General features: G+C 37.7%; 10 protein-coding genes across 11 annotated transcripts; 2 read left to right on the forward strand and 8 right to left on the reverse strand.

Moving 5' to 3' along the window:
- Positions 1 to 2,236: 2,236 nt before the first annotated feature.
- gja1b (gap junction protein alpha 1b) lies at positions 2,237 to 6,955 on the reverse strand. The gene is made up of 2 exons (XM_067417958.1): positions 6,801 to 6,955; positions 2,237 to 5,025 (listed from the first exon to the last, which is right to left on the reverse strand). Exon 2 carries the CDS (start codon positions 5,007 to 5,009, stop codon positions 3,867 to 3,869), a length of 1,143 nt encoding a protein of 380 aa, XP_067274059.1. The 5' UTR covers positions 5,010 to 5,025; positions 6,801 to 6,955; the 3' UTR covers positions 2,237 to 3,866.
- A 446-nt stretch (positions 6,956 to 7,401) lies between these two features.
- On the reverse strand, positions 7,402 to 13,248 carry gja13.2 (gap junction protein alpha 13.2). The gene is made up of 2 exons (XM_067418683.1): positions 12,995 to 13,248; positions 7,402 to 8,565 (listed from the first exon to the last, which is right to left on the reverse strand). Exon 2 carries the CDS (start codon positions 8,542 to 8,544, stop codon positions 7,705 to 7,707), a length of 840 nt encoding a protein of 279 aa, XP_067274784.1. The 5' UTR covers positions 8,545 to 8,565; positions 12,995 to 13,248; the 3' UTR covers positions 7,402 to 7,704.
- A 4,769-nt stretch (positions 13,249 to 18,017) lies between these two features.
- gja12.2 (gap junction protein alpha 12.2) lies at positions 18,018 to 21,122 on the forward strand. Its single transcript, XM_067417960.1, has 2 exons — positions 18,018 to 18,164; positions 19,483 to 21,122. Exon 2 carries the CDS (start codon positions 19,489 to 19,491, stop codon positions 20,224 to 20,226), a length of 738 nt encoding a protein of 245 aa, XP_067274061.1. The 5' UTR covers positions 18,018 to 18,164; positions 19,483 to 19,488; the 3' UTR covers positions 20,227 to 21,122.
- Positions 21,123 to 21,569: 447 nt separating this feature from the next.
- gja12.1 (gap junction protein, alpha 12.1) lies at positions 21,570 to 26,907 on the reverse strand. The gene is made up of 2 exons (XM_067417959.1): positions 26,835 to 26,907; positions 21,570 to 22,962 (listed from the first exon to the last, which is right to left on the reverse strand). Exon 2 carries the CDS (start codon positions 22,926 to 22,928, stop codon positions 22,161 to 22,163), a length of 768 nt encoding a protein of 255 aa, XP_067274060.1. The 5' UTR covers positions 22,929 to 22,962; positions 26,835 to 26,907; the 3' UTR covers positions 21,570 to 22,160.
- A 1,963-nt stretch (positions 26,908 to 28,870) lies between these two features.
- gja13.1 (gap junction protein alpha 13.1) lies at positions 28,871 to 31,072 on the reverse strand. Its single transcript, XM_067417962.1, has 2 exons — positions 30,939 to 31,072; positions 28,871 to 30,208 (listed from the first exon to the last, which is right to left on the reverse strand). Exon 2 carries the CDS (start codon positions 30,184 to 30,186, stop codon positions 29,320 to 29,322), a length of 867 nt encoding a protein of 288 aa, XP_067274063.1. The 5' UTR covers positions 30,187 to 30,208; positions 30,939 to 31,072; the 3' UTR covers positions 28,871 to 29,319.
- A 435-nt stretch (positions 31,073 to 31,507) lies between these two features.
- On the reverse strand, positions 31,508 to 33,427 carry gja11 (gap junction protein, alpha 11). Its single transcript, XM_067418684.1, has 2 exons — positions 33,222 to 33,427; positions 31,508 to 32,629 (listed from the first exon to the last, which is right to left on the reverse strand). The coding sequence occupies exon 2, from the start codon at positions 32,607 to 32,609 to the stop codon at positions 31,713 to 31,715; it is 897 nt and encodes a 298-aa protein (XP_067274785.1). The 5' UTR covers positions 32,610 to 32,629; positions 33,222 to 33,427; the 3' UTR covers positions 31,508 to 31,712.
- Positions 33,428 to 35,268: 1,841 nt separating this feature from the next.
- Positions 35,269 to 38,575, reverse strand: hsdl1 (hydroxysteroid dehydrogenase like 1). Its single transcript, XM_067417966.1, has 4 exons — positions 38,189 to 38,575; positions 36,116 to 36,561; positions 35,821 to 36,024; positions 35,269 to 35,720 (listed from the first exon to the last, which is right to left on the reverse strand). The coding sequence occupies exons 1-4, from the start codon at positions 38,406 to 38,408 to the stop codon at positions 35,649 to 35,651; spliced, it is 942 nt and encodes a 313-aa protein (XP_067274067.1). The 5' UTR covers positions 38,409 to 38,575; the 3' UTR covers positions 35,269 to 35,648.
- A 76-nt stretch (positions 38,576 to 38,651) lies between these two features.
- Positions 38,652 to 97,498, forward strand: tbc1d32 (TBC1 domain family, member 32). 2 transcript variants are annotated; one of them, XM_067417964.1, is made up of 34 exons: positions 38,652 to 38,976; positions 39,454 to 39,651; positions 40,236 to 40,397; positions 42,272 to 42,449; positions 42,575 to 42,646; positions 42,757 to 42,882; positions 44,266 to 44,344; positions 44,456 to 44,559; positions 44,647 to 44,708; positions 44,809 to 44,959; positions 46,398 to 46,457; positions 47,211 to 47,313; positions 48,719 to 48,886; positions 48,964 to 49,053; positions 51,218 to 51,360; positions 52,340 to 52,467; positions 53,132 to 53,333; positions 55,910 to 55,989; positions 56,156 to 56,294; positions 58,263 to 58,350; positions 58,601 to 58,719; positions 59,137 to 59,256; positions 60,316 to 60,404; positions 63,689 to 63,811; positions 63,981 to 64,089; positions 69,268 to 69,361; positions 70,097 to 70,222; positions 72,485 to 72,568; positions 79,415 to 79,484; positions 81,056 to 81,171; positions 82,038 to 82,192; positions 84,639 to 84,779; positions 91,151 to 91,339; positions 95,924 to 97,498. In XM_067417964.1, the coding sequence occupies exons 2-34, from the start codon at positions 39,497 to 39,499 to the stop codon at positions 96,041 to 96,043; spliced, it is 3,945 nt and encodes a 1,314-aa protein (XP_067274065.1). In that variant the 5' UTR covers positions 38,652 to 38,976; positions 39,454 to 39,496; the 3' UTR covers positions 96,044 to 97,498. The 2 variants fall into 2 exon arrangements, with proteins under 2 accessions (XP_067274065.1, XP_067274066.1); XM_067417965.1 differs by having other exon boundaries at positions 38,653 to 38,976; positions 48,719 to 48,856.
- Positions 97,499 to 118,189: 20,691 nt separating this feature from the next.
- Positions 118,190 to 120,139, reverse strand: LOC137041549 (zona pellucida sperm-binding protein 4-like). The gene is made up of 8 exons (XM_067417963.1): positions 119,695 to 120,139; positions 119,430 to 119,617; positions 119,266 to 119,363; positions 119,037 to 119,194; positions 118,761 to 118,953; positions 118,546 to 118,693; positions 118,387 to 118,459; positions 118,190 to 118,300 (listed from the first exon to the last, which is right to left on the reverse strand). The coding sequence occupies exons 1-8, from the start codon at positions 120,125 to 120,127 to the stop codon at positions 118,224 to 118,226; spliced, it is 1,368 nt and encodes a 455-aa protein (XP_067274064.1). The 5' UTR covers positions 120,128 to 120,139; the 3' UTR covers positions 118,190 to 118,223.
- Positions 120,140 to 122,433: 2,294 nt separating this feature from the next.
- LOC137041058 (zona pellucida sperm-binding protein 4-like) lies at positions 122,434 to 124,471 on the reverse strand. Its single transcript, XM_067416982.1, has 8 exons — positions 123,934 to 124,471; positions 123,667 to 123,854; positions 123,503 to 123,600; positions 123,274 to 123,431; positions 122,999 to 123,191; positions 122,786 to 122,933; positions 122,627 to 122,699; positions 122,434 to 122,541 (listed from the first exon to the last, which is right to left on the reverse strand). The coding sequence occupies exons 1-8, from the start codon at positions 124,469 to 124,471 to the stop codon at positions 122,465 to 122,467; spliced, it is 1,473 nt and encodes a 490-aa protein (XP_067273083.1). The 3' UTR covers positions 122,434 to 122,464.
- Positions 124,472 to 144,179: the final 19,708 nt, after the last annotated feature.

The following is a 144,179-nucleotide window of genomic DNA, read 5'->3' on the forward strand; positions in this document are numbered from 1 at the left end:
GAAAACTGAGACACCATTTGGGATTGGCAGCTCTCGCCCGTTGTAAAATTGGAAGCATCCTATTGTTTTGCTTTGCTTATGCTTATATAAACAGCAGGGAATGGGCAGATCTCTCAGGAAACATGACTGTGCATGATATCCAGAGTGCCTGGAGGCGCAAAGCGGCCAATCTGTGAGTGTTGACCATCTACAAAGCATTGCACGTTTTTCACACCCTGCGTGCTTGATAGCCGGCATTCCACCGCTCTAGCTGAGCTCCAGGAAGAGTCGGACCATTTTCTGTTCACATGCACCTATACTCGGAACCGCTGCCATATTGCAGCAGGAGAGAGATGCATGCAGAGATATAATCGCAATTCTGATCTGAGTTCTCTCAGGAAGATGCTTTTTTGGAATTGTGGATAAAATTCCCTGGAACGTTGCTCTACGTGGAAACGGGGTGGGGGGGGGATGGGTTACATCAGATTGTGAAAGACGTGTCATTAAAAAATAAAGTCAGGCGGGTGTCCAATATAAGATTACGAGAGAAGCAAAGCAGCTGTTTTATCAAACACGGGCGACGTCATAATAAAACATTTTTAGTCAAACTTAGCAGCTTTAACATGGATTCCCAGCACCACCCAGGAGTTGTGGTCTGGGTGGCAGTATGGGCACAGGAAATGTAACTCACACACTGAGGTTTCCAGTAGTCTGTGGGCAGAAGCCTGCTCTATATGCATTTCGACTCTCTTTACTTACGTCCCCATCTCTCTCTGTGAAATAAACCGTGCATGTTTACCCATCGTTTGAGTGGTTTCTCTGACGTCCTTTCTGATTCATTGCTGAGTTTGTGGTATTAATGATGACTCAGAAGAAATGATATACATGACTATTCCACAAGGATGCATTTACTTGATAGACAATGATTGTAAATACATTTATAATTTAAAAAAATATTTCAATTTTAAATAAAAACTGTTCTTTTGAACTTTCTAGTCATAAAGAAGTCTGAAACAAAATGTATCACAATTTCCGCAAAAATATTAAGCATCACAACCGTTTTCATCATTAATAATAAGAAGAACTGCTTCTTGAGCAGCAAATCACCATATTAGAATCATGTGGCACTAAAAGTATTGCTGAAAATTCAGCTTTGCCATCAGTTATTAAACTGTAATAATATTTCCCAATGTTTTTTATATTTCATATAAGATACTTCTTTCAAAAACATTAAAAATACCCCACACTTTTGAAAGTTAATGTATATAACGATATATATATATATATATATATATATATATATATATATATATATATATATATATATATATATATATATATATATATAATATGTATTTATGTATGTGTACATGCATATACAGTATTGTATGTATGTACCCATATGACTAGTGCTATTTTGTGTAAAATGATTGCAACTGGAATTTTGCTTGTTGACCAAGAAAACTAAACAAAAAAAAACAACAACAAAAAAAACAAATATATATATATATATATATATATATATATATATATATATATATATATATATATATATATATATATATATATATACACACACACACACACACACATACAAGACACTGGACTTCAAGACCTATTTTATTTATTTTTGCACCAGCTAATTTCTTTCTTTTATCTTGTTCTGATGAATAACTGCAGAATTTATCAGTTCGGCCTCTGTTATATGCAATAGCATTGTGTGATAAATCTGGTCTAAAAAGATCTGCATTAATTAGCATTAGATCAAAGTCTCCTGCTTTTTTTTACGTTCTTCTGCTCTAGCCACATGTGGTCCACAGACTCGGCCCAGGCATATGGTTTTATTTAGCTTTGTGGAAAGGTTAAATAGGAAACTTGGATAAGAGAAAAGGCTCTGAATCTTTTTATATGATGAAATTTTGAAAGTTTCTGGGGCATTTTAAAACATACATGTAAAAACTTATCAGTCTTTTGGTTTGCGAGTCGGTCTTGGCGTAGGCTGATCTTGGCCGTTACACTGCGTTTGTCTCTATTGCCCGTTTAAACACGGTGGTTTGTGTAGGGCTAATTCTCTTGGATAAAAAGCCTCCACCAGACTCCTTTAGATACTGGCACCAGACAAATTGCAGTGCATTTTGTCTTTTTGTGTGTGATCGTGAGCCTTTTGTTGGGTGTAAACAAAAATACTGAAATGAGTAAGTGTATATTGGAAAGCATTAGTGTGGTCGTATAAAAGAGTTTGACTGAGAAACAAATACAAAATGACAAAGAAAAAATCTTTATTGGTTAAATTGCTTTTTCACAGATTTGATTAATGTCCGTTTTTGTTTGATTGCTCGTTTTTTCCACTGTCATGCACACCGTACGACAGCGGATTCCCATGGAATGGCATTACATCAGTGTTGTTCCGATTTAAAACTCAATATGCGCTATTTACCAGATGCAAAATCTTGCCTCAGCCACTCAAACCCAAGGATTCTGTGAGAGCACTGTTAAAGTGTAGTGATTTTACGCCTCGTAGTGTGTTGTAAAATAAATTAGTTACATGCATAACAGAGAACTTGTCGTCATTTTTGCATCAAATAACACCCTAGCCAAAATCTCAGTGCAAACACCATTGTAGCTGAAAAATCCATGAGCCTCTGCAAATGAGTACCAATACTATGATGCACAATTTGAAAAATCAAAACAAAAAATGTCCATAATGAAATTTCATCTACTAGTGTTTGGTAGTTGTGGAGCTACGCTGGCATATATCTCTTAATATAACTGACTAAATATTAGTCCAGCTCTAAAAAGCAGTCTTCTAAAAAAAACTCACATTTGTGACATAGTTAGCTTGATTTACAGTACTAAAACGCTATCTCTCAAGCAGCAATGATTACATTGAGTTAAAAAGGTCATTCACTCCAAAGGTAAGACATTAATTCTACTCAATCTAATTCAAATCTAATTCATTCCGTCTGCCCCCCCAAAAAGAAAAAAAGGAAAATTACATTTAAAAAAAAAAAAAAAAAAAAAACGAGAACAAAAGTAAAGCCTTTCTCTCACACACTATTTAGGACAATTTCAGTAAAAATTCAGAAAAGAAAATCAAGCCGTGTAACAGTTGGTACAGCAGCTCAGTCCACACATTTCTAATTCATACCACCACCCAAAAGAACATCAAATATCATCAAATAACAAAAACCGACACCACATAAATTCAAAGTTTATCAGGAAAATGACAGTCCACTGTGATTAATAAAAAATAAAATTAAAAAAATTCTCATGAATGTATTGCTGAAATTTGGATTATTGTCAATAAATATGCACTTGGATGATATTAATTATGTAGACATGACCTTGAGTAGTAGTCAATCTTCATCTAGTGGTGGATATCCTGTTAATCTTTATGAATAAATAAATATTAATTCATGACTGAGAACAACCTGTTGGACAACAGGGGTTTGATGTCATCCAAACGAGTGATGTAATAAGCCTAGGGGGGGTTAGAGCGCAAATCTACACGTAACGTAGGAGTGCAACATGTTAAAGTGGAATCGTCGTGTGGCATTTTAATAAACCCAATATGAACAAGCAAACAAAATCAATCACATCGCCAAGGCATATTCTGGTGGGCAGAATTGAGAGATGCCCCAGGTTTGGCCTCCGCGTGTGCCTCCTAGAGCCCCCTACAGCTGTTTGGTTGTTAGGGCATGTTAGCTCTGCTAGTTTCAACATCATCGTTAATGAATAGTACCTCCAGCAGTGTGAGTAATTTTATGTCTCTGTATCGACTAGAGTCTAGATTGAGGAACTTGTGCGGATGAAACCCCGCCCCCTCGGTACAGGAGTTGAGCCTGTGTCAGTCTTTTAGCGTCGTGACGCGGCACCGAGTCGCGCGGTTAGACGTCCAGGTCGTCGGGCCTCGCTCGACTGCTCATGCGGCTGCTGGCACGGCTGCACGGCCGGGCGTCTAACAACGCCAGCGGCTGCAGCTCGTGGCCCGGCGTCAGTTTCTTGTGCTCGTGCGTGTCATCGGGGAAGTCGAAGGCCTGAGCGTGCGAATTGGAGATGGTGCTGCCGTTATGCCCCAAGCGGTTCTGTTCTGCGCTGTAGTTTGCCCAGTTCTGCTCGTTGGCCTGCTTGTTGTAATTGCGACAAGAGTTGGTGCGCTCGCCGGTGGCTAGTTTGTAGCCCGGAGGCGACATGGGCGAGAGCGGCGCGGTCGGCGAGGAGCAGCCATTGTAGTAGGCATACTTGGTCGTGGACGGTTCCTTGGGTGTGGGGCTCAAGGTGCCGGTGTTGTATTGGTTTTGCTGGCCTTTCACGCGGTCCTTGATCCGTTTGAAGAGCACGTAGAAGAGCTCTATGATGTTGAGCAAAAGCGAGACGAGCGAAACCACCAGCATGAAAATGATAAAGATGGTCTTCTCCGTCGGCCGTGAGAGGAAACAGTCCACCCGATGGGGGCAGGGCGAACGCTCGCACGTGTACACGGCAGCCAGGCTGATGCCATAGATGTACCACTGGATGACCAGGAAGCCCACCTCAAAGACGGACTTGAAAACGATGCTCACGATGTAGGTGCGCAGCAGGGCGCCTTTCATCTTCACCTTGCCGTGCTCCTCCAGCCCGTGCTTGAACTTCTTGTGCTCGATCTTCTTCAGGTGGACCTCGACGTCGCCGCCGTCGTTCTGCACGGCCTTCAGCACCTCCTCTTTGCGGTTGAGCTTCTCCTCCTTGCGCATCAGGTAGAAGACGTGCGCCAGGTACAGGAGCGTAGGCGTGGACACGAAGATGATCTGAAGCACCCAGAAGCGCACGTGCGAGATGGGGAACGATTTGTCATAGCAGACGTTCTCGCAACCGGGCTGCTGGGTATTGCACTTAAAAGCTGACTGCTCGTCACCCCAAGCCGACTCCACTGCTGTTCCCAGAACTAGGATCCGGAAGATGAAGAGCACAGAGAGCCAGATCTTCCCTCCCGCCGTGGAGTAGGCCTGCACCTTGTCAAGAAGTCTTCCCAACGCACTCCAGTCACCCATCTTGAGGGAGTTCTAGCTGAAAATAGAAAGCTCAGATGTAATAAAACGCATTCAGACAGTTTTGGACACTTCAGTGACACGTGAATATGTCTGAATGTCATTGTAATAGATGCAAAATATCAAAGTGACATCTCTGAACAAATAACACATAAATTTTTACTATTATTTTTAAACAAATAGTCCATCACTTTTAGTGAATGTATGAAGTCAGCTCTCCTCAAGTTAATCCTAGCAGAACTGGTAAAATATATGTATTGTTTGAAACTAATTTCTAGTAGTTGTTATGTAATGCAAAGACATGCATACATTTTAGAGTGTGGCTTAAGAGTCCAAATGCTTTTTTTTCTTTGGGTTTTTGAGGCCACTGTAGTGTATTTTTCTGCACGTAAAGAACATGATGAAAGTGTTAGTTTCAGCACCTGCTGAGGATGTTATTATGAAAATAATCATGAAAACTGACCTCAAGATTATCATAATATAAACTACACCTGGTCTCAGATAGCTCAGATAACAAACATGTGGCTCACACACACATAGGGGTTAGGTTTAGAGTTGTAAAGATAACTGCCAGCACTTGCTGACTTTTACTTCATGAAATAAAAGCTCTCAAGCTAATGTCATCATGAGAGTTTTAACAGAAAGTGAGTCATCATCTACTGATTAACATATATTAAATGCCTCTAAAACATGACTAAGCAGCTAGGATATTGCTTAACCGAGGGAATTTTAAGAAACGTTTTAATACAAACAACAACATTCCCTTTATATCTGAATTGAATTGGGAAGCAAGTCTTTGATTGATTCCCCTGTGCAGCTTGGAAAAATCAAATAGGTATCATAAGGAACTGTTTAAGAATTTCCTGATTCATGTGGTGCAGGCATGATGAAGAGCATCTCTTCAATATCCTGGACAATTTGTGGGTCTCGTGGCACTAATAAAGTTTAAATGAGGTATGTGGAATGTATATTACGACAATTACAGTGTTAACGTACATACGAGACATCAAGGGGACAGTGTTTAGACATCAAATGGGCAGAAAGTTGGATTTTCTCCTGTCGTATTGTACAAAACATTGGATGTGTTTTAGTATAAGAACTGTTTATTTAAACATATAACGTAAAGTCAAATTGTCCTTTCATTAAATCCAAAAAATGATGTCGAAATGCTTGAGAATTAGTTTTGCTACAGTAAAGCCGCTTAACATTTTAAGACGGAACAGCGCCCTCTACAGCACGTTGACGACGCGGACAAAACAGATCGTTTTCACAAGAAAGTCGTATTAGACTTATAAAAACGAAGGCCTTGAAGAATAAAAGTGGTTTTACATTTATTCTATACGATAAAAAATGTTTTATTATTTGTTCCAATTAAATTCATGTATTTGATTCCTGCTTAAATATTTATTCAAAATTTATTCCAGACACGTTTTTTAAGTTCTATAATTACATTTTTGTTTTAATTAGTGATTAAAATGAATATTAAATATCTTGTTTCTACGTGTCCTTCACAACAGACGTGAATTATAAGCCTAAATATAGGATGTAATAAACCGCATGATTATAATATATTAGATTATATGAATCATACCATCGCGATTTCATAAACTTCTAAACTCACTGAAAGGTTGTTCAAAATAAAATGTAATTTAAGAAAACCCTTTAAAATATTTAATTCATTCTTTAAAAGTAAGTTTATACTCAGTTCTCAAGTCTATTAGTGCCGCTATGAAGAAGAAGAAAAAAAGAAACGAAAAGTTTGGAACAGTTGTAAAACTTTCTGTAAAAACTTACCTGGATAGAAGTAAAGAGAGGAGAGCCCTGTACGGACTTACTCCGTCACCTCTGGAGATCAGTCACCACCAAATCCAAGTAAGCGACTATGGAGAAACTGAGGCACACTTGTCAAACTTTCCCTGCTTATAAGAGACTCGGAGGGAAGAAAGTGGGGAAGCAGACGCAAAAAGTTTGGCAGTCACATGACTGCTACGTCAGTTTTTTTTGGGTCCTCCTCATGCACTCGCTTGATGGGCTTCTTCAACTCAGGCGAACAAATATTTATCGCGAAAACATTAGCCTACGAAATTGCCAAGAATTCGACTATTTACTAACAGTCATATAGAAACGTTTTCATTGTGCTTATTTGATCTGTAAAGCAGCATGCCAGTCAGTTTTTATGATTTTGAACAATATAGGCCTATGTGGTTTATATATATATATATATATATATATATATATATATATATATATATATATATATATATATATATATATATATATATATATATATATATATATATATATATATAGTCCTATATGATTTTTAATATAGGATTGAATAGCTAAAAAGCTTTTTTTCCTATAAGAAAATAATTGATACACAGGCGTTTTCGTATACACATTTATCTCACTTTTATTATTGGTGAATAAAAAAACGTCTTTCAAGTAGAAACTATAGAAACAGACACACACAAAAAAACTGGCCTTGTAACAAAAGTAAACGGTTAGTCACTCAACTCAAGAAGATTACATCGCCATCTAGTGTTCAGTTAGCAAAAGTTACAATTCATATTTTTGATAGGCTAAGTTTGACCATAAATGATTATATTAATATTTCTGAATGAAGTTGATTATATTAGTCATGTATTTTTCTACAAGTGTTATACCAGCCATAAGTGCTTAAATATGACACAATGCCTTATGGCTCACATTTGGCTCCGTCAAGACTGCCTTTTCTTTGACCCCACCTGTTCTGCAAGGCCATGTTAAACTCGTTGTGTTTCATTCCGGTAACAGCATCTAGTTCAGCCGAATAATGTGAAGGATAATGGGAATCGCCTGCATACACCACAGCCTTATGTTTCTTATTCCTCCTGCTTATCCTCTTACAAAGCAAATAGAATATTTCTAGAACATTTAAGAAAAGAGACAGACAAGCCACCACCAGCATAAAGATAATGAAGATGGTTTTCTCTGTGGGTCTAGACATGAAACACTCTGTCTCCACCGTACAGGGCAACTGCTTCGGACAGTTGAACTTACGCTCCATGATAAATCCAAACAGATAATACTGTCCAACGATGAAAGCCACCTCCAAAATGATCTTTACAAACAGCTGGGTCAAGTAGCTACCCAGCATGTTTCCTTTGATTACAACCTTCCCATCTTCGTTTGTGTACTTTGGCGGCTTCAGCATCGGGTTTCTTTTCAGCTGCTCTCTCAGTTTGTTCTCTTGGTGGATGACGTGTACCACGTGGCCCAGATACACTAAAGTCGGAGTGGAGATGAAGATGATCTGCATGACCCAGAAGCGAATGTGGGAGATGGGGAACCTCCAGTCGTAGCACACGTTCTCGCAACCAGGCGTGTTGGTGTTGCATACTAAGTTGGATCGCTCGTCACCCCACACGTTCTCCGCTCCTGCTCCCAACACCAGGATCCTGAAGATGAAAAGGACGACCATCCATATCTTGCCAATGACGGTGGAGTGGGACTGTACTTTGTCCAGTAAAGCTGAGAGAAATCCCCAGTCTCCCATGATTGGTGGCTCAGGGCTTCCCTGGAGGATAAATAGGAGATTTACACTAAATTATCAACATATTTTTTTAAGTGTGATGATGTATTTTTATGTATGGAATGCATGGTGATCACAAATATGAATTTAGAGCTAATTAGATTATTTTTTTATTAAGGTTTTTCATAGGCTACTTAATTTTTAAGTAGGCTATAGGCTACAATGGGGCTAAAAGTGTACTGGGGTAAGGCACATTTGATTTTATTCTCTAGATGGCACAGGGTGGAAACATGGACATTTAACTGATCCTTGATACGTTCACGGGCAGCACCGAAAAGATAATTTTAGGCTAAATCTAAAAGTTCATAAAAAAAAAAAAAAAAAAAAAAAAAAAATATATATATATATATATATATATATATATATATATATATATATATATATATATATATATATATATATATATATATATATATATATTTATATAGGATTTTGGATTTTTGGATTTAAATATCCCAAAACCACTAGAACAATGTTATATATTCTTGGAAACAATCGGGAAAATCCTGAAAATCCATTTCCCAAATGTTTCCAAGACTGTTTAAATGCAGAGAAATAAGCTATTTTAACCTAGACACAGACCTTATCAATGACATCATATACCCTCGATATATACCCTCGTATACATTACCCTCGATTTCTGTTTTTATTAGAAACCATGGAAACACCAAAGGCAGGCGTTTTCATATATTATGTGTTTTATTAGAAAGGTGAGCAACTGTTTGGATACATTAAAGGGTTAGTTCACCCAAAAATTTAATTTATGTCATTAATGACTCACCCAAATGTTTTTCCACACCCGTAAGACCTCTGTTCATCTTCAGAACAAAGTTTAAGATATTTATATTTAGTATATTTAAACGGTTATGAATCAGCGTATTGATTCATAATTCGGATCACGTGTCAAACTGCTGAAATCACGTGACATTGGCAATCCGAATCATGAATCAATACACTGATTCATAACCGTTTGAATCTTTATTTGAAGTTTGAAAAAACAAACTTGGAAGAGAAGACAATGCTGAATAAAGTCGTAGTTTTTGTTATTTTTGGACCAAAATGTATTTTCGATGCTTCAAGAGATTCTAATGAACTAACTGATGTCACATATGGACTACTCTGATGAGGTTTTTATTCCCTTTCTGGACATGGACAGTAGTGTGAATACACTTGGATACGCTCTCGGACTAAATATAAAACATCTTAAACTGTGTTCTGAAGATGAACGGAGGACTTACGTCTTACGGGTGTGGAACGACATTAGGGTGAGTCAATAATGACATAGTTTGGTTTTAGTTTATTTGTTTATTTTCGAACATGAGAGAAATAAAAATACAATAATGTTCAGACATTTTTAAAAGAAACAAGAAAAGATGAAAGAGAAAAAAAATAAAAATAATAATAAATAAAAGAAAAAATAAGTTCATTCTATCTCATGAACGAAAAAGGAGTAGGAAGAAGTAACATTTCTATACTCCTACCCCTTTAATTATTATTTTTCTTTAAATAACATGCATATGCCTACGCCTACTCATACACATATATACATCTACACATATACATACTCATGTACACATTTGTATATATACATACATACACTCATATATATCTATACCCCTATATCCACATACAGTTCATTTTTGGGTGAACTAATCCTTTAATCGACAGAAAACTGATCATTGTTACATAGCTCAACACAGTTAGTCTTATTGTTTAAATCTAATTTTCTTGATTTACCATAAGCAGGGGCGTCGGACTGGGGGGTAAAGGGCCCGAGGGTTGGGGGGGCCTTAGAAGTCAGTTTTCTATAGATAAATGCACTAACATTTGTATAGAATTGATGTACAAATGGCTTATTTTGTTTACATTTTAAGTGTTTTTATGACAAAAATGCAATACCCCACCCATTGGTATCACTATATGGTATTTGGTATGAGGGCCCAGCAAGATGGTTTGTACCTAGGGCCGAAAATTTGGTGCTACGCCGCTGACCGTAAGTACCATGTTTTACCATGCTAATATTAATCTAGGGTGAACAAATAATCCGTGCAAGTTAATACACCGGAAAAAATAAATAATTTGTTGCTGTAATCTTTAATCAAAATCTGAAAAGTTTCTTCCGGTTTGGAAACGATGTTCCTTCTCAGATGACGGCAGTTTGGCTTAGATTTGAAAATGCTTAACCACTCCCCTTCAACCGTTCGTCTGCTATGAGCATGAGATGGAGAGGAGGAGCGCTGAGGGAAAACTCTGCCCTCTATTCAATATTCCGTTTCACTTAAAATACGTCACAGCACTGAAGAAAACTCAGTTGCAACTTCTGGTTCACTGGGACTTTAAGTATAAAGAGAATTGCCACAGTTATGTATTTTGAGACAAAAGTCTTCTTAATGATTTTCATTAAGGTATTAAAGCAACAGTTTTTCAATAATGAAAGAACATGTAAAAGTATGGCATTTGGAGTAAAAGGCGCCCCTGCTGTTGGGGGTACTAAATGAACAGTTGCCTGACTTTTCCATTCATTGACATGACATGGTTAGATTCAGTAAATTGTAAATATTATATTTTAAGTTTGGTGTCCACCTTAGAGTGCTCTCAGAATTTTTACTTGTTAAAATAATTTTGTTTCTGTATTTTTTAAATATATTTTTATATTAACATATTTTAATGACAAAAAATTATTATAGTACAAACTTTGCTAAAGTGGATATATACATGTGGATATATATAAAACACGATATATATGTGTATGTGTGTGTGTGTGTGTGTGTGTGTGTGTGTGTGTGTGTGTGTGTGTGTGTGTGTGTGTGTGTGTGTGTGTGTGTGTGTGTGTGTGTGTGTGTGCGCGTGTGTGTATTTAATATAATAATTTGTGCCTTTTGCCCAGGCTGATTTTACCCTGTGTCTAGAGTAACCCCCAACCCCCCATGTATGTAATACAAAAATATGTAATTTTCTGCAATCATACACTATGCTAGTAGTGAAAAGCTAATTTTTCTTAAGATGTGCATATCCCCGTTGTACTGTAAGTATACGCTCTATAAGCAAAATGTATTTTAATCAAGAAGGTAAAGGAAGAAATTGTCACCTTATATAGCCATCCTGAATGTTACAAGACAACAGCGACTGAGATTTTTTCATAGACTATGTGCGTGCATTTTGCTGCATTCTTCTCACTTCCTCTGAATCTTTCTTAGTTTATTAAAAGCACTTACTTACTCAACAGCTATTATGTCATACCCACAAAATTATATTAGGAAGAAAAAATGCCTTATTAGCTCAGAGTATTAGTTGCCAACCTGTAGCTATATAAAATCACACATTTTAGGGCAAAATCAGAAATATTTTGTGGCATTTTGGTTTATTAACTTTTACGGCAAAGATATTTTCTAGAGATGTCTGTAAAATGTTTTCTGTATGATTTCGCACAGAAAAGATGGGGAACAAATAAATAACAGTAGAATATATTTAAGTGGTCACACTTATGGCATGTCTTTAATTATATACTTACATTAAAAAAAAAAAAAAAATAATAATAATAATAATAATAATAATAATAATAATAATAATAATAAGTACAATGTGTGCTATTTGAAGTGGGATACGGGTAAGGTTAGGGACAGGTTTGGCACTGTAAATTTTTTTATATATATATATATATATTTTTTTTTCAAATCAACTTATGATTTAATTATTTAACTATATAACTTAAATTATTAATGTAGTTCAGATAACATAATATTTTGAGTTTCTATTATTTAAACCAATCTCACTTGTTGTATTTACTCAAATGTTTAATTTCAACAAACTGAAAATGTTAAGGCTACCAGGTAACTTACTTTTTAAGCTAAACCAACACATTTTTTTGCAGTGTTGGTTTAAGGGTGGGTTAAAAGTGAAGGGAAGGGTCAACAGTGTAATTATAGATGTAATTACAGAAATTAATTACAGATTAAATTAAATGCAGGTAATAAAATAATATAAATATGTATTTAAGTAATTTCAACACATTAAACTGACTTAAAATGCATAACTTATTGATCATATAATCTTTTACAGTTTAAAACTTGCACTTAAGAAGTGCATTGTATCAAATGATTTATACAAACGTTAGTAGTTAAAGATAAATATAATAATGTGGTTAACAAGAGTTAATATCCAAATAAGTAAACAAACTGTCAATTTATTTTACAGTGTCCTTGTTACACACGTTACATACGTGAAGTAATAACTATTATGCATAATTACATGCAACTAAGCCAAACCCTTATCCTAATGTAGTTAATTATTATTACAAAGTACTTAAATGCATAATTCCGCTGTTACATGTACACCTTAAAATAAGGTGTAACCTTCTTAATTATTTGTATATTTGATATTATATTGTATAAAAAAATCACAAAAATATTCTTACCTGAATGGATGGGTCTAAATGTAATTTTCACGTAGAGCAACAACTACTACTAATGATCGTAAAAATATTTACACTTCGTAAAAAATCGTATAAATATTTATATTGATCACTTGCAAGCATGTATTTAAATAAAAGCTTTTCCTTATTCAGCTTGTTGAGATTTAAAGACTATTCTACAATAAAACGTGTATCGTCAGAACAAGTATCGGCCGCTTTCCATGAGGTCACAGACTCTTACTGACTGTTTCATTTGGTCATCTTCTAACTGACATGTGACATGCGTCCTATACCTATATTATAGAAGGACTACTCAACGCTCCTCCCAGCTCTATGAAAACCAGTTTAAACCAGTCACTTTCACTTCTTCATTTCTGTTCTTGCTAGCAATTAGTCACATTATGAGTCTAGTTGCAGCATACTTTCACAAAATGCCGAAATGTTTGGATCATCAGCTTTGAAAATGTTATGTCACTAGGTGGAAACAGTGTCTGTAAGCTAAAGATCAGGGCTGGTACGGTTGCTGTAAGTTAAGACAATCACTGCTGTGGCCTTGACTTAACCACTGATTGTTCTAGGGACAGTCCCTGTAATATGCCACAATTTGGTAACACTTTATTTTACAGTGTCCTTGTTACACATTACATGTAGCTACTATAGTGATTACGGTTCATAATTACAAGTCAAGTTTATATAGTTCTTTATACAAGACTGTTTCAAAGCAGCTTTACAGTGATAACAGGAAAATGATTCAATGATGCAAACAGTTGATCAGCTCTAAAAGAAAACGGTGCTATTGTTCAGCTGAAGTCAGTTTAGTGTTGATTTAAAGGCATTGGTCATCAGTTATTCAATTTGTTAATTTAATCTATAAAGCAGCTCTGCAGAAAACAGTGATGTCATCGTCCAGCTCAGTTCAGGTTTTTTCTAATAGTGTCAGTGCAGTCAAATCTATACTGTGGAAAATGATTTGTCCCCCACGAAGCAAGCCAGAGGTGACAGTGGCCAGGAACCCAAACTCCATCAAGACAGAACTGAGAAGACAAAAAAACACGAGAAACCAGGCTCAGTCGGGGGGCCAACGAAGAACACGGTATGAAAATGATTCAGGCTGCGTAAGTCTGAATCAGATTTTGTATCGATAGCATTAACTAACCCATGTTAAAGGTGCACTATGGAGCTTTCCGTCCACTGGAGGGCGCCTTTTCAAAACAAATCGTAGTTTGATGACGCAATGTGTGAGCGCAGCATCTTGGGAGATGTGGTCTTCTCATCACAGCCGGTGGAAAATAGGACTCGGGCAGAAATCACGTTCATGCATGCGGTTATTAACGTTACTGTAGTCTAAAGCAGAGCAGGACCGAGTGTTGGGGACCTGAGCACAGCTGCTGGAGCGATTGTTAAACAAATACCTGCCTCGCGAATACCGGGACTTTTATTATGACGGGACGGGAGACAGTCGCCGGTCGCCTGCACTGATCAGCTCTTCCGGTTATGATTTTGAGGTAATGGAGCTCTGTTTATCATATTAGATACATTTAAGTGTGTTTAAAACGATGTTATGACTTTACTTCGTGCGTTCACTTGTTCACACTGCTAAGAGTAAAGCGCTCCTGCGAAATAAAAGCCGAAACCGAGGGTAACGCAGATATGACGCAATTGACAGGCGACTCCCTCAAATGCAATGTTGAAACGTCCCTGTCCTTAGTTAAAATAGCAATTTTCTCACAATTTACAAATAGTTGGAAACTTCTGGGATATTGTAGGTACTCAACTGAACAAAATATATAACACCGGCCTAGTGGTTTTTGGATATTTTACTGCAAAAATACTACATAGTTCACCTTTAACCCTAACCCTAGCCTAAATGTAGGCTAGTCAGTACCGCTGGCCGTCTTGATGCCCTACGCATCATTTTTAATGGTGCCCGTGGGTGTCGCGTTCACGTATTTGTTGACCTGGGGTGCTGACAGAAATGTATCGTGGTGCCCCCCTCAGCACTTGGTGCCCTACGCGCAGCGCGTGATGGGAGCGGCGGCACTGAGGCTAGTTGATTGTTATTATGCAGTACCTAATGTATAATTACAGTGTAACATTGCCACATTAAAACAAAGTGTTTTTGCTTAATAAATTCATAATTATGTATTTTCGATGTGATTGTGATTAATCGTTTCACACCACGAATATATAGATATATTTATAATTCCCTGTATAAAACATATGACCCGACAACCTCTTTAACACTTGACAATTTATTATAAGTAAAGCCTTGTGTAATCTCCCAGTAAAAAGGAGTTTTATTTCTCAAGTATGCACATTTTTGTTTAATTATGTGTAATTGTGGGAGAGAGATTTGTGGGCAGTCATCCTAACAATGAACTTTTAGCCTGTCATGAGTAATCTCTTATAAAACAGCATCTCGTATCATATGTGACTGAAATCCAAAAAGAGGCGCAAACTGATGGTAAATATTTGAACTCACATTTAAAAAAACTAATATTTTTCAAGACCTGAAAAACGGCATCATAGATTGGAACTTAAACCCCCCAGTTCATAAAAGAAATATTGCCTCAGGTCCTGACAGAAAGGTCATGTTGCAGTGGCAGATTAACCCATAAGAAAGCCCAAATTGATGAATTGATCAGAATGTTTTCTCTTTTTCACTCTTATTGGAAAAAAAAGAAGAAAATGTAGAGTTTACAGGAAATTACATAAAACCAGGATCAGCAAATTTTGTGAAACTCAACATTTTAGAGAGCACAGGCTTTCACCAGTTTCAATCACCCCTATTCTTGTGATGTCAGATCATTATACCGTGGACTGAAAACCAAATAATACAAATATAAGAATTCATCTTTTCGAACAATGGAAGGAAATATTAACATTGGTTTGAGGGAAACAATGTGAGAAGAGTTAAAAGAAACCATAAGATAGTCTGGAAAAAATAGAAAACAGAAGTAAAGAAGTTTTGCTTCCTAGAAATGTCTTTTTCAGAATTTGATGGTTTGTATAAACATTTGATCACTGGACACTGCACTTGTCTCAACGATATTGTTGGTTTCAGACATAATCTCTAGCAATTTCTTTTTTGAAACATTTTACCAAATGCTAGGCTTGTGACATTCACTGTAAAAAAAAAAAAAAAAAAAAAAAAATGGTTTCCAATTGAAGAGTGACTGATCTACATTTTTCAGCTGGTCGAAATGCGTTTCTGCTAAATCAATTGCAACAATTCACAGAATTTCAATTCGGCCAACTGAAAAATTTAGATGAGATCAGTCACTAGAACATTCTCAATTGGAGAATTTGTTTTTTTTTTTTTTGTTTTTTTTACAATGTTGGTAGGCCCGGCTAGGATGAATTTCATGATTCTAACTTACATTCCCGATTCATTCTTGTGAATCGAACATTTGATTTATTCATGTGAATCAGATCATCTTAAACAGTAAAAAACATATTAGAAGTGTATTATTGAATTTGTCTTGCGTCCCATTAGAATACATGCAGGGGCTAGTGTTTATGAACTGGAACCAAACACCTGTGGGTCATCGAGACGGTTTAGCTTGATTTTGTTGTAAAAACTTGGCAACCCTGTCTGCACACACGCTGGAATAACCGATATTTGCTGGTGATACGATATTGAACTGCCCAAGCTCAAATGTTGTGGGTGGGGCTGAGTCCGGCTGGCATCCAGGCTATATTTTTCTATAATTTAAAATGATATGGCACCTTTATAGTTTCAATGTAGTAAGCTACTTTTTGTACGTAGCGTAAAGTATTGCTTATGAAGTGACAATTGACTGTGCATGGCTTAACTACTTTAAAGGTGCAGTGTTTAATATTTATGAGGATATTTTGACAGAAATGCAATATCATTTACATTTATATTTATAGATATTCTTTCAATGGTGTATACAGACCTACATAATGAACCGTTATGTTTTATTAACATAGAATGAGCCATTTCTCGCCACTTGATGCCATTAAAATTCACACACTGCACCTTTAAAGGTTAGGGTTAGATTGACAAGCTTCAGTTTTACTTTATAGCTTCCCCAACATTCTGGTGTAAAATTTAGGCATCAAGCATTGACAACAACAAAAACTTTATATCTCATTTCTCAGAGTAAAAGCTCTAGCCCATGCACGGTGACTATAGACAGAGACATGCAGTACAACACATCCATGCAACTGGACATATTTGTCTTCTTTTAGGGGTTTGCATTATTTAAAAAAAATCACTGCAGCATGACATAGTAGTCTTTCAATTATGATATAAAAGGTGATAAATGGATGACGAAGATAAGGATATTGTGTCCAAAATTTGTGTCCTTTCATGTGGTGTCTGTGTGTTTGATCACTGAGTGAGAACAAGCATGTTCTCTGCCATGTACAACCACTTCACAGAACCGCAAGTACATGTAATGTTTTCCAATTTTCTCCCATAATTATGGTTTCTGTGAAGAAAATAGGAAATAGCTGTGGTCAAACTGTAAATGAGAGCTGGACAAAGTTCAAACATGTATGCTAACATAATTATGTACAGATTTGCAGTTTTAATTTAATACCACCATGGTATCACAGTCAGACATTGATATAAAAATATATATTACAGAAATGTTATCTGAATATTATCAAAACAATTTTTATAGACCCATAATTAAAAAGACAAAAATATAGCACATCATTGTAATGATCATGGATCATGGTCTGCATCTTTAATGCTTTGGATTGCATAAGATATTTTTGCAAACATTTATGACATGGAAACTGTCAGACCTTTCCTTTTTACAGCATGTTTGTGATTTTGTGATTTCGAAAAGTGTGGAAACAATGTCACCACATTTCTCATGATCGGGTGGGTGGTGACTTTTAACAATTTTTTTTGGTTTCATGTATTGCAAAATCTTGTGACAAATCTAGACAATGTAAAAGATTGGTGTGATGTAAATCTGTGTGCGTGTGATTTCGAACGTGTTTGTACGTGCTCATTGACCCGAAGTGAAATGCTGAATTTTTTTTTTGTTTTTTTGTGGGTGGACACTAAATGAAAGCTACACTTATAAAAATGATAAAACTTGTTGAAGATCAGATCTTGAAACCTCTGATATCATCTTTTCGCCTGCACACAATTACAAAACAAGTGGCAGAGGATCTGTCGTCATAAAATAAGGTAGGTTAATAAGGTTATTTTTCCTCTTAATTTTACATTTCAACTTTAATTAAATTAATTGTTTTAATTATTTTAAACAACAGTTATAAACTTAAGGAGAGGAACTGCCTACTGTACACAACTAAAAGTGATGGATCATTTGATTAAAAATCAAAGTAAAGTATTATTTGTTCTGAGTAATTATATATATATATATATATATATATATATATATATATATATATATATATATATATATATATATATATATATATATATATATATATATATATATAAACTAAAGTATGCTATAAAATTGTGTTTTTGAGAGACCCCCTCCCCCCGATAATGTGCGTACAAGTCAGATTTTATTACATTTATGTAAAATAACAGTAAAAAGCTAAATTTCTTGTGCTGTTTTAGTTCCCCTCACTCGACTATATATATATATATATATATATATATATATATGGTGAAAATTATTGCCCCCCCCCAGTAAATATGATCAAAGAAAACTGTAAAAAAAAAAAAAAAACTCTCATCTGCAATGTTTGTCCTTTTGATCTATCATTCAAAAAACTAAACTTTCATTGAAAAAGTAAAATAATTGAGGTAATCGCATTATGAAATAAATGTTTTTTTCCAAAACAATTTGGCCATAATTATTGGCAAACTTATATTAAATAATTTTTGCAACTCCCTTTTTCCAAGATAACAGAGTCTGGATGAGCAAGGAATATTTTTCTTAAAACCCTCCAAAACATGTGGTCATTATAGGGTTTTTTATTTTATTTTTAAAGGCAATACTCAACCAATCTCTGCAATTCCCCATTGGTGATGCTTGGAGAGTCTTCGTCCACCTGAACTCTCCTCCTTACTGAGCATTAAGACAATATAGACTATTTTTCAGGCAGATTCCCAACATCTTTAGTTAATTGGAAGACTTCTTAATTATTGCCCTGATGGTGGAAATTGGAATTTTCCTATATATATATATATATATATATATATATATATATATATATATATATATATATATATATATATATATATATATATATATATATATATATATATATATATATATATATATATATATATAGGATAATGTATATGGCACGTATAAGGCAAACTGACCCTTGGGCCCTGGGACCCTTTACCCCCCTCTCGTTCCCGTTAACCTTTAAACATAGGAATCAACATTTTAAATACAGGGTACAGAACCTGTAAAAAAAGAAATCCTGAAAATGATGTTAAATTAATACAGTACATTGTGTCCTGCTTTATGGATTTTTAGAGTGCATATTGTATATTCCTTCAGAAGTCTTCTCATTTGCAGGTCAGCATGGGAGACTGGGGATTCCTCTCCAAACTTTTAGACAAGGTGCAGTCTCACTCAACCAACATTGGAAAGGTTTGGCTGACGGTTCTGCTGATCTTCAGAATAATGGTACTTGGGGCCGGACTGGATAAAGTCTGGGGAGATGAACAGTCCAGTATGGTCTGCAACATCAACACTCCTGGTTGCTTGAATGCATGCTATGACCATAGGTTCCCCATTTCCCACATGCGATTCTGGGTGCTCCAAATCATCTTCGTGGCCACGCCAAATCTGGTCTACCTCGGCTACGTTCTACACGTTATCCACAAAGAAAACAAACTGAGGCAGAAATTACAAAACAAGGCAGAGAAACCTGGTGTCAAACTACCCAAATACACAGATGACAACGGGAAGATTTATTACAAAGGGAGCCTGCTTGGTTTCTATATGTCGAGTCTCTTTGTGACTATTCTGTTTGAATCAGGGTTCATTGTAAGCCAGTACTATTTAATTGGTCTTTGGATGCCCACACAGCTAGAATGTAAAGTAGACCCTTGTCCTACAATCGGGGTGCATTGTTATACATCCCGCCCAACTGAAAAGAGCATCTTCATTGTCTTTATGCTTGTTGTGGCGTGTGTGTCTTTGGCTTTGAATCTAGGAGAGATGTTCTATCTGATGGGGCGTAGGAGCCAGCACAAGGCAAAGACACCTGCTGTTGCTGAGATGCAGAGTTTAACCCACACTGAGGCATTTTGCTAAATGAAACAAACTGAAATATCATCCTATTTCCCTTAGACCCAAGTCTCAAATTCGAGGCTTTCACAATTCCCTAGCCTACATGAGCAGACATACAAGTTTCCACAAATTCCATGTATAAAAAAAAAATCCACATACTCTGAGATAATTATCGCCTGAATGTTTAAAGATTTTTTTTTTTTTTTAAGGTGAAACAGAAGATATACATGTAAAAAAATGTGTTTACATTGTTTATGTATATGCCATTAAATGTGTTTTATATTAGTTTTGTAGAAATAGGCTTGGTAGCTAATTGAAGTGTTCACAGTTAATAGCGGTTATGATCATTTTTATTTTAGCAGTAGCCTAGACACACAGTTCAGCCTTTTTTATGAACACAATTATTGTGAACATGTCATGTGTGCAAATAATAATAATAAATAAAAAACAAAAAAACATTGAAAAGTGTGTTGTGTTTAAGTGATAGGTCTAGTTCACCCTAAAATGAAAATTCATAATTTACTCACCCTTGTGTTGTTTCAAACCTGTATGAGTTTCATTCTTCTGCTGAACACAAAATAAGACTGATTTCTTTGTCATTTATTTTGTAAATTAGTATAGTTGACGGCAACCATAGTAGAAAAAAAATACAAAATAAATACAATGGAAGTCAATGGCTGCCGTTAACTGTTTGGTTACTAACCATTTTTTTTCATAATATCTTCGTTTAAGTTCAACAAAAGAAAGGACAATTTTGGCTGGCATTGCTGTTATGTCTTTCCTTCACAGGGGGGCGTCTGAAGACCACAAATCAGCAGTGCATTGAAAAATAAGGAAAATAATATACCAATGCCTGTGATAACACTTCAGACAGAATAATACATTATAGGCTATACAACGATCAAATTAAAGTATTTCTAAAACTTTTTATATAAAAAAAAAAACGAAGCAAACTTGCTTGATATCACCTCACAAACATGTAACAGTAGCCTATACTCTTGACAGTCTAGATAGCTAATGTGTTTTTATAGTTAATGAGAATTTTATTTATTCGTTTTTATTTATGTGCTTCAAGTATAAAGATTCATATAGTTTACTTAAACACTGCTGCATGATGGTTCTCTTCTTTCATAGACCACTAAAGAAGATGCTAGCAATAACAGGATAAACAACGTTTGACGCGTCAGACACGGCCATGTTTGAATATCTGTGAGTTAAATACTTAAAATATGCGCATTTTTAAACTGCAATTCGATTCCAAAAGCACGCGAGACACACTTCTATGATATCTTAATCGTGCTTTTTTTGTTATTTTTTGGATTCATGGAGGTTTGGAACAATATGAGGGTGAGTAAATGATGCTACAGTTTTATGTTTGGATTGGATTCTCCTTTAATTCTTTTTTCCAATACACAGTTCCCGTGTTTCCCTACACATCAATAGCTGAGCAACACATTAATTTAACAAGAAAAAAAAGAAGAAAAAATACATTTGTTACATTCTTTATAAGGGTTTTAACACATTGTAGGGGCCTACTCTCATATAGTTCCACGTGGTTTGCTTTAACCAAATAGGAAGATAAGAAATTACTCTTGAAAATATGAAACTGCAGTCTGTTACATAATGAACTATTATCTAAATGTAATGTCAGTTTATGACAATTCCCTAGAGCATCACAAAAATGTGGCAAGATTAGATACGTTGTCAAATATGACAAGTCATGACCTCAACAAAGGTTAGAAGTTAAACATAGTCCATATAAATGTACCTGAAATGTCCTATGGCACCATGTACCAACTAGTGCAAAAAATGTTTACAATATTTGCTCAGTCATTTCACAGCTAAACTAAAACTTTGCAAAACAATTTGATCACAAAATTACATTCATTTTAATACCAAGATTCAGCCTGATTTACCTATGTACAAAGTACTTACAACACCAAACAATCTTTTCACTCTTAAGTTTTGCTAGACTTTGAAGTTCCTGCAATGTACATCTTGAACTTGGTTCCGTTCAAATCTTGCGGGAACGCCGACATCTGTGTGCCACGATGTCTCTTTGACCGGCGACATATCAGGTAGAACATCTCAATCACGTTCAGAAGAAGTGAGACACACGCCACCACCAGCATAAAGATGATAAAAATGGTTTTCTCTGTGGGACGAGACATGTAACACTCAACTGTATGAGGGCAAGGAGATTGGGAGCATTCTATCTTAGGGATCATTATGAAACCGTAAATATAATACTGGCCTACAATAAACGCAGCCTCCAGCAAGATCTTAGCAAACAGGCTGGCTAGGTAACTACCTAACAATTGGCCCTTGATTATAACTTTGCCATGATCGTCTGTGTATTTGGGTTTTTTGATGCCCTGCTTTTCAGCATGGCTTTCAAACAGCAGTTTCAGTTTCTTTTCTTTGTGGAGGACATGCAGAACGTGGCCAAAGTATAGAAGTGTTGGTGTGGACACAAAGATGATCTGAAGTACCCAGAAGCGAATGTGAGAGATTGGAAAGGTGTGATCGTAGCACACGTTCTTACAACCCGGCTGCTTAGTGTTGCAGATCATTTTTGATTGTTCATCGCTCCACACCTTTTCGGCCCCTGCCCCGAGAACCATGATCCTGAAGACAAAGAGGACAGTGAGCCACACCTTCCCAACCACCGTGGAGTGAGACTGCACTTTGTCCAGCAGCTTGGAGAGAAAGCCCCACTCTCCCATGCTTGTGCCTCTAGTGTCTTCTGCGCCTGGAAAACTAGGGGAGAAAGACAGCATTTTTGAGTTGTTAATTTTTGATCTGCTTAAAATGCTGAAAACAATCTCATTATTTACTCACTAACATGTAATTCAAAACCCATATGCTTTTGGGGATCATTACTTGCATATCATTATGTGGCTCATAGAGAAGTGGCTACTCCAAAAAGGATAAAACATACCAAAAAAAAGACTATATTCCAAGACTCAATTCTCAAGACTCAACACACACACACACACACACACACACACACACACACACACACACACACACACACACACACACACACACACACACACACACACACACACACACACACACACACACACACACACACACACACACACACGTATGAGTCACAATACACAGAAAGACGTGCAGAGTTGAGTTCTCTTTCACTCTTTCATGCCTGAACTATATTTATATACTTAAATATATTTACACTTATTTCGGATTGATTCATGATTCGGATCGCCAATGTCACGTGATTTCAGCAGTTTGGCAGTTTCACAAGCGATCCAAATCATGAATCAATCCGCTGATTCCTAACCGTTCAAATCTATATTTGAGGATTGAAAACAAACCTGGAATTCATGTTTAAACGGTGCGGCCAGCTGAGCTAAGTAAGTCTTTCAACTTCTCAAACTAATTCTTATGAAAGTTAAGCTTTCAAAGGCATGAACTGAAAACATGGCAGACTGAACAAGCGCTGTGAATCTATGTCGCGGACGCGTTTAACTCAGCTCTCATCACGAGCTGATCCATGACTGTCAATATATCTGACTCCTGCAGCGTTTTGGGCTGTGAGACTCCCTCAGCGGCTAAATCACATATTGAACAGACACGTTCAGTTTTTAATTGTAGTGTCTGTTCTCTAACTGAACTGATTCTATGAAAATGAATGCGGTCGCGGTGGGAAAGTGAAAGTGATTCCGTTGCTTTGCGAGTGGCCTCGTAGAGGAGCGAAGCATTCTGGGAATTGTTGTCTTTCATCCCCAGGAGACAAAAAATACATTTTCTGTCTTTTCTCAGTCTAGAAAGCACCAAATTCAAAAATAATTTCATATTTCTACTAATGACCCAGTTTAAAAACAGATTCATCTTCCCAGCGCTGAAGTACTCCTTTAAAACTGTCTTCCAAAGCTGAACGGAGATCTTACGGGTGTGGAACGACATTAGAGTCATTAATGACATAAATAATTTTTTTTGGGTGAACTAACCCTATAATAGTGCAGTTAATATGTACATTTTAGCAGTATCTAGTGGTGAGGTTGTGAATTGCAATCACCCAATGGTCACCCTTCCCTTTCGAAGCACATCGAGAAGTTATGGTGGCTGACACAAGACAAAAATGTAATTGTGAGAGAGCAGAGAGTGACTAGTGCTCTGTAGAGAAGTTTGTCCATTTGGGGCTACTATAGAAAAATGACGACGCTAAATGGAGACTTCTGTAAGGGGACCCGCGGTGTATGAAGATAGAAATGGCTCATTCTAGGGATGTCCCGATCAGGGGTTTTTTTGCCCTCGAGTCCGAGTCATTTGATTTTGAGTATCTGCCGATACCGAGTCCTGATCCGATACTTCTATAATACAGAAAAAAAGAATAAAGAAATAATCCTTATTCCTTATTTTTTATTTAATTCGCCTTATTTTAACATTCAAATCTGTTAACAAACAGCACTTCTGTGAGGTAGCTTGAACAATCAAGTAATAAATAACATAAATTCTTCATTTTTGGATTTAAGTGCAACAGTAAACATAAAAAAGCCCGCCCGTACTCTCACAGATGCAAACCAATTAATTATGTTGGTGTGAAAATTTAGAAATTAAAGCTAAAGCGCCAATCTGCTCCCAAAAATCCAGAAAAAAGTCAGTTAGTGCCTCAGTGACGACTTCACTTAGCCTAGAAATCTAGACGCACCCTAGCGGCAGCAAATTTAATCTGCTTTTTTTAATCTGCCAAATTTAATAGGAACTCTCAATACACGTCTGAGCTGTATTCCTCAGAAACTGGACGGGCCAATCACATCGTGTATAGAGTCGGCGGGCGGGGCCATAATGACGACGGCCGAGTTGCGTTTGCGTGCTTCTGTTGTCTAGTAAACACAGAAACTGGCGAACGGCGGCGGTCTTTCGAATCAGCTTTGACCGCGAGCCTGGAAGACTTGGAGTTAAGCTGTTCTCTGAGAAAAGAACAAAGAACGGCACTGAAGTCATTCTTAAAAAGGGAAGATGTGTTCGGAGTTTAGCCTACCGGATACGGTGAATGTTTAATCTATCAACAAGCTCTGTTTCACCTTCGTTGCTCTGGTTGGTTGTAGCGCTATCCTATCGCGTGCAGAGGGAGTTTGAAAGACAACCGTTTATCCCGCCCCTCGGATTGAGCCATCAATGGTGAGTTTCCAGACCAAACATCTTGATGTGGGTCTGGCTTGTCAGGCTAGACTTCACTCAGAGAAGACGTCGATCTCAGCTGTCAATCATGACATCACACGCCCGTTTTAACTAACTTAAACTAAACTTATTTTAAAAACGAACACTTGAAATGAAATCATCGTGATAATAACTGCCTTCAATGACATAAACTACCTTTGGGGAAAAAAATATTTTAAGTGTAATTTGATCGTTTAGTTTGCCTCGCGTCCATTAGAAAACACAGAGGTGCGGCTATACTGGGACCAGCGGCCACCTGGGGGCGATCGAGGCGCGGAGGCTTCAGTTTCTGAGAGGGATACTGCAGGCTTGATTTACAACAAAAAGTGACGTCATGCGGAGCAAAAGGGTCTAACTCTGTGCCATCGCATAACTATTGATGTGTTAATAAAATAGTGACAATATCCGATGTCCTGATCGGGAGGTAATGTCCGATTCCGATCGAGGCTGAAATCACGATTTCCGTTCACGTGATCAGATCGGGATATCACTAGCTCATTCTAAGGTAATAAAAACATAATAGTCGTTTATGTAAGGTCTTTATACACCGCTGAAAACATAGTTATGTATATGACATTGCATTTCTGTCAAATGATAACTCTGTCTGATCCTCATAAAAACTACACACGGCACCTTTAAATTAAAAGTTGATATTTTTTAAAGCCTAATAAATGTTGCAATTGATATAGCTTTTAATTATACTGTAATGTTGAATGTCTATCAGTAATGAAAGAAAGACAATATTACTATTATTCTGGCCTTTAATTATAAAAAGATGTCATTACAACAACTATATATATATATTTTTTGTCATTATTCAGTGACTGGAAAAATACACATTGCATAGATACTAAAAAAACTAAAAAACTATGCTTGCTTGCATCAATTATGTCAACACAACATTTTATCTCCAAGTAGACTGCGTGTGAGCTTCAGCAGAAGGGTACGATTATTAGGGAATAAGTATACTTATGTATAGAAAGAAAAAGAAAGAAACTTAACCACAGTACTTTAGTTGACTGTGACAACACTGTAAGGTTCAGAAGATAAGAGCGACCAAGGTTAAAATACGATTAAAACTAAAATAATTTGTATTTATTTATAATGATATTTTTGAAAACAAACAATTATAGGCATTATTTATGGTTTAATGACAAAAAGGGAATATGTAACTAATTAGCAAGCAAATGTTTCAACATGCAGCCTTCAAGATACTCAACAATGTGAATGACTGACTTTTCCAATCTAGCATTCAGTTCGAAAAAGAGAATGGTTAACATTTAGCAATCACCAAACTCTGTCTGTATATCAGTACACTATATTATGTTACCTGTTTAGAATTCTAAATGAAACTTAATACATAATACACATATACATGAGCAAATAGCAAATAAATGAGCTATACAAAAATTTAAAATATTAAAACCGTATATTTTTACCTGTGACTTGCGTCTCAGCCCGTTGCTGATTGACTGTGTTGCTCAATGATGAAATGCCAGTGTCAGGTGTAAAGATTGAACTTCAGTGCACTTGATTGCACAATTCTTTTTTTTTTTTTTTTGACTGTCACCTTCTTGACATCTGATTAAAGTTCCATGGCCATATTTGGGATAGCAGGATAAAATTGAGCACAAAGTTAATTATTAATCATGTTAGAATCTAGGATAAGTATATACATACAAGACAAGATCTCTGTACCTTTGTATTCACACACACACACACTCATATACATGCAATTCACACAAGCCTGGCATGGTATATTGATTTGTCATCGGTGTGATTCATAACATGGCAGGAATTCCTGAGCACAATGAATACTGGGACATAAAACCACTTTGTTTTTTAAACGTTTCACCGCGAGAAAAGACAACAAAATAAATATTGTCTTGGCTTTCACAAAAGGAGGAGCTTTTATAACATAATGAATGTTTGAGTTTTAGTGCTTTAGGGTTTTCATCGTCTGAGCTGTAGTTATTCTATGCTGTAGTCGGTAAAAGAACAGTGATAAAAATCAGCAGTGTAGCTATATTTGAGATATGTGAGAACAACATACATCAACATAAAGATAATGCAACTATTTTAATGCAGCTTGCAGTGCAATGAAAGGTAGAGGAGAACAACAATTCAAAAACTTTTATTAATAAATGCATCACATTTAAATTTGATGAAGCTAAATTAAATGAATTTATGTAATATATTATTACACACACAATGCAGAGATTTTTACTGGATCACAGGAAACAGGTTGATAATTCTGAACCATGTTCCTTGAAAATGTGCAAATATTAATTTTAAATAAATATGTTAAAATCCCTTAAACATTACTGTCTTTAAAACATGGTATGTATGTCTTTAGGGTAAAAAAAACAGTTACAGGTTTTTTTGGATTGCTTAAGCACAATTTTCAAAACAGGGCCCGTGTTTTTAAAACTCTACACACAATTAGCACAACCACACACCCAATTAGCAAAACACTACAGATCCTTTGCATAATTAAACACTCTTGTAAAAACTACACACTTCTGTTTAAAAACCACACGTTTCTAATTACTGTACTCTCTTTGCACGAGTTACACTCTGCTGTGATAAACCTAAAACACTTTTAGCACTTCTACTTCCCTATGATTAGAGTAGGTTACCATCAATGTACAAATATAATATAAATCCATCAAACACTAACCAAGACCAATTTTGCAGACTGAAGAAACTCATTTTTTATTTCAACATGCCCAAAATGCTGACATGGACATTCATAATACTGTAACAAAATGTCCCTTTACATATTATACTGTAAGCTTACTGTAAAAAAACAAACAGACAAAAAAACCTAGACATTGTCTCTTGGCTTAGCTGGATCTGGCCAGAGATTTTCATCAACAGCGCAGGTAATGTAATCATTAGCAAGACACCTTGGAAAGAAATGTCTTGAATGAAGAATCCTTCCTTGCATTGCTGCTACCTCCGTCTGCTCACAGGACTCCTTGTTCTCCTCCTCCGCTTACTTTTTCTCTGACTCTTTTCATTGTGCTTGAAGACCGATGAACTCACCTGTTGCTTTTATAGTTCTTATACACCTGATTGGTGTGTCTACAATTAAGCAAACAAGTGTTTGCACACCCGATGACTGTGTTAAACCAATTGGTTGGACGGTGCGGTAATTTGCCAGTCAGTGCTTTGGTATTGCAAGGAAGTGACTTCATGATAGTTTTTTGTGTGTAATATATGTTAAGTGTGTTTAGTGTCTTGCAAAATTACTGTGTGTAGAGTTTTGCAACAAGTGTGTGTGTGTGTGTGTGTGTGTGTGTGTGTGTGTGTGTGTGTGTGTGTGTGTGTGTGTGTGTGTGTGTGTGTGTGTGTGTGTGTGTGTGTGTGTGTGTGTGTGTGTGTGATTTTGAATAAATCTATTGTCACTTCATGAAACTGCATTCATTATGTGCTTTTTAAACTAGACTAGATATTTTGTGAAGAAAGAGACTTCTGTTGTCTTAAAAGTTTTATTTCAAACAAGGATATTGTCAGTCCGCTCTCTGAACATCACTGACACCCTCTGAACAAAACAGATTTTTATATTTAGAATACACATCGCTATAAATTTGTCCGTTTGTAACGGAAATGTGGCCAATGAAAATGGACAACATCAGACAAACAAGACATGGACTATGAGTCTTAGATATATTTACACACAGTATATACAATCATATAACACTTGGCATTTTTTTAACAAATATATCAACACTATCCAAACCAAACTTGTATTATGCACAAAATGATCATAACATAATTAAATGATGACACAATCCTTTTGAAAAGTATCATAACAATACTTTCTTTTTCAAGTGTGTAAAATACTGTAAAATCAGTTAAGGGCTTTGGAAAATTAACTGTAGAGATGTTTCTCTTAAAACGTGACAGATTGGTTAAAATCTAATGGTCTTCCATCAATTGTTTTTCTTCTTTCGCCCCATCCAGGCTTCCTCCAAGACTCTGACCGCTTTCATATTGCTTGTTCATTTGGTTTTGCCTCAGAGCTTCTTCCGATGTCATCTGCCAGGAAGATGACAAACTGGCGGGGTTTCTAGGCGAAGTGATGTGATTTTGTGAGCGTTTCTTGCTGGTTCGGCATCCCACCCTGGTGCACAGCAGGTAAAACACCTCTACGACATTCAGTAGCAGAGACACACAGGCTACCGCTAGCATAAAGATGATGAAGATGGTCTTCTCTGTGGGACGGGACATGAAACATTCTACGGTGTAAGGACAAGGAGATTGGGAACATGTAAACTTGGCAATCATAATAAAGCCGTATAAATAATACTGTCCAACGATGAACGCAATCTCGAGGATGATTTTAAAAAACAACTGGGTCAGATAGCTGCCGAGCAGGTTTCCTTTAATCTTGACATGGCCCCTGTCATCTGTGTATTTGGGTGACTTCAACTTGTGGCCCTCGCCGAGTCTTTGTATCTTCTCCCTGAGTTTTTTCTCTTGGTGAATGACCTGCACCGCATGGCCGAGGTACACCAGAGTTGGAGTGGACACAAATATGATCTGCAGGACCCAGAAGCGGATGTGCGAGATGGGGAACTGCCAGTCGTAGCACACGTTCTCGCAACCGGGCTGCAACGTGTTGCAAACCAAACTAGACTGTTCATCACCCCAAACGTTCTCCGCCGCCGCTCCCAGCACCAGGATTCGGAAGATGAAGAGGACGCTCATCCATATTTTGCCAATGACGGTGGAGTGAGATTGCACTTTGTCTAATAACGCAGAGAGAAATCCCCAGTCTCCCATGTTTGCTGATGCTCAGACTTTTCTACAAAAAAAGAGAGGGAAGGAAAACGGATGAATTACAAAGTCCACTTAAGGTTTAACTTAATCAATAAGCCTTTAAATGAAACTTCATTAATGGCATACTCTTAATAGATTAATATACTTAATAATTAAGTCCTTCAAACAAGTTCAGTTATTGTACTCAGATTTGTACAAGTAGAAAAGCAAAACGAGATTATTTACTGTTTAAAAACTATAAAAGGTGTTTTTAATAAATGTTACATTTTTATAAAACTATATAAAATGCATAAATTATTGGAATACATTAACATATGGTGCAGGCAAAAAATTAATAATGCACATTTTTTTTTCAAATGTACAGAGGTTCTCACAACTTAATTTCATACAAAACAATATTGAATCTTATTCATTGAATAAACGTGTAAATATAAAATATGAAAATACTGATTTAAAACAAACATGTTAAAATAGTTCTCTAAAATGTCTTTAAAACATTTGATGTCTTAAAGCATATGTCTTAAGGTAATGAACATTTACTAAGACAATCAACTAGACATTAGTAATAAGCACTCTGATGAGTACGACTCAATAAGCCTGATAACAGTTACATTATAATTACTATTTAATTTAATCTTAAATAATCGTTTTTTTTTTTTTTTACCACATGGGAAATAGCTTTCATATTTGTGACCTGAAACGATGTATACATGAACAGAAACATACAAACAATATCATATTGATTTCACACTTACCTTTAGCGAGTTGCACCTCTTCCTATTAGAAACTAAGCCGCATACCAAGTGATAGCCGAGAACAGTTGAACCTTGATTTTTGGGCTTTACTAAGATTGCGTAATAGCTGAAAGTGGCCTACTGTCACGTTGTCCAACGGTAAGCAATGAAAAGAACTAGATTTTGAATGTAGGTACACAGGAGTGTCAAATTAATGATTGAAAGGCTCTAACAATGATATGTAACACATTTAAGTACCTGACCCAGACACCTAATATTATGTATAATAATACGATTCATTATATATAATATTATTTTACTGAAAAAAGTACAATGGTCTCTAGAAAAACATTAAGAAGCACAACTGTTTTCAACATGGATAATAATAAATGTTTATTAAGCACCAAATCAGTATATTAAAATTATTTATGAAGGATGATGACTAAAGAATGCAGTGTTAAATAGAAATGACTAAATTTACTGTACTTCTGATCAAATAAATGCAGGCTTGGTGAGTATAAGATGAGCTTTTTTAAATATTATTGAAATAAGCAGAACAGAAATACAAGAAACCTTTTATTAAACCTCGCTACAAAGTACATTTTCAGGCATACATGACAGAAAAACAAAAACAGATCAGAAATTTCAGCAATCCAGTATTGATTTGTTAAACAGAGAGAGGGGGTCATTGTGTGCTTGGAGTTTGGGGGTCTCGAACTTGCATGAGTTAGTTGGATCAGTGGATGTTTGCTTATGTTGACTGTGTGAAAGGCTTTGTGTACAGAAGGCTGCTGATCAGATATGGACCTCTTGCATGTCATCACTATGCTCCTCTAAAGCCACGCTCTTGGTTGCCTCATTGCCAGGTTCCCTCCTCTGAGACTCCAGCTCATGGTTCATCCAGTTCTGGATCACCTGATCTGTATTTTTGAAGTCCTTCCTGTTCACAACCGGGGTCACGGGGGTGATGATGTAGTCCTTTTTACGGTTTAGACACTCGTTGATCTTCTTGGCGCACAGATATAAGATCTCAATCACATTCAGAAGTAAAGAGATGCAGGCCACCACCAGCATAAACCAAATGAAGACGCTTTTCTCAGTGGGCCTCGATAAGAAGCAGTCCACCTTGTGAGGACACGGAAAACGGACGCAGACATACTGGGCCTGAAGGGTGAAGCCATAAAGATAGTACTGGCCAAAGATGAAACCCACCTCTAGAAGTATCTTACATAGCAAGCTCAGAATGTAGCTTCTCAAGAGACACCCCCGAATGCTGACTTTCCCATTGTCCCTGCTGTACTTGGGAAATTTGTAGCCTTTCTTGAGGAACAGACTGATTTGCTCATTCTGATACTCTTTCTTTAACATCTCTCTCGCTTTCTTCTCAACGTGTATGACGTGGACGACGTGGCCCAGGTAGGCCAGAGTAGGTGTGGACACAGAGATGATCTGCAGTACCCAGAAGCGGATATGCGAGATGGGGAACGCCTGGTCGTAGCACACATTTTCGCACCCCGGCTGCTCTGTGTTGCAGATGAAGTCCGACTGCTCGTCGCCCCACACTCTCTCTGCACCGGCACTGAGGACTAGAATCCTAAACACAAACAGTACGCTGAGCCAGATTTTTCCCACCACCGTTGAGTGTGTCTGGACTCTATCCAGCAGTCTTCCTAGGAAGTCCCACTCACCCATCTTTAATGTTAATCGAATTTCTGAAAGAAAAAAAAACATTATTAATCGGACAGGGCAGTTCAGCATCAATTAATGTGCAATAATGCCTTATGCACTAAGGGGTTGTTAAGTCAGAAGACAAACCAGGTTGTTTTACAGAACGTACACAGAAACTAAGGTTTTTGCCTTGAAAACCCAAAACACTGATAATGACAATAGTAATACATCTTCAGCTCAGCTTGTCACTTTTTTATAATCTGCATAAGGATTACATTTTCAATACTTGTCTGCTCTGATCTTGTCTGCTACACTTACATTTCAGATCACATTGCACATCAAGTTTTGTTTAGTTTTTGGAGGCTATACATTTTAACATTTCACTGAGCTATGTAATTTATTCCTGCGATGGCAAAGCTGAATTTTTAGCCACATCATTACTCCAGGTTTCAGTGTCACACGATCCTTAAAAAAATCATTTTAATATGCTGATTTGCTGCTCAAGTAGCATTTCAAGTTCGAAAACAGTTGTGCTGCTTTTTTGTGGGAACTTTGTGGATACTTTTTTCCAGGATTCTTGAAAAAGAGACAAACATAAACAAGCATATAAATGACAAATCATTACTTTTTACTTACCAAATATAAGACGGAGAAGGCGGCTTGCTCGCTCAGTGAGGACTTGAGGGAGATGTGTTTAACAGGATTTCTCAAAGCCATCCAATTCCTATCGAATAGGCAGCTTTTGAACCAAAACATAGATTGTCACATTATCAGTGTGTAGCCTCACAACATTCAGCCTTGACATCTGGAATTGGAACATTTAGCTAGAATATGTTCAGTTGTGTTTCTCATGCAAGATCCCAATAAGTCGGTAGCGTTCCGACGTGACCTCTCCGTTCCCTCCTTCAGGAAATGAGGGTTACATATGTAACCGAGACGTTCCCTTCCAGTCGGTCATGTTCGATGTCAATAAATAATGAGGTTATTTCTGCACAACTAATGTCTGAATAGCAAAACAATTGTTCCCTTTCAGTTGGTCACATTCAATGTCATGTCGGAACATCACCAATGTATTGAGATACTCGATGACGTTCCGATGTGATGTGTCCGTTCCCACAAATAGTCCCACCCCAAAACTTATAGCATGTTGAGCCAGTGTTCCTGTGGCATATTAAACTGAGAAATGTATTGTTAGAACAAAATATTAGACACTTTAAAGCTGTAGTATGTACATTTTCCATCCGCTAGAGGGCGCCTATTCAAGACAAAGGCGTAGCTTGATGACGGCGAGTTTGAGCACAGAATCTTGGGACATGTGGTCCTCACCAAACAGCCGGTAGAAAAGAATCAAGATAGGACTCATGTTCATGAATGTGATTATTAACGCTACTGTAGAATGAAGCAGAGCAGGACAGAGTGTTAAAGGAGATGAGTAAGGCCGCTGGAGCAATTGTTATGCAACACACAGCGAGCAGAAGAACTTTATGTGAAGATTGTTCAGTGTTGGCACAGTCGGTGCCGGGGCACCATTTCCGCTTTTCCGGTCATGAGTATGAGGTAACGCAGCTCTGTTTATCTGTTTATTTAAGTGTATTTAAAATTCGTATGCCGTTACTCTCTGCGTTCACTCAGCAGCTGCTGTGATTTTTGTTCACACTGCTTAGAGTAAAGCGTTTCTACAGAATAAAACTGAGGGTAACGCAGATATGAAGACATTGACATGCGACTCTAAAATAGCAATGTTCTCACAATTTACAAATAGTTGGAAACATTTGCTATATTGTAAGAACTCAACTGAGCAAAATGTATAACACTTGCCTGGTGGTTTTTGGATATTTTACAGCAAAAAATCCTACATAGTGCTCCTTTAAAGGGTTAGTTCACCCAAAAATGAAATTGATGTCATTAATGACTCACCCTAATGTCGTTCCACACCCGTAAGACCTTCGTTCATCTTCAGAACACAGTTTAAGATATTTTAGATTTTAGTCCCAGAGCATAATGCAGTCAATGCCCACTTCACTGTCCATTTCAATGCTTCAAGAGACTCTAATCAACCAACTGATGTCACATATGGACCACTTTGATGATGTTTTTATTAGCTTTCTGGACATGGACAGTGAAGTGGGCATTGACTGCATATGCTCTGGGACTAAAACATAAAATATCTTAAGCTGTGTTCCGATGATGAACGGAGGTCTTACGGGTGTGGAACGACATTAGGGTGAATCATTAATGACATCAATTTCATTTTTGGGTGAACTAACCCTTTAAGTAGGAAAAAAGTAGTTAACTCTTGACGTCTAATTCCGTCTATTTCTGAAATAATTGTACTCTCCAACTCCATAAAGACTTAACTTCATTGGAGGAATCCAGCGTAGAAAAAACAAACAAAAAACAAGTATAGTACAGTTGTTGTTTTGTACTTCTGTTAGGGGTAATGAAAGTGAGATTACGTGAGTAATGTGCATTATGTGTTCTCGGCAGTTGAGACATAACATTTGACCTCTATCTGCTCATTCAGAGATAATACTGTGTCAGCATGACTGAGGTTTATACAATGGAAAAAAATATATATAAAGAGCTCAAGCAGTCTTTCACTAAACTTTCACAAAATTAATACAACTTTTTTATACACATTGAGGATATTTATTGATAATTTCATTGTTGCAACAAACAATGAGAAGATATACCGCAATAACCAAACACTGGCTACACAATGGGACAATGATCTATCAATGTGCAGTATAGCCAGTATACTCAAAAATGCAAATAAATATATTATATAAATATTAATATGAGCTTTTTAAGTCAAAAAGAAATGTGCAAAACCACTGTCATCATTATTCAACCCTTCAAACCACTTGGAAAAAGTTTTGTGCAAACAGATTTACTGTAAATCTGAGGCATTTCTTTTAGAACTCAATATGAGAGGTTAAAGGAACTAGTTGATTTGAAGTTTCAACACTTTAATCACTAATTTTGTTCTAAGATTGGTCAAAGAAAACTCTGCAACATCAATTTGAAAAAACAGTTCTTTCACATGGAGGGGAAACATCCCTGTTAGGTGGCTCTTGTGAACACACGTGATCCCAGAATCCATACCCACTCAGGGATGCATTGAACCAGTCCAAACTACGGAAAAAGTGAAACAGAAAAGCATTGAAATACTAAATATACTGCACATACCATGTACTTTGAAAGAGGAAACCCACCACAGTCACTTAAAATGTACCTGTATGGTGTGAGGCCAGTATCCTGTGGTTCGGTGAGAGATGCCCAGAGTTAAAAGAGCATGGCTGGCATACACTTGTGGGCTTGGCACCAGCCAGCCAGCAGATCTTTGAGATGCAACTTTAAAAGGCAGCAAACTCTGCACAAAGACTCCTCGATTACCATATTCATAGTGCAGAGAGCGACTGAAGTTATCGAAAAAGGCCTGTGGGGAATTGAAAAAGCACCTGAATCATAAAACAAAGTAAAGCACCACATACTGGATGAAAAATGAGTAGACAAACAGACATTCTGACCGTGGATGCAGAGAGAGCAGCCTTTCTAGGAGTCGGACGCAAGCAGCGCCCAGCAGAAATGTTGACCACTGCTCCTTTTCCCCTCTCCACCATAGCAGGCAGTGCCAGGCGGGTGATGAGAGTGGCAGCCACTACATTTTTATTGATAGTGTCCCACACTACAGATTCAGAGAGATCTGTAAAGTCTTGAGAGGTGTCCAGAGACCCATCCAGACTGTTAATGATGAATCCAATTTCTTTACCGGCAATGGCATCTTTTATAGGTTTGCAGGCCATGGGCCCCTGACTGAAATCAGCCTCAATCAAAATGGCCTCTACCCCGTGAGTGTCTGAGATGGTTTTGGCAGTGTCAGCCATATTACTGATGTCACTGCTAATCAGAATCACAGAGATGCCATGCCTGGCCAGTTCCACTGCATATGCTTTCGCTATTTCTTCTGAAGCACCTATGGAAAAAATATAAATTGTTTTTATGCAAGTCAGGTAATTATCTGTAAAATATTAGTATTCTTTTATAGCTTATTTCCAATACCGAAATACTGAATAAAAAAGGTAGGCTATTTGTGTCCTTTTATCTTACAATTCTGACTATTTTTAATAGTAATTGTTGTTAGTGAACATCTCGCATTTCTGACTGTTCTTCACAGAACTGTTAGTTATAAACTCGCTTTTTCAGAATTCTTGGAGGCTGTTTACACGAAACCGTTTTCAACTAAAAATGGAAAACTTTTTACATGCGCTTTGGCTGTTAAAGCTACACTATGTAATTTTTTCCGTTCACTAGAGGGTGCCTATACAAAACAAAGGCGTAGTTTGATGACGCCAGGTTGTAGCTCAGAATCTTGGGACATGTGGTCTTCACCTCACAGCCAGTGGAAAAGAATCAGGATAGGCAGAAATCATGTTCATGGATGCGGTTATTAACGTTACTGTAGTATGAAGCAGAGCAGGGAGAAGGGTCCAGCTGCGGCTTGGGCGTTCCCGTCAGGACACAAGTAACATACGGAAACATAGGACGTGCGTACGCACCGAAATATTCAGATTTATAAAACTGTGTGCACGCACATCCTACGCAGTTTTCCTTTAATAAATCACATTCAATTCTAAAAGTAGCGCAGCTTTTGCGGCTTCATGTCATGCTCATAGTTGCCCATAAATGGTTTATGATACGCCCACAAGTAAATATTCATCGATTGCGAAATCATAGCAAACACAAAGAGGAAATCAAAAAAACGTAACTTCACTCAATGTGAAGTAGAAGTTATCATTGGCGAGGTGGAAAAGAGGAGAAAAATGTTGTTTGGAGGGTACAGTGTGGGCATTACTAATGCCAAAAAGGCACTTGAGTGGCAAAAGGTTGCAGACGCCATAAATGCTGGAACCTCACAACCTCGGACCGTGGCCGAAATAAAAAAAGAAATGGTCGGAAATTGCCCAGCACTCAATTGCAAGAGTGTGTGCCACGGGTGGGGGAAAGGGACACCTTTTGATGAGAATTTCTCATTTTCTTTACACAAAACAGTGTTTCGTGGGCATGCAAAACCAAACTTTGGAAAACCGTTTCAAAGTGCAATTTTTGGAAAACGGTACCGTTATCGTTTCCGTGTAAATTACAAAAACGGTGATGCCAGGGGCGTTATATGTTTAATCTATAGGCATTTAGTTTCTTTAGAAAGTGACATTGCAAATACTGGCCTGACATGCATAGAATGTATTTAGGGAATGTTGTCTTATGTACAAATAAGTAATAATACTTTTATTACATTATTTTTAATACAGTATATTTCAGTACTTATTGTCATGGAAATGTACCTTGGGCTTACATCTTGCAATTGTTTTTTTATGCCACTAAAAGAAAATTAAAAAAGGCGTGACCTTAATTGTGACCTTTTCTTTTTTTGGACCATTAGAATTGCAAGGAACAAATTTAAACTATTAAGATAGGACTATAAACTTACAAATAACATATTTTTAAATCTATTTATTTAGTTGTATTCCGTTTCGGAAATAAGCTTTCGTGTTATAATATTAAGACATCAAGGTTCAATGCATAAGTTAGATGATGAAACCTACCACATATGACAGCCCATTGTCCATATTGCTGACTAAGATCTCTATGGCCCAGAAGACGAGGAATAAAATGAAGCCTTATCAGACTATAGCAGTCCCTCATAAATACAACAGCCTTGCTGGCTGTGTAACACGCGCCCACGAGCGCCAGCGTTTCCACATAACAGCTGCATGATCTGGCAATTTCTCTATACAAAAGCTGGAAGCTGTCAACAGCGGCCATTATAAGCTAAAATCTGTACAACTGTTCACTCTATATTAGCTGCCAATGTAAAAATGTAAATCGTTTATATTCAATTATTTGATCTGCACTCAACAAGCCTGACTATATTTGTTAATACAAGTACTATTTCACCAGATTCTCCTCTTCAGTCTCGTCCCATCATGTGAATCAGGAAACCCGGAACATTTAAAAGTCATGTGATATACTCCCGTCACGTGATCAACACACCGTCTTCAGTCAGCGTCAAGCACATGAAAACATCCTCTTTCTTCTTCTTTCTTTGGTTTTATCGTCTTATTTTTTAAATTTCGCTTCGTAAATATCGATAGCCATGTTTAAAAATGATACGGTTGTGCCGTGAAGCGTATTTTTACATATAAGAAGTGTTTTGTAAGCGCTTATTGCGGATGCTTCAGCTCAGCTGTGCTTGTTTCCATAGAAACGGGTAGTGCTAACGGATGCTAAGCTTATTTATACACATCTCTGTGGGTCCGATTATGGATGATTTCTACTGTTATGAAAGCGATGTAGCGCGTCTGTTTGGACACATGATGTGAAAATATTGCAGGTAATGTTTAAAACTACTCGAGCTGTATGTGTAATGTTAAGGTTTTTAGGAGAACAAATAAGCTTAATGCCAACACTTGAATTCTGATCATCTCAGTTTTAATATTTTGTGACGTATTTCTAACCTGTAATATATTACTCCGATGTAGGGTAGCCTAAATGTTATTAATAATATATCTATATTTCATGTTTAGCTTTATTAAGTTAGCCCTGTTTTGTGTACAAGGTAACATTATATGTACTGTATCAGATTTGGGCACACGACTTAGCATGAATCATATATTATTATTATTTTGTTTGTTTTATTGTTTAATTGCTTTTGCATTTAATGAAGGAGTAGCATGCAGCAAGTGTCTGTTTTAAAATTATTCCAGGAATCTAAACTTTGTGGGAAAACACTGTGTAGACTGTGTTTTCTTCCCACCACTGTTACTATAAGCCAAACACACCTTACTTAACACCTTGCTTCTCTAAGCAGGAGATCCCCAAAGAGCAGAGCTGATCACACCCCCCGAGGAGCGATGTCTCAGTTCTCCAGCGAGGATGAGGCAGAGCTCCAGACCCTGCTGCGAGAGCTCCTGAAAAGTGTCAAAGACAGAATCTCAGGAGCACCATCGGTAGAATGTGCTGAAGAGATCTTGCTTCATTTGGAGGAAACTGACAAGCACTTTCACAAGTTAGAGATTTACCTCTTCCAGTACTTGTTAAAGGGATAGTTCACCCAACAATGACAATTATCCCATAATTTACTCACCCTCAAACCATCCTAGGTCTATATGACATTCTTCTTTCAGACGAATGCAATCAGATTTTTATTAAAACATGTCCTGGCTAATCCAAGCATTATAATCGGAGTGAATAGCAGCCCAAAATTTGAAGCCCAATAAAGTGCATCATAAAATTAATTGTCACGCCAATTACGTTTTTTCCCGCTGAAGATGCTGAAAATAAGCTGAATATGGAAGGTGGATATTTTTACTTTATCATTTGTTAAATATAGATATTTTTCTTACACCAATCCACTGGTTCACATTAGAAGGCCTTTATTAACCCCCTGTAGCCATGTGGATTACTTTTATAACCGATGGATGCTGGGTAAAGAATAATTTTTAAAATAACTGATTGTATACACCTAGGATGGCTTGAGGGTAAGTAAATCTTAATTTTAACCCTTTTTCCTTTTTGGGTGAACTATCCTTTTAAAAAGATTGTGATCAGTGTTTGTTTGACCTGTTTTTGTGCCCTCCCTCTGTTCTTCAGCTATGAGTTTGTGAAGTATCTGCGGGAGTATGTGGAGAGCAGTTTGGGAGCGGTTATTGAAGAGGAGACTGAGCATTTTACCAGGGGTGACAGTCATGCTATTGGGTCCGGGCAGGACAGTCTGGTTCACGCTGTTACCAAAAGAACTAGGGAGTCCACACAGTATGTGTTTTTATGATTCCTCTTTCCATGTGTTTCTTTATATGATACAATGCTTTTGTGAATGTTTGCTCACTGCATGATGTAAACTCATCTGCATCAAGGCAATGAAGAAAGTAAACATTGTCAGGAATCTTTTGAAACTGAATTAATATGAACTGCAGTGATGGAAGTGAATATATGTGTTTTCATGTAACTGGAGGCTTTCCTTATTGCATGATGCAAAAATATCTGCATCAATGCAATTTGAAAGTAGTTTGATATATGAATATTTTCAGACCAATTAAATTCCAACAGCTATTTTCATTTTATTTTATTTTAAATTCTTTGAATAAAAAAGCATCTAAGACATAAACCAAACCTCCAGGATGAATCACAACATTACAATCACTAGTATCAACATTCACACAGTAATCCTGGTAAATTAATGTAAAATTACCATTCATAAATCCTCTCCCATTGCCTTATTGGATAGTAAAGTGTCCAGCTAATGTATATTTCAGAATCTCGACAGAAGTAGTAGGTCATCCGGGTACTTTTCACCTACTGTTTTTTGAATACTATACCGAGCAGGCATACCATTGTGACCAATATTCCTAATATTGTGTTGGTCCCCATTTTGCTGCCAAAACAGCCCTGACCTGTCGAGGCATGGACTCCACTAGACCCCTAAAGATTTGCTGTGGTATTTGGCTTCAAGATGTTAGCAGCAGATCCTTTAAGTCCTGTAAGTTGTGAAGTGGGGCCTCCATGGATCGGACTTGTTTGTTCAGCACATCCGACAAATGCTCGATTAGATTGATATCTGGAGAATTTGGAGGCCAAGTCAACACCTCAAACTTGTTTTCCTTAAACCATTCCTGAACCATTTTTGTTTTGTGGCAGGGTGCATTATCCTGTTGAAAGAGACCACATTCTCTCTTTTTCATGAAAGGGTGTACATGGTCTGCAACAATGTTTATGTTAGTGTTACGTGTTAAAGTAACATCCATATGGATGGCAGGACCCAAGGTTTTCCAGCAGAACATTGTCTAAATCATCACAATGCCTCTGGCTTGCCTTATTCCCATAGTGAATCCTGGTGCCTTGTGCTCCCTAGGAAAGCCACACACATGCACCCCGCCATCCACGTGATGTAAAAGAAAATGAGACCAGGCCACCATCTTCCATTTTTCCGTGGTCCAGTTCTAAAGCTCACGTGCCCACTGTTGGTGCTTTCTGCAGTGGACAGGGGTCAACATGGGCACCTTGACTGGTCTGCAACTATGCAGCTCCATACATAACTAACTGCAATGCACTGGGTATTCTGGCACCTTTCTATCAGAACCAGCATTAACTTCTTGAGCCATTTGAGCTACAGAAGCTCATCTGTTTGATCAGACCACACAGGCCAGCCTTCTCTCGCCATGTGCATCAATGAGCCTTAGGCGCCTATGACCCTGTCTCTGGTTCACCACTGTTCCTTCCTTCCACCACTTTTGAAAGATACTGACCACTGCAGACCGGGACACCCCACAAGAGCTAGGTCTTCCCATCACTCGCTTCCCATTTCTCGCATCAAAAACGGTTGCCGTTTTTTCCTGCTTTTAATTCATCGCATTTAAGGACAAAAGTTGCTGCCTAATATATCATACCCACTAACAGGTGCTTTGATGAAGAGATAATCAGTGTTATTCACTTCATCTAAGTGTTATTCATGGTAATAACGTTATGCCTGGTCAGTGTATATTCACACATACTATTCTCTTGTTTTTTTTGCGTACTATATAGTAGAACATTTTCCGATTTAGAACAAAGTGATGATGTTTACTTTTAGTTCCTCACTGTTCACTAGAAAATGATGATGATTTGAATGACTTGCTTTTTTTAATCTGTAGCTATAAACAGATGATGCAGACACTGAAACAGACCATGATGGTGGTTGTGGAATCACTAATCAATAAATTTGAGGAAGATCAGCTGAAGAAAGAGGAAATGGACAGGAAGATCCAACATGAGCAGTCAAGCAACCATTACACCGACAACTGCTCTGACAGTGACTCTTCATTCAATCAGGTTTTTGTTGTATTAGTTTACAAGGGGCTCCTATGTTTTCTTTGACAAGCATATCACAGTGTTTATCTCAGCTTTTCATACCATTGACTGAATCACTAACTAATGTCTTTGATTTCATCACGTAGAGCTATGCATTTATGAAACATGAACAATTGCAAGTCATCGCTGAGAAGCTTGACCCCGGTAGACCACGAGAGGTGAAAACTCCTTCTCTAAAACACCCACTTTCCATTTTTTCAGTTATAGAAAGAGAGACCTGTGGTTTTGATTCAGCTCAAAGCAGTCATCCTGATGTGTTTAACTGCAGGTTCGCTGGGAAGCTTTGCAGTCTTTGTGCTATGCCCCGCCCTCTGATGTCCTGAGCTGCGAAAGCTGGACAGGCCTGCGCAGAAACCTCTCTGCTGCGCTGACTGACCCTGACCCTGAGCTCAGCGTAAGAGCTAAGTGCTAAATAAATACTGACCTCAGCCATGGCCCAAACAGCAAAACTGTTTCCCTAGCTGCTGAATGTGGAAATATGAGGGCCAACATTTTCAAGCAGTTTCCAGATAAGTGGCTTCATGTGGAATAAGAGGCCATGACCCGTTCCACTGTTAGTGTTGAATTTCACAGTATATAGGAGTTTATTAAATACTGTGAATTTAGGTTATTATAGTTAACTAAACCATTAAAAAAAAAAAAACATTTTCATTACTTGAAATAAAATAAATGTTGGTAACACTTTAGAATAATGGTCACAAAATACAGTAACACATGTACTGCTCATGCTTAGTTAATTTTAGTTAATATATTAACTAATGTTAACTAATGACCATTATTCTAAAGTGTTACCTAAATGTTAACTGAAAATAAATTAAACTGGAAAAATGTAAGGCTGTAATACACTACGACTTTTAAAATCTGAACTGATTTTAAAACGATAGACAATATGACCGCAGTAGTTGTAGAGACTGATTGCTGAGTTACAAAATAAAAAAATATGGGTCAGTATGGACTCTACTGATTACAACGGGAGTCAATTGTTTTTATCTGTGCTGATTATTCAAATATTGAGGCTAACTTGTTACTCGTGGTCTGTTCATATGCTTTTGTGTTTATATTGTATTTTTTTGCAACACTGGTAGATATAGGACAGATTTGGTTTCAGTAGTGACGAGTCATGCTCTATGATATGTATGTTTAAAATCGGCTCAAAATATCAAACTTGTTTTGATACTCTCTGACTGGATGGAATCATAATCTGAAGCAAAAAAAAATAAGAGTCTTTGCCCATCATACACTGTGTGATGTTCTGTGAAATCTATCCACACCATCTGCCCAAAATCTGCATACTGACTTTCTGAAACTATTGTTGATGCGTAAATCTGCAAATCAGGGGGGAAAATCTGAGCAAAAACCGTGCAGTGTATTCCAGCCTTTAGACGTATTTTATTTCAGCTAGTTGCCAAGCAACATTTCTCATTTTAATTTAGTTTAGTTTGATTTAATGAAATAAAAGCAAAAAAATAATAATAACAATGACACATAACAGAATTACTAAAACTTTATGGCCCGGTTTCACAGACAGGGTTTAGATTAAGCCAGGATTAGGCCTTAGTTCATTAGGGCATTTAAGTAACATTTTAGAAACTTTAAAAAACATTACCAGTGTCCATCTTGAGACAAAACAATCCCACTGACATATTTTAAGATATGTCAATGCAAGTTACTTTTTAGTTAAAAAAGATCAGACACATTTTATCTTAAACCTTGTCTGTGAAACGGGGGGTAAAAGTATCACAGACACTGTCATGAACATATCATTCTGTTTTCACAGGATAAAGTCCTCCAGTTTTTTGCAAAAACATTTTCGTCTTCTCCATTAAATGTGACTAAGGATATCTACGCTAGCATTGGTAATAGTTTAAAGTTACTTTAGCAGCATGCAATATGTTTTAATATTCGGTATATATGAGAAGGAACAGTCTGTCAATTCGTTCTCATGAAGTGTCAACATGACTTTTCAGCAAAAAGCTTGGAGGCTCATTTCCTGTATCACAAGTTGAGTTTTCCCAGTGGCTCTACGAGTATTGATGCGAACAGACCAGATATGGCTCGACTCCTCAAACAGGTATATGCCATTTCCCACCTCATTGCATATGAATAAAGTTTAGGATACTTGGATATAGATTCATGTGTTTCTTTTTGGTCGTTTCAGATGCGATTAATGAACGACTTTCAAAAGGAAGTAACAACATTTTGGATACGACACCCTGAGAAGTGAGTTTTCTCTCCTCAATTCCATTTCCCAAATATTGTATACTATATCTTGATTGTGTCAGATTCTTGAGTATAAATTAGATTTCATCCTGTGCTCTAGGTACATGGAGGAAATCATTGAGAACACCCTTTCTCTTCTCGCTCTGCATTCTGAACAAGGCATGAGCAGTCCCGGCTCAGAGAAATCCCTAGAGCCTATACACTTAATCTCTCTGCTGGATATCAAAGCCACCTGGTTTAAGAAATGGATGGTGAGCCAAGTTTTTTATCAAATAATAAACAACCAAAACCCCATAACAAAACACATGCTTGCCATTTTCTAAATTAAGCTGTGTTCACACTGTCAGCGACATGCAGCAACTTTTAATGGAGTTTGATGGAGCAAATTTTCATGCATTTAATTGGAGATCTGGTGATTTCCGGCGACATGAGAGATAGTGACTATTGGCGACAGGATGTAGGTGTATTTTTTGGGAGCGACAACCAATAGTAATGTAGTCAGTGGACTGCGTGTGATCCATTACTGCATCTTGTGGAGAGTGTCGATGGCAAGATTGAGAAATGATTTTAGCGGTCAGCAACTTTCCTATAATTTATGATATGTCTCTGTGTACATGCTGTGCTGACTCTGAGCCTAGATGGTTTTGTGAACCTAGATAGAGAACAGAACACACTAGCGACTTCACCACCAACTACTGGTGAAATGCAGGGATAAAGACACTAGCAGTGTGAACACAGCTTTAGAATTTTTGTCCAGAATATATACACTATATTGCCAAAAGTATTGGGACACCCCTCCAAATCTTTGAAATCACAAATCACTTCCATGGCCACAGGTGTATAAAATCAAGCATCTAGGCATGCAGACGTTTCTACAAACATTTGTGAAAGAATGGGTCACTCTCAGGAGCTCAGTGAACTCAAGCGTGGTATCGTGATAGGTTGCCACCTGTGCAAAAAGTCCTTTTGTGAAATTTCCTCACTACTAAATATTCCACGGCCACCTGTTAGTGGTATTATAATGTTAGTGGAAGCAATTGGGAACAACAGCAACTCAGCCATGAAGAGCCGGGTCAGTGCATGCTGAGGCGCACAGTATGCAGAATTCTGCAACTTTCAGCAGAGCCAGTAGCTGCAGACCTCCCAACTTTGTGGGAACAGTTTGGGGATAGCCCCTGCCTGTTCCAACATCACTGTGCATCAGTGCACAAAGCAAGATCCATAAAGACATTAATGAGTGAATTTGCTGTGGAGGAACTTGACTGGCCTGCACAGAGTCCTGACCTCAACCCAACAAAACACCTTTGGGATGAATTAGATTGGACACTGCGAGCCAGCCCTTCTCGTCCAACATCAGTGCCTTACCTCACCAATTTGCTCCTTTAAGAATGGTCAAAATTCCCCATAATCACACTCCTAAACCTTGTCGAAAGCCTTCCCAGAAGAGTTGAAGCTTTTATAGCTGCAAATGATGAGCCAACTCCATATTAAACCCTACAGATTAAGAATAGGATGTCATTAGCATTCAGTTCATGTTCATGTAAAGGTAGGCATCCAAAAACTTTTGGCAATATTGTGTATATTGAGATCATTTTTCTTATAATGATAACTATATTTGAATCCACATCAGCACAAAAATTCAAACAATCTAAATACCATTTAATTTGATGTCTAAATATTGTCTTGTAGCATGGCTACTACAGCAGAACCGTTGTCTTAAGACTTCTTGAGAGGAAATACAAGTCTTTGGTGAGTTATTCTATGTGGCATACAGTTGTTAACTTCTAACCATAAGATCTAGTGAGCATACTAGCATACTGAAAACTGCATTTCTTGAAAATCTGTAAAGCAATACCATAGACATTTTCAAACAATATTACCGGTATACTACATTGTTGTTAGATGTTGAGTACAGGACCCCTGCAGATCTTAAAAAGTCTTACATTTAATTGTATTAAATTTAAAGCCATAAAAAGGCTTAAATATCTTAAATGGTATAAGAAAAGTCTGAATTATATTTTCAAGAAGTTTGAAATTTGGGGACAGAAAAAGGAATCACAATATGGCTGCCATAATTAAAGTTCAAAATATATAATTGTTTTTTATCATCATTTTATGGTTTAGTATAAAATAGACATTGCCATACTGCACTCATATGGTATTCATTTTATTGGTGCAGGTCTTTAAAAAGGGTCTTAAAAAGCCTTACATTTGATTTTAAAAACATTGCAGCTACTCTGGAGCATGTTTAGGGGCATCAAACTAAAAATATTCATACTGTAAATGGCAGAAATTGTAGTATACTTTGTAGTATGATAATATACTATTCTGTACATAATCAATATTCACTGGCTAGGTATAATAGGTAAATTTAAGAGTATTTCAAGTGTTGTTTTGTTCCATAAATAATGTGTATTTTTGCTTTTTTTAGGTTCAGTTTTGCTTCAAACTATTTTGGTTCAAGTGATTAATTATGGATCTTATGAATCCTTTTCCCCCCAGATTGTTAATGCTCTGCAGCAGTGCATTTATTACTTCGATTCCTGTGATTCGGTAAGAGAGGAAACCTTGGAAATGATCCACAGCCTGGAACATCAGCAGATTGGTACGGCTGAACTTTTGCCCACAATGTGCACATGCAGTATCATACTTTGACAACATGGCTTATGTTTTCCCCAGTGTTCTTTTACAGACTGTCTTCTCATGGTCAACTAGCTAGACTATCATTGCCAGAGATAATTCCAAGGGTTTGTGGATTTACAGTGAATAACTTTCCCAGAATTCAGGTTCTGTATTGTAGCTGAAAGATTCACATGAAAAAATAATACACACAGTATTGACGGATTGCGTTATCTTCTGCTGTAGTCATCGCTACCAGACTTTTAAACCTCCCACAGCTGTAAAATATTCGTAACGCATCAGCTGTATTTAAAAGACACTTATCTGGTGTCTGTGAGGTCAGTTTATGATTCTTCCATAGAATACTCATTGAAGGTTACTCATGTAGTATCAATATATATTTCCCTTGTCATATTTAAGTGGAATCACAGAATCCTTTTTTCTTTGTTCCAGCGTCAGTTTATGATTCTTCCATAGAATACTCATTGAAGGTTACTCATGTAGTATTAATATATATTTCACTTGTCATATTTAAGTGGAATCACAGAATCCTTTTTTCTTTGTTCCAGCATTTGGCATGGCAATTTAACACATGTCCATGAGTTTTCTTTTTTTTGCTATTTATATTATTCTGAATGAGGTTTCTCATTAGATTAATTACATTTATTTAAATCAGCATAAATTGAGGTATACCGTCATATATCAGTACTCAAATATGCACTATGCAGTAATAAATAATATCATCATAAAATTATTGAGAGTTTATTTGGTTTATTTATTTTTATTTTTTGGATTATGAGAACTGGAGGAAATGTGCTTAGTTGAGCAATTTTTCATTAGACATTTCTTTTTAAAATAATTTTGTGATCCTAAATTTTCTTCATGCTTTTTTAAAATATAAAATAATAATAAAATATATAATAAATAATAACTATTTTATACATTTTAAGCAGTACAGAGCTTATATAACCCGCCGCCCCTGCTGACTTTTATGACATCCGCTTCATACATTACAAATCTCATGATAACTTACGTTAACTCTACGACAGCAATGCCATAGAAATATACAGAGCTACTGTAACAACAGAAGTCCAAACACAAAATTCTGAAGATGGCTGCACGCTTGTTTCTCTGTCACAAGATCTGTATAGTTATTTATCTTTTATGGGACTTGGATGTGTATTTTACAAGTTTCCTGAGACCCAGTAAATACACCAAACTACTTTCTTCTCTAATGCTTTTTTAATATACAACCTTTCTGCACTCAGGTTTGTGTGAAGATTCAAATTAATATTTCAGTGCTAATCTGGAAACAAGAGGTCACATGCAAATGACTAAATCCATTTAGAGCATGCTCTGCGAATGACGTGTTCTTGTGTTTTGCCCCTCAGGCCCAGCTCGGAGAACTCTCTACACTTCTAAAGAGCTGGAGTTTGTTTATTTCGTTCACTCGCTGTGTGTGCTCGGGAGGCTTGTGATGTACACTAATGGAAGGAAACTTTTTCCAATTAAAGTGAAGAAGAGGAGAGGTTGGTTTAGAGGGCAGGAAGCAAACCTAGGTTGTGGATAATGTTTGAGAATAACAAGTCTGACTCACTAAATGATCTTTATAATGTTTAACTTTCATCTATTTCAGATCCGGTAACGTTGACCGACTTGGTGGTGATTCTGATCAGTATCATGTACCAACACCCAAAACCATCCTGTGGTGAGACAACACTTGCAGGTGTGTCATAAGAGTGATAAACTCTGATTAACTCTATATCACAAACTCAACCACGCCTGTCCATAAGGAGTGCGTCTATGCGTGTGATTTTCATGAACTTTTATATCTAAATGTTAGTGCTAATATGGGTGTGCCAGATCATCCTTCTCACAGTGACACACTGTGTAAAAACAAGGTTCTATTATGTCTTCCTCAGGTTCATGAACTTACTCACTTCCTTGTTTCTTGAGAATAAATGATTTAATCTTATCAAGAAAACTTAAAGGACTGCACTTTACACAGTTACAGTGATTATATTACCATCTTGGGCTGATTATTGATTAGGATGTTTATTTAACGGGATACTGTAGTTCACAAAAAAAAAACTTTTTTATCAATCAATTAATCATTTTGCGTTCCACAGAGGAAAGAAAGTCAAAAGAATTTGGAGTAAATGATGACCATTCTCATTTTCAGGTGAACCAGGCTCTAACCAGGCAGAGTACAAGTACAAACCACATATACAACCCTGGACCACAAAACCAGTCATAAGGGTCAAATGTTTTTGTGATTTCTGAATATGGTTTGTTAGGATGGGACAATATTTGGCCGAGATACAACTATTTGAAAATATGGAATCTGAGCGTCCAAAAAAAACTAAATATGAATAAAATAGTCTTTAAAGGGTTTTTCACCCAAAAATTTAAATGTGATGCTTATCTACTTACCCCCAGTACATCCAACATGTATGTGCGTTTCTTCAGTAGAACACAAATGAAGATTTTTAACTCCAATCGTTGCCGTGTGCCAGTCATATAATGGTGTGAATGGGTAACAACACTATGAGAGCAAAACAAACTAACAAACAAAAACAACATGCACAAAACCCCTGCTGCTCATGACGACACATTGATGTCTTAAGACACGAACCGATCGGTTTCTGTGAGAAACCGAACAGTATTTATGTAATTTTTTTACCTCATATCCCTACAAATCTCATCTAGTCATCCCATCCGCTATTACTTCCATCTGATAAGGTCAAACTGGTGCAATCATATATATAGATTCCTCATTAGTGCCTGTGCGGATCGTCGAATGAGGCATCTACATCTATGGTCGCGCCGGTTTTGACCTTATTAGACGGAAGTAATGACGGATGGGAATATTAGACTAGATTCGTCGGGATATAAGGTAAAAAAAATGATATAAATACTGTTCAGTTTCTCACAGAAACCGATCGGTTCGTGACTTAAGACATCAATGTGTCGTCACGAGCAGCAAAGTTTTTTTTAAGCATGTTGCCTAAACATGTTTTTGTGTTTGTATGTTTTGCTCTCATAAAATTGTTACCCATTCACATGATTATATGACTGGCACACAGCAACGGTTGAAGTTTACAAATCATAATTTGTGTTCTACTGAAGAAACAAACACATACATGTTGGATGCACTGGGGGTAAGCAGATAAACATCACATTTTCATTTTTGGGTAAACTAACCCCTGTCCAAACGAAGTCTTTAGCATTTACAACTAGACATTTACAAAATAGCTTCATGGAACATGATCTTTCCGTAATTTCCTAATGATTTTTGGCATGAAAGAAAATAACATTTTCAGCCATACAATTGATTGTTGGCTATTGCCACAAATATACTCCTGGGACTTATGACTGGTTTTGTGGTCAAGGGTCACACATTGAGGCACATAACATTTTTTGGTTTCACTTAAATTTGATAACACATTCTGTTGACTATAAGTAATGTTGAACCTACATCTCAATAAGTATTAGTAGACTGCTAGGGTTAGGGTAAGAACAAGTTCACATGTAGTTGCAAAGTCCGTAGAATAGTCACAATAAAGATGCACAATAGATGCAATAAAGAGTTAACAGATATTAAGCAGACAGTCTATTAATAGTCTAATGAGAGTTAATTGACATGTAGTTGCAAAGTAGTCAACATAATGTTCGAAAGGAACCATTCAAAAAAATTGCTACCCTTTTAAAAAAAGGGAGATAGATTTTGTTTTGTTTTTTAACACTTTTTACACTCTTGGTTTGTCTTCGTCGGACATGTTGTGCTGCACTAACTGAGTTCTGCAGCAAAACTAAAGGCCAATAGCAACCGAGTTGTCCTAAAGCTTCAAATAAATGATCACAGGTGTGTTTGTTTGTGTATTCTCCAGACTCCCTGTCCCCCACTCTTCTTGTGATGGAGGTGTTAAGGACCCTGTGTGACCGCACCGAGTGTGCTGTGGAGTGTCTCTACCAAATCCCTGTTATAGAGACTCTGTTGGCTCCTGTTATCACCCTGCTCAAAGGAAAGCTGGTCAGCTCAACATGAACACTTCCATCAGCACATATGTAATCAAAAGTCTAGACATAATCATTAAATGGGAATGCTGCTTCACTACAGAGACCCTATTCTACACTTGTATGATTTTACTTTTTTCATTGAATTTGAATGAGTAATGAAGGCAATCTATACAAGAAGTGCATGCTCTCGTCCATTATAGAGGACAAAGTTACTGAATACTGAATAGGCATGCTAATGCCGTTAGTTTTATGTTAATGATGTTGGTTTTGACACATTCTATGGTGATTTTTTTCCTCTTAATTTTATTTTTTAATTTAGAAAAAAAAAAAATAGCGACTTGCATAACTTTATACAGGGTATGTACAACCATGACACATTTTCAGAACAAGACATTTTTGCAAAAAAAAAAAAAAAATCCCCCACAACATTAGAACATTGCATAAAATACCATTCAAAAGTTTTGATATTTTTTTTTATGCTAACCAATTTATTTGATTAAAATATAATGAAAGTAGTAATATTGCAAAATATTATTACAATTTAAAATAATGCTTTTCTAAAATGTAATATATTCTAATATATATAATATTCTAATATTATGTAATATACATATCTAATTTACTCAAGCTGAATTATCAGCATCATTACTCCAGTCTTCAATGTCACATGATCCTTCAGTCTTTACTGTCATCAACTTAATGCATACTTCATTTCTTATTAAAAAGAAAAATCTTACTGACCTCAAACTTTTGTATGTTAGTGTACTCTAGTACATTATTTTATTACAAAAGAGCAAGAAGCATCCAAGATGCCATTTCTGTGATGTCTCAACAGAATACGTTTACAGTTTCACCAGAAGCAGCCTGTTAATTTAAATTCTGGAATAAAACTGTAACCTTCTATATAACATCTCATCAGAGACCTCATCTGCAGCATTTCATATGCATTATACTGTTCACCCCAAGCATTTTCAATTTGTCTTTTGTTGCAGCCCAAATTAAATTCCCTAGAAAGCGCCCTGACTCACATAGCAGACATGCTGGCGAGGATCGCTACCACTGAACGAGGTTTATCACTCCTGCTTTATGACAGAAATCTCGTCTCGGCTGAGGGTGAAAGGTAAGTAAATCTAATTTTGCTCTTAGGTTATATTCATTATTTTGTCTTTCTGCAAGTGTCATCTTGAGTCAGCGCTTGTGCCATATATATCATCAGCATGCATAGAATGAAAGGTAGCGCTTCTTAATAAAAGAAAGGACCCTTTGACACCTGTTTCTTTAGTGAGATGAGTTGTTACATACTCTGTAAAAGAAACATAAAATGAATGCCAACAGAATAGGATCCACCTTATTGTGCAATGCAGAAGTTTCAAGACTACCAATTCATTAGCCACTATAGGTAAATAACTAGAAAAATAACAAAGTGCTGTAAAGGGTATATATTTGTGCTACAAACCAATGTGTTTATGATTATAATAATAAATAGTATGATAGTGAATATCAAGCAACATAACAGATAGTTTTTGTACAGTTAAAATAATTGAAAGTGGATGTAACCAGAAGTCTCGCACATTCAAGTTACAAATGTCCGCACCTACTCTTATGTTGAAAAAATGTTTTATATAATATTGATTGGAATTGGCCTGGTTATTATTCACTACGCTATACCACCATTCAAAATCGCAGTTGCCATTTCTAAAGTAGCATTCACAGATCTAGGTACTTTAATATGTTATACAATTAGAATAAGACAGTACTAATACGTTGTGCTGTTATTTCCACAGTATTTCAGCTGCACATGTGGTTGTGCAGTTTACCCAGAGGCTGTTGGCAAAAGAGCTGCATGTGTTCAGTGAGCTGGAGATTTCTACTGCCGTGAGTGGGGCCTTTATCTTCGTCTGTCGGCAGATGTACAACACCTGCGAGGGGCTGCAAGTTCTACGGCCATACAGCCTGCATGAGTGCATCGCTAAAGCCTGGAGAATGGTGACCTTAATTCACACTAGCCTCACTAGTTCATATTAGTGATGGCCTTATGGGCTTTAAACCTTCTATCTTTCAGTTACCAGCCATATTATAGAGGTCGGCAACCTATGGGGATAATGGGGATAATGACAGAAGCGTGCGAATGGCCTGTTGGATCTGTGCATTAGCTTTAATAGTACTTATAGCACCAAATTTAATAAAAACAGGCTTTGTGAAAAGGAGGAATGATTTTCTTAAAATGTAGGTCTGTGTACAGTTTTGAGGGTCTTTATTTGAATTGTATACATTACAGCTTATCTTTAGCTATTTTCACGTGTCAGTGATTATTCCTCCATGTACCAATGTTGGCACGTGTGCCATAGTTTGCTGACCCATGCCATAGCACCTTTGAAATAGGTTTATAAATATTAAAGGAATAGTTCACTTCAAAATACTATAAACATTCTAAAGATAGCTTCATAATGGCAGTGAATGACATCCCAAAATTTAAAGACCAGAATAGTGCATCTAACATAAAAGTAATCCACACGAAGTGAATCTTCTGAAGTTAATCAATGTGTTTTTGTAAGAAAATATCCATATTTAACACGTTATAAAGTATAATATGTAGCTTCCGCCAGACCGTCTTACGAAAAAAAAAAAAGCATAACTGGCATGACAATAACGTTGCACATAGCAAAGGCATTTTGAACTGCGAGAGGCACTACGCTTTCTTTATAAGTTGAATACGTAAGGTGGTCTGTCGCTGGGCTGCCATTCACTGCCATAATAATGCTTGTAAGAGCCAGGACTTATTTTAATATTACTCCGATTGTATTACGGTAGTCTGAAAGAAGAATATCATATACACCTAGGATGGCTTGAGGGTGAGTGATTCATTGGGTAATTTTCATTTTTGGGTGAACTATCCCTTTAATGCTATACACATTAAACTATATACTGTATGTATATACTGTATATATAAATGTAAACGTAAAAGCAAACATTTAAAGTAAGTTTTCTCTTAATCATCCTATCAATGATTATATAAATTCTCATTCTCTTATTCTCAGGTTTGTCTGTGGTTGAATGAGTGCTATTATATCAGTAGCACAGAATTTTAAGAAAATTAAAAAAATCCTTTAACCATATATAAAATAATTCATGTAGTCTATCATGTAGTTTATTTTATTAATCCCTGTTTGGAATGCATAGTTTCTCAGAATTGTCTGATGATTTTTTTGTCTGTAATTCTGACCAGTCCCTGTGTCATACTGACAAATGTATTATCGTAGTGTTCTGTCAGTAAGTCTTTTGAAACATCTTTTGAAAGAAGTCTCTTATGCTCACCAAGGCTGCATTTATTTTGTTTATAAAACAATAATAATAATAATTGTGAAATATTATAACAATTTAAAAGAACTGTTTTCTATTTGAATATATTTAACAATGTAATTAATTTCTGTGATAGCAAATCTCCAATCTTCAGTGTCACATGATACTTCAGAAATCATTTCATTATAGTAGATTTTTAATAATAATAGATTTTATTTAGAACGCATATTTAATTCCGAAGAATCTCAAAGTGCAACAATGGAAAAGGGAAAAATAACAAAAAATGATTAAAAAGTAAAAATATAGAATGATTCAAACAATCAACACATAAAAGCTTTTCTGAACAGAAAACAGAGCTGATGGTGGAAGTCTCTGTGAGTTCTACAGTACACTGTGGTCCACTCCATGTTTTACATTTCACCCAGAGCTAGAGGCGCTATTGCTACATATCCCCAATTTGGCAGTGTCCTGATGACGTCACCGAGGCACAATTATGCTCATTTAGTGCTCAGGAAACATTTCTTATTATTAGTTAAAAAACAACAAAAAACACATTCATGCTGCTTAATAATTTTGTGGAAACCATGATGCCTATTTTTCAGGACACTTTTGTAAACAGCAATTACATGAAATGCTCATCTTTTTTAACAATAAAATGTCTTTTACTGCCACTTTTGATCAATTTGCAGAACAAAAGTATTAATTTCTATAAAAAAATCTTACTGACTGACTTTTAAACAGTAGTGTATCCGGCATACCTCAGAAATGACAGTGTCAAGAAAGTTGTAATATTTTTTTTATTTATGGATAAACTATAATACAATTTCACTAAACATGTTTTTTCCAGTTTTTTCCAGCCTTATAACATGTATTTCTGCCTATTGAAAATTTATTTCATGTTATTATCAGTCCTCTCACAGGCAAAATCAAGCCTTCATTTTCTTTTTTTAGTTTATTCTAGACAGCAGCTTTAGAGCCTGCAGTGTCTGTTCCCCAAGCAAAACAGTGTTAATGTTGGAAGAACTGCTGAACTTCCATTCTCTGGGCTGCGTGGAGAGGATTTGTAGAATATAGAAGCAGTAGTAAAGTGCTGCACCGTCAGTAATGAAACCTCCCGAGGGTTCCTCCGCCTTCAAAAAGGCCGAGTTCGAACGGTGTGAGGAATCAACATTGCATTCAACATGTCGTCTCATTATTTAGCCAAAGGGTTTGAATGCTGTGCAGCAGTCCAGCCTGACAGCGAATTCTCTCTTCCCCCGCAGACAATCTCAATGTCAGAGAGAGTTCCCACTCCTGTTCCTGGAGCTCCCCCAGTGCTTGCTTCCCAGGAGCTGCAGAGCGTGTGAGTATCTCTCCATCATGCCTGCAGTGATCCCCTGTTCCTTCACAAGCTGTTTGTTTCTGTGCTAAACTCAAACTTGGCCTGCCAGTGCTGTTTTGTGGAAACGAGTCAACAAGGACAAGAAATAATTAGCTTTCTTGCTGAATCTTTTATCCTGGTTCTACAGGGTGGCCTGGGAAGAGATGCTGTTGGACAACCTGCTGAATTTTGCTGCCACACCAAAAGGACTGCTGCTCCTGCAACAGACTGGAGCCATTAACGAGTGTGTCACCTACATGTTCTCAAGATTCACCAAAAAACTACAGGTAATATTTTACTACAGAGTTTTATTCTGATAAAGAATATTAGTGGCTTGTGATTCTATTACATAACGCACACAGTCTTGCCAATTTCATGTCAATCTTCAGTACCTATAAAGTAGTATTGGATCCTTCATATATTTAGTTTTCTTATATTTATAAAAGACAGATAGGCTGTTCCGATTCTTTCCGAAAAAAGCTGAGCTCATGGAGGCATGCAGTGGACGGAGCTAAAGAGTCACAAGCACGCACACACATACTCACAATGCATCATGGTATTGTCCCTGGATAGCTTTCAATTTACTATATGTTCGTGTAGTGTATAGGGGATGCACTGACTAGTCGACTAATCGCTGCCATGCGGCTTTAAGCTTGACGTCAACTAGTCGCTGGCCTATAGCAACAGGATAAGCAATTTCCTGACACGCAGGCTCAGTTTTCAACGGTTAAAAATGACAAATAAATGCATACTCCGAGAACTCTCCACAAGGCATGTTTGATTATACCATCTGGATGCTCAAAATTGATCAGGAGAATGCATGCTTATTGTACACGTAAGTTAATCATCGCGCTAAACTAATGCGTGCTGCATTGCAGCGCACACACATAGCCGGGCGGACGCGTCGAGTATAAACAAGGCTTTTCTTGCGTTCAAAAAGCATTGACTCTTCTCTGACCAGCTGACATAAATCGTGCTTTCAATAAATGGGAAACATATTCTATCCAGTCATGAAGTGTTTTCTGTGTTGACAAATCTTCTGCAATGTTCTAACAGCTGGGATTCGCACACAACGTGTCTGCTAATGATTCGCGACAGAATGACTCATTTGAACCGAATCATTTTATCGACTGGCTTTTAAAAACAATTTACTCGGAGAACACAGGTTTGCTTACCCAATTTAGCAAGAGTGGATAGTAAGAATTAGTTTTAATTATCCACAGTATTTCAGCTTATTTATGTTGACAATGTCTAATAAAATAAATTGCATAAAAATCATTTTGTTTAGACTGGAGTGAGTTGAAAACCGAACAAAGTTGTTGTTAGCTATAATTGATAATCTCATTAAATTGTATATAGCAGAAAATTAGGCTATATGTTAATTTTAAATGCTAGTATGCTGTTTTTTAATGTTGAAATGATTATATACCAAAACAAGTATTTGTAAATAGTTAAAAAAAATTAGGAACAAAAGAAACAAACATCAAGGTAAGAGTCAAGAGTATACATAATATGATATATCAAAATAAGATAACCAAAACTTAGTGTTTCTGTGCATTTTTAAAATGTATTATCATTATTGTGCTCGCAGATCACATGAGTAGGTTACTTTTTACTGTGTGTGTGAAATGAATGACCATATCTGTCAACCACCACCGAAGACCATTTTTGACCCAGGAAAAACCCTGTTATGACATTGTTGGTTTTGTGTTCGATTTCCAATGAAGCTCGTTGCTCTCGCCCTGGTTGGTGTGCACGCGCTCATCCAGTAGAAGTGCCCTTACAAGCATTTCCACCCCTTATGATGTCATGGCTCAGAAATACTTCATCGTACATTCAACTCTGCCTTGTTTAGCATGCGAATCCAACTCTTTAACAGTGTAAATAAGTCAGAATGCATGAAATAACATTAGACCCCACCCTTTAAAGGGATAGTTCACCCTAAAGTGAACATGATGGCCATCATAATCTTTCACCATGACACAACACAACATCATACCCTTGTGAACAGTATTGTGTCAATGAGTTTTGCATGTGCAAGCATCACCCATATTTTCCTTAGAAAACTAAAAAAAGTAGAAAAGAAAGCTAGTTTATTTATATAAAATCAATTTGTAGAGTACAATTATGCACACGTTTTCATTACTTGTTGTGTCTACTCTACTAACTTGTCATGGGTCATGCAAGGTATTAAATATTTCCAGAAGCAGGAAGTTGAAGGATGTGTATTTCCTCCATTCTTTATCTTATCTTAGGTCAGCAGGTGTGAGAAGTTTGGATATGGTGTGATGGTGACCCAGGTGGCTGCTACAGCCCCAGGCATGTTGGCCTTGCAAAGCTCAGGTAGCTAAAAGTATGATTTATGACCAATTTAATCTGCTTTAAGAGAAGAACAGCATCTTTTCATATTTTCTGCTGACAGCTTCAGACCGCAAAGGTCATGTTAAAACAAATTGAATTACATTGTTGCAATCATTACATTTCCTGGTACTATTTATTAAGGACATTAGTCACTGAGATGATGTTGCTCAAGGGAGATTTTTTAACATGGAAACTAGATTTTCAGGCTGTAAAACTTTGAGCGGATTTGCAGGATTTGTCCAGACAATTGTGGTGGAGCTGTGGTCAGCCTTGGAGTGTGGTCGAGAGGATGCAAGGGTCGTCCATCCAAAATCAATTCCGATGGACCCTATTGACAGAAGCTGCCTGAAGGTTCGAACTCCCCGATCATACCTTGCAATTAATATTCCGAAATGTTTTGCTCTTTACAGAAGCAAAAGCTGTGCTTCATTGAGATTCTATAGATAAGGCTTCGATAAGGCTTGGGGTAATTCCATAAATAAATGATTTTGGCAACAGTGCGCACAATCACTCACCAACCACATTAAATTGATGTGATTTAGTCAATTGAGTCAATATGAAATTACATTTACAACACATTATACTTGGTTAACATTATCCAGTAGCAGGTTATTACATTTGATAAAAGATTATGAAAATAACTTTTTCATTTTGTTTATAAGAAACCATTAAGAAAGAACACCAAATTATCGAAAAAAAAAATTGAAATTATTTTGACTTAAAATTTGGGTGATTATATTTCTATATTTGATTTTTGTGTGTGTTCAGTCCTTCCTGTCTCTAGTGAATCTACTTTCTTCACCTCACGCTGTGTGGGAGCTGCTGGGACATCGAGCGCTTCCTAACAAGACAGAGTACAATCTGAGAGAGATGGCTACATCAGTTTTGGTGAGTATAAAAGACTAGACAACCTGCCTCTAAAATTCAAATTGGCCTACAGTCTCAGTCTAGTCTCAGCTCACAGCCATGAACCGCCCACAATCTTTACTGATCGTCTGATGCCTATTATTCATATAACTACCATAATAAAAGTAGGAGGTTTTCCGTGAGCAGTATATACAGTTAATTTTTTTATTCAGAATAAATATAATTACATTTATTCAGCCCTGATGCATTACATTGATGAAAAAATACACAAAGACTTTTACATTGTTAGAAACATTTAAATGCAGTTTTTTTTACTTATCTAAGAATCCTGAAAAAAAAAAAAAAGAAGAAACAAAAATAGCAGCACAACTGTTTTCAACGGTGGTAATAATAAGAAATGTTTCTTATGTGACAAATCAGCATATTATAATGATTTTTAAAGGATCATGTGATACTGAATACTGGATTAATAATGCTGAAAATTCAGCTTTGCCATTACAGGAGTCAATTACATTTTAAAATATATTCATTATATGACATTTTATTTTTGTGTAATTTATATTTTACAATGTCACTGTTTACTGTATTTTTAATCAAATAAATGCAGCCTTGGTGGACATATAAAAAAATCTCTAAAAAAGACTTAACTTTGCAACGATACACTGTTTTCTGAATAATGGTAGAGAGTCTCTACATATTTCCTCAAATTTCCAGGGTTTTTTTTGTACAAAAATTCATTTGGGAAGTCAATGTATGTGACTCCCCTATGGTCGCTGTGCAAGGCCAGGCAGTGTCTTCTAGTCTAAGTGGGTGATTCTTGGCTACAAGACTAATGCATATCTAAGTAGTGTCTGAGAGTTTTACCTGTCTCTTCATCAGTACTATTTTATCAGTCGAGTTGTTGAATATAAAGTGTAGCAGCTCAGGTTTTTTTGTTTTTCATTTGCAGTTCAAATCATGATCATTTGAGGGCACACTTTGACTGGTGATGAACCATACATCCTAGAACTAGCTGTGGTCTTTGCCAGTTATTTTCAAATCATGCATTTTTGATAATCCCTCACTCTCTTTTCCCATCAGGACCTGATTGACCGCCTCATCATTATTAACTCTGACGCAAAGATTCACTCCCTTTTCAACTACGAGCAGTCCCACACGTTTGGCCTGAGGTAAGATCAGTAGTTAACTTCTCTTTACCAGTAAATGGACAGGAAGAGCACAGAATTGATAGAGGGTCCTTTATAGAGGTTTATTATCTGATTAGCCTTTTTTTCTCCGTTCTTTCTTCTCTGGGGATCAATGGCTGATTGATTCAGCTCTTTGTGTTCTCTTGGCTATGATTATCCTGAATTAATGCCAGACATGGTGATGCCAGGATATGAAAGTGTTCTTGGGCTCTCAAAGGAAGTAGAATTGACTGGTGTAATCCACCTACTTATTAAAAAGGAGCACATTCGATGTATTTGGTCCACATATATCAAGGAATTACCATAGTTTAAAAATGTATTATTTTTTCTTTTCTTTTTTCCTGCAATCAGAAACAAAATTGGTTCAGCACTTTAGATCACTTGCTGCAGGTTGAGATCACATTTAAACATAGCACTGTGCCAAATATTTCCCCACCGGTGGTATTTATATTAAAAAGATAATGTCAAGATTATAATTTTGACATAACGTAACCCTCCATATTTCATAAGGAGCTTTTTTTTTTTACAGACTTTAATCTAATTTTCTAAAATGGGAAAAAAAATTAAGTATTAAGAAAAAGGTGGTAATAAAAGTAATTTATTAATATTGCCATGAACGGACCATCCATTTCCAAATATATATTCAGTGGTTTCACACTTTCAGCAGCTATTAATTCACAATAGAGGTTGTTGTTGTTGGTGCAAACTATGTTTATGCTCACTGCATGTGAACTATTTATTTTAATGTGTTTTATGTTATCTTGTGTAGCTTTATTGAAGCTTTTCACGGATGAGGAGATGTCAAAGCAACATGGCCATGTTGGCATCTGACTAAGTAGGCTAGTGCCAAAATACTGTAGAGGTCAATTGGATGAACTGCATTTGACAGCAAAAAAATATATATTCCCTTTTAACTATATAATCCCTTTTAACTTCTCATAACTGTTATAAATGTCACATTGCATTTTATCATTTGCATGTAGCATCGTTTTTCCCAGTTCAGAACCAGAGGTGAAGTATGACAGAAGATTAGGTTCTATTTGAGCATAGTTTTTTTTTTTTAGATATTAAAAGTGTCTTTTTTGAGTATTTTAATAATTTTAATCCATACTGTGGTGCATGACAGCTAAGATCTAAGATTTTGATTTAACTAAACATTATGCCTTCCTGTGAGTTTCTTAGTGTGTTTGTCTTATTCTGCCTGAATCTAAATCTTTATATGGTATTTTGCCTCAGTGCAGAGGAAGTTGCCTTTGGCAATCTGAAGATCGATTGTGGTGATGAAACCAAGTACTGTTTATTTGTTGCTGTCGTGTCTGGTTTGGTGTCTTTCCCTTAATACAGTCAAGATGTAAGTTGTGGCATATAGAAGAGTGAGATCCTCAGGCATATTCTGGTAAAAATATAGAAATGCATAATTTTCATCATTATCCAGCTTATCTGGTATCAGTTCATATTAATGGGTTGAGTAGAAACATTGTTTACACATGAAAGCTTGCAGGATGAAATAAAGATGATAAATAAGGAGGAACTATTGATTACAATTATAGTTTGATTTTATGAAGAAAATGTTTGGTTGCTCGTGTAAAACTTTCTAGGGTATTTTGCCATGCAGTTGCTACGGTGTTTTAAGTGGCTTTAAATATGTTATGCAGTTTTTTGGAGTGTTTTGGATTGTTGTTGCTTGTCAAAACAGCCTTGCTGATGGTATGCATTAGAAATATTTTACCCTTACGCAGAATTCCTGACTGGTTTGGATTCCTATAAAATATTGCCTGTGAAAATGTGCTGAACAAAAGTAAGTCTAACCGCACCCTAAGTCCCCACATCAAAGGTTACGTCATCCTAGCGGACCATGAAAACAGTCATATGATGTTTAATCATTATCAAGTGTAAAAAAACTTTAAACTTAACAACCAAGAATTAGTCAAGGTTCATTCTTTTGAATTATTGTCTACTTAGATACCAACTCTAAAACAATGATATCTACTGATGAGTTAAAATAGATGCCATTTTATGTAATAACGCTAGCAATAACCAGCCAGAGAGTACAGCATATCTGTGATTTGATCAAATGACTCATTAATTGATGTCTGGCTGTTGAGATGGAAGGGATCAAGAGGTGAAGAGGCACATAAAGCAACAGAAATTTTTAGGTGTTGGTCTGTAGGAAATGACAAAACTGTGACTCTTGTGTTTGTGGAGAGACCCACATACTATATGATTCCCAATCCCACACGTGTTTACATGGAATATAGTCCGTTTGCGAAATATCAGCATGAAGTTCACGCCCTCTGTCCTTCAGCTAGAGTATTTAGTAGTTACAATATCACAACTGAGTATAGATAAATCGCCCCCTTGTGTCAGATTTGAGACTAAGCATTGTTAACAAAAAAATAAAAACAAAGGAGGTTAACCAGCATTGTTATGCTGGTGTGTGTGTGTGTGTGTGTGTTTCTTCTATCATTCAATAATTACCTATTATATTTTAAATATATTATCTTTGATCAGCCCACAGAGCTGAGTGCTGTTAGGATTTTCTATATCCAAACATCTGACAGTTATTATGTGTTGGATAGCCCACTCATCCTTGTGATCACAGCCACATTAGCAATAGGCTGTGTCCAAAAGTTAAGCTGCTTGACTACACAAGGCACATCCTAAGTTAACTGGTTTCAGAAAGACTTCTAAGGTGCTATAATATCTATAATTAAATTCTATAATGTCATGTCTAATGATTAAAAACAAACTGAGCTTTAGGCATAACCAAGAAACTAGGCAATGTCTACTAATGAGTTGAAAATTGCAAAGGAAAAATTGACATTTATGAATTTGACACCTACCTACAAATGTCTTATTTGTTGTTTCTTCATTTTAAGCTGGGATATGAGAAACTATTTTAAGTTAACATAAATTATTTATGATTATGAATTTAATTTTAAGGTAATTTAGACAAGTTGTACCGCTTGCATCGTCAATTTTATGGTGTACACCAATACTGGACCAATACTCTTACATAATCAAAAAAATTATAATTCTCGAAGTACATATTTTTAGTGCATAGTATCTATCAAATAGGACTTCTCTGCCTTCACAGTGGATGGAGTTTGTGACGAGAATGCAGACTGAAAAACTGTTGTATCTCTTGGTCTTTAGCTGCAAACGATGCGCTGATGCTGCACTGATTTCACCCTCATCACCCATGTTTTTTCTTGCTCTTTGTTTTTCTTTTTCAACACTTCTGTATTCCATCTGCACTCTTGCAGGCTCTTGAGCGTGCTGTGCTGTAACCTGGATTCTTTTCTTCTGCTGGAGTCTCAGTATAACCTCACTGAGTTACTGCTGCAGGGTCAGAAGGACAACGTCACAGAGCCGCCCTCAGGTGAAGGGTGAGTTCAGCAAGACACTAATTCAGGGTCAACAAGCAATCACTTTACAAAACTGTTTTATTATTTACCATATGCTTATAGGTGGCCCATGTACAACATGAGCATACTGTGGAAACACTATGCATTGATTATTTATGTTGTTTGTTTATACTGTCTTCATCATCCTCAGGGATTTCATCATTGATGGGCTGTCTGTGGAAAGAAACCATATCCTTGTTCGAATGTGTGCAGTCGGTGGCCCGTCTGAGAGGAGACTTCCTCCCAGAGGCCTGCAGAAGGTGAAGGCATCTCCTTTTTCCAGATTTGCTTAAAAAGATCAGAGTATTACAACTAAAGGGTCCTGCACACTGTGCGATTTTTCAAAACCCTTTGCGAATGTCCCTTGTCAGACTGTACGAACATGATCCCCGATGTAAGCCATGTCACACTGTAAGATCTCAGTTGTCATTAATGTCAGACTGCACGATAGTTAAGGCGCACTAAAAACGGACGCGCGCAAGAAAACTCACCCGGGGCTTTATATCATCAATGAATGAGGCGTTGGGTGACAGTGAGCTGCATTACACGCGGGACTGAAATGATGGCTACAAATACATTTCTAGCTCTCGTTTTGGTCATAGTTTGTCTTGAAAAACCGAGATATTTGACTGTTGTCGTAGGAGAAGTCACACTGCAGGATTGTGTGCCAAATCTTCTGACACTGCCAGAATTTCGTCTGAGGTCAAATTTGATCGCAGCGCTCATTAATCGGCTGCCGGTGAACATGTCAAACTAACGACCAAAGATGTCAGATTTTAGCCTAGGATCTGAGGAATCTTTTAGGATTTGCTAAATTTGTCTTAACTTTGTACATTGTATCATTTTTATATACAGTACCACTGAAGCAAAGTGTCACTTCGCAATTTGTTTGCAACACACATTATTTATTTACACTAAATAAGAAGCTGTTTTATCCTGGTTATTCAGTTTGAAAAAGGTATAGTGCAGGCTTGTGCACAATTCAGAATTGAATTTTGAATGACTCCTAAATTCCAATTCAATTCTTGAATTTGGATTGAATTTGAATTGATGTCAAAAACAGGATGTAGACTTTCAATGCGAATTTAAATTAAAGCTACACTGTGAGATATTTTCCCCCATCTAGCGGTGAACAGGTATATGACCATCCAGGGAATAATAGTTTCTGTTCCTCTCAATTCTCTTGCCTGACAAGCCAGACCCACATCAAGATGTTTGGTCTGGAAACTCACCAGTGACAGGGCTCAATCCGAGGGGCGGGATAAACGGTTGTCTTTCAAACTCCCTCTGCACGCGATTGGATATCGCTTCAACCAACCAGTGCAACGAAGGTGAAGCAGAGCTCGTTGACAGATTAAACTTTCGACATATCCAGTCGGCAAAACTCAGAACACATCTTCCCTTCTTAAGAATGACTTCAGTGCCGTTCTTTGTTATTTTCTCAGAGAAAAGCTTAACTCCAAGTCTTCCAGAGTCGCGGTCAAAGCTGATTCGAAAGACCGCCATTCGCCAGTTTCTGTGTTTACTAGAAGCACGCGCATCACGGCCATCGTTATATTAAGCCCCGCCCACCGACTCTATACACAATGAAATTGGCCCGACAAGAGTTTGCCGTTTACAGCTCAGAACTGTATTGAGAGTTGCTAGACGACACTTGCGGCAAATTAGATTTGCTGCCGCTAGGGTGCGTTTAGATTTCTAGGCTAACGGTGGCCGTTTTAGTCCAAGATAGACTTAGCTCAATTATGCAGTTTTATTTAGAGACACCATTGTTCGTTCCTATCATGCTTTGCATATGGCTGGAAATGGATATTAATATTGAAATGAAGTGTTGTTTAATGTGTTTTTGAGTGAAGGGAAACATCTGTTCATTTTTAATGTTCATTTATGTTTGATATTTGAAAGAATTTCTGTTATGTTGAAGTTTTGACCGTTACCATTGTGCAGAAGAGTAGAGCTTATGGTTAGGTTGTGATGTGAAAAATATATTATTATTATGAAGAATGTTGCTTTGTTCAATGAGCAACAACTTTGCTAATGCTAGTGCAATAACAAGTTTGTTTCTACTTGTGCCAGTATCAAATAGACTATTCATTGAATAACATAACGGAAAGTCAAATATAAACAAGTGATTTCCATTAACTCCATTAACTAACTATATATATATATATATATATATATATATATATATTAGGGATGAAACGTTTACCGGTTTCATGATAAACCATGAAAAAATGTACTGACGGTTAGTAATATCGTTTAAAATGTAATTATCATTAAAACCGTCAGTGATAATCACGATTTTGAAAACTCGTGGTATGCTAAATCCTATCCAGTCTAGTGCAGGTGCGCGCAGCATGTGACGCAATGCTGTTTTCTGAATGAGAAGAAATGACAGAAGGCAGTGACAGCACCGGGAGATTTTTCAGCCTTCTAAAAAAGACCAAATCTGAGGTGTGGCCATATTTTGGCTTTTACAAAAGTCCTGAGGGAAAATGAATCGAAAATGCTCTGGTCACCCTGTCTGCAGCAGAACATGCCAGAAGAAAGTCACTACTGTAATAGGGGGGAAACGCTTCAAATCTGCGAAGATTTGCTAACGCAAGGCAAGTGGACTTTGAACTCAATACCAAACCTACGTCTGGGAAATAATAACGTGAAGCTTGAGCCAAAGATGAACGAACACATTCAGACACGACTAGGGTGACATTTAAGGAATAATAATCAGGGCTTGACATAACTCCCACCGTTTGTTGGGGTTTATATCGGCTGTGGTGTGTGACATGGTCACTTACTCATTTTCAAAATCAACTTAAATTAAAGCTGCGAGCAGCATTTAGCGGGGTTCAAGCATTTAAGGCCTTTTAAGCACAGAGGCATTTAAGACATTAAGTTTTATTTAGCAAGATTTTAAACACTGAAATAATAGATGGAAAAGTACATTTACAGCCAATATAGGCAATTTACCATAGGAAATGCATAGTTTTTAAAGCTTTTTCACAGTTATAGCACCACCTATAGTCCGATCTCTTTAAAACTTTGCATGTTATGCCACATGTACCCAGCAATTTTCGTGAAGTTTTGAGTTTCCCCTTAGGCTTTTGAGTGTATTTTGCCAGCTCTTTTCTAATTGGCCCTGTTATAGCCATGCAAAAGCATAAGTTCAACTTTTTTTTTGATAATTATTGATCTAGAGAGTACAGAGGATTTTCATAGACTGGTTTGGTTCTGATCGGGCAAAAAACCAGGGACTAGTTTTCAAAAGTAGGTTTTTAACATAATAACGAATATTTAATGAAAGATTTGATTGAGAGCAATGATTATAGAGGCAAAGTTGTTCAGCATGAGGAGATCTATCAAATGAAATGCATATTTTGTGAATGTGTACAGAGCCATAAAACTCATTAGCGCCAACTAGTGGCCGATTTCTTTCAAAATTGTTACAAACCTCTGGAACCATGAGTCAAACATGCCCATCAAGTTTCGTTTTGATCGGTCTCAGTTAACCCCATCTTATAGGTGCTCAACTTCATTGGCTGATGGCGGCCATGTTTTTTTTAGATACGCCAATGTCATCATAGACATACATTGGGCCGTGGACCAAGAGACTGCACACCAATTTTCAAGTCAATCGGACTAACGGTCAGATGATTATAGCCGTTTTTTTTTTTTTGTTGTTGTTGTTTTTTTAATTATAGCGCCATCTAGAGCCCAAACGTCGCGATTTTTTTTTAATTGTGATCAAAGACTAAGCCCATACATATGTGTACCAAGTTTAGTGATAATATCTCATTTCTTTCTTGACTTATAGCCTTATTAATAAAATAGGCTCTGCCTTGAACGTCCATTTTGACGCCCCTTTTTAACTTTTAACTTTTTTTAATGATTATTGATAATCTGACTCCAGAGATGGTAAATGGACTGCATTTATATAGCGCTTTTATCCAAAGCGCTTTACATTTTTGCCTCACATTCACCCATTCATACACCGACGGCGATGTCAGCCATGTAAGGCGCCATCCAGCTCGTCGGGAGCAGCTGGGGTTAGGTGTCTTGCTCATGGACACTTCGACACTTGGTCAGGTGGAACCGGGGATTGAACCACCAACCTTCTGGTTTGTAGACAACCTACATGAACCACTGAGCCACTGCCGCCCCAGAGATCATTTCTGCACTGGTTTGGTTTCTATTTATCAAAAAAAACAGGGACAAATTTGGAAAAGTAGGTTTTCCAAAAAAAACAAAATATCTCAAAATTGGCGCCCGAAGAGCGAGCCAATCCGAGGCATGCGTCTGGTCCGCCTTGAACCAAGGATTCCAATGATATGAGGCACTTGAGGCTACGGCCAACAGTCTAGGAGTTATGAGCCATTTCGCACAATTAATCGTTATAGTGCCACCTATAGGCCAATCTGGCTCTTAATTTGATAACCTCTCCTCGATTTTTGTACTACCTATTGGCCAAGTTTCAAGTCTCTAGCCCTTACTGTTTGGTCTGCACGATGCGTTTTACGGCAGAATAAAAAACGTTACAAATACAATAGGTTTTTAATTCTACTTCCTGTCAAACCAATTCAAATTTCAATTCATGAATTGAATGGAGGCCAATTCTGAAATTCTGAATTTTGCACAAGCCTGGTATAGTGAGATATTATTGAATACATTAATATAGTTTTAGATGCCTCTACATCCTTTTTTTTTTTTTTTTTAAACAGAAATGGGGTCCCAAATTATCTATACATTATCTCTATGGAGGAGTTTATTGCTGCTTTGTCATTTGTTTATTAAGAATGTACTCTACTGTATTTCACGTCTCATCATAAATCATTTAAGTGCTGTGAAAAACAAATATTGTGCTTCTAAATAGAGCTTTTCCGATAATCCTTTGTTGTATTGTTTGTACAGATGTATTGCAAAGTCTGGTTACAAAAACTATGCAATAGATGCATATGTGACAGCTTTAGTGATGACTGAATATGACATTCATGGCGTAAAGTATGAGACTCTGCTCGATGACTTAATACAGTGATAATCTTTACATGATTATCACGACTGGAACTAAAAAAATAAACAAAAAAAATTGCAGGCTTTTGTGTTTGACAAACAAAGCCCTTATGTGTTATTCATTTGTTTTGTTTTTTGTTTTATAATGAAATCAGACTCTTGATTTGAAATTGCAGTAAACATGTTTTATTGTAGCAAAGGGAAAAAATTGTGAATGAAGATTATATAATTATATAACATTTATATATTTTATATATATATATATATATATATATATATATATATATATATATATATATATATATATATATATATATATATATATATATATATTATTATATATAAAAATGACCCCAGACTTTTGAACTGTACTGTTTTTTGTATTTAACAGTTTATCAAACATATGTATGGAAATTATCCCATCTGTCTCTTAGGGAAGTGAACCTTACCCGTGGCCATTGGTGTCTACTTACCCTCTTCCCAAGTATTACATCCTTGACACACCCAAGACACTTCGCACTAAACAGGGTAAGAACAATCTTTTAAAGCACGTTATTCCTCTAATTTATGAAAGCAATTATCTTATTTAACAGTTACAGTTTGTTGCAGTGTTTTACAGGGTTTTACTTTGATACAAGTGACTTCAAGGACACTTTCTCTCTTTATGACAGACTCATTTCTCTTCTTTACTGTCACGGCGATACATCTTTATTTCATTGTGACAGCTGTTTCCAGCTCAGTAAATAGAGACTAGAGGTTCTTAACGCCCAGTAAACACTCTTCCTTTAGGAACAAGCATCAGTATGTGTATGAAGGCCCATTCAAAGTCTTAGTGAAGAATCTTTAAATGTTTACTAGGCTTGAGTCTGTATACTGTATAGAGTTGATAGTTGCAAGTCAGAGTCCTAAAGTAAGTGTCGCAAACTGTCATATACATTGTTAAAGTATGTAAGTAAGGCTGATGTGGCTGCAACAACAACACCACTTTCCTATATATATATATATATATATATATATATATATATATATATATATATATATATATAATATATATTATATTATATTATATATATATATATATATATATATATATATATATATATATATATATATATATATATATATATATATAAATTCAAGCATAAAACACATAACCTTTTTATGAATATAATATAAATATAACAATAATATAAAATATTATTATGAATAATATTTTTGTCAAAAGATGAACAAAATGAACACTGACTGCATATTTCTTCTCAGAATCAGAGATCACTGCTTTCTTGGCTTCATCTAAGGAAACAGAGAGAGATGCTAACTGGATAGATGACTGCAGGAGACAGTTCTGCAAGATCATGGCTACAAAGTCAAACATTCTTACTGGATACGGTATGAGCCACATTCAGCCCAGTCTATAATTCATAGCAAGCATCTCTAATCTTATACTGAGGTTTTACAGTATTTAAAGATATTGGAAAAATATCAAATTGCTGGGCAAACAACATGTCTGCCCAGTTTTCATGAGGTAATAAGGGGTGATGATGAAATACTAAGAAGGTCTTAAGCACAAATGCTTTTCCTAAACATCAGAAGAACTAACAATATCCTATCCTTTTTCAGCGACAATCCTATCCTACCACAGTCCAATCCTTTTTCGCATCACATTTCAGTGCAGATTGTTTTGTGATCCTATCACAGTGTAATGCAGGCTTTGCAAAGAGGTTGTTATTGAAGGCCGGGACAGCGCAAACTATATTAGGCTTGACAGCAAAGCTGCAGCTTGTGAGTCAGTGTTGTTACTCATTTCACATGCAAAGAGGGCATTTACATAGAAGTCCTAAAGGCACAACAGCACAAAGTGGCCTGTTTAATTTTAAGGGTCAGAGAGATAGCAGAAAATCATAAAACAACCACGCACACACACACACACACACACACACACACACAAAAACTAAATTATGACTGTTTTGGCAAATTAAAAGTTTACCAGAGGGGAAAGTATTGTGCACTTGGATGTGCAAATAAAGTAATGGAAAAATAAATAAAAAGATAAAAAATGTATGAAATTACCCTTTTAAATTCAAAACAGAGGTCTCTTCTATTATGTTGCAACTTTTATTTATTTTGCAAGAGAAAGCTTATGAATTTAAATATTCAGGATCACTTATTCTACAAGAACAGTTTCTGTAAATGCTGAAAAGACTATTTGCAATGTGCAGTGTGCACTTGATTTTTAGACTTAAGGTATTGGCATTTATTTACAACACACCTTGATGTAGATTACAGTTAGGGATGCACCGATAACAGATTAGATTAGGGGACTGCAGCAACAGTTACAAAATCACGAGTGCACAATAATTGTACAAAAATCTATGCATTTAGTGGGTAAAAAAAATAAAGGAAACCATAAAAGTGAATAAGTGTAGCTGTAAATCTGGTACAATGTTACAAAATATACATTCATGAAAAACAAGTAAATATATTTATAGAAATAGGGCCTATATTAAATAAATTAAATGTATTTTAAATGTATAGCACATATTTTTAATGAGGCAGCAACATATTATAGATAGGGCAGAACAAGAAAGGCTATTAATAATCTTACATAGCGCAAGAGTATTATAATGCAGAGCGCAACAAAGCGTACATGCGCATCCCGTGTGCAGGATAATGTGATGAAAGCAACAGAGTAGAATAAAAAGCGTGTATGCACATCCCGTGCGCAGGATGATCCACTTGAAGCAACACGGAGTCACAGCGCGCACCGGCACTGCTCCATCCACGTTGAGAAGCTCAAAACACAAAAGGAAGATATATTGACGCATAGTGTATCTATGCAATATTTTGTTAAGCCGTTTATTTTAACAGTTTAACATTTCAGTTACTGTGTGTGAAGAACGATACAATATCTAGTCCAGTGTTGTGATCTAACAGACACCCGGTAGAAAGTAACACGATTTACAGCAATAAACGGCAGCAAGATAAAGTCATTATATGAGAAACCATAGACCGTTATCTAAAGATCAAGCATTATAACAGTCCTATTGACTGTCGTAACCAAACGCGACACACAGTTTAAAAGCTGAATGGAGAGTGGCTGAGCCTTTTATGACTTAAATATTGTATTTAATATCTGTAGCTCACATTTAACTATGGAATGGCTTTAGAATGCTTGTAATATAGTGCAGGAATTGTCGATGATGCTTTATAATGTTTTTGTGCCTTTTGTGGGGCACTGGGGCTTAACAATAACAGAAAATTTACGCACAATATCGAATTTGGATCAGCCCTGTCTGACCGATACCCAATCTGGCAATTAATGGCGGATCAGAGCTGATACTGATACTGAGTATCGAATCGGTGCATCCCTAATTACAGTATATGTCTGTTTATTTAAAATGGTATTTAAATAAAAATTATAAAAAGGGTTATAAACAGTTGGAGTTATGCATTTCCACAAACAAGACAAGCATGGTTTCTCATGGTAGATCTGTTTTTAAACTCAATATACTGTGGCTCAAGGCGTCTTTGATTTCTCTAGGATCCACTTTTTATATCACAGAGGCTCTTTTGCAGGATATTTGAGGTCTGATTCAAAGGGAATTGCCTTGACGGTTCAGGTTTCTTCTTTTCTGTTTGCTGCTCTCGTAGTACTTGCTGATCTGTTGGAGAAGGTCGTGCTGCATCTCTCCTCTTCATCTACTGACTGCTTCTTTCCACCGGCAGAATATAAAGGTCAGTCAAAAGCACTTCAATGTTTAATAAAAGGATATTATTTTATTTATGTGTCTGTCTTGCAGTCAACTAAAAGAGATACCCTTCACTTCTGATGGTACATATCGAATAAAAAAAATTAAATAAAGCATTTTGTGAATATACCTTTGTAGCCCTGCCTCTCATTACTGTATATTAAAGGTTTACTTCACCCAAAAACGTATCTAAATTCTAAATAATTTGTCATCAATTAGTCACCCCAATGTCGCTCCAAAACCGCAAGACTTTCGTTCATCTTTGAGACATAAATGAAGACATTTTAAATGTAATCTGAGATTTTTCCGTCCCTTCATTGACAGTCTACGTAACTACACTTGTTGCTTAAAAAAGTTCTTAAACTTATACTACCTGGATATTTATACTACTTATGCTGTTGAATCCTTGAATCTGTTTGTTTGACGAACATTCCAAGGTGTGCAATTACTTTCAGGGAAACGCACAGCTAAAGTAGTTCAAGGCAGGTCTTGACCACAGTACAGTTCCATATCATTTTGCCAAATGATTTCAGTAACAGTTATTTCAAAGGTTCTTATAGACCTGAACAACAAAACCAAAACCCACTACTACACTGACCAAGAAAATAAATATAGTAAACGATTTGATAAAGACGTCAATTTATTTCCCTGTTTTTTTAACCACAAAACTACTTTTATTATGTATGAAAAGGGCATACTCTCTTCCGCTTTCTCTTCCACTCAAACGCACACACATACAGTATGGACACACGATTGTATCTTATGTCTGTAATCGTCAGTATCTGACGATTGTATCCGTAAAATAGTTTAACAACTTAGAAGCTACAGTGCCTTGCGAAAGTATTCGCCCCCCTTAACTTTGCGACCTTTTGCCACATTTCAGGCTTCAAACATAAAGATATAAAACTGTAATTTTTTTGTGAAGAATCAACAACAAGTGGGACACAATCATGAAGAGGAACGAAATTTACTGGATATTTCAAACTTTTTTAACAAATCAAAAACTGAAAAATTGGGCGTGCAAAATTATTCTGCCCCCTTAAGTTAATACTTTGTAGCGCCACCTTTTGCGATTACAGCTGTAAGTCGCTTGGGGTATGTCTCTATCAGTTTTGCACATCGAGAGACTGACATTTTTGCCCATTCCTCCTTGCAGAACAGCTCGAGCTCAGTGAGGTTGGATGGAGAGCGTTTGTGAACAGCAGTTTTCAGTTCTTTCCACAGATTCTCGATTGGATTCAGGTCTGGACTTTGACTTGGCCATTCTAACACCCAGATATGTTTATTTTTTAACCATTCCATTGTAGATTTTGCTTTATGTTTTGGATCATTGTCTTGTTGGAAGACAAATCTCCGTCCCAGTCTCTTGCAGACTCCATCAGGTTTTCTTCCAGAATGGCCCTGTATTTGGCTCCATCCCTCTTCCCATCAATTTGAACCATCTTCCCTGTCCCTGCTGAAGAAAAGCAGGCCCAAACCATGATGCTGCCACCACCATGTTTGACAGTGGGGATGGTGTGTTCAGGGTGATGAGCTGTGTTGCTTTTACACCAAACATAACGTTTTGCATTGTTGCCAAAAAGTTCAATTTTGGTTTCATCTGACCAGAGCACCTTCTTCCACATGTTTGGTGTGTCTCCCAGGTGGCTTGTGGCAAACTTTAAACAACACCTTTTATGGGTATCTTTAAGAAATGGCTTTCTTCTTGCCACTCTTCTATAAAGGCCAGATTTGTGCAGTATACGACTGATTGTTGTCCTATGGACAGAGTCTCCCACCTCAGCTGTAGATCTCTGCAGTTCATCCAGAGTGATCATGGGCCTCTCGGCTGCATCTCTGATCAGTCTTCTCCTTGTATGAGCTGAAAGTTTAGAGGGACGGCCAGGTCTTGGTAGATTTGCAGTGGTCTGATACTCCTTCAATTTCAATATTATCGCTTGCACAGTGCTCCTTGGGATGTTTAAAGCTTCTTGCGGAAATCTTTTTGTATCCAAATCCGGCTTTAAACTTCTCCACAACAGTATCTCAGACCTGCCTGGTGTGTTCCTTGTTCTTCATGATGCTCTCTGCGCTTTAAACGGACCTCTGAGACTATCACAGTGCAGATGCATTTATACGGAGACTTGATTACACACAGGTGGATTCTATTCATCATCATTAGTCATTCAGGTCAACATTGAATCATTCAGAGATCCTCACTGAACTTCTGGAGATAGTTTGCTGCACTGAACGTAAAGGGGCTGAATAATTTTGCACGCCCAATTTTTCAGTTTTTGATTTGTTAAAAAAGTTTGAAATATCCAATAAATGTTGTTCCACTTCATGATTGTGTCCCACTTGTTGTTGATTCTTCACAAAAATTACAGTTTTATATCTTTATGTTTGAAGCCTGAAATGTGTCAAAAGGTCGCAAAGTTAAGGGGGCCGAATACTTTCGCAAGGCACTGTACATGAAAATTCTCACTAGTAAGGTAATAACTGGGCTGTTCTTGGAGCAGATAAACTTTATCACTATTAGTAGAGACACTGCTGTCGAACACTATTGAGAGACACAGAATCAGGTCATTTACATACGCTTAATCTCTCTCTCTCTCTCTCTCTCTCTCTCTCTCTCTCTCTCTCTCTCTCTCTCTCTCTCTCTCTCTCTCTCTCTCTCTCTCTCTCTCTCTCTCTCTCTCTCTCTCTCTCTCTCTCTCTCTCAACCTTACTTGCAAGGCAAACCTCACTGGTTCTTGCTGAAGCTCAAATGTGCTGCGCAACACACGAATGAACCTCATTGGTTCTTGCATGCCAATCAAACATGCTTGAGCTTCCGTAAATAATGCATGAGAGTTTTCTTTATATGTGAATAAAAGCTTAAATTGAATCATATAAAGCGATCGTATCTCTTCAGAAAATTTTGACTCAAATTTTGAATTTGACCATTCAATTCAGATGGATTATTTTTACGGTCTCTTTATAAACTTTTTGAAAGGTCAAAGTGGACTGTCAATGGAGGAACAAAAATCTCTTTGATTTCATTCAAATATGTTGATACGAGTTTGGAGGGGAATATATTTGAAAAATGTTGATGAGCTAAGCCTTTAAACAACAAATATTGATGTGATAGTGTTAAGATGACAAGCAGTATTTAAAAGACAAATTGGTTTCTGCATTCCACCTGGTTAGCACATTGGTTCACGGTTGGATCACCATGGTAAATTTATTGTAAAAATCCTTCTGGCAGACATTTGTCAGCTTTCTATTCATGCAAACAGAATTATTTAGAAAACTGCCGAATATTTGAGGCTCTTTTCATTTATTAAACATAATGGTTCTCAGAAATAATATTGCTCATACTCTTTTGTTTAAATCCCAGCTGCAAGTAATATCTGCAGTCTTCAGCTTGATTAATGTGACCACTTAAAAAGAAAGATTTACCAAAATTCACACCCCTCTCAACCTATAATTGTTTTAAGGATTATAATAAGCCATGATCATTGATTTTTGCTTTGTATTTGACTCCATGGCATCAATTAAACATCTTTCAAAATGTCTACTCTCTCAAAACATACATTTTTCTTTTTAATCTCAGAGAGCTGAAGTCTTCATACTTTGAAAGACTTTTTGATAACTCTTTGTTTGAGTATAGTAAGGGTCAGGGGTCAGTTAACTGTGGAGATTATTAGTGGTTTGGGTTGCGAGAAGCTCATGAAGTTTTAATTTAATGACGAGCATCTCTTTTCATTTATGTGTGAAGTTCAAAGTCTGAAGCTACAAGTGAAAATGCTTCCAGCAATCTTAATGCACTTTTTTAAAAATATTATATCATTAGTTGATCATGTGATTTACATTTTGAATCCCACAGTGTTTGAATTTAACTGATAGTGAGTGTGATGTTTTGAACCATGATTCTACTTGAAATCTAAGGAAGAGCATTTGTCTAGAAATAAAATGTGTATGCTGTTTTGGAAGCAACATTTGACACACTCTATACAAACAATTTGAAAACAAAAAGATGAACAGTAGCATTAAAAAGTCCGGTAACACTTTAGTATAGGGAACACATTCACTATTAACTCTGACTTTTGCCTCAATAAACTCCTAATTTACTGCTTATTAATAGTTAGTAAGGTAGTTTTTGTAGCATTTTTGTTTAGGTATTGGGTAGGATTAAGTGATGTAGAATAAGGTCATGCAGAATAAGGCATTAATATGTGCTTTATAAGTACTAATATACAGCCAATATCCTAGTAATATGCATGCTAATAAGCAAGTTGATAGTTAATAACTTAACCTTAAAATAAAGTGTTACCAAAATTCCCCATGAAATTGATATTGAAGTTTTTGTTTTATTATAAATGTTATCTATAAGCTAGTGTGCTCCAACACAATGACAAAATTCACATTTAGAAGATTTAAGCATTCAAATCTTAGTATCTTCCGTTGATCAATGATTTTGGTGACGTCACTCTGTTCTTCAGCTCCCATCAGATTTTCCAATCAAATGCTCTTTATAATCTACAGCGTTCTGCCCACTACATTATGAACAGACGCTAAAGTATGGAGGACCAACCCTGCAGAAATTCAAAATAAATAAATGAATGAATGAATAAGTAAATAAATGAGTGAATAAATAAATAAATATACACATATGCAACTGAATAAAGAGATAAATAGATAAATAAATGTTATAATAAGAAAATAAATAACAGAATAAACAACTTGCTAAAATAAATATGATTCATTTTAATCAAATAAAATGCTGTGTTATCTTTCCCGTAATTTATTATTTTCTGCTTTTAGAAAAATTGATATGCGTATATATTTAACTTTTATTTATTTGTTTTACATTTATCTTTATATTTATTTATTTATGCATTATTTTATTTTTTTACATTTATTTATTATTATACATTATTCCCATATGTATTTATTTTTACATTTATTGATCGATTGAGTCATTTATTTTTACTTTTCCATGTGCAATATGGAAATGAGGAGGGCGGTCCTTGTGTAGCTTCAGCAAATCATTGGTTAGCTTCAGCAGTAAATTAGGAGTTTATTGAGGCAAAAGTCAGAGTTAATAGTGAATATGTGTTCCCTGTACTAAAGTGTTACTGGACTTTTTAATGCTGCTGTTCATCTTTTTGTTTTCAAATTGTTTATATAGAGTGTGTCAAATGTTGCTTCCAAAATAGCATACACATTTCAAGTAGAATCATGGTTCAAATTATTATTACATACATTTATTTATCTGTTTATTTATTTACATATGTGTATATTTATTTATTCATTTATTTACTTATTCATTCATTCATTAATTTATTTTTCTGCAGGTTTGGTCCTCTATACTGAAGCTGCAGCTAAAATTGGTCACTTGCTCACACATTTCTCTGCATGGTGAATAGCATACTGCACTACATAGGGGATAGGGAAAAGTGTAAATATGCTTTCAATTGAGGCGACACTGTTACATGAGACACGATAGCATAGAGCAGATCATACGCACGTCACAGCCAGCTCGTTCTCAACCGTCACATAAAGAGGATCACTTGCAAACGAATGGTTTAATTCGCAAGATTATTTATTAAATAAAAATAGTGATCTGTTACAGAAAGATAGCAAAATGTCTAGGGATTTAAACAGTAAAGGTGAAAATAATAATCCAATGGTAAGGAATTTTGATAATAAACAAACTAAAACATAACAAGCTGGAGCAAATTAATTCTCTGGAGAACGATGTTCCACAAGAGGAAATTATTACAAATTTTATACTCTCAACCCATAAATTAATCAATTAAGAGTGACGTCTGCAACCAATCACATCCTCAAGTATGAAATGGAAGACAGGATCGCAACATGTGCAAATCGGCTAATACCAGAAAAAGTATCATACCCATTTGAATTCTGCACAGAATGCTATATTTTAAAGTGATATGGAGGAGATTAAGAGTATAAACGGTTAGAGATTAGGAGGAAACTGAGGCTTTAGCGAGCTCAACAACTCTGGCTGAGCTGTCATATAAACAAAACGTTATTGACTATTTAAAAAAAGGAGATGAGCTGTTCGATATGTCCCTCCCCATCTTCCTGTTGCAGTGGAAATTACATCAGCACTTTGAATAATGTTGTGCATTTAAAGGCAAGTTTAAATATGATTTTGCCATGCAAAATGCTGTTTCTGGCTAAACTTTTGAGTGATAAATGAATTGGTGAGTGAGTTCATTCAAATGTGAATTTATGTGCCTGAACCAGTTGCAAATGCAGAAGCTTCCCAAATAAGATATATGGGTGCATGCGGATGCCTGACATTGAAAGTATTATGGTGTTATGTTACATTAGCATTTGTGTCCTCACCTCTCATTTAGCAGAGCAGTTGGAGCGAGTTGTCACGCTTCATCTCACTTAGCCGTTCATGTCATAATCGCTGAGGGAAGTATGATTTGTCAATCAGTCTTAGCCCTTCTCTCCTATTGGTTCGTTTGCCAGCCAGTCAAGGCCAGTCACTTTACAAGGTGCACATCTATCTGCATTATGTCATCATTACAATCCTGACATTGTTGTTATATTAATAAGGATGGAGGAATGGCCCCATAATTATATCAGTGGGCCCATTTCCGTCTCACCAAGGGCATTCACTCAATTAAGGCGATTCTTAAGCATGATGAATGTAGATTACGCAGCTGATGTTGATTTGTGGGTAAGCTGATGCTGAGATGAAAATGTATTATTTAACAGCACATTTTGCAGTGCTCTTTTGATACTCTGTGCTCATTTACCAAAATTAAATGGGTATTTGAAGAGGGGGTGTAAATGGGAAGTAATTTCTCTCTCTTTTTTTTGGTTTCAGTGGTGGACCACAGTGTAAAGACTCGAAGCCTGTCGTCTGTGGAGCAGTTAGGTGTGGGGATATCCCTCAGGTAAAATAGTTTATGAGTAAATAATAATAATAATAATAATAATTTTATGCCCCTTGAGGTTCACTTATGTTAAAGTTTATATATATATATATATATATATATATATATATATATATATATATATATATATATATATATATATATGGCAGCCATTCCATTTCAGTGTCTGTTGAATTCCAACACAGGTACACCTCATTCTAGTGATGGGCAGGCCGAAGCTTTGTGAAACACTAAAACAGTTGAAGAAAATGTGCTGTATTGTGTCGAAAACACCTGTCTCCAAAGCGACCCCTGCTGGTCAGAATAGTATAATTGACAAAAACCCAGGCCAAACATGCATAAAAACACCCTTTACAAATCTAGTGTTTTAATGAAAGTTAAAGAGGTGATGAATTGAGAAATCAACTTTCCCTTAAGCTTTTGGTATATATAGGTCATGGTAATGTAAGATTATATAACGATCATTATTTTGACCACATTTTTTTCTGCAAATAAATGCTCTGAAGTCTAAATGACAATATTTGTATTTGGAATGTGGGAGAAATGTTGTCAGTACTTTATAGACTAAAACAAAAATGTTAATTTAACCCAAACATAGGGTTGGGTACCGAAATCTGTACTTTTAAGGATTACCGAACTACGTTGGTACTACCGAGTACCGATTCACATTAAATCATTCGGTACCACATTTCAGTACATGAGAACGCATCTGGTGATATACTAGTGTAATATCTGTGAATATTAAACAAGCTACTGTTGTAGGAAAATGTCAGCCATTATAAATGACTGAATGACAGTGGGTGGGGCCTGTGGTGTGATGATGTATAATTATTCAATTGATGTCTTACTCTGGAGGCGGGCATATGCAAATACATTTGCCCATAACATATCCCAAAACATCAAAATGCGCCCTCTTTAGAGCTGGATTAAATAAGTGCAATATAATGAGGAAGATGTTTTAAGCTATACAACTTGCAGAACATTTGAATGTTACAAAAATCTTATGTCAAAAGATAAAGGCAAATTGATTCCTCATCATCTCATGACCCCTCTAAAAATGTTTAGATATTTATACTGGAAAACAATACTAATTAAGAAATAGTTGCAGGGTGTGTATTTATTTAGATTCATTCTCAAGCAGCTTTACTGAAAGCCAATGTCTTTGTCCAGTATGTCAGCACTCTAGTTCAACCAGTATGAACCCATTTGGATATTTTATCTTAAGGCAGTCCACAATGACTGTAATCAGGCAATGCATTCTAGTGCTCAGCACATTGGAATAATTGTAACTCTCTGTTAACCTTCATTTTGTGCTGTTTCCCAGGGAGAGACTGTACATGCATGATAAAACCAAATTTAATTTGGTAGCAAGATTTGTTCTTATTAGTCAAGAAATATTGCCCTGAGAAAATGAATTATGTAAATGTGCACACGTTGGTGTTTTGGGAAGAACATTTTAACATGTCTTTTCAACTTAGTTTAGCAAGGGTATTAAATGAAGCTGCCATGTAAAACTGTGTGCGTGTGTGTGTGTGTATGTGTGTGTTTGTGTGTGTGTGTTGTGTGTACAGGTATGGCAAGTTCCTGAAGCTATTGAGAGAAGATTCAGAACAGGATCTGTGTCTTTTGCTAAAGCACTGTCAGGAGTTTCTTTCTCAGCAACGAGTCAAGGTCACCTCTGATCTCTGTATCCTTCTCATTACAGATTATTCCTGATATCAGTCAAGTGACATGCAACTTAATGCAAGAATTCGGATATATTACATTTGTTTTGCACAATAGTGTTGTTTGCTTTAGAACATGCATAGTATATTTATGTGGATGAATCACAATTAAAAGTTTAGTATCAGTTCAATTTAGTATAAGTATTTAGTATGCATCTACCTTTGCTCATCGATAGGCCACGTTTTTTTTTTTTGCTTTGTTTTTTTGGAGTGAATTTCGAGTAATTGAGAAATAAATTAAAAAAATACCAAATGGTCTTTATTTGAAAGAAGTGTAGCCAAAGTACACTTTTGAAGAGTTTTTGTAGATTTAAAATAATATCTTTGATGAACAGATAGAAATAGGAATCTTTTGTACACAAATGTCTATCTTTACCATCACTTTTGATCAATTTAATACCTCTTTGGTGTATAAAAGTATTAATTTATTTTTAAAAATCGTACTTAACCCAAACTTTTGAAAGTTATTATACAGTATATTGCTTATAAATAAGACGTATTAGCATTTCAATGCTGTCAAGCATTAATTAATCACTTTTGTCCTCTGCTTGGATATCTGTGACTAAAATTCAGTTGGATATAAGTAGAGGAAGAAAAAAAAAGTTCAGAACTAATAAGAAAAGCTGTAGTATCATTTGTTTGCGGATGCTTCCTGGTGTGATGGTCTGTATTTAACAATGTGACATTCTTACATTTCTTCAACAAGTGTTCAAATACTTTTTGGGGCTACTATATTGCATTTCTTTATATATTGGCATTAGCAGTACAGGTAAAACTCAAATAGGTCAACCTCTAGAATGTATGGAAGATTCCTTGACCCAGGTGTCAGCCTATTTCCAGGGCGGTTATCCTGGTCACGATTGGTTTGCCTCCACAGTTTTTCTGCTCATGCATGGCGACGTGGGCCGCTCTCTAAGTCTGCTCTTGCGTTTCTCCCGTTTGTTGCCGTCTGCCTTCCTGTGGCCCCCGAGACTGCACAGCTCTGTGAGTTACAGCCCGTTACATTAGTATTAGTATACATTAGCCTGTTACATTAGTAATAGGCTTTTTTAAATTGTTTCTCTTTCTTCTCATTCATGCACTCTTCATTATGTGCTGCTGGAGTACCTATTATCATGACTGGAGCAACACATTGCACACGCAACACATTAAAAGACTAGTCCCCCACCAAAACTTTTTTTGTTTCAATAAATACTTTTTATTTAGCAAGGATACATTCAGTTGATTAAAAATGAAATTAAACACTTTTTAAATTGTTACAAAAGTGTTGTATTTCAAATAAATGCTGTCCCTATTTCACAAAAATATTTAAATTAGAAATAAAAATATTAGAAATTTCAAATAAATGTTTTATTATTTTCAATGTTAAAAACACTAGCAGCAGCGGAATTTTTTCTTGAGCACCCAATTAGCATATTAGAATGTTTTTTGAAGGATCATGTGATTCTGAAGACTACAGTAATGATGCTGAAAATTCAGCTTTGCCATCACAAAAATAAAAGTTATTGTAAATGGTCATTTTCTCAAAATGACTGCCTTTACTGTATTTTGTAATTTGTGTAGTCTGTTGAGCATAAGAGACTTCTTAAAAAAAAAAAAAAAAAAAACATATACACACAAAAAATAATAATCAAAAATCAAACTTTTGACCAGTAGGTTTTTGTAAGGTTTTTCAGTAGTGTATAAAAAGTTTCATTTTGGGTGAACTATTCCTTTAAATATCTCAAACTTAGCTCATGGTGCAATTATGTAAACTAATAACATCTGCATCCCTCTCATGTTTAGTAATGTTCTGAATTTATATGCATATTCTTGTGTAGCTCCCATTTCCATGTGCTGTAAACAAATCTGAGCATTTTGACCTGCATTATCATTCTAATCTCCATTTGCATAGGAAAAGTTAATACTGGGAGGAAATGCGGGATATCATGATATTACTGGGGCATAGTCATTACTGTGGTCCCCATAAAATTTGGATGGCACAATCTCGCTCTCTTTCTCAGAACAGCGGATAGTAAACAGAGCTCAGTTAATAGAGTTTCAGCTGTAAAAATATGTGCGGGACATGATAATGCTACACACACACACACACAAGTTCGTCTGATTACAATTCCATATTTCTCAGCTGTCAGAGTGGCCGTGCATTTAAATCATTCCGAGACAATGATGAGAATCAGAAAAAGAGAAGATGCAGTCCTCACATTTGTCACAGATCCTTCTAAACAGGAAGACACGGGCAGATAATAAAATCTGGGCCATGTCATCAGCACCTGTGGTGTTTTGTTTTCTGTGGTGGCTTGAACCCTTGGAGGAATTTTTTATTATTTTGCACAACTTTTTGTTTTCTATAAAAAAAAATAACTGGATTTTCCCTTTAAAAAAATTTGGTTAAAATTAGAATCATAAAAGTGATTTTGCAGGGCTCAAGGCTAAGGACTTTTTTCTATTGGCCCAGTCGGGCCCCACCACAAAAATATAATTTTTAATCTTGGATATGTACAAATGTAAAAAGATGTACAAATTAAATTAAAATAGGCCTAGTTATTGTAAGAACAAATAATCAAATTACAAACAAATAGTACAAATAAATACAACAGAACCATCATATACAAATTAAATTCTTTTATAATTCAATTCTATAAGTTCTTTTCAGGTTTTTAATGTGATCTAAACTACATTTTCAGGTGCATAAATAATAATTAAATGTAAAAATATCACTGTACAGTCTTCACTGTATTAATATAGATTAAACATTTAGTCAAGATTAAAGTTATTTAGTCAAGAACAGTCTTTTTGTTTGATTAACATATAAAAACAGATCCAACATTGCACATGCATTTTATTTCTCCTGTTTATGTAAAAAAAATATTATTATTATTATTTTGTTTAAATATGCATTTGCACACCACGAGATGCAGCTTTCTGGTCGCACACTTTGGATGTGTGTTGTACAAATCCAAAACTTATAACACAGCGTGTGAGTACCAAACTGAGAAACTTAGGTCCTTTTGCTTCTAATTGCGCTTGAATATTTAAGTGGGCAAGAGTTAAAAACACATGCATATAATACACTTATGTGAAGATGCAGCACTGGCCTGATCGGGCAACTGACAGATCCATCAACTAGCCCAAGTTTCTTTCACACTGACCCAGGGCCATCAGGCAATGAACGCTGTTTTGTGTTATTTAAAAGTCTTCAAAAGTCATATGATAGCTTTGTGTGGAAAACAGACTATAATCAAATAATTATTTACTGAAAATCGTGCCCTTTACAGAGTTCTCAAATCTCATTTGCACTTCATGATCAGTTACGACACGTAAGAACCAATGCAGCTTAGCTTCATTTACACCACACATTGTGCAATGCATTTTAACAGTTTCTTCACATTTTTCCCCCTTGATTCCCCATTTTCCCCATTGATTCCCCTAGGTGCATCTCCCTTTAGAGATCGCTCAATCAGGCATTCATCCCATCTACTCCTGCACCGCTCATTATGTTGAGATGCTGCTCAAGGCTGAGGTTCCTCTGGTTTATTCTGCCTTCAGGATGTCTGGCTTCACTCCCTCTCAGGTGCTGTTTTTTAAGTATTTCATTTGGAAATGTTGCTTTACATTTTGAGTTCACTCTAATCTCCTCTGTTGGTAAATGTCCACGCAGACCTACCAACCTTGATGCATTTTGCATAGCAGGTATTCTGGTGCTTTCATTGTCTAATATTTTATTAATAATAACTAAAATTGTCAGAAAAGCAAAAAACATATGGAACTGACTTGGAAATATATGTGTCCTGTATTTAAGCTCATTGCATGTATTTTCGTCAGAGTCACATCACTGATGACGTGAATTGTGATCGCTGGGTGAATTGTTTGACATTGCCAGGCTAGAAATATAAAGATGCAAGGACATTGTTATGACCTCGATAACTGACGAACTTCATAGACAAAACTGGTGATTATTCTGCGCTGCCCTTTCTCTGGGGTTTATAAGTATGATCTCAAAGCTCTGCCTCAAGTCTTTTGTCAGATTTAGTCAGCTCTGACCTTATCTAGCATTCAAGGACAAGCATATTGAAAGCTTTGTGTTCTGCATTTAGCTTATTTATTTTTATATTCTTTATAATTTGCTTACTCTTAATAGGCCAGGACCTTGCTTCATTCCTCTGACATGACTAAAAAAATGAATTTCTCTGTGTGCCCAGAAATTCAGTGCTGTTATTAGAATCACACACACACACACAAACACAAAATGATCAGTAATCTTAAACTCTTTCTGAGAGTTTCCCTTTTCTTTTTAAGGCCACAGGAAATTAAGTCTTCCAGTGTAACGAGGCAACATTAGTGTGATGTGACGGGAAAGCAGAAACATGGTTTCAGACGTCAGTGGAACAGGGTGGGAAATTAGCACCCGCCACTAGCCAATGGCAGGTACATTTTCAAAGTGGCGTGTGACTTTGCCGTGTATACCAGCCACAGTGGCGGGTGAATTGTAAAACATATTTTTAATGGTTACTACTTAAAACATTAATTTTAATGGACTGGACAGCTTTTGTCAAAGAATGATGTTGCTAGTAACGCACCTTTGCATAATGCACCTTTGTCGAGTAACTCATTTCATGATTCTGACCGTTTCTGCCATTGAAATAACTGGGGGAGAGTGTCCCAATCAACCCAAATTCACCCATACTATGCTAATGCACTTTCTTTTAAATTTGAATTCTGGAAAAAGATATAAGGCTGGTAAAAAAATATAAGTGGCTGGTAAAATTGAGCATCCACCAGCCACTGTGGCTAGTGGGCAAAAAAGTAAATTTCCCACCCTGCAGTGGAAGCAGTAAAATATTTGTTCACCCGATCATTCTTAATTTTAAATTTAACTGTTACTAGACAGCAAAGGAAGAGGGCTATAATTGTCGTCTTCTGGTTTGTTGACTTCAACCTGAAAGCACATTGAACTCATGGGGACTCGTGCCATTGTGGGACCTAAATTGAAATCCCTATGAGGAAACAAGCATAAAAATCATACAGTACGGCAGAAAGATGCTTAGGGGAAGGGTTAGGAAAAGATAGTGAACCGTGTGTCGTGTGTGTGTGTGAGCCTGTTTCTGTGGTTTATGAGGACACAAATTTGTATAACTACATGGGTATTACACTGATATTACACTATAAATGTGGTTTATGAGGACATTTCAAATGTCCTCATAATTCAAATAGCTTTAAAAACATACTAAATTATGTTTTTTGAGAAAGTAAAAATGCAGAATGTTTCCTGTGATGGGTAGGTTTAGGGGGAGGGGCAGTGTAAGGGGATAGAAAATACGGTCTGTACAGTATAAAAACCATTACGCCTATGGAGAGTCCCTGTAAACCACATAGATCAACGTGTGTGTGTGTATGTGTGTGTGTAGCTTTTTGAAATTTGTTGGATTTTTTTAAAGGTGTCATGAACTAGCTTTTTTTTTCTTTTTTTATACTATTGTCTGAGGTCAACTAATGACGTTTGTGTGGTGTTTACATTCAAAAACATCATAACTAATAAGTAATAGGCTATTTTCTACACTGGTTTTGAGGCTCTCTTCTGAACGCTGGGTTTTGATGGGCGTGCCGCAATGGAGACTTGGAAGTAAACGCCCACGGCTAGGATTGGAGAAGATTTACATATTTAATGAGCTTCAGCTCCTGTCATATCTATGGCCCTGTCAGTTCAGTTCACATGAGGGAGAGATTATTAAAGCGACAACTGCAATGATTCTCTCAACCACAGGCCTGGTAAACGTCTTTATCAAGCAAAAACAATGATTTATTTCTCATCCACCCTCGATTGATTGGAATATTATTTCTATATAGCATGTCCCGCACGATCGGTCGATATAAGCGGGAACACACACACAAATGCGTGCCCAGATCAAGAAAGAATTTCTTCCGACGGGCATACGTTTTGGTTGCCTGTCTAGAAAACACAGCCCCAGGACTACTATTAGGCCTACGTATAAAAAAAGATGTTTTACTCACATAAGTTTGTTGCACCATTCCTGTCGAAGGCACAACATTGTGTCTGCAAATCCAGTACCTGAGACTTGTTTACAAACAATTCCACAGTGAAATGAAGCGAACACACAAACGTTCTTCCCCACGTGAGCTGGAACATCATTCAAAATAAATGAAGTATCACACATTCTTAAGATTATGATCAGAAGGAAGCTTATGCAGTGACTGTGTTCTTCAAAAGTATCTTGCTATCTTCTTCCACATTATTATTGCCGTTGAATAGTGATCGACCAATCAGCTCCATGAGTCGGTGGGCGGGGCTACTGAATTACACGTGCTGTAGAGGCGGTGTTTCGTAGCGTGGTGATGTAAGAATGAAGCTCACGATCGTTTTCTGGGCCTGGTGTCTATAAAATCTTTTCTTTGACTAAAAAAGTTTTCAGCTCTGAAACTTACAGGAGAATCTTATATTATCATGACCTTTTATATATCAAAAGCTCAAGGGAAAGTTGATTTCTCAGTTCATCACCCCTTTACCAATACAAATTAGAGCCCAACCGATATGGATTTATGTGGCCGATACCGATATATTAGGGAGTAAAGAAATCTCGATATATCAGCCATTGTTGTTTATGTGTATTATAGTATGGTATCAGTCAAAAGTTTGGACACTTTTCCATTGATGTGTCCAAACTTTTGATTGAGATATATACACACACATTTTTTGCAATGATCACTCAAATGTGGTGTTCAAACACTTATAATGTTGTGACAAAAAATATGTAATGGAGGCAGGGTATTAAACAATTTAATAGTAAACTGAAAATGAATACAACACATAACCAACTGTTAACAATGATACTCATTTTGACTTAAAACACGTGCAAATGATTTGCATTAATATATGTGAATTGGCATTCTGAACAGTAATGCAGCTGCACCGTAAAAATCAAGAATCAACTACAATCCCTATACTTTATATCACACATCTTGCGATGTGACTATCGTGGATGCGCACATCACCATATCGATGCTAAAACAGTAGGAGCCCTACTTTACAGTAAGTTATGTATTTCACAAACTAGTTAGCAACTTACCGTTAAGACAGTGCTTGATTGCTGCTGCCTGAACATGAGACCTCCTTACTGAAGTGAAAGGATTGGCTGGTATCACGACTACAGTGATGGAGAACAATGGAGCACAATCTGCTGGACAAACTGCTAAATTACACCGTTTTATGTTATATGTTCTGTAAAATTACATATCAGTGTCATGTCTGCGGGCTGCGGCATATGCACCGATATATCTGTGACAGGCTCATATCGGCCGATAAAATCGGCAGACCGATAAATCAGTCGGCTCTAATACAAATATTCTATAGTCTCTCAATTAATGTTTGTTAAGTAAGTAGGATAATTATAAAATATGTATGCAAATGTCTAAAACAATTAATGTCACAAGAGTTAATGAGAAACATTACTTGAGCCAAAAAAATACCCAACATTGTAAAACTCGTAACTAGTTTTAAATTGATAGAAACTGAAGGAAAGATGATTTTTTTTTATTGTAAATTGAGTGTCACCTCCATCATAGAGGGCATCTGTGTCTGTGCACTCAGAGTGTTTCAAATTCTAGACAAAGCAGGAAGAGTGTCTGAGAGAGAGACACAGATGCTGTATAAATTGCCTGCTGGAGTGGTCTGAATGTACGCATATACGCTTGGCAAGACTGGAATGCCATCTATGATACCGCAGAATAATTGAACAGCTTCTGAGGAGGATTATATGACCTGCACTCAGTTCACCACCACCGAAACAAAAATATGTCAAGCTTGTGGATGAAAGGGATTTCTGCATATGATTCAAGAGACTTGATTTATTTCTGTGTATGATCCAAGGAACACTCTTTCAATGTGCAAATAAAAAAAATTAAAAATCATGATCATTTGAAAAATTCGAAAAAATTATAAGGAACATATTAATGTTTTAAGGATACAGTAAACCATACAGTTGTGTTCGATTTATACTTCAACAAGATTAAAATAAATACATATAGTCGGTAAGAAGTCTTTTATGCTCACCAAGGCTGCATTTGTTTGATCAGAACAGTGTGTGTGTGTGTGTGTGTGTGTGTGTGTGTGTGTGTGTGTGTGTGTGTGTGTGTGTGTGTGTGTGTGTGTGTGTGTGTGTGTGTGTGTGTGTGTGTGTGTGTGTGTGTGTGTGTGTGTGTGTCCTTGTTTATATTACATTGTGGGGACCAAATGTCCCCATAAGGATAGTAAAACCTGAGATCACCTACATTGTGGGGACCAGCCAGTGGTCCCCACTTTTCAAAAGGCCTATAAATTATACAGGATGAGTTTTTTTAAGAAAGTAAAAATGCAGAATGTTTCCTGTGATGGGTAGGTTTATGGGCAGGGTCAGTGTAGGGGGAGAGAATGTACAGTCTGAATGGTATAAAAACCATTACGTCTAAGGAGAGTCCCCACAAAGATAGTGAACCAGACATGTGTGTGTGAGTGAGTGAGAGATGATGTGATGATTTGTTTCATAGTTAAAGGGTTACTTCAGCGATTAGCATATGGCTTTGCATCAGTAGAAACCCTGAAGTATATTCAAATGATTGTGCTTTCCCCCCTCATATCCCCCTGAGACAAGAGATTTATGCATTTTATTTCTGGAAAAATTCCTCCTATGACGCAAATTGACGATATTTGCATCATAAGGAGGAATGTTTGGCCAAAAGCTAAAGACTACAGCCAGCAGAGGGAGCCATTCCCGCATATTTTGAACCCGCGCATGGGGGATAGTGATGGGAAGTTTGGTTCTTTTCCGTGAATCGGTTCTTTCGGACAGTTCGTTTCAATGATCCGTCCTAAAAAAAAAAGGGATCACCGGTTCTTTTACGTCTTTACGTAATGACGTCATTTCTATCATCCCGGCGGATGAAAATACATTCAAACACATCCATATAAAGTATTTGTAATCAAAACTTAGTATAGTAATAATTATTATTGACATTTATCTCACTCCTGCAGTTAGTGCTCAGTGCTGTGATACTCGCGCGGTAACTCACTCATTATATTGAACAGACACGTTCAGTTTTTAATTGAAGTGTCTTCTCCAACTCAGTCACAGTAAACAAGTAGGTGGCTTTGGGAATGGCCTCACAGGGCAGCGAAGCATTCTGGGAATGTGTAGTATTTCATCCCCATGAGACAAACATACATTTTTTGTCTTTTCTCAGTCTAGAAGGCACCAAATTCAAAAATATTTCACATTTCTACTACATTGATGACCCAGTTTAAATACAGATTCATCTTCCTAGCGCTGAAGTACCGCTTTAAAGGAAGTGTAAGATTGTGGTCAAAACTGGTACTGCAATCACTATCCCCTATCCCCCTCCCCCCTGACTCATGGTTGCCAGATCGGCTGCAGGATCAGCAGGAAAGTTTGTAGCTGCAGCTGTGGTAACTAGAGCAGATCTGGCAACCCAGATGCCCAAACACTACTGACTTCATGATTGGAGGATAGGTGGAGGGCGGAGGGCGGAGGGCGGAGCTTCAGGCCAAAACACAACATGACAACATCAACATCAGTTGAGGGCTGCAACAACAACTTTTAAATGACAATATCCTGGTCAGACTACTGCTGTCAGTGATAGAAGTATTTGAAATGAACATGATTTTTTAATGTCTGGTGACGTATAAGGGCCATTTTATGATTAATTGAAATACATGTATTACATACAGTTCCTTTATTTATGATTTTAACTGGTAATTTACTGTTGACTGCATCAGTCTTGAGGGCATCATGTAAGAATTCGATACTCAGAAGTTTTTGATCGCTCATTTATTTTTTCAGCATTTCATATTGATTGATTTAAAAAATGTATGGTGCTAACGTTGCGTTTTTTTTTTTTTTTTTTACTTTGTTCCTTCCTCCACCTGTTATGTAGATCTGTATACAGTGGCTTAGCCAGTGTTTCTGGAACTACCTGGATTGGCCTGAGATCTGTCACTATGTGGCCACCTGCGTCATCATGGGATCAGACTACCAGGTGTACATGTGTGTCTCTGCCCTCCGTCACCTGCAGCAAGACATCCTACAACACACACAGACACAGGACCTGCAGGTCTTTCTTAAGGTGCAGTATAACTTTACTTTTGTAAATGAAAATGATGCTATCATTTATTAAAATGTGATTGGTGAATTAATTTATAAGTGATTGGGTCGGGGGCTGTCTAGCTCCAAAAAAGAGGATTTTAGATTTTGGCCTTTGGCTTGCTTAGTTGGGGACACTAAAATTTCAACTATATTACTGATCTGCCCGCATTGACACTATATGATAATTGAAATTAGCTTGATGACACAACTGTTTTCTCTAGAGCAGATGTCCAGCCGAATCAAATTCTGTTGCATATTTTCCTATTAGCACTGTGAAGCTGCTTTGAAACATTCGGCATTGTAAAAATCACTATATAAATAAAGGTGACTTGACTTGTCTTAAGTTTTTGCTGAACTAGTCCTTTAAGGTAAGAACACACTGAGGTGTTGTGAAGTGTGCAAGGCTGCAGTAAATCAGATAAAGCACACTCTTGTCCTTGTTCAAACTTTTTAGTGTTTTTGTGTGCATCGTTGTTCACAGCGTACCCTGTGCAATAGAGAAACTGTTTCAGGAGATTTGTACATATAAGATTGCAAAACTTATCTGTATTTCATCTAAATTAAAGATCAGGAATGGAAATTACTCATAACAATCCCTCCCGATCTCACTCTGAAACCCAGAGTAAATGTACAATGAATCCATTTTGGATGATTCAACAAAGCGTAAATCAAACTCAACTAAAGTCATTCTTTGCTTGCAGGATTTCAAAAGCAATTGTCTGTCACTACCGAATCGTTCCAAAAAACATGAAACAGTCTGGCTAGTGAGTTCAAAGCGTCTGCAAAACCATTTTTAAGCTGTTTTCTTTCTTTCTTTTTTCTCTTTTATCAGCAACAATAGGTAGTGGAATAGTTTTAATTTCTTTAGATAATGGGTACTTGTAATTAAAATGTCATTTTTAGTGTTTCATTTTGAACACACCGGCATGCATCCACTTTCTGGTTTTAAATGGCTTTGTAGGCGGGAGATTTTTCTTCAGCTTTTTGGAAACATCTGGACTTTTCACAATAGTGCTTTCTTATGGCTCTGTGGTTTTATGTTAGGGTTTTTTTTTTGGTACTAACTCTACAGCTGCCATCAATGGTGTGAAAAAATACAAATAAAATAACACAAAACCCAAAAGGAAAAATGTAAATTCTTTTATATTTACTCTCCTTTATCACTTACTTTCTTTTATACATATATTACAAAATTAGGGGGTTTGCAGAAAATCCAAACTGCTTTTTAATGTCCGAAATTCATCACACCAGGTTTGAATTCATCACCCCACTTTGGATTCTGTGACCTATTGTGACATGCAAAGTTTAAAGCTGCTGTCCAAAATAAATTTGAGCAAGTACTTAACCAGCCAGTGTTCATCTCCTTACCTTAGCCGATTCGCAATGGTACGCTTGTAATAATGTTATAATTTGGGTGTTACTAGTAGCTTTCCACAGGAAATTTGATCATGCCAGTGATGCCACCGTCCGTCTTTGCATCATTACGTCATTACGTTTATAGCCTTTTCTCGCAGCAGCTGGAATAATTGAACATATTATTATGAGTGCAGATTGTAAGTCATCAGTGACAACTGGAGATTCATACGCAGTCAAAAGCAAAAGATTGGACTTTTAAATTAATATCTCCAGGAAACGCTAATACACAATAAATACACATCACGCAATATTTTCCCACAATGCTAATACTGTTAACATTAAACATTTGAGAATATTGAAGTAAAACAATAATTATAATTTGCGCGGTTTGATGTGATATGAGCTAAGATTGAATCACTGTTGGTAGTGCAATTTATTGTAATGCCTTTTTTTCTCATTTGTTTAGAACAAAGGTGGCAGACATGTTACTTAATTGTTCCATCTGAATATCACAAAAATGAGTTCTGCCACTAATTTTTGGTCAGAATTCTTTTTTTGGTCCTTCATCCAAGATGTAGAATCTGTGATTTCCTAAGTAAATGATCCACACCAGTGCAGTGACTGCCAGCCATTCATACTCCTCAGATTGGATTCAAGTTTTCATGATTCAGATTAATCCACGCTGAGGAGCCATGCGATGCACAACTCGTGTCAAGATAATAATTCTGCAAATAACTGCAACTGCAGGTTTCAAACAGAGATGGAGACAAAGAGGCAAAACTTAAAGGACAACTCGGGCAAATTTTTAAGTTTATCTTGATCGTTATATCTTTGTGAGTACAGTCTATAGAAGAAAAAAAAACACGAACAGGATTGGTGCTTGCAACACGGAGTTATTACAGTTAATGCTCAGAGCCCCCCCTCAGCTAAAACGGCAGCTTGGGGGCATGCACGTAAAGGGTGTCTTTGTGCCTCTTAACAGACACAAAATGCAATTAAAATGTCTGTCCAACATGAACAGGTCCCTCACGCGACAACAAGATGCGTTTAGCCACTTAGCCATTGTTTAAATTCACCTGTTTTAGACGGCTAGCTGTGTCTCGCACTGAAGTCCCGTGGGGACTCAGCGTTAGCCCGGAAAGTCGAGAAGAGCATCGTGTTTATGAAGATACTCTGCTCATCGCCTCGTCGGTCCTCAGTATTGAACGTGTCCGAGAGAAATAGTTTTCGATTCTGTACTGCGGATCCGATGAGGACTTCTTGGAGAGGACCGCTGCTCGTTCAGTTTCTCGCGCATGCTCAGTATCAGCTGCTCGTGAGTTCGTCAGTTCTCTCAGCAAAACATGTCTCACTTCAGCTAACGATTGGAGTTACAACATATACTTCAAGACATTAGTTTATTTATATTCGGAGGGACTGTCACTCATGTCAGAAAGTAACTAAAATAACGTGTGTGGTCAGCGCAGATTTGAGATGCTGAGATCGTTTAGAACGATTCAGTCCGATTTGGTGAACTGGTTCGCCCGGTTCACTAAAAAGAACTGGTTCAAAAGAACCGGTTAAAAAGAACGATTCATTCATAACCGGACATCATTATAGTGATGATCCGATCGGGCTCACGAGTGAAGAAGAAATTCTTCGCGTTTGTGCCTTTCTGAATTGTAAAAATTTGCAGCGAACACTTGACTAACTTACAAAGACACAACACAGCGGAGCCGTTTGAAGAAAAATGCCATTCCGTGGTTAAAGACGGGTGCAGCCACTGTGGAGGTAATGTAAACTTTATTTATCCTTCTATTTGGGCACACCCGGCTTGAGGAAAGATGAGCAGTAATTTAAAATAATCTTGCTTTGCACAAACATGACGCTCTTACCAACTGGACTGCCTTTTTCCCGCTACCTCTGCGTTCCCACGGGACTTCAGCGCGAGATACAGCTAGCCGTCTAAAACAGGTGAATTTAAACAATAGCTAAGTGGCTAAACGCATCTCGTTGTCGTGTGAGGGACCTGTTCATGTTGGACAGACATTTTAATTGCATTTTGTGTCTGTTAAGAGGCACAAAGACACCCTTTACGTGCATGCCCCCAAAGCTGCCGATTTGTGGGGGGGTGGGGTGGGGCTCTGGGCATTAACTGTAATAACTCTGTGTTGCAAGCACCAATCCGGTTCGGGTTTTGTTTTCTATAGACTGTACTCACAAAGATATAATGATCAAGATAAACTTAAAAAATTGCTGGAGTTGTTCTTTAATGGCAAATAAGTTTTTTTTTTTGAAAACTATTCCTTTAAATTCACCAAAGATTGGTTGGATGAAATCTCATCTTATAGTAGTTCGAAACTGAAAGTAATCGAGAAAAACAAGTTTGTCATATTGCAGCATATGCAATTCCGTGACCTAATCTGACTCTGTTCAGTTCTATTGAAAGATGCCCTGTATTTATAACATATCTAGCATTCATCAGCAGTGGATAAAATTGGTTATTGTTTGTTTTATAGTGGGCTTTTCCAGTCATTATAGGGTTTTTTTTTTTTTTTTTTTTTGCTTTTGAAGCATTGTGAATGTATTTTGTTTGTCATTGCAAACTGATGCAGTGGTCTGCAGTTATATCACAAAACTGCTTACACTGCAGGCATGTTTTATTTAACGCAGCAAACTCATAAAGGTTTATTATCCCTTCTCTCATTTTCATCCATTCACCATGAACGAAGTGTCCTTTTGTAACTTCAGGCATAGCTTATGCAGGCATTGGTCTTGCATCCGCTGACTCATCGTAAACAAAATGTAATTCATTTGGCTTTGTCTAAACTATATTATTTATCCCGAACTAAATGTCAGATTGTATTAGGTGGTGCATTGTTTATTTAGTACCCAGATGTGTAGCCATACCTCACATAGTGCCTGTGTATGACCCTTTTGTTTCATTAATAAAGACCTTTTGTTACTGATTGCAGTGAGATTTGGCAGAATATTTATTATGTGAAAAATTTGGCATGCTTTGATACAACAGAACACAATTTTCAGAGTAATTTTAACCACTCTGCAACATAATCAGGAGGATCTGCTCTAACTGGAAAAAGAATATCAAAATCTCATCGGATTGCACATTATCTATTCTAAAGTTGTTTTGAGCCTGTTCTACCTCTTTTCTGCAAACGGGCACTCTCAAGCGCTGCTCATCAAATCTGTGCTTCTTTTATGCTCGCAGGAGGAACCAATTCACAGCTTCAGGGTGAGTAATTACCTGGAGTACATGGAGGGGCTGGAGCGCAACTACAGATCCATGGTGCTCTCGGACATGAGGAGCATCTTACCAAGGAGCAGCTAGACGGATATCCGAAGATCAGCAGGGACTGAAAGTGCTTGTGGTACAGAATGAGACTGCAAATGTTGCATGGAATTCAGGCGGTTTTTAAAATGCAACATGCTCGATGTGCAAAGAGGCCGGCGATTTGACAAACACCATGTGAATATAGCCATGTTGCTTTCATTTTTTGATTCTTATACGGAAGTATTGTCACTCAGGGGATCATAAATATAAGAAATCAAATTCTTCAAAGCCATTTTGCTACTCAAGAGAGGTATAAAACATAGTAAATAAGTAACTGTAGTGAATCGGTCAAAGTGATGTGCAAAAAAAGGATGCTTTTCTACATAAGCATTATCAAACTTCCCTTACCATTTTTTTTTCCTTTCACAGATGATACTAAAATATTAATGTCAATATTGTGAGTGTGTGTATACATATATATATAAACAGTATTGGGGAGTAACTAGTTACATGTAACAGCGTTATGTAGTAATTTAATTACAAAATAAATGTAACTGTAATCTGTTACAGTTTCTGAGAAAAACAAGTGTAATTAAATTACAGTTACTTATTAAAAGGTTAACGTCTTCAGAGGCATCTGAACGATTTCTGTAAAAAGCTAGGATATGTTAAATAATAATAATTTGCTGCTTTCCCTATTTTTGACGTGCATGATGCCTCCTGCCATTTAAAGGCCGTTTAGTAAAGCAATGCTATTCTGATGCTTTTGATTGGTTCTCTTGTTTGACTTGCAGCACACCACATCTGCCAATTACATCAATCCACATTGCCGCTGAAAGCGAGTGATAAAAATCCGTTCCAATGCTGGAAATTAAAAAAATAATTTCATCCAGAAATCAGAAAAGAGCGCAAATATCACAGTTGAGTGCAAAATATGTTTGACAACTAAAATGCTATCGACAGAAGTTTTCAATGTCGAACATGAGGAAGAGTCTGCAGGTTCTGTATGTGATGTCATTAAATACCGCAGGGAAGCTTCCGCCTGCCACACCATGCTACTAATATGTATTCAAGATCTATATTGCTTGATGCATATCCAATTATTTATTTAACAATGTTAATCTGCATTCATAACAAATTAGCTAGTTAAACTATCATAGTTATCATAACTATCAGAATCCAGTGTTCTGTATATTGCGTACGTGAGTTTTTGTTGTAGATGGCTATTGCTGCGCGTTTAGCTAGAATACAAAACCAACCCATTGGGCCACTGAATCTGCATTAACGACAACAGCTGGGGCAACAGCCTTAGTCCTAATGGGTTGTAGCTATCTTAGCTATCAAAATCCAGTGTTCGGCACTTTGCGGACGTGAGTTTTTGTTGTAGATGTCTGTCTTTAAAAAAAAAAAAAAAATTGTTGTGTATTGTGCTAATTAATTGAGATTTCTTACAGCTCTTACAGGTTTTTGGCCTTGTCTGTTCCGTTGCTTCTATTACTCTCCCCTTTTTTTGTAAGTCGCTTTGGATAAAAGCGTCTGCTAAATGATTAAATGTAAATGTAAATGTTAAACGTATTTACCAGCCATACATCTATTTATGAATCAGTGTCAAACCCTGCAGGTCAATCCTGCCTGGTTTAAATATTTGAAAATGATTAGCATTATGTTATTATAACATACAGAAAAGTAATCACATACTCAGTTACATTACTTAGTAATTGAAATAGTTACACTACTTATTACATTTTAAATATGGTAACTTGTAATCTATAACCTGTTCATTTTCCAAAGTAGAGTTCGTAACTGTATACACACACACACACACACACGTAAGATCATGGATTTTCTTTTATCGAAGATCTTACTTGGCTCGTATCGTACAATCTGTAAGCAACAAACTTAAGGTGCAGTCACATTTACCTAGTTTTCATGGGTGAAATCCAGTCATTTCAATAGGAATCCACTTGATTGTGAATTTTGCAGGGACACAAAACATTTCCCAATACAGATTACACAACAGGTTCAAGTTGCGAATCCAGATTGTCCAACAGAAAGCTGCTTGGTTTAAAAGTGAATTCTGTATGAGTTGTCTATTGCTTTCAGTAATGTAACCATACCTTCAGATGTAGGTTCAAAAGTCACTCAGCCTGTTAAATTACATCGTTTGATATGAAAAAATTTAAAGCTTTTGATGTGTGATTGCCGTCTTAATGGAAAATCGAGCATGAAGTGAAGTATGTATGATCTATTAACATGTCGACACTAGAGTATAGGATGAATGGCAGGACATTCTTGTCGTGTAGTGTTGTTTTTTTGTTTTTTTCTAAAGGCATACATTGACATCTGCAGTCTTATTTCCACCCTAAGGAAGCTGTATAGAGAGGCGGTATCACGTTGACAGGCCGTCATTAGCACATAGATGCAATCTCTCACCCTCGCCATCTGTAACTCACACTGTGAATAATGAATTAGATCATTAGAGAGGTGTCTTTCTCCTTCACAACAACTGCTAAATATTGCATATGGTTTACTCAGTAGGAGGCAAGAAGCAGTTATAATTTTAAGCTGTAAAAGTTCCCTCAGAGTGCATATTTCTTACTTATTTTCTCTATTGCACCTAAATAACGTCTGTGTATATGCTCAGATACAAAGACTGCATTATAACCAGTTGTGTGTCATCAGTTGATTTTGTCTTTGTGTAATCATGACATGCTGTAGACATTAATCAGGTTAATGATTTAATGACTGATTGTTTGCCAACAGTCATCCAAAATCCAAAGTGTGTCTTGTGTTGGCTTGTTATGAATTGACAATACAAGCCTTTTGTGACGTGGATGTTGATGATGTATCTACAGACCAAAATGGTAGGATAATTAGAAAAGACTAATTATGGGTAATTAAACTGATTAACTGATAATTAGAGCCTATCTGTCTCTGCATTAGGCTTGGGGAGTTGCATTAGCTTGATTTTCTCTGGTAAATATGCTTTATTATTCTCCTTCACATTAATTATGCATATTATGACTGACAAATTCCACTTCTTGAAGAATCTGCTTGATGAGAGTGAATTTTAATCAAAATTGAGCATCACTGACCCTTACTCACTCTAAAGGATACTTGAAGTTAGTCATCTGAAGGGTCCAGGGCATTAAGAATGGTACACCAAGAATGGTAATTGTTAAGTTTTAATAATTCTGATATGAGAATAGGGAAGCCCTAGCCTAGAAATCTAGATGCACCCCAGCGGCAGCAAATTTAATCTGCCCGCAAGTGTCGTCTAGGAACTCTCAATACCCTTCTGAGCTGTATTCCTCACAATCTGGACCGGCCAATCACGTCGTGTATAGAGTCGGCGGGCGGGGCCATAATGACGACGGCCGAGTTGCGTTTGCGTGCTTCTAGTAAACACAGAAACTGGCGAACGGCGGCGGTCTTTCGAATCCACTTTGACCGCGACTGTGGAAGACTTGGAGTTAAGCTTTTCTCTGAGAAAAGAACAAAGAACGGCACTGAAGTCATTCTTAAAAAGGGAAGATGTGTTCGGAGTTTAGCCGACCGGATACGGTGAACGTTTAATCTATCAACAAGCTCTGTTTCACCTTCGTTGCTCTGGTTGGTTGTAGCGCTATCCTATCGCGTGCAGAGGGAGTTTGAAAGACAACCGTTTATCCCGCCCCTCGGATTGAGCCCTGTCTATGGTGAGTTTCCAGACCAAACATCTTGATGTGGGTCTGGCTTGTCAGGCTAGGGAAGCCCACATCTATAACAATAACAATGAAGAAGAAAAATATAGTTGGAATCACATTAGAACCAGCTGATAATAACATTGACAAAAACTTGAATCCAATCAAATGATTCATATAGAACATGCAGCTTACCATTTTAAGATGTAAATCAGTGTGTTTGCTGACTTGACTCTTCGTATGTTTCACAACCTGTAGGTAAAGATGAACATCATTGGCCTGTTGTGTGATGATATTTGAACAAACTGTTTGAAATCACCCCATATTGCCCTCATTCACTCTTCCCTACACTAATCCACTAATATAGTGCACTTTAATGGTTTCCGCTTGCTCTTTAATAATCATTTGAAATGTAGCATACTGGCAGCTCCAGTAGAAGGCTAATGAACAGATTTATCTTGAACTTGTCTTGAAAACTGGCATGTATACACCGTAATTAAAGCAATTAAAATTCATAGGCAACATGTATGATGTTACTCTGGACCAGTGCAGTTTGGAAAATGGATAAATTATTGATTCAGCTGCAGGCGCCATCTTCAGGCACAACACGGGAATTTATTTGGGAATTATATGACACTCGCAGCTGATTGGTCCAATTTAAGTTTGCACTCTCTAATCTGTAAAAGCAGAAGGTTAAGAACACCGGTAAAGGCCAATCCACCTGAAAAACTATTCTCAAAATTACCTGGGTAGCAACTGAAACTGTCTTTGGTGCAACAAGCCTCCTGATAAATACATTGTTTTAGTCTTACTATACGTTTTGCTAAAATTTAGAATTTGTCCTGTATTTCAGGTGAAGCTAAGCGTTGTCTTTTAGCATTGATGTTCAAGTGTCAGTCATCGGATATCTACTCGCTGTGCATTGATGGACATACAATCAATCTGAGAGACTTTGAAGAAGATATCACAACCATTATCCATCTCCATTAAACTCCAGAATCTCAAGGGGTGAGGGGATGAATCCATTTTCTCTCTGTATCAATTCTAATCTGGACTGATTAGCGTGTGATTAGAATGCATGCCTTTAACTCTCCCTTTCTGCTAACCCAAAGCCCAGTAGCATCAACGATAGGTCAGTTTCTACAGCAAATGGATGAGATTGAGGGAGTCAATTCTTATTCCTTGTGGAATAGAGGAGGCTTAAGGATGAGGCTCCAACTAAAGAGAGTTCAAATTTACAGACTTTATGTTCAAAGTAGGCACTGAAGAAAGAAAAGGAAACGAAGAGAAGAGAAGAGACGAGAGGAATTACCATGCGGGCATAACTCATCCATTCCCTGTCAGAAACAGCCAATAATTTATAATGCACATTATGTATTGTACACACACGTCCTTAGTCAAGTTGGAGCCCTGCTCTCATCACACAACATCAATACCCATTTAAATCGAATGGAGTAGCACGACAGTCCTCTGGACGTATTTAGAGACTTTTCTTTTCAGATATTCTCTTTTCGCTGTGATCTAACCCATAATTACACCATCAACACAATTTCCCCCCAGGCCCACCTGACGAGACCATCAGGTTAATTGCAAAAGTCTTATTAGCGTTATCATACAAGCCTCCATTTGAATGATCAGAAACACAATACTTACCAGAGCGCAGAGGGTGTCCCATAAATGGAATGACGAGAGCATGATGATCAACTAGGGCAGATAACGGGCAAAAAGGACCATTATTCTCGAATGTCTCTGTCTCTTCAAACTACATGAACAGAGATCACAGATAGGGTTTGAGTGAAGATATCACAGCAGTGTACAATATATCAGTCACGTCAGAGACGTGAGGCTGTTTTATTCTGTCTGCTGTGTGACCTACTGTATTAGGGCATTTTGGACGGACGGACGGACGGACGGACGGACGGACGGACGGACGGACGGACAGATAGATAGATAGATAGATAGATAGATAGATAGATAGATAGATAGATAGATAGATAGATAGATAGATAGATAGATAGATAGATAGATATTCTATCCACCCAGCCACAATTATTTTATGTAAAAGTATGCTAATGGTGGGTGGGAAATGATAGTGATGTTCATAACATCCATCCATATTATTTCAAGAAGAATATTATTACTGCTGTTTTAAACCCATAATCTAAAGCCAAAAGCCATTTCTAAAATCTAATTACTCACCAAACATTCTACTGTTATTATGATTTTTATTCCTTTAGACACACAATTTCTGTTTCAGTTAGCCTGATGTTAAACTCATATGCCACCACTTAACTGAAAACAGTAAAAAAAAACTAAAAGCAGATTTTTTTTCCATTGTCTCCTGCCTCATTTTCACTGTGAAGTGCCAATTATTGACTTTGCTTTTACATAATGTATTGACATTTTTGTAGTGCATATGAACGTGGCACTAACTGATGAGACCATGGTTGACCTCTTTCCTGGCAAAAGTTAATTTTCTTCCTGCAGATGGGAATTCAGTCAAAACACACTCCAGGTGTTACTGAATGTGTTTTGCACTAAATGGATCTGCTGATTTATTGCATTTTGACTAGAGTAACCCGGTGGATATGAATATAATATTATCTGGACTACAAAATATAAAATGGGGGGAAATGTGACTGGAACTTGACTTGCTGCCATAATGATATGGTGCGTGCTTACGCAGTTGCCAAGTTGTTCTGGTTGCTTGCAGGCCCAAGTCAAAAGGGCCCATCAACTATATAGTACGACAAGACTAATTTCATTGACGTTTAAAATGTTGTAAATGACTATTGTAACGTCCCCAGAGAACTGTCAAAATATTTTATATTATGCGATCGATTTAAAATGACCTATTGAATCACAGTCAAATCCAATACTGTCTGAATCTCCCTGAAAAACATGTATACAGTAGGGCAAATATCAGTATAAAAGATACTTGTCCACAACCTCAGTCAGACTCCAAACTCCAATATGGCCAAGACCAAAGAGCTGTCAAAGGACACAAAAATTGTAGACCTGCACCAGGCTGGGAAGAAATCAACTGTGGGAGCAATTATTAGAAAATAGAAGACATACAAAACCATTGATAATCTCCCTCGATCTGGGGCTCCACGCAAGATCTCACCCCGTGGGGTCAAAATGATCACACGAACGGTGAGCAAAAATCCCAGAACCACAAGGGGGAACCTAATGAAAGACCTGCAGAGAGCTGGGACTAAAGTAACAAAGGCTTCCATCAGTAACACAGTGCCAGTGCAGTCCTGCAGTGCCAGACGTGTCCCCCTGCTTAAGCCAGAACATGTCCTGGCCCGTCTGAAGTTTGCTAGAGAGCATTTGGATGATCCAGAAGAGGATTGGGAGAGTGGCATATGGTCAGATGAAACCAAGATATATAATTTTTTGGTAAAAACTCAACTTGTCGTGTTTGGGGGAGAAAGAATGCTGAGTTGCACCATACCTACTGTGAAGCATCGGGCGGGAAGCATCATGCTATGGGGCTGTTTTTCACCAAAGGGACCAGGACAACTGATCTGTGTAAAGGAAAGCATGAATGGGGCCATGTATCATGAGATTTTGAGTAAAAACCTCCTTCCATCAGCAAGGGCATTGAAGATAAATGTGGCTAGGTCTTTCAGCATGACAATGATCCCAAACACACTGCCTAGGCAACTAAGGAGTGGCTTTGTAAGAAGCATCTCGGGGTCCTGGAGTGGCCTAGCCAGTCTCCAGATCTCAACCCTGTTGAAAATTTGTGTTGCCAAGTGACAGCCCGAAAACATAATACGCCATAAAGTGTGTATCATATGCATGCGAAAAACCGCGTACCATACGCACGCCAAAACTAATTTTGCTGTATACATTCCACGAGATTGCAAACTCGTACTATTTATACGCATTTTCGTGAGATCCGTCTCTAAAAATTACAGGCCTCTCTCATATTTTTAAGTTGGAGACCTTGCACTATTGGTGGCTAACTAAATACTTTTTTTACACACACAGTGTGTGTGTGTGTGTGTGTGTGTGTGTGTGTGTGTGTGTATTATTTATATATATATATATATATATATATATATATATATATATATATATATATATATATATATATATATATATATATATATATATATATATATATATATATATATATATATATATATATGCTTGCTTTGCATTATAATCATTATACATGCGTGACGCATGCTGGGAAGATGGCCGCATGAACACGTTTGTCCTCTCCTGATCAGTACAAATCCTTAAATAATTATATATCTAGGTGTTTATATTGTCTAAATAAGTAAGTAATTGACTATTTAAGATTGTGCCTCGAACTCTTGGGAATTTTGAATTGTTTGGAGTTGTATTATGGCTGATAATACGCGTCAACGCCATAAGAAGGACGCCGACGGTGAACAGTCCTCTTTAATGAATGAATTGCGTGCGCTAAGTGTTAAAATGGACAATATGCAGACCAAAATGGACAACATGCAAATCAAAATTGAAACACAGATGGATGTGAAGATTAACACACTCCGCGGAAGTTTGGAGAAATTAATCTCCGATGGACAAGCCGCTTTTAAAAGTGAGCTGGAGAAGGTGGTCAACGAAATGCGCAACAACTTGGATTTGGAAGTCAGTATTTTAAGTTCTAGAATGGAAAGCATTGAAAAAAAAAAAAAAAAAAAATGAATACAAGGGAGGTGAGGGGCAAGCCCTTTGATCCAGACGTCTCATTGGTTATTGTCGGGCTGCCGCAAGTGGAAGGAGAAGACGTGGAGGCCAAAGTTAAAGAGTTGTTGCGTGAGGGTCTGCGCTGTGACCCGGTGCCAAAGCTGGTGGCCGTGGAGCGCGTAAGGCCGAGAGGTCGACAACCAGGGCTGGTGAAAGCGGAGCTCAAGACAGTACAGGACAAAGTGGCTGTGCTTCGTAGGAAGTCTAAGCTTAAGGATCACGACAACTACCGAAGAGTGTATGTATCGTCTGCGAAATCGCACGCTGAGCGGCTCATGGATTTCAATCTGCGAACTCTCCTTCGAGAGATCCCATCGGCAAAGGATTACTATTTGGCGGGTAACGGGAGGCTGATTAAACGTTCGGAGAATGATGTGGAAAGAGGGCCACGGGTGTGACGAGATTATGCCCAGCCTGTAAGTACCGACTTTGTTTTGGTTCATTGGAACGTAAATGGATGGACGCCAAATAACTGTAAACTTAGAGCGCATCTTCTCCTTTCGCTGGAGCCAGATATAATCTCTTTAAACGAGACTCATCTATATAATTTTGTACCTGAGCTTGATGGCTTTACCTGGATTGGGCATAACCGCGCTGTGCATAAAAGAGCTGTTAAAGGCTCTGGTGGTGTGGGTGTTTTTGTTAAAAACACTATTTTGGATAATTTTTCAATGAGAACTGACAAGACTTATGAGGGATTACTGTGTTTACGCTTTGAGCATGATGTGTCACGATATTCGTTTATGGTAATCTCTTGTTATTTGTCCCCTGAAACCTCGACATGGGGTCGTAATGCGGATCCTTTCTTTGCACATTTACTTTCATTAATATATGCGACTGATGCTGACTCTGTTTATATTTGTGGAGATTTAAATAGTCGCATCGCGCACCTCAAAGATTATGTTGAGGATGATGATATTCCCTCAAGGGTGGTGTTGGACACAAGCTCAAATAAACATGGGGGAACGTTTATTGAATTTCTTAAAGATTCTAAATGTTGTGTTTTGAATGGAAGAGTAACCCCAGAAAATGATAATTTTACTTCTATATCTGTCAGAGGTAAAGCAGTGGTTGATTATATTGTGACGCCACATGTAGATTTAAATACCTGTGTAGAATTTAAAGTTTTCACCCCTTTGGGCCTAGTAGGAAAAAATGAGCAGCAGGTGATCAACCTGATAGATGATAGAAGTAGGCTCCCTGATCATTCTGTGTTATATTTACGTTTTAAAACACAAGATGCAGGCTTTATAAAAAGCATATATATTGGTTTGAAAAGTAAAAGTCCAATGAGAATGTTGCATGATAATTTTCTGGAGTCTGAGGTCTGCTATAAAGCTCTGAATGACATTGCAGACCAATTAGAGAATGGGGAAAAAACACAAGAAAATGTGAATCATTGCTATGACCGGCTTTGTGGGACTTTACATGGAGAAATTGCTAAATATAGACCCAAATCGAGTAGAAGAGGCAATAAAAAGACATACAAAATTAAACAACCCTATTGGAATAATGAACTACAGAGTATGTGGCTAAATCTTCGTATGGCAGAGAAAAAATATTTACATTGCAAAGAACAGATTTTGAAAAGAGATCTATTTGCTGTATTTAAAAACCGTCAGAATAATTTTGATAAAACATTGAGATTTTATAAAAGACGCTTTAGGAGAGGAAAAGCTCTTCAGCTACAACAGTATCTGCAGAGTAACAATTCACAGCTGTTCTGGAGAGAAATTAATAAGCTTGGACCGAAAAGGAAAAAGCTAATTCCACATGAGATTGTCATAGACACAGGGGAATCTATATTTACAACAGAGCAAGTGATGAGTAGATGGGAGACAGATTATAGTAACTTGTATGCATGCAACGCCACCCAGCAGTTTGATGATGAGTTTTTAGTAAATACTTTCAGATCTAAAATGTTATTTGAACATAAACGTCCATTTCTGCCCTTTATTAATGATGTTTTAAATCGTGAGATTACTTTGGAGGAGGTGCAGATTGTTATTGAAAAGACTAAACCATATAAAGCTGTTGGTGTGGATGAATTGTCTAATGAGGTCCTTAAATGTCCTAAGTTGTTAAGGATTTTGTTTTGTTTATTTAAATATTGTTTTCAAAGTGGTTTTATACCATCAGTGTGGTATAAGTCTATTATCCAGCCTATCCCCAAGTCTTCTCAAGCTGATCCAAGAGACCCCCTGAATTACAGAGGCATCAGTTTGATAAGTACAGTTTATAAAGTGTTCTCTGGTATCCTCAACAACCGGCTTTGTGAATTTTTAGAAATTAATAAAATCTTGGTGGATGAGCAGAATGGATTTAGGAAAAATAGAGCGTGTATCGACCACATTTATGTTTTGTCCACAGTGGTGAGAGCAAGACTGCAGGAAGGTAAAAGTACTTTTGTTTGTTTTGTTGATTTTAAAAAAGCTTTTGATTGGATAAACAGAGACCTTTTGGAATATAAGTTAATTATGTGTGGCATTGATGGTCATTTTTATAAATCCATTAAAGCCCTGTACAAGGCTCCATTAGCCTGTGTACAGGTGAATGAGCTAAGGACAGGTTGGTTTCGTACTCCATTTGGAGTGAAACAAGGAGACGTCCTCTCGCCAACTCTTTTTGCAATCTATGTGAATGACCTAGCTCAAGAAATAAAGAGCGCTAACTTGGGTATAGACATGGATGATCTGAATGTCAACATACTATTGTACGCTGATGATATTGTTTTGATTGCTGACGAGGAGGCAAAACTACAGAAGATGTTGGATATTATGTATAAATGGTGTAACAAATGGAGACTTGCCATTAATGGAGATAAAACACAAATAGTCCACTTTAGAAAGCATTTTGTACCTCAGAGTAATTATGAATTCTATTTCGGACAAACATTACTGATGTATTCTGTTACTTATAAGTATCTTGGTTTTGTTTTTCATGAAAATGTGAATTTTTCAGAAGGCAGACGAGTGTTATCAGAGTCTGCTGGGAGGGCACTTGGAGCCGTGGTTAATAAGATGAAGGTTTGCCCTGAGCTGAGTTTTGACACATTTACTAAATTGTATGATTCAATTGTTAGACCTGTGCTGTTCTATGCTGCTGGAGTATGGGGCTTTGAAGATGCTCCAGAATGTAATATGGTCCAAAGTAGAGCTATGAGATATTATCTTGGAGTACATAGATTTACTGCTAGGACGGCCATAGAGGGTGACATGGGCTGGGAGCCTTGTGTGGTCACACAAAGAGCAGAAGTCCTTAGGCTATGGAACCGCCTTGTGTGTTTACCTGAGGAAAGACTCACACGAAAAGTGTTTAACTGGGATAGAGCTCACGGACATCCCTGGTCCAGGGAGGTCCTTGAGATCTTCTCAGTAGTAAATTTACAACAATTGTTTTTGAATAGTATAAAGTGCAAGATCACCAATATTAGACAAATATTATTTGATACTTATAAAGATCAGTGGAAATTAGAGATACTACGGAAGCCTAAATTAAGAAGTTATGTGCAGTTTAAGGAAAATTTCTTTACTGAATCTTATGTCAAATATAATTTGAAAAGAAGACAGAGGTCTCTATGTGCTCAGCTTAGAGCTGGTGTGCTGCCCCTAGAGGTGGAAGTGGGGCGCTTTAAGGGACTCCCAGAGGAGGACAGGTTATGTTCTGTATGTGATTTATGTGTGGTGGAGGATGAATTTCACTTTTTGTTTTATTGCCCACTGTATAATAATTTAAGAATCGGTTTGTATAATTTGATGCAACAGAAAAATCCAGATTTGTTTTGGTTGCCTGAAGGTGAAATTATGTTCTGGTTGTTTGAAAATGAAATTTTTTGTCTGGCAACCTTTGTTGAGAAGGCATGGACATTACGACAAAAGACTTTGTACCCTGACAGGAGGTAATTTAATTGTGAGTATGTCAGGATGTTGGGGCTTATTATATTGTTTTTTATTGTATGTATATAATCTTGACGGTCATCTTTCCAAATGATTGGATAGTGTCATATAAGTCCATGTGGGCTGGGCACCATGAGTGCATGACACTTAAATAAAATATTCATTCAATATTCATATACATTTAAACGAAAGTGTTCACTTAATCAACATTAACCATAAACATATTAGTCTTGCCCTGCCTATTGATTCAGTTGATTGGAATAAAGTACAGCTTAAGTTAGTTGACATAAATCAGCACATCAGGGGATTACTGTTCGGTACACCACTCGAATGTTCGTTTTTGAACGTACTTTGAGCATAGGAAAAATGTATATATTATTATATTAGTTAGTTAAAAATAAACATGTTCTGTTTGAGTTCTTTCACAACATGCAAGGAAAGATAAATGATGGGTGTAAATTGGAGTGCCAGCCGTTTCTGTGGCTTCCTCCACTGAGCAGATCAAACAAGCTTCTGCTTAATGCTTTTCATTTATCAATATGGCCCCATCAGTAGACAAGCAACAATCTCGAAGGAGCGCTTGAGCTCTGAAACATTAATGACAGACATCACTGCAGGAAGGTCTTATTCGAGGCAGAGAGAGGCTAACAGAGCTCTTAGGGATCAGACTGATGATTAACCCTGGTAAGTGCACACACACATACAATTCAGTGGTGTGTCGCAATGTTTTTATTTTATTTTTTAGACAAAATCCCCCTGGTTTAGTTTTTTAGCCAAGTGTAAAGCACTTTACATTATCAGGTAGACACTAATACTATAGTATAGTAGTTTAGTAAGTTTATATGCATATATTAAATTACCAATTAAAAATAAGTTACATGTAAGACTCAAGTGTGAAATTAATTGTTTCTGCTGTTTTTGTATTGCTTCAAAAAATAACTACAGCAATACATTAACATTATTTAATGTCTGCACTGTATTGCTACTAACTGTTGTTCTGCTATTATTAATAATAATCACCTTCTTTTCAGATCATTAGTCAGCAAATTGCCTGTAAGCACTGCAGGTGTCATGATGGTCACAGGCATGAAGATGCAGCTCTAATTTCAAAAGCTGGGGAGTCACTAAAATCGGCTTAAGTTTGTTTGCATTCAGAGGTGATCATGTTAAGCAATTCGAGTTGTTTCCTTTGTAATTAGTCTATTATAACCAATATGCCACATTCAGGACTTATTATGAACGTTGTTAGCTATCTTTTGTTTTTACCCACCATTAAAATACTGTTGGGCCATTCCGTGTCAAATCAACCAAATTACCTTAAAAATATGGCAGCATCATTATTTTATTTTTTACAGATTGGTAGTTCTATCAGTTAAATCTGCTGACTTAAGCAATCTTTGTTTCATTAAAGGGCAATGCTGACCGTTCAAAAATGGTGTTTTTTGCCTCATGTTTGCATGTCTGTCACTCAAGAAGTATTAAAATTGTTATGTTACGGCTATTTCACACTCCAAGCGTGAGCAGTGCGTGAACTGCACGTCAGCGTAACTACACCTTGACTGCAGCTCCAGATTATAGCAGCAGCTCCCACGCTACATATGATGCTAGAGCCTATATATACCTGTCTCGTGTCTTGAGTATAACATACTAAACTAAAAGAAAGTTTATCATATTTTCTAGCTAGTTTACTTTAGGTTACTTTACTGTCTATCAGCTAGAATTCTAACCCTCAAAGACCTGTTAGTCTGCCTTTAAAAAATTCACCTCCACTCCATTTATTATCTTAAATTAGATGCACCTGTTTGAGGTCGTTAGCTGCATAAAGACACCTGTCCACCCCATAAAATCAGTAAGAATCCAACTACTAACATGGCCAAGACCAAAGAGCTGTCCAAAGACACTAGAGACTAAATTGTACACCTCCACAAGGCTGGGAAGGGCTACGGGGGAAATTGCCAAGCAGCTTGGTGAAAAAAGATCCACTGTTGGAGCAATCACTAGAAAATGGAAGAAGCTAAACATTACTGTCTTCCTTAGGACTGAGGCTCCATGCAAGATCTCACCCAGTGAGGTCTCAGTGATCCTAAGAAAGGTGAGAAATCAGCACAGAACTGCACGGGAGGAGCTGGTCAATGACCTGAAAAGAGCTGGGACCACCATTTTCAAGGTTACGGTTGGTTATACACTAAGACATCATGGTTTGAAATCATGTAGGGCACGGAAGGTTCCCCTGCTTAAACCAGCACATGTCCAGGCCCGTCTTAAGTTTGCCAATGACCATTTAGATGATCCAGATGAGTAATGGGAGAAAGTCATCTGGTCAGATGAGACCAAAATATAACTTTTTGATTCCACTAGATTCCACTAAATTCCACTAAACGTATTTGGAGGAAGACGAATGAGTGCCATCCCTACTGTGAAGCATGGGGGTTGTAGCATCATGCTTTTGGGGTTTTTTTCTGCACATGGGACAGTGCGACTGCACTGTATTAAGGAGAGGATGACCGGGGCAATGTATTGCGAGATTTTGGAGAACAACCTCCTTCCCTCAGTTAGAGCATTGAAGATGGGTCAAGCCTGGGTCTTCCAACATGACAATGACCCGAAGCACACATTCAGGATAACTAAGTAGTGGCTCTGTACGAAGCATATCAAGGTTCTGGCGTGGCCTAGCCAGTCTCCAGACTTGAACCAAATAGAGAATATTTGGAGGGTTTCTCTATGGCAGGCCAGAAACCTGACTGATCTAGAGAAGATCTGTGTGGAGGAGAGGGCCAAAATCCCTCCTGCAGTTTGTGCAAACCTGGTGAAAAACCACAGGAAATGTCTGACCTCTGTAATTGCAAACAAAGGCTACTGTACCAAATATTAACAATGATTTTCTCAGGTGTTCAAATACTTATTTGCAGCTGTATCATACAAATAAATAGTAAAAAAAAAATAAAAAAAAATCAGACCCCTCCATGATTTCTAATTTGCAAAATAACAGGGTGTTCAAATACTTATTTTCCTCACTGTATATATATAATTGTCCTAATTAAAATCATAATCAAAGCCTTAATCAATATTTTTCTTCCAATATAATTATAATGATACTTTCCAGTTATGATTTTGCCTAAGAGAACCACTAATTGTTTCTTGTTTTCTAAAGTTTGTATTTGGTCTCTGAGGTGTGACTGCGGGTCTGGCCTAGAGATGTGTATTGTCACTAAACACTTGATAGCAACAAGGTGTTGTGTTTTTAGATTTTGGAGGTATCACATACCCCTAACATGAAGCCGGTTTGGCTGGATAGCCAGATATGTTTAACCTTAGTTTGTGCCAATCCTGGGTTTTATGTACCATGAAAGTGGCTTGGTTTTTAGCAGTGTTCATCTCCATTATAACTTATGCTCCACTGCTAACCTTCTCCAGGGCAAATATCTTGTTCTGGATAAAATATCTCAAATTAAAACTTGGCTGTAAGCAAAGTGACATACCTCTGATGCAATAAAGTCACTCCCCCTTTTCTACTCCAAATTAAAGGTCATTATACATAGCAAATGTTTTTTTTTAAAGACAAAGTTTTTTTTGCTTTTATCAATGCTCATTTATAATAATAATAATTTTGAATGATTAAGATATAATTTATGTAATTATTATACCCTTAATCAATTACACATATATCATTTTAAATAATCAATCATTAATCGGTACTTAGTCGGCACTTCATGAAAAATAAATAGCCAATATAAATGTCATACAAATAAGCTTTAAAATCAATAAATACAGCTATAAAAATTACATGTGAGCTTAAATGTTCAATTCTCTCTATATATCAACTAAATTAACTTCAAGAATTTTCTTGCGTTTAGTAAGATTTTCTTTAAGTTGTCCTCTTTTATTGACAGCTCTTTTCTTCTTGCTGTCTAAATGTGTTTCCATTCTAAATATTTTCCAATCATGTAATATTCTGCAGAAGAAGGGAATCTCAGTTTCACTAATCCACAGCATGTGATTGGCTGTTCACTGTTGATGTCACAGCTAAACTCCTAAACTCAGGATTAAAGCCTGAGTCGACAGAGAAAGCTGCTGATTAGCATCATGGAACCAACAAAGGCGAAATAGATTGCTTCCAGAAATGAAATATGGATTTGTCTTTCATTTAATTTATTATATTTTATATTTCCTTTTACTGAAACACTAAAGAGCCAAGATGAATATTGCCTGTACCTCTCGCTGAGAGAAAGCACATCCCATCAGTATGTTTTGGGTTAGAACTGGAGCTTAATCAGCTCCAACCTTGGAGAGACTGTGTATTTGTATTAGGCATGTGCCAATATCAATTTTTCATGTTACGATTAATTGCTGAAACTTTTATCACAGTATATGATATTATCACGATATTGAAATAAGTTGCAAAAAAAAAAAGTGTTGTCATATAGCATAACAGCGTTAAGAACTATTTTTGTAATAACAAAAATTACCGAATGTTTAAATACAATAATGCCATGCACCAAAAATATATACAGCTCTGGAAAAATTAAGAGACCACTAAAAATTGAAAAATCAATGTTAAGTGGTCTTTCCAGAGCTGTAAAAGTACAATTTTCAAACTTAAAGTGCATTTAATTAAAGTGCAAACGAATTAGGCTATAAAGAGAAACAGGTAAGAAATTACAATAAGGTCTCATTATTTAATGCATTAACTAAGATTAACTAAGAGCAATAGCTACATTTGTTACAGAAAGTATAATGTTTTTGGTAATGTTAGTTAAGAAATACTGATTATTGTTAGTTTTATCTTAGGTCCATTAAAAATTTCTTTTGATTTTGATTTTAAATTGAGCGTAAGCGTCAGTTCTGGCAGGCTAGGTAGTCAAGACGATGCTAACGCTATTTGGTCTCATCAGCTGTTTCTGCTCAGCTGAGATGCTTCAGCTGTTTTGCATCAGTGCATCAGCTGTTCAAACTCCCTTGTCTGCTAGTGGCCATGATATAAACAGCGCGCATCTTCAAACAGATTCAGTTCGCTCCTAAACTGCTGTTGCTAGCTCTTTGCTGCCCACCATCTCCGCAGCTCCTCCATGTCGTGTATAACGTGGCATTTTACTTTGTCATGGTTGCTGCTCTGTTCATAAGGGGAATAGTTCAGCTCTCACAGGCTAAACTGTGCGAGCGTTCCCTAATGCTGCTGCTGTCCTCTGACTCTCTGCTATTTCATGGTGCTCATGAAAGGTCAGAGGACTCCCTGAACAACTCCCTGCCGTTCTTTGTTCTTTTCTCAGAGAAAAGCTTAACTCCAAGTCTTCCAGAGTCGCGGTCAAAGCTGATTCGAAAGACGTTCGCCAGATTCTGTGTTTACTAGTAGCACGTAAGCGCAACTCGGCCGTCATTATGTTAAGCCCCGCCCACCGACTATATACACAATGTAATTGGCCCGACCAGAGTTTGGCTTTTACAGCTCAGAAGTGTATTGAGAGTTGCTAGACCGGTGGTTCCCAAACATTTTGTAGCACGCACCCCTTTCTAATGTTTGATACCTGTCAAGCACCCCCACCACTTATTTTGGTTAAACATCACATTTTTAATAGCAATAACTAAATACAAATATTCTCTGTATATAAGAAAAAAATCTCTCTCTATATATATATATATATATATACAGCATAGAGTTAGGGAGGTTCGGGGCATGCTCCCCCGATACATTTACATTTTTGGATCTACATATGAGCATTCTAAGACTTTTGAAAGCCAAAAAAAATATGAGAAATAGCTTTAAAACTAAGTCTCTTCCTCTCCTAAAGCATTCAACAAAACATAGGATAAATGTATAGTTAGAAAAAAAAATTATCTGAAGAAAACATATTCATTAATGTTTCTTGTCCTCTCACAATGACAGTATAGTTAATTATCTCATTAAATAACATTATAAATTAAACAAAGGTTTATTAGTTTGCCTGATTATTTTTATCGGTAGTTTAACATTTTAAACCTAAAACACCTGCCAAATATGAAATGCTTAGTTTAGCTACCACACACACCATACCTGGAGGAGGTCCATATTCCACGAGTAGGAATATAGTTTGGCCCCTTTAAAATATGCGCGTTCCCCATTAAACTGCCGTTATTTTGTGTGTGCGTGTTTTTTTACGGTCTATGGTGCGCGCCGAACTGTGCCGCGATTCACGTAAACAGTGAGAAAACACCGATTCGAGAAAAGTAGCTGAGCTGTTGTTCAGAAAAGTAACCTGCGTATTAGTTTTAGCGGATTGTAATGTATTTAGTTCAATAAAACACATACACTACTGTAAGCAGTGATGGTGTTAATTATTTACCTGAGTGAGAGTGAGCTTGCCTTGAATCGCGCTCGGACTGCAGAGAATGTGCTCAGGGGAAAAAAACGCACTTTTCTTTGACAATAAAGAGACAATTTTCTGCCATTACAAACATTCACCCCAGTTTGGGACCCGCTGTGCTAGACGATACTCGCGGCAGATTAGATTTGCTGACGCTAGGGTGCGTCTAGATTTCTAGGCTAGTAATGACATGGATAAGACCTTGAAAACAGTAAAACTTTTGGGACAATTGTATGTACGATGGGAGGGGCGATGAGAAGGTGAGTGAGAGAGGGAAAACGGCCTACAAACTCCTTGTGGGACTTCTGGCTTCTGCTGATGAAACTGCAAACTATTCTGGTCTTCATTTTTTTACTACTGGTCTTGGGTCATAAACTATTAACCCCTGACAACAGAAAGATAGATCAGATTATATCTGTGACTCAAAGAGGAATTCTCTTAGTTTAAAGTCGGCCTAGGGCCTTGTACTACAAGACTGATGTAAAAATGACTCAATGAGAAAGGAATGTGGGATATTAGCTGCCAACTGTGCTAACAATAAAACCTGAAATACATCAGATATAAAATTGCCATAAATTCTTTGAACTGACGCATCTTTTCATTTCCACAGCAGTTGGATGTGATACACAGTTATGAGTTTCAGAACTACTGTGCTTTAGGGGACAATGACAGTTGTTCCATAACTTTCAGGTACAGTGAGGCCTTTAAAGGAGTTTAATGGGTTCAATCCAAATTTGACCCTCAGAGAGCAAAGTATGTATACTTATGGTTTGTTTCTCATTTGTACAATGTAAAAAAAAGTATTACAATTATATTAAAAGGGTCCTATTATGCTCTTTTACAAAGTCTTGATTTAGTTTTTGGGGTGTAGAATTAGAATATGCCTTTATGCTTGATTGTTCAAAAAACACAACTTTTACATTATTGCAGAACTTCTCTCCCCAGTCTGGCCCAAACACATTGTTTATTCCCTGTTTTAATATAGCCCCGAAATAAGAAATGTGTTGTGATTGGTTAGTTTGTCCAGTGTGTCGTGGCCCCATTTTTTGTGCATTCCGTGGGCAGGGATTGTTTAAATAAGAAATAGTAACTCCATAAGATTAAGAAAAAAACATGTAGTCCAAACAAGTTGTTTTTGGAAAGTGAATTTTGTTAAATAAAATATATCTCTTTAGGGTGGACTTTGAGCTTTCTAACCTTGCAGATCTTTTTTATGTTCAAACAGAAACACACTAACTAAAGTTGGAAAAAATAAATAAAAGCGTAATAGGACTACTTTAAACTAACTGAATATTTTTTTAATCTTTTCTAACTAATTAAAGTAATGTAAAAAAATATAGTTCATGTGCATGTATGTGTATGTATGTATATATATATATATATATATATATATATATATATATATATATATATATATATATATATATATATATATATATATATATATATATATATATATATATAATATACCGATCAGGCATAATGTATGACTACCTTACTAATATTATGTTGGTCCCCCCTTTTGTTAACAAAAAAACAGCCCTGGCCCATCGAAGCATGGACTCCACTAGTCCCCTGAAGCTGTGCTGTGGTATCTAGCACCAATATGTAAGCAGCAGTTTTTTTTAAATCCTGTAAGTTGCAAAGTGGGGTCTCCATGGATCGGACTCAGCACATCCCACAGTTGCTCGATTGGATTGAGATCTGGGGAACTTGGAGGCCAAGTCAACATCCCATCATGCTCCTCAAACAATTTCTGAACAATTTTTGCTTTGAGGCAGGGCTCATTATCCTGCTAAAAGAGGCCACAGCCACCAGGGAATACTGTTTCCATTAAAGGGTGTACATGGTCTACAACAATGCTTTGGTAGGTGGTATGTGTCAAAGTAACATCTATATGGATGGCCTGGTTTCCCAGCAGAACATTGCCCAAAGCATAACACTGACTCCGCCAGCTTGCCTTTTTCCCATAGTGCAGGGATTCCCCATAGCACGAGCTGCCACCAGGGGGTAAGCGAGAGGAAAAATTTAATGGCGGTCTGTTTTTTTAATGGGATTTTCCATACAATAAATAAAGACAAGATGATCGCGGAAGATTTGTTTTCAAAATTAAATGTAAAAGTGCCTATTTAAGTGAGCTTGTCATTGTGTGTTGTTGTGTTTTTCATTAAGAATAATAGGCCAAATAACCTACAGTTCAAGCAACCCGTCCCCGAATCAGCGCTAATTCTAAACCGAAACTAAAATCTGCTTGGCCACACAGAGCGTGCATTTACTGACGAGCTGTCATTCACAGTGGCGCGGTTTCAGTTCATGCATATGGAAGCTTAACTTTCATAGGAATTCATTGAAAATAGCCTACTCGCTTTTCTCCGCTCCGTTATTAATGCCGGAGCGGCCGTGTGCATATGTTCCTTTTAGTTAGATAGAATTACTGATTTAAAACCCAGTCGGTGATACCAGTATTAACGGTGTTGTCACACGTTGATTAACCGGCGGGAATTTCTACACCGTCACATCTCTAGGCGTGCCAACTCGTTTCATTCATTCTAAATATATATGCTTAACTGGCTGAAATCAGGAAACTGTCAAGTGGGACGTCTTATGATAAAGTTAGTGACGAAGGAGGAGAGGGACCAAGAGAGAGTGAGGATTTGGAGACAAAAGAGAGAGAATAGAGAAACATTTTATGTTTAAACTCTGTTACTTTATGTGGTGGCTCGTGTGTAGGCTAATTATATTGTTGCACTTGAAAAGTTTCAGATTGATCCTTGTTTTTATTTATTTGATCTTGGACTGTATTCTCTTTAATGTTGTGGATTGTTTTTAACTTCATTGCAATTTAATTCAATGTACTGTTGTTCTAAATTTCCATAACCGCTGTTTTATGATGCTAGTTTAACAGTCATTGAATAGGCCTAGCAGCCTATTGCTACAATGTTTCTTTTATGCGGCTAAAAATAACCATGCTTTGTTACCGAGCCTATATCCATCACATCCTCTTAAAAGTGGAAGCTTGTGTGTAGCCATGTTGCATTAGATTGAAACTTATGTTATTGTGTTCTGGTTATTTGCACATGAGTAAACATTAGTCTTTATATGGCGATTAAACAAAGCTTCGTTTTTTTTGAAGTGGGTATTGGGGGTGTGCCAACCTGTTCAGGACAGAAGGGGGTGTGCAGGTAAAAAAAAAGTTTGGGAACCACTGGTCTAGGTAATCTTCTCTGACATTGTCCATCTTGAGTACAGAGATGGCACAAGACAGGACTTTAAAAAAAAGCTCTGGTAACAGTTACTTTACCCCCACATCCCCATGTTATTCTAATCCCACCTGAATAGGGTAATAGCTTTCACCCGTATGAAGTGTCCCACAAGTGGACATATGGACAGACTCTTGGATCCCTGATTATGACAGGGGACACAGATGTATGTTGGACTTTAAGTCAACCCATTGCAAACAAAAATCTTTGTAGTTTAGGTTAGTGACCCAATAAAGCAAATTGAGAACAGTCATGAAAGAGCCAACAGCGTAGGAAAGTGATACCAAAGAGACACTGAAGTTGAGTTAAGTTTAATAAGACCACTAAAGTCACATGACCAGAGTAACTTCTCCACTAGACACCACAGTTTGTCCACTAGAGACTGTCTTGACCTCAGCATCTCTTCCTGGAAAAAGAAATTGCAGAATCGTGAGGTGCATTTATAAAAAAATAAAAAAAAGTTCCTGAAGTCAGTTTACAGCAAGCACTCACTTTTCCTAGCACAGCTTTGCTCACAGGAACCAGAAGAGGGATGGCACACTGCTGTACTACAGTGGATGAAGATCTATCAGAGAGGGAAAAGGGTCAAGCCACAGAAACCACTATAAAAAGACTAAAAATCAAGGGTTCAGGTAAGGCTGTGGAGCATACGGTTTCCTGCAGAGGAGCCAGTGATGCTGGATCCACAAATGTGAACATCTTCACAACAAAGCGCTTGTAGTGGGTTGGGAACTGAAGACCAGAAGATCCAGCCACAGGAACCAGTGTGGTCAGGTAACGGTCATCCTGGTAAGGGCATCTGAAAGGCAAAGGGGCAGTCAGAAAAGCCTTACAGGAGTAGATAGATGAAGACCAGCCTTACTCACCCATCGACCAGAAGGTCCCACTGGGGTAGACTGAGTGGACTGGGGGTTGATGTCGCCCAGCAACGTCCCAGCATCAGGACAATGTTGGGGTCAGTCCTCTCCAACATGCGCACCTCAACAAACACAGGCTCCCGCAGGACTTTTGTGACCGGATAATCAGCATCATTGTAGTAGGACGTGTACGCCTCGTCCCCTGAGGAAGAACACAGCGTCTAAACAGAAACTGCTGCAACCTGGAGTTGTAGAAAAATCAGCCATACTTGGACAGACACTTGCCTTCTGCACAGCCTTTGGTGACACATTGACCATTTGCCAGTCTAAGCTCCACCCTGAGGGGTCCAGAAGCAGCTACTGGTGGAGGTGCAGGAACAGTGTTGACCTCCACAACCAAAGCTTCTACAGAAGTACCAGAGTACCTACACTGGAAGAGAAGCCTGGACAACAAACAGGGGGCTTGTAGCATTTGTAAAGGATTAACATTCATGCTAGACAATAAATCACCTACTCAAAATGGCTGTCCCTTGTGATGGAACCAAGTGGTCCGACACCCACTTCATACGAGGAGGTCATCCGGTTTTCATACACCACATAGCCACTGTCCTCCTACAAATAGTAACTGTTGGCATCCAGTCCATTCTAAGCAGAATAGAAGCACAAGCAGCTACTCACCATCATGCTCGTGCCACATGCAGTGACAGGGAACTGGTATATAGCAAAGGAAGGTGTGGATCCCACAGGACTGCAAGGTGGGTCATTTCCACCCTGGAGACGGACTGAATCCAGGCTCAATCGAGGCAGTGTAACATCTCTAGCCACCACTACCACAAACTGACCATCTCTTATACACTGGACAGTCACTGGAACAGGGTAAGAGAGCAGGTTATTACTGAAGATAAGTTTAACATGAACCCCTTTACATTGACTCAACACTTACCTGCCTTGCCATAGTAACACTGCCGTCCATTAAAGCAGCAGTTGAGCGCTCCACACTCAGCACCAGTGATACCATCTGGGCCACATTGGATCTGCTCATAATCAGCTACAGCACATTTGTCAAGGGGCTCTGCCTGCACCTCTGGCTGCTTAGACTGAACCTGCTGTTGAATCTGTTGACTAGCTTGTTGTTGAACCCACTGAGGAGACTGTTGACTAGCTTGTTGTTGAACCCACTGAGGAGACTGACTAGCTTGTTGTTGAACCCACTGAGGAGACTGACCAACTTGCTTCTGAAGCCGCTGGTCAGGTTGCTGTAACATCAGAGCTTGAGGATTCTGGGGCAGATTACTCCACTGTGGAACAGCATGACAGAAAGCACAAAACCACACACAAAGCGCCAGAGACTGCACTGCACACCAACTTCCTGCCATTGTTCAACAGCTAGTCACACTGTTGAGATGCTGCTCTTTGGCCTTTTTGTATTCTACAGATTTTGGCTAATTAACGACAATCCCTCCCTCTTCATTAACAGTCATGATTCTCCAGACTTGCCCAAATGGTAGTGTATGCTACCAGAAGATTCTAATTGGTTCTCAAAATTATACATGTGTGATATTTATTGATTCCAATTGGCCAGATTTGCCATATTGAAGACACGTAAAAAGGTTCATGCACAGGTTTGCTACTGGAGCTTGCCCAAAGTACTTTGTGTAGATGTTTGGTTCATTCTGCTTTGCTTGTAGACATGCTGAAATATTAACTAGCATTATATACCTATTTTAAAACAGAGAAATCTAAATATCTAAAGAGCAAGTCATATCAAATAATTCTGATATAATATTATCATTAAATCCTGTGAGGTAATACAGCCCAAATACACATAATTTTTTTTGGGCGGAAATAGACTTCATAAAATCAGACACCTAAAAGTTATTTGTAAAGCAATTTAAGAGTATGTGAGATAAAATAAAGTTAATGTGTTTTTGTTTTACTCCTGGGCACGGCAAATTTCCTGTGCTGCCGTAGTAGATAACAAAGGTGTTGGATTGTCCTTAATTTAGTAAAAATGGCTTTGTCACGTGGCTTTGTCACGTCTCATTCCGTGATGAGAGTGTTGATGTCAGAATACCTTTTATCCAGCTGCAATGTTTTTGATCCTTCTCTAACTCATCAAGCTTGGAACATACTTTGCAAGAATAAGACATCTGTTTGTTTTCTCGAGGTGGCGAGAACAAGAACAAAGTTCGTTCTGGCCAGTACATTCCATACTTTGTGAGTAAAGCAGGTGCCGATCATCTGCGTTTCTCCGGATTAACCCCGCCCACTTAAAATGTCTGACCAATCACACAATAGTTATCGGATACCCGCAAGACAAAAGTTCTGCTCAGGCGATGTGTCAAGAACAAGCTGCGAGAACTCCCAAACCAGGGCTGTGAGAACAAAATGACTTAATGTTGAAGCCTTCAGAGACCATTAAGTAATCCACCCCATACTGGGCTAGCATCCTCCAGAACTGGACATATAAGAGTCAAAGATATTTATGTTAATACATCACAAGGGATTCCCACTTTTTTAGCAACACAAAGATAATAGATTCTAGGATGTACTTTTGTAATCTTGTCCTTAATGTCGATGTCTCATGATAGGAAGAGATAAACTCCAAGCAGTAAAAGGTGAAAACTCTACATGTCCTGAAATAAGATCTGTATGACAGGGAATGATTTCCTCATTTCTAGCACTGATGACCATGCCCACGGACTTGAATCCAGTCATTGCCAATGAAAAATGCCTATACCTATTCCTCATTAGTTCTAGCAGGTTACATTAGTCAAGCTGTCATCAGCTGACTACAGCTACCTATACACTGTAAAAAATTATTTAGAAAAAAAGTTACCTGGTTGCCTTAAAATTTTGAGTTCATTGAAATTAAAATTGAGTTAATACAATGACAATTTTTAAAGATTCGACAACCTTTAAAATATTATTAAAAGATTTTGTAAGCATATTGGGTAATTGTGTGTGTTTTATTTCTGATGATGCAGTGAAACATGCCAAATAGTGCTATTTTCATGATTTATCAAATTTATGTGGTTCAGATACAAAAATATTTTGTTTCTATTTATTAAACTAATTTCCTTCATTGTATCAACTCAAATTATTAATTTCAATAAACTCAAAATTAAGGCAACCAGGTTACTTTAAGTTAAACCAACCACATTTTTTTTACAGTGTAGGAATATGATGCCTAGCAGAGCATTCATATACAAGATCCTTCAGTATTGTCAGCTGCAATCACATTTCTGCAGAGCCAATTAGCCCAATGTGGTTGTCTGAGGAAGGGCAACATGCTTGTTGTTTAAGGCTCTGATATTAGCAGCACGCTTGTGGCTTTCATTGGGGGGGGGGGGGGGGGGTGTTTCCCATTGCTCTTATCCACAATGCACAGGGATTTCTTGCATGGAACAGAAACATACCACCAAACGCTAAATTATTTGCAACTAAGGTAGAGGATAACTTTGAGGGTAATTCCCGTCACCAATTTGAAGTGTTCTATAAGTGGACAGGGGAGGGTTATATTAACAGACCCTTGACTCATGACAAAGAGGATGAGACAACACATGTACTTAGGACTTTCTAAGTCAACCCAGTTCAAATAAAATCTGTGGGGTTTAGATTAGTAGTGACCCAATAAAGCAAACCCAACAGTCATGAAAAATCAATACAAAAGACACTGCTGTTGAGTTTCATGTTTATTAAGACCAATGAAGTCACATGACCAGGGTAACTTCTCCACTAGACACCACAGTTTGTCCAATGGAGACTGTCTTGACATCAGCAGCTCTTCCTGGAAAGCAAATGGCAGAATTGTGAGGGACATTTAAAATCCAAATTCTCATGGTTCCTGAAGTCAGTTTACAGCAAGCACTCACTTTTCCTAGCACAGCTTTGCTCACAAGAGCCAGAAGAGGGATGGCACACTGTTGTACTACAGTGGATGAAGATCTATCAGAGAGGGAAAAGGGTCAAGCCACAGAAACCACTATAAAACTACTAATATCAAGGGTTCAGGCAAAGGCTGTGAAGCATACGGTTTCTTGCAGAGGAGCCAGTGATGCTGGGTCCACAAATGTGAACATCTTCACAACAAAGCGCTTGTAGTGGGTTGGGAACTGAAGACCAGAAGATCCAGCCACCGGAACCAGTGTGGTCAGGTAACGGTCATCCTGGTAAGGGCATCTGAAAGGCAAAGGGGCAGTCAGAAAAGCCTTACAGCACACTAGATGGATGAAGACCAGACTTACCCATTGACCAGAAGGTCCCACTGGGGTAGACTTAGTGGACTGGGGGTTGATGTTGCCCAGCAATGTCCCAGCATCAGGACAATGTTGGGGTCAGTCCTCTCCAACATGCGCACCTCAACAAACACAGGCTCCCGCAGGACTTTTGTGACCGGATAATCAGCATCATTGTAGTAGGACGTGTACGCCTCGTCCCCTGAGGAAGAACACAGCGCTTAAACAGAAACTGCTGCAACCTGGAGTTGTAGAAAATCATCCATATTTGGACAGACACTTGCCTTCTGCACAGCCTTTGGTGACACATTGACCATTTGCCAGTCTAAGCTCCACCCTGAGGGGTCCAGAAGCAGCTACTGGTGGAGGTGCAGGAACAGTGTTGACCTCCACAACCAGAGCTTCTACAGAAGTACCAGAGTACCTACACTGGAAGAGAAGCCTGAACAACAAACAGGGAGCTTGTAGCATTTGTAAAGGATTAACGTTCATGCTAGACAATAAATCACCTACTCAAAGTGGCTGTCCCTTGTGATGGAACCAAGTGGTCCGACACCCACTTCATACGAGGAGGTCATCCTGTTTTCATACACCACATATCCACTGTCCTCCTACAAATAGTAACTGTTGGCATCCAGTCCATTCTAAGCAGAATAGAAGCACAAGCAGCTACTCACCATCATGCTCGTGCCACATGCAGTGACAGGGAACTGGTATATAGCAAAAGAAGGTGTGGATCCCACAGGACTGCAAGGTGGGTCATTTCCGCCCTGGAGACTGACTGAATCCAGGCTCAATCGAGGCAGTGTAACATCTCTAGCCACCACTACCACAAACTGACCATCTCTTATACACTGGACAGTCACTGGAACATGGTAAGAAAACAGGTTATTGCTGAAGAGAAGTTTAACATGAACCCCTTTACATTGGCTCGACACTCTTACCTGCCTTCCCATAGTAACACTGCCGTCCGTTAAAGCAGCAGTTGAGCGCTCCACACTCAGCACCACTGATACCATCTGGGCCACATTGGATCTGCTCATAATCAGCTACAGCACATTTGTCAAGGGGCTCTGCCTGCTTAGACTGAACCTGCTGACTAGTTTGCTTCTTAATCGGCTGACTAGTTTGCTGTTGAACCCACTGAGGAGACTGTTGACTAGTTTGCTGTTGAGCCCACTGTTGACTAGTTTGCTGTTGAGCCCACTGAGGAGACTGTTGACTAGTTTGCTGTTGAGCCCACTGAGGAGACTGTTGGCTAGCTTGTTTCTGAACCCACGGAGGAGACTGTTGACTAGCTTGTTTCTGAACCAACTGAGGAATCTGTTGCCCAACTTGCTTCTGAAGCCGCTGGTCAGTGTGCTGTAACATCAGAGCTTGAGGATTCTGGGGCAGATTACTCCACTGTGGAACAGCATGACAGAAAGCACAAAACCACACACAAAGCGCCAGAGACTGCACTGCATACCAACTTCCTGCCATTGTTCAACAGCTAGTCACACTGTTGAGATGCTGCCCTTTGTTCTTTTTGTATTCTACAGATTTTGGCTAATTAACGTTAATCCCTCCCACTTCATTAACAGTCATGATTCTCCAGACTTGCCAAAATGGGAGCTTATGCTACCAGAAGATTCTCATTGGTTCTCAAAATTATACGCATACAATTTCTTGATTCCAATTGGTCAGATTTGTCATATTGAAGACAAGTAAAAAGGTTCATGCTTAGGTTTACTGGAGCTTGCCCAAGATGCTTTGGATACATGTGTGGTATTTTCCGCTTTGCTTGTAGACATGCTGAAATAGTAACTAATATACCTGGTTTAAAACAATCTAAAGAGCAAGTACAATCCAATAATTCTGATATAATATTATCATTATATTCTGTGAGGTAATAAAGATCAAATTCACAGGAAAAAAATAAAAGAAATAGACTTCATAAAATCAGACACCTAAACGTTATTTGTAAAGCAATTTAAATGCGTGTGGGATAAAAGAAAGTTAATGTCTTTTTGTTTTACTCCTGGGCATGGCAAATTTCCTGCGCTGCCGTAGTAGATAACTAGGTGTTGGATTGTCCTTAATTAATTCAGTAAAATGTGTTGATGTCAGAATACCTTTTATCTGGCTGCAATGTTTTTGAACCCTCTGTAACTCATCAGAGAGACCTTTAGGTAATCCACCCCATACTAGGCTAGAATTCTCATTTGTGTTAAAACATCACAAGGGAGACCCGCTTTTTAGCAACACAAAGAAAGTAGATTCTAGGACGTACTTTTGTAATCATGTTCTTAATGTGGGCGTCCCATGTTCGAAAGAGATATGAACTTCATTGCCAATGTAAATTCCTGTCCCCATTCCCTAAGTTCTGGCAGACCACGTTATCAAGCTCTCATCAGCTGACTACGTCTACCTATAGGAATAGAGTGCCTATCAAAGCCTTCATATATAAGCCCCTTCAGTATTTTCAGCCAAAATTGTGTTTCTCCAGAGATAACAAGCCCAGTGTGATCATCTGACGTTTCGAAGAAGGAATGCATATTCATATTGAGTAAAGATTATTTAAGACAGCTTGCACGGATGAAGGTTTACCACAAGACTATGGACAACAGGCATGCACATCTGCATGAGGGGAATAAAAGTCCAGACCAGCAGGTGGTAATAGCATTCACCACTCTGGAAGAACTGGAACTTAGACTGCTGATATAGAACCATAAGCAAGCAGCGACTGATGCATTGATAACTCAATCTTCACTTTATGCCAGATGGCATATCATTCATGGAAATGCTGTGTTGCTTTAGCTTCAAGTATGGGCATCGTGCTTGCTGCTTTGGCAATATATTTGTTTAGGTCATCTGGGTAAGGGCAACATGCTTGTTGCTTAAGGCTTTCTGATATTATTGGCAGCATGCTTGTGGCTCTCATAAGTTGTGATTGGGGGATATCAGTATTGTTTCTGCTCTCCCTGCTCTTATCCATGATGCAGTGAATTCTTGCCCAGAACAGAACATCTAAACTATATGCTAATTGTCTATCATCTTTGACGATAGTGGTCCTGACAGAAGTGCGTTTGATACCTTAAGCCATTTTCGGACATGATTAGATTAACATGGGGATGTGGGGGTAAATAATTTTACCTCAGGACATCTGTAATATTAATTGGCAACTCGCAGGGGATAAGACATCTCAGTAAAACTAGCAGAAGTGGGAGGAGTAACTCACTTTATGCACCACAGTAACTTCTGTCGTCATGTGCGTATGACGTTGCCGTTATCACATGAGCAAACACACAATATGAGCACCAGTCTGAACTCTCCTATATGCATGTTTTATAAAACAGTTAGGTACAGTCTAATGATTCTGAGTGAATTGTGTTGGTAATAGACACTTTCCTAGAGCTAAAGTGTTGTGCCTCTAATAAGTGCTTTTGATCTTTACATGAGCTTTTTGCTTTACATGATATGTGGAAAATACTGGACGTTTGCCACAGAGTTGTCCCACCACCTACAACACAACCAAATGCTTCAAGCACCTCCATGCTCAGAAAACATGCTTTAACTTTTAAACTGGAAATTACAGAATTGTACCATACATTTTTACAGCAGGTCTAGTCAAACAGGATTAGTATTAATCAAGGTCATTTTTCTGGACCTTTTTACAGAAGGCAAAAGTCTATTGCATCCTGGTGCCATGTGTTCCCCAGGAGCTTTTCAAACACATATGATTAGACTTTCTTAACCTTGCCAGCAAATAATTAATATAATCCGTAACTATCCATATAATGATATATTTTCAAGGGTAAACTGCAGTTATATGTTTGTTAACTCATATTTAGTGCATAATACGTTTTGCTGACAAGTGTTGTAATTGTGCTTCAATGGGTCTCTGGCGGTTAATAGTTGTTTTGAGGAATATTTTGCCAGGTGCATGTAAAGCTTCCTGAGTTTGCTCATTACATTCTGTGAGAGCGTCGCTTCAGAGACTTTTTTGCATTAAACATGACCCCTTTTAACAGATCGGTTGTTTTTGTCACCTGTGAAACGACTGCTTGGAATAGACAACAGACACCGCTGACATCTGACACCCAAAGTGTTTTTAGTTGTTGTTTTTCTCCGTGTTGTTTTTGCACTTTCCTTTGCACCATGAGCTTTGCCCCCAAAAGTTGTCCTCATCTGTTATTCCAAGCATGTTATATGCATTCCTTTTGTTGATATTGCCCCAAAAATCTTTTGGATTACTGAAACCACAAAATGTCTAAAGCAATATTGTAAGTTTTAAGTTCTGAGAAAAGTTATAGCATCTTTTTTTTTTTTTTTTTTTTTTTGCACGATATTGATATTGTCTTATAAAAGATGAGGGAATTGTACAGCGACCAGGAGAGGACATGTTGGGTTCACATTGCCATGGCCACAAGATATTAGTTCATGGGACCGTGATAATATGCCATGGCCACATTCATTTTGTGGAGGTAACGTCATCCTTATGTCCACATGTTGTGTATTCACGGGCTTGAGATCCTATGTTGAGGGAACAACATATTATTTCTTGTGGCCACGACTTACTGTAGATATAGAAATGAAAGAAACCTTCACACTAGGTGTGTCCCAACTATGGATTTACACATTTAAATCAGAATTGTTGAATCTCTATGATCGACTGATAGTCGAATCATCTGTGTGTGTGAATGGGTTGTGAAGGGCACGACAGTCAGCAGGGTAAAACTATTATTATTTTCCTTTACACACTGCACACAGCAACAAATTTTAATAAAGTGACCAAAACTGCCTGCCAGCTGGCAGACGAACTGACAATGGCTTTCTTATTTAGGTTTAAATAAAAGGTAATGTGGTGGATAAACATTCGTAAAACGTTTTCTCGTAACATTTTAAAGCCGCGATCGAAATACAGAACATCACACAAATATATAAAAGAACATTTTGATAAATAAACCTAAAAAAATACCTGCCTAGAGAGGAAAAGAACACTTTGAGTGCGTTTACATGCACGTTCTTAAGCCGATTATGCCTAAAGGGGGTCGCACATCGGACGCGAAGCTCAGCTCCGCTTCTCAGGATCTCACACCAGACGCAAAGCTCAGCGCATGTCTCAGGTATCTCACACCGGAAGGGAAGCTCAGAGCCGCATCTCAGGTATCTCACACCGGAAGGGAAGCTCAGAGCCGCATCTCAGGTATCTCACACCGGAAGGGAAGCTCAGAGCCGCATCTCAGGTATCTCACACCGGAAGGGAAGCTCAGAGCCGCATCTCAGGTATCTCACACCGGAAGGGAAGCTCAGCGCCGCGTCTCAGGATCTCACACCGGACACAAAGCTCAGTGCCGCGTCTCAGGTATCTCACGCCGGAAGGGAAGCTCAGCGCTGCGTCTCAGGATCTTACACCGAACGCAAAGCTCAGCGCCGCGTCTCAGGATCTCACACCGAACGCAAAGCTCAGCGCCGCGTCTCAGGATCTTACACCGAACGCAAAGCTCAGCGCTGCGTCTCAGGATCTTACACCGAACGCAAAGCTCAGCGCCGCGTCTCAGGATCTCACACCGGACACAAAGCTCAGCGCTGCGTCTCAGGTATCTCACGCCGGAAGGGAAGCTCAGCGCTGTGTCTCAGGATCTCACACCGAACGCAAAGCTTAGTGCCGCGTTTCAGGATCTCACACCGGACACAAAGCTCAGTGCCGTGTCTCAGGTATCTCACGCCGGAAGGGAAGCTGCAGCGCTGCGTCTCAGGATCTCACACCGAACGCAAAGCTCAGCGATGCGTCTCAGGATCTCACACTGGACACAAAGCTCAGCGCATGTCTCAGGTATCTCACGCCGGAAGGGAAGCTCAGCGCTGCGTCTCAGGATCTCACACTGAACGCAAAGCTCAGCGCCACGTCTCAGGATCTCAAACCGAACGCAAAGCTCAGCGCTGCGTCTCAGGATCTCACACCGGACGCAAAGCTCAGCGCCGCGTCTCAGGATCTCACACCGGACGCAAAGCTCAGCGCTGCGTCTCAGGATCTCACACCGAACGCAAAGCTTAGCGCCGCGTCTCAGGATCTCACACCGGACGCAAAGCTCAGCGCCGCGTCTCAGGATCTCACACCGGATGCAAAGCTCAGCGCCGCATCTCAGGATCTCACACCGGAAGGGAAGCTCAGTGCAGCGTCTCAGGTATCTCACACCGGAAGGGAAGCTCAGTGCCGCTTCTCAGGTATCTCACACCGGAATGGAAGCTCAGTGCTGCGTCTCAGGATCTCAAACCGGAAGGGAAGCTCAGTGCAGCGTCTCAGGTATCTCACACCGGAAGGGAAGCTCAGCGCCAAGTCTCAGGATCTCACACCGGATGCAAAGTTCAGCGCCACGTCTCAGGATCTCACACCAGACGTGAAGCTCAGCGCTGCATCTCAGGATCTCACACCGGACGCGCACATTATATACATGCGAGCTCGATTTTGAATCAACTTCTGACAGAAGAGCTGCACAATGGGTGTATCTTGTAGCACAGGGTATACAAGTAAATCAATATGTACATTGACGATTTGAGGGAAATATATAAATGTAATATAAAACCTTGAAATGACGCTCTGTGGCGCGGCAGGATTTTGAACAACTTCCTGAGTCTCCGCGGACAGGCACCGAATGCTGCCGCCGGTGTTGTACACTCATTGAAAACAATGTGTTCGAATTTTAAAGGCGCGGCGCAAAGCTCAGCGCCCTTAAAGGGGTCGCACACCAGATGCGAAGCTCAGCGCTGCGCCTTTAAAATATTGAGCACCCCCATATTGACAAAATGGTATAATCCTCATTTCATAACACCCGCGAAGATTTGACTGTGAGATCGGTGGTCGAATCCGGCTCTGCATATCGATGCATCGAATCTTTGACTATACGGGGTCACCCCTACACACACATGGGATTGACCGATAAACTGCACAATCTTATTTCAGACCACGAGAGGTGTGATCAACGAGCATAATTCAAAACACTCGTTATGCCTTTCAACCAATCAGACCACAAGAGGTGTGATCGAAGTGCATCGATCCATCACTTCTCTATCCGAGCGCGCCAGGTGGATAAGCCAGTCTGTGATTGGTTCCCGCAGATGTATAACAGAAGCAGGATGAATTCATGTACGGGTTTCCAGCCTGAGCTGCAGGGCGAAATCAAATCGGCGGCAGATCAGGCTGGGTTTACCCAGTCTAGTCTCGGTCCGCTTCCAAATTAACTCTGAAATATGAACGCAACACAAGACGTCAAAAACATGATGTCAAAAGATGCCACCATAAAAAGGACAGAATGCTCAAGCATACCTGTTCTTGTCAAATAGTTGCCTGTTTTCCCATCCCAGTTCGGTACTGGCATCAGAACGCTGGCTATTGGTAGGGACATGTCCCTAACATCCCTTCTAAATTTACGCCCTTGCTTTAAATACCCAATAATAAAGCCCTTTAAAGTTTACTAGCTTCTTTTCTCATTGATCATGTAAGGCTAACTTAGTTAACAGAATCAATTTCTTACATATTATGAATTATGGGCCAATATAGTAAAAAGTACATGATAAATGGCCGCATAGTATAAAATGTAATGATTTTAAAACATGCCCATCAAAGGAAACACTAAGCTGGAAGTGCCTATTCAAAGCACACCTTCCTTGTGTCCTCCTCATTACATTTCATGAAAACATAATCACCAGTCATTTCAGACAATACTTATTCATAGTGAAAATACATGAAATCTGAAATAATTGACATCAATTTCGGTGCCAGCAACACAAACTGTGGAAGGCCTGAAAAGGTCAGAGTGGGACACGAATTATGCCGGTGTTAATTAGTGACGTGCCCCAGTGACTGCACGGTCTGTGATCCGTGTGTCAATGAGCTTTCATTAGCACAGCAACAGGAAACGCACACTCATAGATCAGGATTATAACTAGGCCTGTGTGAAATCTGTCTGTGGAGCTAAACTTCTCCTGTGCGTTGTGTGCTGTATGTTTTGTCGATTTTGATAACACATTTACCATATTTAAAAGGTTTTTGTAAGTCACCACGCATCAAATCCAAAGGGACCAAGGTGTTGTTGGTCAGCTTGGACCATTCGCTCCTGCTGGTAGATGATGTGACTACACCATATGCCAGCAAAGAGGATCTTTCTCCACTGATGTGTGTATTCTGTGTGTACACTGATGTGTGTAGCACTTTGAATTGCCATTGGGTATGAAATGTGCTATACAAATAAACTTGCCTTGCCTTGCCTATTCTGACAAAATTGACAAAAATGTGTGTTCTGTATATAGCTAAACTTATATTCACCTTATTTTTTCCAATGTGGAAGTAACCTATTTCCTGTGAATGTGCAAGACTTATATCATCAATAAATCATTGTGTGATAAAGACAAGTTGCAGTTGCCAGTTCAAAATAATCTCTCCCTCATGTGAACTGAACTGACAGGGGCTAGATATGACAGGAGCTGAAGTTCATTAAATATGCAAATCTTATCCAATCCTAGCCGTGGGCGTTTACTTCCAAGTCTCCAGTGTGTCACGCCCATCAAAACCCAGCGTTCAGAAGAGAGCATCAAAACCAGTGTAGAAAATAGCCTATTACTTATTAGTTATGATGTTTTTGAATGTAAAAACCACACAAACGTCATTAGTTGACCTCAGACAACAGTATAAAAAAAGAAAAAAGCCAGTTCATGACAACTTTAAAGGGATACTTCACTGCCTTTTCATATTAAACTATGTTATGGTGGATTAGCACTTCTGAGAGTACTTCGGCTCGGCGCAGTAAAAAGTCCCTGCCGAAACATCTTCCCTCACATCTCCCTTTTGACAGAAATGAGAGCGTGAGGGGGGAGGTGTGAGGAAAGATGTTTCGGCCGGGACTTTTTACTGCGCCAAGCCGAAGTACTCTCAGAAGTGCTAATCCGCCATACATTATAGTTCTCCTTTTTTATCCGATTAGAAACGCGCCACTTTTTATTTTGTCACCATACTTGATTGTTCAACTATTCGTGTAACTGTATTTAAATAGGGAAAAGATGGAGGTGTTTGGTACTTCTAACTTGATCTCTGTTTGGTACCAGTGAATGAACTGGGCTTAGGGAGCTAAGCTAAATGCTATCAGATCGTCACCGCGCGTCAGAGAGATTAAAGGGTTACTTCAGCGATTAGCATATGGCTTTGTATCAGTAGAAACCCTGGAGAATATTCAAATTATTGTGCTTTCCCCCCTCATATCTCCCTGAGACGAGAGATTTATGCATTTTATTTCTGGAAAAATTCCTCCTATGATCCAAAATGACGATTTTTGCATCATAGGAGGAATGCTTGCCCAAAGGCTAAAGACTACAGCCAGCAGAGGGAGCTATTTCCGCATGTTTTGAATCTGCGCATGGGGGATGGGAGATAACACTCAGCTGGCAGGGAGAGCTCAGCTTGCAGACAGGATCATTTAAACGGAGCTATGGTGAGCAATGTAAGTCTTTTAACTTCTCAAATTCATTTCTATGAAAGTTAAGCTTGCAAAGGCATGAACTGAAACGCGTGCCAGACTGAACTGGCGTTGTGAATGTATGCCGCGAATGTAGTCGCGATTACCTCAGCTCTCATCACTCGTGCAGTTAGTGCTCAGGGCTGTGATACTCGCGCGGTGACTCACTCATTATATTGAAAAGACACGTTCAGTTTTTAATTATAGTGTCTTCTCTAACTCAGTCACAGTAATGAAGTTGGTGGTGTTGGGAATGGCCTCACAGGGCAGCGAAGCATTCTGGGAATTGTAGTCTTTCATCCCCATGGGACAAAAATACATTTTCTGTCTTTTCTCAGTCTAGAAGGCACCAAATTCAAAAATAATTTCACATTTCTACTGCATTGATGACCCAGTTTAAATACAGATTCATCTTCCCAGCGCTGAAGTACCCCTTTAAGTGCACGCACTGAGACGAGAGAGGTATGTATCAACTCGTTTTAGTTAAGGGAATAACATAGTTTAATATGAAAAGCGGTGAAGTAACCCTTTAAAGCTTGGGGCGGCAGTGGCTCAGTGGTTCATGTAGGTTGTCTACAAACCAGAAGGTTGGTGGTTCAATCCCCGGTTCCGCCTGACCAAGTGTCGAAGTGTCTATGAGCAAGACACCTAACCCCAGCTGCTCCCGACGAGCTGGATGGCGCCTTACATGGCTGACATCGCCGTCGGTGTATGAATGGGTGAATGTGAGGCAAAATGTAAAGCGCTTTGGATAAAAGCGCTATATAAATGCAGTCCATTTTTTAAAGCACTTTTTATCATAGACTCTAAAAGTACTTCTCCAGTTTATCTTAAAATAAACCACACAGATGGAGATAACAGAGCATTTCAGACTGTGATGGGGAGGAAAACAAGAGCTTTGTAATGCAACTCATTTAAATAATGCACCCAATGCACAAATTTGCATTTGCACAATATGAGTAATTACTGAAGAACCTAGGTGAGCAGATCATAATTTCAGCCTTTCTTGCTGAATGACATTGCCCTCTAGATGTGAAACACTCATCGAGGGAGACACGTACTCTTGTAAGTATACAGAGCTGTTCTTTATCTTGTTAGATCAATAATTATGCCCTAAACAGACACTCACACATTCATGGCTGGATCTCAGGGTCTCAGTTGCACAGTAAAATATGCTTCAAGAGCATCTAATGAGGGTCTTTCAATCATATTCTTCAATGTTCCAGGCAATCCGATGGTTGACTGCAATCTGAAAACCAATTACTCTACAGAGATCAAGAATATATATTTGTGCAGAGGCGGTTTTCTGAACCGAGTCAAAAATCTCCATTTGATATATTTAAATATGGTTCAATAAATCTTTGATTCAATAAATCAGAGATTTACTTTGTTTCTCCACTTCGAGATTTGAGAACTGGGCGTTGAAAGCTATGAAAAAATTGTTGAATGAATGTTGCTTTTCAGTATTCTGTTCTCAAATTAGTTTTTCATTCCCTCAGTGTGTGTGTGTAAGAGAGTGGTGTGTTGTGTGTCTAGGTGCCTTTTTTTCTGTCTGCCGGATGGTAAAGGCTGTACTTCCTGTGATGGATGTGTTTCTATCACATCAAGAGTCTTATTTTGTCATCCGTCCTTATGGAGGTGAAACCGCGGGTCTTTCTATTATGCTGAGAGAGCGGGTCAGGGCTGGCCGCTCAAGCTGTGGTTGTATATTACTGCACTGTTGTTTTATATATTTGAGTTCTGCTAACATAGCAACACTAGCTGATGTTAACCCCTATTTTGATGAATCATATTTGTTTTTATTCAGTTGAATGAAAATCTTCACTAGCCAACTAAACTAGACCTCTCTCTTTTGTTGATTATAACCAGGGATTGGTTCAGGGTAACACTTTAGTTTAGGGCTCAGTTCTCACTTTTAACTATTTGCTTTTTACCATGCACACTGTTAAAAAATTCAGTTCTCCAATTAAAAATTTTCAACTGATCACATCTAAATTTTTCAGTTGGTAGAATTTAATTTCTGTGAATTAAATTGCATCAATCCAGTCACTAGAAAATGTTTAATTGGAGACTTTATTTTTTATTTTATTTTTTTGACAATGGCATATTACTGTGATTTTGGCTGTTTATTAGTACTTATTATATGTACTTAAGGTACATATCTCACCTTATTCTGCATGACCATATTCTACATCCCTTAATCCTACTAAATACCTACATGTAACAACTACCTTAACTAATAAGCAGTAATTAGGAATTGATTGAGGTAAAAGTCATATTCAATAGTTAGTTAATAGTGGGAATTTTAATATTAATAATAATAATAATAATTTGTTCGATTTATATAGTGCTTTTCAAGGCACTCAAAGTGCTTTACATTGATGAGGGGAATCTCCTCAACCACCACCAATGTGCAGCATCCACCTGAATGATGCGACGGCAGCCATATTGCGCCAGAACGCTCACCACACACCAGCTGATTGGTGGAGAGGAGAAAGAGTGATGAAGCCAATCAGGAGAGGGGGATGATTAGGAGGCAATGATGGACAGGGGCCAATGGGCAATTTTGGCCAGGATGCCGGGGTTACACCCCTACTCTTTATCGAAGGACATCCTGGAATTTTTAATAACCACATAGAGTCGTGACCTCGGTTTAACGGCTCATCGGAAGGGCGGTGCTCTTTGACAGTATAGTGTCCTCATCACTATACTGGAGCGTTAGGACCCACACAGACCACAGGGTGAGCTCTCCTTAGCTTCAGTGGGAAACCAGTCTTGGCCTACAAGACTTACCTAAAGTCTTGGGTAAAGTTTTACCTTTACCTAAAGTTTGACCAAAAGATTTTCTCGCAGAGTATTTCTGACTAAATTACTGAAGGTTTCAAGGGCCAGATTTACTAACAGGCAAGCATAAGCCTCTTTTTGGCATTGTAAAATTTAATAAAGACACACAGTGAGAAATTAGCGAAAGTTATGTTTGCACCTGACATTATTGCATAAGCACAGGAGTTTCCCTGTCAGACTGATAAACTTATGGGTGCAAAGTATTTAAAGAGTCTTGTGATTTACTAATGTAGTCAGTTTAGTGGTATTTGTGCCATTAATTACCCCCCCCCCACCCAAAAAAACAACAACAACAACCAAAAAAAACCCTGAAATGACTGAGTCTGAAATGACTGAATTGGCACATTGTCAGTTGAGCAGCCGCAGAACAGGGACGTGCACAGGGGGGTTGCTCAGGTTGCCCGGGCAACTGCCCATATGCCCTTCTTGACTCACGTTGCCCTTCCGAGGTGGAAAAAAATAAATAAAAAAATCGTACAATGGATGCAGAATTTCACGTAGGCCTAGATACAAAAAAATCGCAAAGCCTCGTTCACTTCCATATTCGGGTACCCATCCGAAAGTGAAAGTCAAGCAATTGCTTGGGGCACCGAGCTGGCCTGGGGCCTCAAGACAGCGACAGGTTAAGAATAAAATGCAACGACAAACTGCTTGAGCGCCCCTTTGATAGTCAATGCAGTAAAGTGCATTGACACTATTATCGGAATCCCCCTCAAGGGGGCCCTCTCAGTCGTCGCTGACAACAGCCACCCAACCACGTAATCTCTGCTGCCGGCAAAATACAAAACCTCTTCGGCGATCATGAAGCGGAATTATGCTTTAGGAAGCCAGAAAAGAAAAAAGAGAAAAAACGAGATAGTGGTAAGTGATAAATTACACTATATAAAATAGCTTTATTTGTACAAAAATGGTGTAATTTTGCAGCAGGTAGGCTAGCAAAAATATGTTTATGTTAGCTAACGTTACCTGCCTGGCAAATGCTGCTTGTAACGAACAGTTAGTGCAACTTTTTTTTTCGAACGGATGGAATATGGTTACTTACTGTAATATGTTTTTTTTTTAACGGGATAAGGAAGAAGCAGATCTGTTCCAGAATAACTGTTTATCGTATTTAATGACATAAAATTGCTATAGCTTTGTAATAGGTTTTGATGAAAGTGGCATAGCATGCTATACTAACTATTTTTATGCTATGCATAAATAACCTGGAATAGTTAATATAGCATTAACTATTATTATAAACATTATTTAACCAGGCAGAGGAACATGATTTTTTTCATAGCTTATCTTAATGTGCTAGTGTCGGGATATTTGGTAGTAACAGTTTATGCAAATATGATATTATTTTTATAAGTTACCAATGGATCTTGAACAGTTACTTTATTCGGTGTGGCAATTTTTACACTGTTGCATTTTGAAGTACAGTATCAGGACAACCCACATGTTTTACTGTTACTGTTTATTAACTATTTAACAGGTATTATAGTCATCTGTTGCAACTTCATAATAACCATCCAGATAATGTTTATAGGGGGGGGGGGGGTTCCCTTTTTTAGGTCAGAGCAACTGCCCCTCAAAAATCCTGTGCACGTCCCTGCCGCAGAACTTGCACTCCCATCTGTGCTTTTGTTACAAACTTAGAATTAAAGTAAAAGTTCTATACAAAAGTTCTATACAAAACATTAAAGAGTTAAGGCACTTCAAAACCTTTTAGGGGTTCTTAATGGATTTAGTGTCCTTGTGTGTGTATATGTTGTGACAGGTAAAGTGAGGCTAACTGTTGGTGGTTTTGGCAGTGGACGGTTGTCAGCATGGGCACCCTGACTGGTCTGCGGATATGCAGCTCCATACATAAAAAACTTTGATTCACTGTGTATTCTGACACCTTTCTATCAGAACCAGCATTAACTTCTCGCGCAATTACAGCTACAGAAGCTCATCTGTTTGATTGGACCACACGGGCCATCCTGCGCTCCACCCTTGCATCAATGAGCCTCGGCCGCCCATGACCCTGTCACCGGTTCACCTCTGCAGTCCGGGAACACCCCACAAGAGCTGCAGTTTTGAAGATGCTCAGTCGTCTAGCCATCACAATTTGGTCCTCATCAAACTTGTTCAAATCCTTACATCTGCCCATTTATCTTGTTTCTAACACATTAACTTTGAGGACAAAATCATAGCACAGAGTCTGCCTTGCTAAAAGTTATCAATGACATTTTTATTTGCAGTTGATGCCGGTAAAAATGCGTTATTGACCTTACTTGATCTTGCAGCTGCTTTGATACTGTAGTAATGCAATGACCATAATGTTCTTATCTGGCGTTTAGAGCATTTATTTGGTAGGGGACAGCCTTACGGTGCTTTAGTTTATACATTAAAGACAGGTATTTTTATATAGTTAGGTAAGATCTCTTTATCTTCTGCCCCCCTATTATTAGTGGAGTACCTCAGCAATCTCTTTTGGGTCAGCTTCTTTTTAACTTTCACGTGTCCACTGGGGGATGTTATTAAGAAACATTTCATTTTTACGCTGATGATACACAGCTGTAACTGCCATTGAACGCTGGTGATTCAATTAAATCTTTGTTGGAATGCATCATGGACATTAAGGAATTGTTATCAAATAAATGTCTTCAACTTAATGACAAAACAACCAAATTGCTTTTAGTCCCCCCAAATTAAGGATTAGTCTTATTAAGGAGTTGGGTAATCACTTCACTTCAAATTCCACCCAGGTTAGGAACCTAGGTTATCTTGAATTCAGAATTATGTTTAACAAAAAAAAAAAAAAATTGTGATTAAAAAAACTTGGAGAAGGTTATTCATGCTTTTATTACCTGACTCTTAGAACTCATTGTACCTGGGTCTTCTTCAGTCATCACTAACGTGCCTCCAAATTGTCCAGATTCTATTTGTTTTTCTTTTTTCCTCCCTTTACTCTGTTTAGCACTGGATAGTTCTGCTATGTTTAAATGTGCTATTCAAGTACTATTTACTTAATCACTTACTTACTTGCTGCCTAATATACCCCACCCACTAACAGGTGCCATGATGAAGACATAATCTGTCAGCACCTGAAAACATATCTGTCAGTGGTCATAATGTTATGCGTGATCGGTGGACAGAGGAAAAATGACTGGTGTACGTTTTGCTGGCTCATCTGTTACCAAGACTGTAAGTCTTTGTGGTATATCGAGAGCTATGGTATCCAGGGTAATGTCGGCAAACCCCCACGAAGGACGAACCACATCCAGACAGGGGTAACTCAAGCAAGAAGCAAGCAACGCAAGAAGCATTTTGAAAGGGATGTCCAGGTACTAACCTGGATTGTATCCAAAAAACATAAAACCACAGCTGACCAACTCACTGCTGAATTAAATGCTCACCTCGACTCTCCCGAAAAGTCAAAAACGCTGGCTGGAGCTACACAGATTCAATATTCATGGCCGGGCTGCAATAGCCAGACCTTTGGTCACTTGTGCCCATGACAGCCCATACGGAAATGCAATATATGTGTATATATGAAATATCAATATATGCGATATATGTGATATATAAAGTAAAAACATATATGAAACATATTAGAAATTGGAACAATTCCATATATTGACATATAAATGTATCCCATATATTATATATGTTTATGAATGTATAATACATATTTTGACATATAGGTCTCATATATGAAATATCCTAATATGTTCATATAGAGTAAAAACATAAATGCACATATATGCACAGCATCAGAAATTCCATATATTGACATATATCTTTAGACAACATATGTTTAAATGTGACAAATCACTATCAATGTCAAATGTCGTAGGGTCTTAAAATATATACTATGTATAAAACAAATGACATTTAAAATATAAAATATTTATAATGTTACTTATTGTCAGGTGAGGCAAGAGATGAAGGACTCAAGGGTGCAGAGGTTAATGGGCTTTTTATTAGACTTCAAAAATAAACAATCGAAACAAACAAACCCTGTCATGCTTGTAACTGGCTCTCCTTAGTTTTGTATACAACAAGAAAGCCTAAAAAAACGGGAATTCACTTTTGCCAATAGTTTGTGTTCAAACTAACTGTAAGATTCTAAATGTGGGAGTGGAAATAAATTGTATCTATTTAACCACTGAATTAGATAACATAGTAACAATTAGCACATGGACAGATATCCAAGACAGCATTGTGAATATCGAAGCTTAACACTATAAGTAAAAAAAACAACAACAGTACATCAATTCCAAACTCAAAATACTAGTGATACACAAACAAAAAAACAGTACCAAACAATTCAAAATGCTGTAGAGGGAAAAGGATATACAGTCTGCAATGCAAGTCTCTTATATGAGTGTTGTAGAAGGCCCAGTCCAAGCAGGCAATGAAGATATACAATACTAAATCCTAGATTAGGCACTGGCACAATCCAACACAGGTCAGAAGTAGGTATCAGTGCACTCAAGCCCCATAACAGAGTCCTCTGCTAGCTTCTCTGCAAACTTCCAAACACTATGAATTAACATTTTTATGGGTACATCAAAATGTGCATTTGAATAAGATTGTAAAGCATTAGAATGTACAATTCACTTAACTCTCAAACGCAATGTGATTCCAGGCATTTTCACCCATGCTCCATTGCTATGCCTCTCCTCTATGCTACTCGTAACCTTAAAACCCCTTCCTCCCTTTGTTGCCCTCTAGAGGACAGGATGAAAAATGTCATGAGTGTACACGCCATGGCTAATGATGAGCAGAAGCCGCATGCTAAACAAACAACCCTAAACACATGGACAAAAGAGTATATACTGTCCAAGCAAAACTAGATGCTCACGAGACCAAGTGAATGCTCAAACTGTACACTCACAACGGGGAGAAAAACACACATGGAGCTTTTAATGTCCGAAGCCTGAACCAAAACTAAATTAGAATGAAATGCCAGGATTCAAACACCACTATATAAATCCTTATAAAATACTATACAAGCATACTGAATGTTTGCATACATTATGTTTAAATAAACTTATATATATATATAAATTCAACATATATTGTTCGCATATATGGCGTTAACATACAGTACCATATAAAAAGTCAACATATAAATAATTTTAATATATGTATATATAATAATTCTTCTATGGGTATTTCATACATGGCATAAACCTATATCTTCATATATCATGAGAATGGATATATGTGCTAATAATGTATTGCCTTATATGAAACATATATGACATCACTACTCGGATATAGGGACATATATGTACATATATTACATTTCCGTATGGGAGTGCAAATCTTGAGCTGTGGATAATGTGAAATGTGGATTTTTTCACTCATAAGTCTCACAGGGAGTGTGGAGAAGCCCCAATGAGGCATAACACCTGGACTTTTACATGCCCAGAGTGAAGCACAGGGGTGGATCAATGATGTTTTGGACTGCAATATAATGGCATTCCTCACTGTGCTTGATGCACTGCCAAGGACTACCGAACCATTCTGGAGGACCATATGCACCTAATGCTTTAAACATTGTTTTCTTCCACCAGCATCACATAGTGACCTGGCCCTTGTTCTGAGAGGAATGGCTCAGAATCTCGATGACCACTGTGAAGGACTTGTATCTGCCATTCCTAAGTGTGATGATGAACACAGGGCTCATCATCACGTGAACATCCGTTCACATTATTGTTGTTTTGATTTATTATTTTCATGATTTTTATTTATTATTTTCATGATTATGATTTGTCTTAAAGTCTTGGGTTCATTCCGAGTTGCTTAGCTGAGGGCAGCTATTGAACCCAGACTTTGTGGACTGTTATATTTTTTTTATTTAGCATTGTTTATAGTGTGATCAATGATATTCATGATTTGAATTATGTTTAAATGTGAATGTGATAGCACTGTTGGTCTAAACCATTATTCTTGTGTTAGGGGTGTTAGCTGAGTCGACCCCCGTAGATGGTATGATCCATGAGTGTTTGGCGGGAAATTTGCTTACACAAGCCTGAGTGTTTGTAGGTTCAGGTAGAGGGGCCAGAAACAGCCCAAGGGCTGTAGCTTGTATGGCTATGCTGTGAGGTGAGGCGAGGCCTAATGTCTAGTATGCTGTTCTTAGCACATGTATTAATGTTTTGTGTTGTTTAATTTGAATATTTTGTTTATTTCTTTATTTTTGTTTGGGGATTTACTTTGAGCACGTGTGTAGCGACAGCTGTCTAAATAAACATCACTTGGACTGTAAGTTGGCCAGCGTTGTACTCCCATCATTTCATCAGTTCCCCGGGCTTGCCGGCAAACAAAGAAAACTCTACAAGGTAAACTGCAAACACCCAGCCCTTCACCCCTGGTGGGGAAGCCATACCAACCCCTGGTGGCTGTGGTAGATGCAGCATTACGACACTAAGACAAACTGCTGCTGTTTTGGTCGCAAAAGCAAGCCCCACACCTTACTAATTCATTTTTGTATCTTCAGTTGAATTGTCCAACCCTTGCATATATCAAAATAAAGTGAGTTTGCACTTAAAACAACAACAAAACATCTTACAATGGCATAATCAAATTAAACTTAATTTAAAAGGACAACACTTATTTTTTCTTAATCCACTGGTAGATATTTGTTTTGGTTTTAAAGGTCTTGTTTTAAAGGTGTACTATGTAGTATTTTTGCAGCAAAAACTACTAGTATTATATTTTGCAACTATTTGTAAATTGTGAGAAAATTGCTATTTTAATCAAGGAACCGGGACGTTTGAGGGTCATTTGCTACCCTCGGTTTCCGGTTTTATTTGGCAGAAAAGCTTTACTCTTAGCAGTGTGAACAAGTTTCAAAGCAAATGCTGAGTGAACGCACATAGTAACGTCATAACATCATATTAAACACACTTATGTTAAAAAAAAGCTAAAAAGCTACATTTCCTCATACTCGTGACCGGAAAAGCAGAAATAGCGTGGCACCCAGCAACTGTGTCCCATCCCATCATAATAAAAGTCCCGATGCTCGCGAGGCGTGTTTGTGTAACAATCGCTCCAGTGGCCGTGCTCAGCTCCACAACACTCTGTCCTGCTCTGCTTGATACTATAGTAACGTAATAATCACATTCATGAACATGATTTCTGCCCGAGTCCTATTTTCCACCGGCTGTGAGGTGAAGACTACATGTCCCAAGATGCTGCGCTCAAACTTGGCATCATCAAACTACGCCTTTGTTTAGAATAGGCGCCCTCTAGCGGACAGAAAAGTTGCACAGTGCATCTTTAAGCTCATTGTTCTTGTTTTAAGCATAACATTATTTTATTATATATCTCAAGGCCACTTTCTGCTTTACGCTTACACATAGTTGAGTGTGCGAGCCTTTCAAAGTATATTCCTTTGGATGTAAACAAGCAAATTCCCTCACAAGTCACTTGCACATGCTCTTTTGTACATGCGTCATCCACTCTGTCAAAAAACTTGGGGTCTGTGGATGTCTGCGGACCCTACTGATGAAAAATGTTTTGTTACATGGACAGTGCATGGACCATTGCGAAAGAGTATATTCCGAACATAAGACTTTGTACAATATTTACTAAGTAAATGCATCTTTAAGAATGTTTAGATATTTTGCTTAAAAAAATGACAAGAACTCACTTTACTTGTTTAGAAATTGCTGGGCCAGCGGAGTGACTGAACAGTGTTTAACTTTGTGTGGATGCTTTAGATTTCTGCTGGAGTCTTAAAATACTACTAGTGAGAAGGGTGTAGAAAACTGGGCGGATGTCTTCTGGCTGTGATTATGGTGGTTGGGGAGAGGCCTCCATTACTACCATTAATCTGGCTGACAGTGACATAACAATATAAGAGACAGAGGAATGTCTTGCTAGCAGCAACACCACTGAGATACGGCCATTAATTCACACAACAGCGGACCGTTGTCTGTAATCTTTCCGCGTTCGTTTGTGTCTGCGTGCGGTGAAAGCAAAACAAAGATGTGCACATCTTCGGGTTCATGGTTTATTTTGAATTAAACGTATATCATCACAGAGGTATAGACAATTATTTTTTGAATGCTCAGGCTCTGTGAGACGCAATACCAGAGGCAAAGTTTCTGAGAGTTATCATCACTGGCAAAAAAATAATGAATCGTGGATAAAAAAACAACAACTTTTCTATTGTGTGGACTGGAGATGAATTAGTCTCTAAGGGGCCAGTTACATGGCAGAGTTTTCAACTAAAACTGAGTATTTTTCTATGGATTTTGGCCGTTCAATTACACGACAACAGCGTTTTGATGGGCTGAAAATGTTTTTGAAAACGACGTGATATCATTATAGTCTCTATAACTCTAAAACTAAAAAAACGTGAATTTATGAAAGGGGAAAGTCATGTGCATTGTGTATTATGTGTGCAGTTTACAAGCGCATAGTTTATTTGCAAAGTGACATTGCCAACTACTGGCCTGCCATGTGGGATACAGCGATTTTAGTCTTTTCCGTGGGTCCGTGCAGAAGGGGATAGTTGTGATGACATTGTCATCTGTATGCAAAAAACTCAAAGGAAAAACTTTACAGTTTTTAGCATATAGTTGTCGTGTAAACGTACCCTAAGTTTGATGAACAGTCTGTTTGTTTACTCAAAAATGTAAATGATTTATATTGTTTCAAATCCAAACACAAAATGTTAAATTTTCATTTTTTTCCCATCTTTAAATTCTGTGCCAGCAGCACTTAATGACTTTTTTTTTTTTTTTTACTCGATTGACAAAATGAGCAATGCATTTTACAAAACAAAGAAAAAAAGCAACTGCCATTATTTTTTTAACTTCTTAAAGGTGTCATGAACTGGCTAAGGGTCAACTAATGACGTTAGT

This window comes from Pseudorasbora parva, chromosome 15 (assembly GCF_024679245.1).
Source record: "Pseudorasbora parva isolate DD20220531a chromosome 15, ASM2467924v1, whole genome shotgun sequence".
Lineage (NCBI taxonomy): Eukaryota > Metazoa > Chordata > Actinopteri > Cypriniformes > Gobionidae > Pseudorasbora > Pseudorasbora parva.

Excerpts from the sequence above, each read along its gene's own strand:
- gja12.2 (XM_067417960.1), top strand. The coding sequence starts at position 19,489 with ATGGGAGACTGGGGATTCCTCTCCAAACTTTTAGACAAGGTGCAGTCT.
- gja11 (XM_067418684.1), bottom strand. The coding sequence starts at position 32,609 with ATGGGTGAGTGGGACTTCCTAGGAAGACTGCTGGATAGAGTCCAGACA.
- LOC137041549 (XM_067417963.1), bottom strand. The coding sequence starts at position 120,127 with ATGGCAGGAAGTTGGTGTGCAGTGCAGTCTCTGGCGCTTTGTGTGTGG. Across the intron at positions 118,954-119,036 it reads CACCAAAGGCTGTGCAGAAG|GGGACGAGGCGTACACGTCC; the intron begins GCAAGTGTCTGT and ends GTTCTTCCTCAG. Across the intron at positions 118,460-118,545 it reads TGGCTCCTCTGCAGGAAACC|ATCTTCATCCACTGTAGTAC; the intron begins GTATGCTCCACA and ends CCTCTCTGATAG.
- gja1b (XM_067417958.1), bottom strand. The coding sequence starts at position 5,009 with ATGGGTGACTGGAGTGCGTTGGGAAGACTTCTTGACAAGGTGCAGGCC.
- gja13.1 (XM_067417962.1), bottom strand. The coding sequence starts at position 30,186 with ATGGGAGACTGGGGATTTCTCTCTGCGTTATTAGACAAAGTGCAATCT.
- LOC137041058 (XM_067416982.1), bottom strand. The coding sequence starts at position 124,471 with ATGGCAGGAAGTTGGTATGCAGTGCAGTCTCTGGCGCTTTGTGTGTGG. Across the intron at positions 123,432-123,502 it reads ACAAGGGACAGCCACTTTGA|GCTTCTCTTCCAGTGTAGGT; the intron begins GTAGGTGATTTA and ends TTTGTTGTTCAG. Across the intron at positions 122,700-122,785 it reads TGGCTCCTCTGCAAGAAACC|ATCTTCATCCACTGTAGTAC; the intron begins GTATGCTTCACA and ends CCTCTCTGATAG.
- gja13.2 (XM_067418683.1), bottom strand. The coding sequence starts at position 8,544 with ATGGGAGACTGGGGATTTCTCTCAGCTTTACTGGACAAAGTACAGTCC.
- tbc1d32 (XM_067417964.1), top strand. The coding sequence starts at position 39,497 with ATGTCTCAGTTCTCCAGCGAGGATGAGGCAGAGCTCCAGACCCTGCTG. Across the intron at positions 56,295-58,262 it reads GATTCACCAAAAAACTACAG|GTCAGCAGGTGTGAGAAGTT; the intron begins GTAATATTTTAC and ends ATCTTATCTTAG. Across the intron at positions 60,405-63,688 it reads TCCCACACGTTTGGCCTGAG|GCTCTTGAGCGTGCTGTGCT; the intron begins GTAAGATCAGTA and ends GCACTCTTGCAG.
- hsdl1 (XM_067417966.1), bottom strand. The coding sequence starts at position 38,408 with ATGGCCGCTGTTGACAGCTTCCAGCTTTTGTATAGAGAAATTGCCAGA. Across the intron at positions 36,562-38,188 it reads ACAATGGGCTGTCATATGTG|GTGCTTCAGAAGAAATAGCG; the intron begins GTAGGTTTCATC and ends TTTTTTCCATAG. Across the intron at positions 36,025-36,115 it reads CTGCTCTCTCTGCATCCACG|GCCTTTTTCGATAACTTCAG; the intron begins GTCAGAATGTCT and ends AATTCCCCACAG.
- gja12.1 (XM_067417959.1), bottom strand. The coding sequence starts at position 22,928 with ATGGGAGAGTGGGGCTTTCTCTCCAAGCTGCTGGACAAAGTGCAGTCT.